General features: G+C 39.1%; 7 protein-coding genes, 5 long non-coding RNA genes and 1 pseudogene across 14 annotated transcripts in view; 10 read left to right on the forward strand and 3 right to left on the reverse strand.

Annotated features, from left to right (window-relative positions):
• Positions 1-351: 351 nt before the first annotated feature.
• LOC146460695 (uncharacterized) lies at positions 352-42,037 on the reverse strand. Its single transcript, XR_014857537.1, has 2 exons — positions 41,989-42,037; positions 352-1,852 (listed from the first exon to the last, which is right to left on the reverse strand). It is a non-coding gene; the product is annotated as an uncharacterized LOC146460695 (long non-coding RNA).
• Positions 607-5,014, forward strand: LOC146460696 (uncharacterized). Of its 2 annotated transcripts, none has more exons than XR_014857535.1 (3): positions 607-736; positions 3,374-3,521; positions 4,778-5,014. It is a non-coding gene; the product is annotated as an uncharacterized LOC146460696 (long non-coding RNA). The 2 variants fall into 2 exon arrangements; XR_014857536.1 differs by having other exon boundaries at positions 616-718.
• Positions 7,794-11,009, reverse strand: LOC146460697 (uncharacterized). Its single transcript, XM_085087844.1, has 3 exons — positions 10,988-11,009; positions 10,323-10,641; positions 7,794-10,245 (listed from the first exon to the last, which is right to left on the reverse strand). Exons 1-3 carry the CDS (start codon positions 11,007-11,009, stop codon positions 10,056-10,058), a joined length of 531 nt encoding a protein of 176 aa, XP_084943970.1. The 3' UTR covers positions 7,794-10,055.
• Positions 11,681-21,774, forward strand: LOC146460698 (DBH-like monooxygenase protein 1). The gene is made up of 9 exons (XM_085087608.1): positions 11,681-12,168; positions 14,685-14,831; positions 16,483-16,656; positions 16,988-17,071; positions 18,351-18,524; positions 18,790-18,892; positions 19,107-19,276; positions 21,228-21,300; positions 21,527-21,774. Exons 1-9 carry the CDS (start codon positions 11,890-11,892, stop codon positions 21,670-21,672), a joined length of 1,350 nt encoding a protein of 449 aa, XP_084943734.1. The 5' UTR covers positions 11,681-11,889; the 3' UTR covers positions 21,673-21,774.
• Positions 23,012-31,957, forward strand: LOC146460699 (uncharacterized). Its single transcript, XM_085087731.1, has 4 exons — positions 23,012-23,255; positions 28,060-28,446; positions 28,763-29,035; positions 29,853-31,957. The coding sequence occupies exons 1-4, from the start codon at positions 23,186-23,188 to the stop codon at positions 30,029-30,031; spliced, it is 909 nt and encodes a 302-aa protein (XP_084943857.1). The 5' UTR covers positions 23,012-23,185; the 3' UTR covers positions 30,032-31,957.
• On the forward strand, positions 36,478-37,749 carry LOC146460700 (uncharacterized; annotated as a pseudogene).
• On the forward strand, positions 38,375-43,718 carry LOC146460701 (uncharacterized). The gene is made up of 3 exons (XM_085087609.1): positions 38,375-38,768; positions 40,539-40,622; positions 43,594-43,718. Exons 1-3 carry the CDS (start codon positions 38,534-38,536, stop codon positions 43,701-43,703), a joined length of 429 nt encoding a protein of 142 aa, XP_084943735.1. The 5' UTR covers positions 38,375-38,533; the 3' UTR covers positions 43,704-43,718.
• A 6,288-nt stretch (positions 43,719-50,006) lies between these two features.
• Positions 50,007-69,714, forward strand: LOC146460702 (DBH-like monooxygenase protein 1). Of its 2 annotated transcripts, none has more exons than XM_085087846.1 (14): positions 50,007-50,153; positions 56,150-56,296; positions 57,934-58,107; positions 58,443-58,526; positions 59,794-59,979; positions 60,243-60,345; positions 60,561-60,727; positions 62,312-62,384; positions 62,611-62,696; positions 62,963-63,001; positions 65,580-65,639; positions 67,146-67,270; positions 68,192-68,318; positions 68,830-69,092. In XM_085087846.1, exons 2-14 carry the CDS (start codon positions 56,174-56,176, stop codon positions 68,986-68,988), a joined length of 1,506 nt encoding a protein of 501 aa, XP_084943972.1. In that variant the 5' UTR covers positions 50,007-50,153; positions 56,150-56,173; the 3' UTR covers positions 68,989-69,092. The 2 variants fall into 2 exon arrangements, with proteins under 2 accessions (XP_084943972.1, XP_084943971.1); XM_085087845.1 differs by lacking the exon at positions 50,007-50,153 and adding an exon at positions 53,270-53,596 and having other exon boundaries at positions 68,830-69,714.
• A 6,264-nt stretch (positions 69,715-75,978) lies between these two features.
• On the forward strand, positions 75,979-93,838 carry LOC146460703 (DBH-like monooxygenase protein 1). Its single transcript, XM_085087627.1, has 14 exons — positions 75,979-76,318; positions 79,083-79,229; positions 80,971-81,144; positions 81,477-81,560; positions 82,722-82,907; positions 83,710-83,812; positions 86,757-86,926; positions 88,517-88,589; positions 90,048-90,133; positions 90,431-90,469; positions 91,135-91,194; positions 91,871-91,995; positions 93,161-93,287; positions 93,653-93,838. Exons 1-14 carry the CDS (start codon positions 76,040-76,042, stop codon positions 93,836-93,838), a joined length of 1,839 nt encoding a protein of 612 aa, XP_084943753.1. The 5' UTR covers positions 75,979-76,039.
• A 2,750-nt stretch (positions 93,839-96,588) lies between these two features.
• Positions 96,589-98,122, forward strand: LOC146460704 (uncharacterized). The gene is made up of 2 exons (XR_014857557.1): positions 96,589-96,900; positions 97,742-98,122. It is a non-coding gene; the product is annotated as an uncharacterized LOC146460704 (long non-coding RNA).
• Positions 98,123-102,621: 4,499 nt separating this feature from the next.
• Positions 102,622-107,406, forward strand: LOC146460705 (uncharacterized). Its single transcript, XM_085087510.1, has 2 exons — positions 102,622-102,744; positions 106,973-107,406. Exons 1-2 carry the CDS (start codon positions 102,663-102,665, stop codon positions 107,389-107,391), a joined length of 501 nt encoding a protein of 166 aa, XP_084943636.1. The 5' UTR covers positions 102,622-102,662; the 3' UTR covers positions 107,392-107,406.
• An 819-nt stretch (positions 107,407-108,225) lies between these two features.
• Positions 108,226-114,700, forward strand: LOC146460706 (uncharacterized). The gene is made up of 2 exons (XR_014857542.1): positions 108,226-108,903; positions 112,058-114,700. It is a non-coding gene; the product is annotated as an uncharacterized LOC146460706 (long non-coding RNA).
• LOC146460707 (uncharacterized) overlaps positions 112,019-130,000 on the reverse strand; it is a 56,306-nt gene continuing 38,324 nt past the window's right edge. Inside the window, exon 2 of the long non-coding RNA XR_014857543.1 lies at positions 112,019-113,478. This is a non-coding gene — a long non-coding RNA (uncharacterized LOC146460707). The remainder of the gene's footprint in view (positions 113,479-130,000) is intronic.

Raw genomic sequence — 130,000 nt, forward strand, 5'->3', positions numbered from 1 at the left:
GATTTGTTTTGGGTGCACATTTAGCATGATTTCTCATCTGTTCAGTAAATACATGTATGAAATTATACTTTTGTTACATTACTCCCATGATGTTATCAAATACTGTAAAAAGTTTAAATTTTTAAACTAGCCACATATGTTGAATACTAAATGCTTTCAATAACCAAAACTATGTTACTAAATTAACTTACATGTATTGTAGTCCACTTCATGGCAACAAGAACCAAGTAAGGTAGGCTATGGGGGAAATGGGGAATGTTTTAAAATTTTGTAGTTCCTGGTAAACCAAGTTTTCAAGCACTAGCTATAGCTGTTTTAGTGAAATATAGCCTGTAGATAAATCCTCAAAGCTTTCACGCATGATTGTGGTTATTGTTTTATTTCCCATGATTAAAGATAGCAAAATATTGTCCAATAGTTAATATTAACATTACAACAGGGAGGGGGACTAAAGCAAACCTTTTGGGCTTTTACAATTGCAAAGAAGTCCCCCCATTAAAAAAATATAAATAAATATATTTTTATACACTTCAACATAGGTCGTTGAAAATTCATGTATTCATCGAAAGAACTGCTTTTGAGTCTCTGAGTTTGCAAAAAAATTAATGAGGAATACTTTACCAAACGAAGACTGGATCCAGTTGGGCTCGGATCCTCCTCACCCTATGTTATGTAGAGTCCTCTACAACAGTACAAAGAAGTAACATCGAGTGAAGCGGTAGGCAAAGATAAAATGGTAAAGGCATGTAAACATTCATCCACTCCTCGAAAAAATCTGCTTTGTCAGTCCTTCAGTGTGTAAACTGAGGAATAGTTGTCCCAACAGAGCTGGCCGCCGGCAAATTTATCACACAATGCAAAGGAATAATTAATAAAGCACTTCAGCGCCATATTTGTTTATTTCGTGAAAGCAGTCGGACGATGACGTCACAAGGACGATCGGAAAATTCCGATCATTCGGGACCGCTTCACCCTATGTTACCTAATGCCGACCTTCTTACAACATAGCCAGTCTTACATTAACGTCTTATTAATGCTGACAGTTTCGATGACTGTCAGCCATCTTTATCAAAACTTGAAAAGCATGAAAAGTGTCAGAAGCCTTAAATAGGCTTTTGAAGGTGTTGATTATTACGATAAATGCGCAAAGTCACTCTGTAGACGCCCGCTCCCCCCCTCCCCCCCCGGTTTGGGGGTGGAGATCACTTGTGTCCGTATGGGAGAAAGCTGATAGGCCCCCTCGTCCCTGTTCATAGTAGGAACAAGAGGAAGAACACATAAGAACAGCCCTCCATACATGTGGTTACCCGGATTGGGCAATAAAGAAGGTCAAAGAGCAAATAAACAGCAAGAAAGCTATTAGATCCAAGAATGATAAAGCACAACAAAAATCAAGAGCAGTGGTGACTGTCCCATATGTCCATTCATTCACGGAGAAAATACGACGCATATTCACCAAACACAGGGTAGCCACAGTGATTAAATCTCAAACCACCCTCAGACAGGTTTTAGTTCACCCGAAGGACAAGAATGAGAAGCACAAAAAGGCTGGAGTGGTGTCCAAAATTCCATGCAGCCAATGCGAAAAAGGTATATATCGGTGAAACAGGGAGACAGCTGGGAACCAGGATCACAGAACACAGAAAGGAAGCAGAAAAGATCTCTAACAGAAATTTCCCAAGAACCACCCGCAGAGCTTCTACCAATGAACACCATAAATCAGCCATAAGAGACCACGTCTGTCAGAACAATCATATTATGAATTGGGAAGCAAGTGAAATAGTTGAGCAGGACGGCGACAAGTTTAAGCGATGGATTGAAGAAAGCATATGTATTAGATCGAACAATCCTACTATGAACAGGGACGAGGGAGCCTATCAGCTTTCTCCCATATGGACACAAGTGATCTCTACCCCCAAACCAGGGGGGGAGCGGGCGTCTACAGAGTGACTTTATGCATTTATCGCAATAATCAACACCTTCAAAAGCCTATTTAAGGCTTCTGACACTTTTCGTGCTTTTTGCACTTTATGTTGTCTTGTCCAAGCGAAATAAACTTGTTATCCTTTGTTTTTGTTATTCTCTAAGACTGTCCTCGCTTTTTGAAAGGTTAGGAAAATAATGAGCGCCAACCCTCATGGGCCCAAAATTAAATGATCGCCCACAAGACGGTTAATCGAATAAATATGGTAATTGCGCGTCGAAAGTAATCAGCTAATTTGCTTTTAGCCTGCGTGGCAGGCGCTAGAAAAGGTAAGGGAGAAGGGAAATCGGAAATCCCCTCGCGTCGCGCGCGCCCGATTTCTCTTCTCCCTTCCCCTTTCAAGCGCGTGCCACGCAGGCTAATTTGCTTTGGGTTCGCTAAGTTTACGTTGACTACGTTGTGCGGCGACTTGAAAGAGTCTGCACCAATTAGAAATAAAGTCAAGCCATTCGTGATGTAGGAAGTCAAACAACAGCAGCTACAAAATTTAAACAATTACAAGCTTATGAAAGCTGGTAATTCACATCATATCCTTTATATTTCCAAACGTCCTTCACGGCCGAGTGATTTCCTTTGTTTTCTCGTTAGGAGATATCACGACACTGACATATTTGCGTTATTTTCAGATTGGTTCACTGTTTGTTTTGTGTTTGTTGAGATTACATGTAGCTAGCTAGAGTAATTCAGATATTCAGCTGAGAACCGTTTTCAACAGTGCATCCACGCATAGCGCGGGTTGCTGTTTACATTACCCACTCCTCAGAGAAACTATGAGGTGCTTGGTAAGGGTAAGGGCTTGTTGGCTCTCTTAGGAGCACAAGGAACTTTTAAAAATTGCAGGAGCAGTCTAATAAGTCACTCGTATCAGTCTGTCCTTAATTCCCCCACTGGGAAATTGTGGTATTTTATTTCATAGTATAGAAAATAAAAAAAACTTTTATCCTTTGAAATGAGCCGACCGAATGGTGACGGTACTGTTTAAGTCCAGCATTGGAAATTTCAAACTAATAATATTGACTATTACGTTTTTTTTTTATAACAGCAGCACTCTAAAGTTTCTAATGATGCTTCATAATGGTTATGAAACCTGACAAAAGTCTTCGTTATATGTTTTTGTTTGCATTTTTGGTCTTGACCGTATACAAACCACAATAGATTTCAAAAGTGTTGGAGCAACTGACCAATAGAAACTTTCCTGTTACGATATTGAATGGTAGTGTGAATATTAGAACGAAGCATTGTGCACCGTCACAGCTCTTCCAACAAAAATAATTGCAGCGCCATTGTTTGCATAGCAAGGTTTCATAACTACTCCCTTAATTATCTATGCGAAAACGAATTTTAACATCTTTCTTTTTGCATTTTCATTTTTTCCCATTATTTGCCTAGGGCCATCAACCCGACCTAATCCTGACAAGGTAGCCCCAGCGGTTTCCTCTGGCGCTGTCTCTGCTATGCTCAGTTTGTGCTTATGTTGCAATTGTCTGCTATTGCTACTTTGACGCTCGTCGTCAAGGCTGCACTGAAGCATGAAGATGTAAGTTGGTGTAAGTCTAACGCCAGGTAGTAAATAACAGAAAGCACCTTGAAACACCCTTGCGACATAAAATCTGTGGAGAGGGTAAAAACTGCGTTTGAAGTCAAAATGTTCGTTGTCCTTCATGTAGTGTGCATTGGTTAAACCCACAGTATTAGTAATAGAATATTTGGCACCAGGCACCGTTTACAGCTATGAAAGATTTTTGAAGTTTACATTCACATTTTCACGGTTTTTGGTTGGTAAAATCATCAGACATCACACCAAGCGTAAAAATAAATAAAATTATATACTCACTTCATATTTGGATAAGCAAGTAGGAAAAGCCTTTTGAATAATTCGTATGATTTTTGCTGTTTTATGATTATTGCTGCCGGTTTTAGTACTTTGTAGTAATGTTATAGCCATTCGCTGTACTCACCGGAGTGGTGTCATTTGAAGAATACTGTAACCCTCTCTTGATCCAAAATTTTAATCATAATTTTGGTTCAATTTTAAACCTGATTATACGCCTCTTTCATTTTTTCGTTTTTTACGAAACGTCGGAACATTATATCGCTAGTTTTGACTTGCCTGTGTCTTTCATTTACATGGTTGGAAACTATTATAATTATTACAAGTTATCGCAGATATAAAGTGCGTTCGACACTGCTAGCGGACTATCACGATTGCCTGAAAATCTCCCTGGCTTCGCCCTGATCATTTTCTGTGCAGAAGGCAAAAGTCACTTGGATAACGCAGTTCAATTCAACAGTGTATAAATAAATTTTAAAGACTTTCTACCTCAGTGGAATATTAGATCATTTTTACTTAAACGGTTGGACTTATTTGCTCTCAATTTCTGCGCGTTATAGTTGATTCGGGTTCCTTCAGTGCGGCATACTCTAAAACGGCGTTTGTTTACTTTGTCGCTCGAGTACATAAGAAACAAATATGTGATGTTTGCTATGAGATTAGGAAGCCTTAATTCCAGGGCAAAAAAACAAAATATGAACAAACCTTTTGCCAGGTGAACCGTTAGAACGCGTAGCTGGCAGTGTTATCCGCGCGCGAGGATAGGTAGTTTTGGCGGCAGAGTCGCCATGAACCCCGAAACCGCGCGCGGCTATACCGCCTGCCGCCCAAATTTTGCCTTTACCCGTTACCCAACATTCTGGCAGCTACGCGGGCTACGGAAAGTATTTAATGCGTGTGATTTTTTATTCCTGATTACAGATACTCAAGCCAATGTTTTTTTTTCTTTTCTGTATTTTCAGTCTCCTGAATCTCCCCAAATTCCAAGCATACTAGTGCTTAAAAGATGGCTATGACCGTAATGGCTGAAAGACGTAACGGATGGAAACTGGAGAAAGAACGGAGAAAATAGGAGGATCTTCGAGATGGCTGACCGCTGACCTGTTCAATTAGTTTAAATTAATATTGCCACAGCCATCTTCATAGCATTATAGCTTGAATTTAAGACGATAAAAAGAATAAACAAATTTTTATATTTACTTTTTGTCAACTGATTATCTGAATTTCATTCTTCATCTTTGCCACCGTTCCATCGATTAAAATTATATTTGTGTCTGGCAAAGTATTGAGAGAAGAAAAGAAGATAAAGCAGCTGGGGCAAAACAACAGCAGGCTGTCCCAGGCGCTCAGATTGCAATGCGTGCGAATGATTATAACAGGCGACGAAAAAATATTGCGACCAAGAAGAGGCTGAGCGCTTGCATCGCTTGCATCTTCCCACCGGTATAGACACTTGGAAGAGGTTAATGTTATGAGGTAAATAATTGATCAGCGTGAAACGCAAACCCTAGACCAAAACTATGAAAGCGAAGGATTAGGTCGGGGCTAATTGGTCTCCTTTAGGGGTCACAAAAAGCTTGAGCCACGCCCAGATGGTCTTCTGTAGGGGTTAAATTCAAAATTTCCGACGAGCATCCCCGTCTGTTCCATATGGGAGTCCCTCCCCCCCCCCCCCCCCCCGGGCTACATTGTAGCTTGAAATAGTCAGTAGAGGCCTCGGTCCCGTTTCTCGAAAGTCCCGGGGCCCGTTTCTAGAAAGACCCGGTAACTTTTCGGGCCCGAAATCAAATATTCAAATCAAAATCAAAGAATAAAAGCACGGGTCGTAGCTAGCAAACAATTCCATTTTATTTTGTTAACTAATAGTTTTATCATATTGTCTGCAAAACTGTTGAAACATCGATCTTGAATGTAAACAGCAACAGCTTCCCAGGCACGTTAATTATCGGGACTTTCGAAAAATTCACAGGAGTGAATTTTTGTTAGCTTTGAAAACTAATTTTAAAATCTTATTATCCTACAAAAACATTTGCCAAGAACCATGTCTGTAATCACTGTAATCGGCGAAAAAACATTTAAAAATATACTTATCGGGCCCGGTAAGTTACCGCGACTTTCGAGAAACGGGCCCTTGGTTATTCCTTATTTACTTTTTCGTCTGCAGTGGATGATGTTTAATCTGACCGATAAATAGAACAGACTTTGGTTGATCCACTTCTGTGCTTGTTTTGGTAATCGAATCAACGTCATAGAAGGTCTTAGTTTTCGAGGTTTTAGGTCTTAAGTCTTGGTCTTAGCTAGGTCTTAGCGTCTTAGTTATGTAAATTGCCGTCTTTCTATCGTATTTTACCAGGGTGTTAGGTCTTACACTTGTACAGGCCTGCAAAGGATCCCCAGACCGGAAATGATCCCCCGACGGGAAATTATCCCCAGATTGGACCGCAAACGATCCCCGATCGCCTCACCACAAATATAGAATGGAATGGACTCAAATTTGGACAGTGGATTCTAACTTTAAACACTTTTTTTTCTTAATAACACTTGTCGTTATATTTAAACTATCTGCATGCAAATTTCACAACTTTAAAAAGTATAATATAGCAGCACAGTACAACAGAACAATTTATACCTATAAACTGTAACATGTATATTACAATGCCCAAAATGTGCATGAATTGTACGAAATTCGTTATTTTTCAAATAGGACGAACAATACGAAACAAACACCCGTTGTGTTTCTCTCATTTTAAGAGCTTTAAATTAACCTGTTGTACATCATTTCTTTCTAATACGGGTATTTTTTTAATTAAAAACACGGCAAAACAGCTACAGTATCTATAGTTAGAAAATAGCGATTTGTCTTCATTCTTATATACAGGTGTGTCAAGTGAAGTCTTTAAGTTATATTTAATCTTAAATTAGCATAATTGCCATTAGCAAAGCTAATCCGGCAATGGAGCGGCCAGCGGACGCACAATAGATTAATACATGCAGAACATATAAAGAACTAGGTTACATTTTTGATTCATGAAGTAATTCAAAAGCTTCGATGTGTTTGCTTGGAAGTTATCAGGAACTATTCTTGTTGTAAACAATTAGTTTATTGAAGGTTGAAGTAAGTGGTTGTTGATTAGGGGCGCCATTTGACGGATTACTCTTGGGCTAAGCACAGGTACCGCAAGCTCTATGAGAGAAAAGCGGTGACCTTTGCGTGAGTATTGTACTTTAAGCGTCACGGCGACCATTGCGTAACAGCAAAATTATAAGGATTTGTAGGGGAAAAACGGTCCCTACTTCAGTTTAAAAAAGCTAACGAGTTTTAAATAATAAAAAGATCCCTAGCTGAACTCCCTCTTCTGTTCTTTCTCCTATATAGTTTTTGGAGCGATTTAGCCCGATTCCAGTGAGTTTAAGTTCCACTGCTTTTCTCTCTATATACTGTACATGCATATCATATAGGAGAGAGAGGCAATGGCACTAAAACTCCCTGGAATCGCGCTAAATCGCAAACAGTGAACATATTTGAAATACGAACACAACATGTCAAACTTAGACTTACCCAGATTGTTTTAGCTTTTATTATAAGTTGTACCTTGTGCGTAGCGGCGCCGCATGAAACATGTCGATCTCATGCCTCGTGCTTCTCATGCCTCCAGTTTCAGTGCGACTGTAAGTCTACCTACTGTAAGTCTTCGGTGTATGACATTTGCAGATCGCAGACTTCAGACTGCAGACTGTAAATTGTTTTCACCAGTTATAATTTGCGTACAGGGCACCTAGACTCACAACAGCCTTCTAAGCTAAATTACGTAGATGATTAGTATGAGGACCGGAGTTTATCGATAAAACATCAAAACTTGCTAAAAAATGCCGTTTTTTTTACATGTCTTTCTAAGGTGTGTATATTAAATGGAAGTTTACATGAATTCGATTTTTCAACGTTTTATGAATCTTACGATTAATTCCCATAGAAATCCTAATACTAATCCTTATTTCGAGGAGGCTTTTGTGACTGTGGGGACCCTGTGGCACCCTTATTCCCAGGCTTCTAAAAAAGTAAAAGAAAACATGGCGATGGTATGGCTCGTTTCTCTTTTTCTCATCGGGAACCCGAGCTATTGTTTTCTGAAGGAAGCATACTAAGTGAGGAAAAGACATTCCTAGTTTTGAGAAAAAAAGAAGAAGAAGCAGTACTGCAGGAAATGAGTAAAAATCTTCACATCGACGTATCGGCCTGGTACATTTTGGACTGTAGAAAGCAGCTCAATTGAACGGTTTAAAGCCTATTGTTAAGACGTTTTATCTTAATGTTTTGCAACATGATAGGGTAATGGGTTTGTTTACGGACTGGTAAGACAGGTGTAGATTACTTTACGTCATGGCTTGGCGAGCTGCTGCTAGCACTTTTCTTTAGTTGTACAGGTCAAATTGTCCTGAATTGTGTCTCCATACATCGGCGTATCCAAGTCACAGGAATTTTAAGCTGATTTGATGTTCTAAGGAATGTAAACTTGAAATGTATCAGTTAACATAAACTTTTTGTTCATTAAATGACAAGGAATTGAAAGGTTAGAACTTCAATAAAGGGAACGTAACCATTATATATTATTCCAAACTTTGCGGGAATGCTGAGGAGGGGTAATCCCATAAATTTCGAATAGGTGTGTGCCGCCTAGGGTCTTAACCCAAACACTATTAAATATGAGACGAGCATAGATTGATAATCTATTAAGGCTCAAACCCGAAAAATTAAAACCTAAATAGTAACAATGGGTAAAAATGTAACCCGATTTGAGCATAAACCATTCCCTACCAGGCGGCACACAACCTATGCAAGCTTATTGGAATCCTTTGACTGCACAAATTCTTTGTTTACATTCACTTTGTCCAGAGGTGGGAAAAGCTCATAAAGGGAAATCCATCGTCCTCTTTCCTTGTGTTTAAAAAATTAAAACTGCACATGTCATTGAAGTATGTTTGTTAAGTGGTAACACAGTGTTAATGTCCTTTCGGTCTTAGATAATGGTGATGTTCAAAGACTGCTTTAAAAAATTCTTGTGGACATCGAGCATCCTTTGGCGATCTTCAGAATTGATGCTTACATGAAGCGATGCTTGGAAATCGACAATTTTTGCCCGGAGACAAACGGGATTTACGTGGTAGTGGGTGGCCTCCGGTTTCTTTGTAATTTTTGTTGTTCCTGTTGACTTGTCATACCAAGAACGGTACTCTTTAGTTGACAATACCACGTCAAATGGAGGAGGGGGCACACTCGAATCAGAAGGTCGAAGTTTTCCTCCGCAACCATAGCATACTTAAGCCGTCGTCTTCTCTAGCCATTTAAGTTGGTATTGCTGCTCATTTTCGACATTTGCAGTCTCCACGTAGGGACGCCTATCTGCGTAGCTGTCATCATTTCTTGATGATGTGATGGCCCCGGTTCGCCGAATGCGAAACTTTTGGCCAGGCTTTTTCCCCGAATTCTTGGGTGCGGACGAAGACGCTGCTGCAGTGATGTTTGGACTACCGCGAGAATGAAACCAGGAAAGGTACTCGTGCAGTTTGGCAACGTGATCCGCAACTGTAAGTGAATGAGAACAAAGAGAGGCAGTTTTAAAACCTTTAAACTGACAAATGCAGACGCCGTTTTTCTTTACCGCCACAAAATAAGGAGTTGCCCCGGTATCACTTGCAACAAGAAAACCTTTATGATCTCCCGGAGCTTCCACGATGTTAGTGCTGCTAAGAAGCAAGCACGCAGCTTTGTTGTATGATGGTAAGAAAACTGAGGATAACCCATATTCACAAAAAGGAAAGGAGAGTGAATGTGCTGCATTTCCCTCGTTTCTTCAGGGGGACCTTCCCCACCTTCAGGGTTTTGTTGACCTCCTTCCCCACTATCTTCAAGTCCCAGTTCATTTTGCTGGCTGTAAATGCCTCTTCTTGGTACCATGGTTACGACTGGAAGGGCTTCATGAAAGTCCCTAAATGCTTTTGCCTTTTCTCTTCTGACCAATCATATGTACAAGAGTGTTCATCAACCTTAAAATGTTCAAACCCTGGAGCTATTTCAAGGGGTCCGTTGTCAATTATGGCATCTTCGACATAACAGAGATTGGCGTCCTTTTCCTTTCGAATGTTTTCAAAAACTGTTGGCATTTCGGTGGCCTTGTAGTTTTGCCTTGCCTCAATATTGCGATGCACTGATTCGGGGTCATTATTGTAGTAGAAATCGTATCCTTAACCCATATCTCGCCTAACTGGATAGAGAAGCATCTCTTTCATGTCTTTGGCTTGGTAACGTGCAAACCATGAATGGAATTCTCGTGTAGTGGTTTGTCTGGCGGCCTTTTCACGCTCGTTCCATACTTGCTCCAATTCTGCCAGATATTTTTCAAAGTCAGCCTCGGTGGCTCGGTCAATCAAACCCCTCTCTGGTCCTCTCTCGCGTCACTTCAGAGCCAAAGATATCAGCAACAATTTCCTTCCTCTCATTACTATTCACACCAAGATCTGTAAGCTTCCGCTGAAATATCATCCTCAAAGTGCGTTTTACAAGCCAGAGAAAGGGCACAAGGAAAATGGGCTGTCAGACCGTTCTTGATCGCTTTGTCTCTGTCACAACCGACACCTAAAATTCGCGCTAGTGATGGCTTAAGTCTTGTCATGGAATTTGCGAGATAACTGAAGGCTACCTGATTTCGATGCTTGTGAATAAGTGTAGGCCCAAGTAATACTGGGTGCTTGCCTGTTCTCTTCGACAAGAGCAGCTGATGCCGGTATGTGGTTGGTGTTACGTAGAACTCCCCACAGTATAGCTCTGGCCCTGAGGAAGACTAATTCTATTAGTCGAAATATTGGCCACTAATAAATCTGCCCTTTGCCGTAGTGCCAGCCAGCCTTGCATTCAGTTTTGTATTTTCACGTTCAAGTGACGCCTGACACAAGGTCTTTCACAAGAGAGATCCGGCAAAATTACCAGCAAGTTTAATTCCTGCGTTGTGTGGACCTCTGCATTCAAAAGTTCCCCACAGTTGTAAGTAGTGTCGACGCTCAATATTCCGGGCTTCGATGGATTCGTATCGTACAAAATCGCTGAAGAGGGGCTATACAATGAAGTATGTATGTAAGTACTATATCATGTCGTGTATCCAAAAATAACTTCAAAAAACCTGTAAAACCGGTGACTGCCATGACTGCCATAAGATTAAAATAGAGCATGACATCATTGATCAACCTGTCAAACCAGTTCATAACCTGTTGGTAAGGCTAAAGTAAAATATGACGTCATCCTATAATGAGTGATCAAGACAATAGGCGGTGACGTCATCGGCAATAATGTATGCCACCGCATATTAATGAGAAACCACCGCAAAAAAGAGGACTAACCGGTGCCCCCCTCACTACTCAAAGACAACTTGGGAACGAGGCTGTTGTAAGTTTACGCGGGAAAAATCAACCTCGTACCCAGGGCCCCAGGTCAAGGCTGATTTCCAATTTTTTTTTTGACGTTGCTTTATTGATGATGACGTCACCTTTATTCTTATGCTTCAATGTGTATTATTTTACAATTAACAGTCTGCAGTCTGCAGTCTGCAGTCTGCACTCCGCAAATGTCATTTACCGGTAAGTCTTACGTTCGTGAGATGTTTACTCGATCGTGACCAGAGTCAAATGATCCATTTCCATATCTTTACCCAGCACCCTTTGTGGGTGGTGACGCACACCGCCTGGAGGCTAGGGTTCAAATTTCTCACCCCCCGGGAAAGCAAAGGAGGTTCCCTGAGAGGATGTTGAAGCTTCGATTTGACCGGTTCATTACACTGGATCGGATTTTAAAAAATTTGCACCCTATCCTACTTGAAGCAATTCAACTTTCAGGGTTCAAAATGGAGTACTTGCTGTTTGTGGGACTGTTGTTTATTGTGCATAGTTATGCGTAACGTATATTTTTATAACAGTGACAGCAAGATTTCAATTGCTAATGAGTAACTTAATAATCAAGACAAAGCAAGGGTGTGATTTTTCGGTTTATCGGCTTTCATAGCGCGCAAGCTGCCAAAAAGATTACATAATGTTTTCGTCCGCTGTCTGCTTTTTGATCCTTCATGTTCTTGTCCTACAAGCATACGCCGTCGATCTTGCATTGCAACATTCTTTCTTTGCTCCTCTGGATGAAGATCAGAATGTAAAGCTGTACTGGAATGTGAGCGTTGCAGAAAAGCAAATTCTCTTCACAGTCGAGGCCAAAACAACCGGATGGATCGGGTTTGGTATCTCCAGCGGACAGGGAAAGATGAAAGGTGCAGATATTGTGATTGGCTGGGTGAAGGACGGTAAAGCTTACTTCAAGGTATCAATTCCGCGATAAGTAAATTGTAGAGGAACGTTGTGTTGCTGTTGCAACGGAACGGATGAGTCGATGACTACGGAACTGATTAATTTGGTGACCTTAACGTTGTATTAGCATCCCAGAACTTTTGAAGTAGACGTTCGCCTTTTCTCGTGACAAATTGTGTTTGAGTACTGATTCGCAGTTCTAATATTTCAGGGAGCTATACGAGGAAAACAAAGCTGAATGAATTATCAGCGTGGGAATAAAATATTGAAAGCCCAGCGAAGCAATGAATTATACATGAATATAGTTTGTCTAAACAGACAGATCTGTTTTTGTTAATTCTAATCGGTAATGGTTCCGTGATTATCTGAAACAAAAGTGCCTTTGTAGCAAGAGTTAAGCTCATGTAGCACCTCTGACTATAGTTAAGTGTCGTGGGTAAAAATAGACCGTTTCTTCGCTCTTGCTCCGCCCTCGTTCCTCGCAGCCTCGTATTTTACCATGACGCAAAAGAACCTCGCGCGTTATCGAATTTTACCGTGACGCAAAAGAAAAATAAGAGACTGCTCGCAGTATAAGGTAAAAATAAGAATAAAAAAATTGTTAAAAATTCTTTACCCACGATATTTGTGCACACCCACGGCCCACGACCTCTATAAAATCTTGTTTACTCAAGGTTTATTCTCCGATCGGTTTTATCTGATGTCACAAGATATATGTCAAATATAACGCGAATAAGATTAAGTTAGATAAAACAGATTGTACAATTGTAAACCGGCAAAGTCCGAAGCTAATCAGGTACTACATGAAAATTATGTGACCTAAATTAGGAAAAGAACGTGTATACTTGTGTAAAAAGAATTAAATTGAGGAGCACTACAATAGTGTAGGCTTGAGATTTTACTGGGCTCGTGCAAAGAACTTGTTGCGCAAATATAATAGAACTAAGTAAATCTAAGCACAATTGGAATGTAAGGTCAGATCGGGTCAGAACGAATTGAGAACGGAATTGTGAATCGCGAATAGAGGATAGTGAACTGTAAATTGAATATTGGAGATTGTCGGATTGTTGGAATGTTGGAATAAAATTTCAGAGATACAGAAGATACGTTCCTCTTCAGTTTGTGAACCGGCGAGTGCGGAGTGCGCCAAAGATTCCGCGACAAACTGAGATATTTTTTTAGTCTGACTCTATCCGTGCAAAACTATTCATGCACATAGAAAAAAAAATTATCTTTATCTTTGTACTTTACTTAATTTTATGCTCATAATACTTCACTGCATTTTTTCAGAAACTAGATCTTTATTTATGTTAATAAATACTTCACCACATTTCACACTGACATTTTTGAACTGTCAGGAGGACGGCGAAACGTTGTTCGCTACTAATTTCACCAGTTTTTATTTTAAGATGAGAGTTACAACCTAAAAGGTGGAATTACATAGGCACGGTGTTCCCTTTTTCCAAAAACCAAGTTCTATAAGTTCACCAACCAATGAATGTCACGTGACACCTATAGTAAGAAACAAGTGAGGCAGTTTTAGAATTTCCTTTGATCGTGTAAGTTATTTTAAGAAACTCCAAGCTATTTCTGAAACAGTCATGAAGTCTGAGGTCAGCAAAGTCCAACAAGCGGTTGACGAACTCGCGACGCAAGCTTCTGCTGATAAGTTCCAACTAAATGAAACCAAGTGTAAGGAACTGCGTAATGGTATAATATTCAGGCACTCTAGAAAGAACTTTGATCATCCAATTAAGGTTAATGGTCAGGATTTAGAGTCTGTAGAGCAAACAATGATCTTAGCCGTGAGGTTTGCAGATATCTTACGATCTTACGTGGAATAATCACGTATCCGAGGTTGTAAAGAAAGTAAACAAGCGCCTGTATTTTTTGCGTCAGAGATGTCAAAGGCGAGCTTTGCGTATTATGTATCCAGATTGTTCGTACAATGAGGCGCTTCTTTTGACTGGTCTAGTTCCCTTACACGAGCGCCGCGATTTCTTATGTGATAAGCTCTTTAATTCTATTCTGTCTAATCCCTCGCACAAGCTGTGTAGCTTACTGCCTCCCAAGAATGAGTGCGAGGTCAATTTAAGGAGTCAGCACTCTTTTACCACACGGTGCCTCCACACCATCCGTAGTCGCAATAGTTTTATCTATCACTATGTCCATAAAGCAATGATGTAATATTATTCCTCTTTTTTATATATTTTGTCCTTTTATATTAGCTTTTCTTAGCTTGGTATTGTCATTCGTTCATTTTTATATATTTTATTGTAAATCAGACGTAATTCAGCCTGTGGCTGCAAGGTTTTGATTAACGCACATTTGTGCGGATTAAGTTTTAGGTGTACTGATATGATTTCAAATGGGCATAAACAAACAACAAGCTGACTGATTTACAATGCAAAAAGTGAGATTCCAGTGTAAGACTGATAAGGGATTTTTAACAGATAGCGTCACACAACCATATGCCAGTCCATATCATAAATATACACTTTTCACCGCTTTGTACTCGTTTCCTGATAGGATCGACATGCCGATGGTCGCGTGATGCCAACGATAGATACCCAACAGGATTATGAGCTGATTTCACTGACGGAAGACAATGATAAAACCACCATGAAGTTCAAAAGAAAGTTTGACACCTGCGATCCACAAGACAACAAAATCGAGGTGTGTAATTAGCGCATGAATCTAATAAGGCTGTTGTTAAAATGAAAGTAACATGCAGGCTTCTCTTTACATGTCAGTATTGAACATCGCAAACGAGATTTTAGAATTCCCGTAGAAATTTCCCTAGTTTATTGACGGTATATAAAGCTATGAATTTTTCTTTACATTGCAGCACTTTAATATTTCAAGAATAACATTTGTTTCTCAAGTATTTTGAATCTTCACTCATTGTTTAAAACTCAGTAGCAAGTACAAAAATTCCTTGCCAGATTTGTAACGGGCAATTATTGGTGGAAGCATGTGAGTTTATCAAAACTGGTTGAGTCACTTGGCTAGGACACACTGTAAAGTAGGCGTCGGACATTTTTTGGTATATATATATTTATTAAAAACTGAATCATTGTATAATGCAATTCGAGGGATTTCATTGGCTTAGCGGCCATGGTATATGAGCAATTATACCATGGCCGAGAAATAGCGACCATTAAATTGTCTGCTGGTTATTCTTGCACAGCGAAATCAGTAAGATCTAGCAATATTTCTTGATTGTTTTTAATAAAACAATTATTCCACTTGCGGTTGTTGGATATGAGATGATTATAGCCAACTCGGCGCTACGCGCCTCGTTGGCTATCTATCATCTCATATCCAACGCGCGCTCGTGGAATAATTGTTAAATAACAACTTGTAGTGCGTGTTTACACCAGTGTCCTTTCCAACAAGTCCAGACTAACATTTTAACTTATACATTCTCTTTGTTCCGAGAAGATCGAATGTCTGGAATTTGCTTTTGAGGGAGGCGGTGGAAGCCAGGTCTCTCACCTGACCTTCAAATAAGCAGATAGATCCATGAATGTTCCACATAAAACTGGGTCATTGGATAATACAATTCCGTAGATTTGATTGGCTTAGAGGACATGGGAAAAAGCCACTTTACTAAGCGCGAAAAATAGCGGCCATTGAATCGTCTTACTCTTAAAACTCTTAAGGAGAGAAATAAACTAAGAACTAAGAGCATGCCTGGTGGTTTTCACAAGTAACTCGATAAGCGCGAGAACAGCAGCACTTACAGCGCATGCCGATGTAATTTAGTTCAACGTATGGAGCATACGCAAGGCCAAAGATTTTCCTTTTCCTTGTGCTCCTTTGTGCTTCAGTAACGCAGTGATTCATAGTGTAAATAGCCTGTGAACAGGCTCCCGTAGCCGGATAGGGCGAAGGAAACGGCGAAGGAAAAGGCCGCGACCGAAGCGAGCCGAGTGAAGCTGGCCGAGGGAGGCACCCCCCAGTTCCTCCTCGGCCAGCTCCCCTCTCGGCACATTTTCCCCCCGGCTCGCTTCGCTCGCGGTGTTTTCTTTCGTCCTATCCCCAACCGTAGCCTGTTCACAGGCTATAGTGTAAACAAAGGGTCAATTCAATAACACTTTTACAACTTATTTTAGTTGGCCCTTTTTTCGATTTGTTGGATTTCAAAGGAAGTCTACTCTTTGTTGGCAAAATTCTGACAGTACGCGAGCCGTAATATGAATGTGCACACAGGTTTACCGCGCCTGTTCAAATATTAAGCCAGCACTCTTCGATGTTAGCCAGTTACGTAGGTTAAACTCACTGTTGCTAAATTATTAAGCAATAATTGACTTGTTTCTTGCAGCAAGGAACAACCAAAGTAATCTACGCGTATCACCCTGACGATCCTTCGTCAGAAGATGCCATTCCACAGCACAGCCCTACCAACCGAGGACCAAGAAGCGTGTTACTATTGAGCAGCGCTAAGAAACCAGCTTTGCCACCTGATACCAAACAGTTCAACATCAGACATAACAAGGTAATTTTTTAACACAATAAACAACAAACCAGTAACAAACACACACAAGCTAGATCATATATATCTTTTACCAGGAAGGTTACAGAGCATGAAATCAAGAGGAAATTAAGGAAAAAGGAGTACCCCACCGACCCCACCCCCATCATTTGGCCCTTCCCTGTGTCTTAAGATAACAGTTTTTTTACCTAACCAAATCACACTATTCTCTTTTTGTATTATACTTACAATCCTTTTCTCAAGCAATTATCGAAGGCAATTGAACTAAACGCGAAAACAAAATTGTGATATCCGGCTTACTGTTTGAATATTTTCTTATTCTTATTAATTTTAGACTGCCATCCCAAAAGACTCAACCAGCTACATGTGTGCAGTATTTGAAATACCTAAAGTCAATGAAACGCACCATATTGTGATGGTAAGATTACCTCCTTAATACCACCGACAGCCCCCACCCCCCCCCCCCCACCCCCATGCTAACCCCCTGGGGTGCCCTTGACCCTAGTCTCCAAACCTTTTGGGCCCTTTGGGGCCTGGAGGTTTTATGGTGATATGATTTTATGTGTTCTTTGGACACTTTATGCGCTTAGAGCGCGCACAAGGTCACCATGTACCTCTCAATCTCCAGTTAAATGATTGTCGGCCTCAAATTCACAATCTACCAGCGGCAACTGACTTCGAGCGCCAAACATGCTTGACATGAGCGCCGACAGAATAAGCTTTTCGTTTTCAAGAGAAAAGACTGACACCGGCTCAAATATTCACATCAGATTGAAAATACTAAACATGATATCATTTCGCGACTCAATACTAGAAATAGTCCTCAAAAGATGGTTTTTAACGCGGGATGAGTGAGATACGTTTTAAACACTGTATACTTTACACTACTCAAACATCTTACTATTGTCTTCATCCAAACCTTACCTTCAATTTTATTCTCTGCATTCACCTCAGTTAGTGTATGACGTCATCTTTTCCTTAAAACTACTAAGATCTGCTGTTTCAATCTTTGTGACCATTAACTTGTCCATTCATCCTGCAATCCAGTGGATAAAATGCAGCTCTTTGTTTCACCATCTGGATAGGTTAATGAGTTACCCCCTCTTTGTTTCATGTTCATTGCTGGTCATTATTGACCCCAGATCCTTCTGACTTGATTGTGCAAGGAACTAGCCCTGGGGTTGAGTATAATTCATGGTCTATCAGGGAGTAATAACACGCGAAGAGTATCTTAATAGCTTCTGTAAGCTAATCTAAAGATCTGTTTCTTTAAATCGTTTCCCGTTTTTCTTCATAGCATAAAAAAAATTCCGCATCACTCGTAACTGATCCTTGATTTTCTGCATACTCTGCGTCAAACAAAATTGAGGTAAAAACTACGTCCTTTTTCGAAGGAGTTAGTAATGGCCATAGTAACTCTCTAACTCTGGGCCGGCAAATTAAAACCTGCCATAAAAGAAGTACATATCATCCCATGACATTAGCGTTGTCGAAGGGTTTTACATTTATTTGATTCCCGTAGTATAGGCCGGTCTCGCTGTATTTATCATTTATGTTGCTATAGTTCCTTGTGCAGATTGTATTCGCTAGCTATTAAACCAACGTGCCACCATTCAAACGTAAAATCATTACCATTACTATTATTATGCCAACAAGTTGGAATTTTAAATCTTCCATCTCCTTTTCTTTACATTTAGTTTGAGCCAGTTATGCAAGCAGGCCACGAGAGAGTGGTCCATCACATGTTAGTGTACGAATGCAGTGAGGATTTCCCAAAGCACCATTTGAACTACACCGGCCGCTGTTATGGATCGAATATGCCTCCTCCGGTCGAGGATTGTACTGGTGCTGCGTGGGCGATAGGTGGAAATGTAAGTACAGGGAGCAGGGATGGCGTGCTCAGAGCACTCGCCTCCCGCCATTGTGGCCAGAGAGTAAAATTGAAGGAAAACCCAATTGTTAGGGAGGGGGGGGGGGGGCAATAATACATGATTCCTCTGACTTCAGTCAACGGGGATTTATAGACATCACGTGTTTGTTGAGATATCACCTTTAAATCTCTCTCAGAATTAGCTGACAATCTAGATAACTATTGCTGATGGTATTTGTTCTTAATTTGCTATATCGATATTTTAGGCCTTCTATTTTCCTGAGCACGCTGGTTTTCCGATTGGTAAAGCCGACAGTCCAAAGGTCGTCATTCTGGAAATACATTACGATAATCCCAGGAACGTGGAAGGTATGAGTCATTTTATTGTCATTCATTTTCAGCTGTTCCCATTCTCCCGGGCAAACCACAGGCATTCGGCTGGATACTTTAATGCTGTTTTTATTGTCCAACTCCTATCGATGAAAATTGAATTTCAGCTATGACCAGACTCAAGTTTTCCGTTCAAAATTTCCGCCGAACCCCTCCCCTCCCTGTCAATATTTTTAACGCGTTTCCGTTTTAGGAATGATTGACAGTTCTGGACTCCGGTTTCACTACACCAAGCAACTGAGAAAGTACGATGCCGGGGTTTTGCACGTCGGAGCAACTGTGTCTCAAACAGCCATGGTGATTCCGCCAAGACAGACAGACTGGGAAATCAATGGCTTCTGTAGCGCTGAATGCACCAGAGTGGTATGTACTGCATCAGTTTTTGTAACAAAATAAGCGGTCGCAAATTCTGGCAACACATAATAACCTTCTTAGAAAAAGTAAGAGAAGAATAATTTGTCTTGTCTGATTAAATAGATGACAAACGCTTGGCGCTTTTAACTTTACCGAGAGACGGCCAAATATATTTTTAACGCGTCTTGAAATTTTATTCGAACAGTATAACCATGTGTGTATCTCTGAGACTTTATTGCGAGCGAATGATACAGGAAATCTAACAACTGGCAGTTTTCTACAAGAAAAAAATGCTAGTTTATGTTGTCATGACTAACTATCAATTTAAAACTTTTCCATACTTTCGCTTTAAGCTTGCAAAATTTGGCCACGCAAGCTCTGAAAGGTATTTTAAAATGAGAGTGAATGAATTTGTTTGGTCTTACGTCTCGAAGATTGTCGTCAGAAAGATGGAGAGAAGTTCAAATGAACCGGCATTCCATTAATCCAACTGACAGGATGTGCCTACCTAGTACACCTGAACTAAAAAACGCGTTTTGAAATTTTATTCGAACAGTATAACCATGTGTGTATCTCTGAGACTTTATTGCGAGCGAATGATACAGGAAATCTAACAACTGGCAGTTTTCTACAAGAAAAAAATGCTAGTTTACGTTGTCATGACTAACTATCAATTTAAAACTTTTTCATACTTTCGCTTTAAGCTTGCAAAATTTGAGCACGTAAGCTCTGAAAGGTATTTTAAAATGAGAGTGAATGAATTTTGTTTGGTCCTACGTCTCGAAGATTGTCGTCAGAAAGATGGAGAGAAGTTCAAATGAACCGGCATTCCATTAATCCAACTGACAGGATGTACCTACCTAGTACACCTGAGCTAAAAAACGCATAACCTATACACAATAAGATCGCTTTCCATTTGTCAAAACTGACCGGCCGGTTTTACACCAATTTGAACGAAAGTTTATATGCCACTTTTGTTTCTTGCTTTGAAATGGCGCACACTACTCTCAGAATTTGCCGAAGAATTCCAAGAATCAGTTCTTCAAATTGGTTCACTCCATTTACGGACCGATCGGTCTGCCCGGACAGTTCTGACAAATATAATGGAAAGCACCCTAAGTATTGTTTCTCCGAGTCACCTCAAGTTTAACTCCTGTTCCGTGCTGTCCACAGACCCATCCACTTCCCATCGTTGGATTAGGTTTGGTTGGAAATGCTTCGCTTTCGCGCATTGTACATTTTGTGGGCTATTTGAGGACGTTGCTTCCTAGTACAAATCTATTTAAAGCATGCACAGTTTATGACTGTTCGAGACAAATATATCTTAGAAAAGACTATTGGAATCCAAAAAGAAAATAAGGGGTAGCCACCCATTTTTCAGAGATTTTTCTTTTTTTTTTTTTTAATTATGGGGTTACCACTAATTTTCTTTGTAGATTCCAATAACCCTTGCTAAAATCTGCTTTCCCCAAACAGTCGTAAACCACGCAAAAATACTTTTTGTGTTACTAGGCGCCGTTCTCAAGGAGGTACGCAATAGTTTTTCTGGTCTTGGAGTGGATCTTCTCAAATCAATATTTCACATGGAAGGCTTGCTTCGATCTCCCTCATACTGCACCACCTTTCCAACCTATGACTGTTACCAAAACAAAACAAAACAACTGTTACCAAAATAAAGCACTTTATTTTAAATAGCGTTGATTATCTCGAAATGTAGTCAGACACTTTACAACGAAACTTTCAGAATTTGAACTACCCTACCTAGACAATTCGCAGGCGAAATTGGGAAAATCTGTAAGAACGTTTTCAAATAAATACAGAATTATTTGAGTTCGACTCCAACAGATAGCATACTAGATATTAGTATCCGTGAGCATTATGTGCGGTAAGCGTTCCAGCTCGCGTTCTTAATTTCTACCAATCTCTATTACTGACACCGTTTCTTCTTCTTGGAAAAAAGGGCCTGAAAGGATCCACGCTGCCTGACGGAGGAATCAATATATTTTCGCCGCTGTTACACACTCATCTAGCTGGTAAACATTAATTTGAACGAACGTAAACTGGTTAACGAGCCATTAGGTATAACTAAAGGGATTTCAAATATTAAAAACAAAAACCAAGAACATGTTTTTTAAATGATGTGCTATTTTATTTGTACGATAAAGCACTATCGGAGGGCTTTCTTTTGAAGCAGTCACGAGTTTGGTTACAGGTGTTTTAAAAACGTTTAACAAACAATCTTCTTCCTTCTGTTTTAAGGCAGGAAAACCTATATCCGTCACATCAGAGATGGCGTGGAGCTCCCTGAGATTGCAAGAGATGACCATTATGACTTCAACTTTCAGGTGAATTTGAACCTTTCGAAGAGGCTGCAATACCTTTTAACAATTATGGCATTCCATTAGTTGTTAAAATTTTGCTCGCAACCAGGGCTGTGTTTAATTCCCCCTCCTCTGAAAATAAAATCAAGAGCATGAATCGAGCATTTTAAGTTTTCCCACCCCAAACACTATGGTCATAGTTTAAACACGTCGTTACTTTAATTTTCCACTTGGGATTAGAGATGTTTTGTTGTGATGTTTGTTTGCAGTAAAACACTTGACTGTAGAGAAGTTTGCCTGACATCAAGTTCTCGGAAAGGCTTTCTTTTTGTAATGCTATTGAATTACTTGTTTGTGAACATGATCTTATGCCCTCTTTAAAAAATCAATTCTTACTTACAGCTTCCATGCGTCTACTGAGAAACTGATTGTCTGATAACTGAGTTGTTTTCTTAGAACTGTAATAAAGGTTAACTTTTCAGTTTTCAGGGACCGGAACTCTTTTAAACTCAGTACTAAGGAACACATTTCGATGGATTGCTATCTTCCATTAAATTGACAGTAATATCGTTTGGTGGTAAGTTATATAAGTATAAATGTAAAAATTACAAATATAAATGGTTATTTATTTTCATCCCAGGTTTGATTTTACTTTTTCTTTATGTTATATTTTTTACCCCCGAATTATCATGCAGAGAAACGAAAGTAACTAAAAGTTATTAGTCTACTAAGACTTAATTCATCGACACTGACACATAAAATTACTAATTATTATTTATTTACCTATATCCTGTCTAGTCTTTTGTCCAGCTACACGTCGGCTTAGCACTGATTTGCCGTCTTTCCGCGAATAGGTGTCCACACTCCAAAAATCACCCTCTCCCGAATATAGTCGCCCACTGCTTTTGTCCGCTTCATTGTCTTAAATAATACGAATATCTAAAGGAAAGCTTGTTTCTATTGTCACGTTTGTAATCTTTTTACCTTTAAGTACACTGGCATCAACATAGGAGAACGGTTTCTTCTCCGTTGAGTCATTCAAGCTATTTCTGACTCCACGTGCTTGCGTTTGCATGGACAATCAGTATTGTAAATTAATTTTTCTCCATATAAAGACTGCCAAATTAATTAAAGCAGTTCATTTAAAGAAAAACTTAATATTAAGTACCCCCTCGATTTATTTAGCTCTCTCTCTTCCCTCCCCTCCCCCCTCCCGAATCTTTTTGACCGACATAATTTCTAGCTGACCGAAAGCGTCAGTGCAAGTGATACCAGATGGTTAGAAATGGTAAACACGTTACTCGCATAATTTATAACGTCACCAAACACATGATGTTTTCAAAGAGTGTGAACCATAAACAATGAACAGTGAAATCAATATTCTTGGAATTTATATTCTAAGAAATAAGAAAATTATACATGTTTCTCGGAACTGAAGACGGGGTCTTTTAAGTGTTTTATTCAAAGCGCGTACACAACTTTCGAACCAAATCGGGGTGTATTCCTTCCGATTCGGTCGGTCCTGTTCATAATCAACAGTATTAATACTTGCTGATAAAATTTAGCTGAGGCAGCCGTGCCAACCGTCCATCGATCAATGAAAACATTTGTCTTCAACTCACTGACGATGTTTTCAATTTTTGCTGTTTTGGCTCTGTGTATCTCAGGTAAGTGTAATATGTTGCTTGATATTTGTTTAACATCGCCCACAATGCCGCGACATATCCGGGACTTTTGTTACGCTCGCTGGTGCTAAATTTGAAATCTCATCACACAAAGCACACAAAACAATAAAGAAAGTTGGCAGAAAATACGAAGTAGCGCTTCTAAATTCTTCTTTTATGAGCGTTCTGTTCCGTTTACCAGTTACTATTTATATTGCTTTTGTAGAAGAGATGTTAATAAAGCAAATGTGACCTTCGATATATTTGTAGCTGCCTTAGAAGTATTATTATTTCGTGCTTCAAAAGTAGTTATTTCGGCACTCCGTTTGTGTGGGACTAACACTTTTGGACGAAATTTTTGAAGAAATAAGGGGTAAGCACGAAACTATTCATATGGTTATTTTTGTTTGACATGTGAAGATTCCACAGCTGAGTTTTCTCAGGAATCCGACGGTTAGAAGTATTATTTTTTCCTGTTTTTCCGAGACCTACCCCCACAATTCTGAAATTGCTTGCGAGTTCAACCTTTTCGGTACTCCCACGGGAGTCGAGCTATCGTTTTAAACTTACCGCGAAAGTTCTAATAAATTCATAGCTCCGCCTCCACAAACAATAGTGGGCAAGTCATTGTAATTAAGCATTGAAATGGCGTGTGCCTCGCATGAAAGGTCACTGAAATAGAACTTTAATTACGTAATAACCGGTCACCTGCGCTGCATGCTACTAAATTTCATGACATTTCCTTGATTACTGCAATCGCTATGATCCTTCAGTAGTCATATTGACCACGTGCTGACTAGCTTGTGAGTACAACTCTCTTTAATAAATATGATCGCCTTTAGAATGCAAAAAAAAAAAAAAAAAAACTTTCAAAGGCTTTGTTCAAACAAAAGCATTGTTTAAATAAGAATACACTGACGCGGGGTACTTTAAATGTTTACCGCTTCAATAGAGTCACTTTCGACTACATTACTCGCTTAAAGTATTTACTGCTTCTGAGTTCTCGAAATGGCTTCTTTACAAGAATTGCAGCGCATTGATCGGGAGCTCTTTTCAGAGCTCACAGAATCCCCGATCAATCCTGCATTCCTACACATGTCAACTCCGTATGCTCTTACAGCAGAGCATTCTTCTTTCACGAAATTATTACTTTCTCAGCTCAAAAAAATACAAGTTTTCATTGGGGGCTAATCGTCTACATATTCATTATTGGGGGCTAGTTGTCTATATATCAGGGGGCGAGTAGTCTGGGGCTAGTTGTCTGGGGGGCGAGTTGTCTGACATTCGATTGGAAAATACGATCCCATGTTTTATGTACAAATAAAAGGAGAGGCACTCTGGCAGATGCGTAAACTCAGTGGAAACCCAGACAAAGTCTTTGAAGCTCTTCAATACAATTTGCCTCAAATTGGGTACAAGCTTTCGTCATCTTCGTTGGCCCGCGTTGGAATCGCCGTAAATAGTAGAGTTGGTTACATCGTGAAGAAGATCCGTAACATATCCGGTGGCAACGAGCGTCGCGCCGTGCGATCTCGTTTTTGGTGCAGTGTTGCTATTCATCCAGAAGAAATTTCCCAAGGGCCAGAAGAAGTCATTAAAGAGCTGCAAGAACGAGAGGAGCAATTGATTAGTGAAAATCATAAACTGAACCAGGAGATAGAAGGTACGATACTCTTGCATTGCATTTTACTGACCATTATATGACCTTTTTGATAACGTTCGCTGACACGCGATTTGATACTTCAGTAACTAGAAAACCCGCTTACGAGACAATTCATTTAATTTTTGTGTGTATTCCTGTTACTTAATAGGGTCAACCAAATGCAATAGGCGTCTGTATATTTTTTTTCTTTGAGTTACAATTTCTCTTTAGTCTACATAGGATTTTAGGCTTACCGGTCGTTTCGCTACACTGCAGTTGAGTCGATTCGCTACGTTTTAAAATTGACACGTCCTCTAGTATTTAAACTCAATTTACTTCTCATGCAATCACTGTGAAACGTAGAAACAGCTAGGATAATTATTCAACCGTACTCACTTTAAAAACGAGAAATAATCACATCTTCATACTTAAACGGTAGCGAAACGACCGGATACCGATTTTAGCTGTTATCACCAAGTGCCGGAAGAAAATAGGAATTCAGTTCCCGGGATTCAGTTAATAGGCAAATTTCAGATGTAAAATAGTTATTCCAAAAACCCCAACATCCATTTAAATAGATAGATCTAAACAATCACCTGTCAAATACACAGACAAAAACATAGCCCCTTATGGTTCCTGTTTATGAGCTCAGTTGCTAAACTCCTTTTGGATTAATCAACTGGGGATGTTGATAATAATCAAAGGAAAGTGTTTAAGATAATTTTGGACTCTTAGTAACCATCTCTGCCATTTATAGGAAAGGCAACAGAGCTTTATAACGCCATGATGGAACTTAGAAGTATCCAAAGACAGGATGGACATCAAGGCAAAACTACTGAGGAAGTTGGGCTGCGACAACAACAGCGCCACCTCAGGGAAATAAGGTATGAGAACAATCAGATACAATTTCAGGATGAAAAAGTTCTGACCTTTCTAGTCACCAACTACAATCAGCTACAATTACATTGGTGAAAAAATAACAAAATGAATCTAGTGGACCAGCATAATTTCCAAGACTCAAAGGATTAAAATGAGCAAACAAAACATCAGTTAAGCCTCTAGAAGTGCAAAGCTCTAAATGCTATACTTTTTTCACTGTTGTAGGAACAAAGCACAAAAAGCACTCTGGTTTGCAGAGACCTATGGACTCACATTGAAATCACTACATATGGAAGACAACACTGGGCGACCAATTAATGTAGACTTAAATTCAGGTAACTGACATACCATTTGTAACATGACAAATAACTTAATCAACTTTAAGGTTATAAGGCCTGATCTCAAACCAAGTTTTCCAGAATTAAAATATGGATTCTCTTTGTGATTGCCTTATGGGTGCTTATGTTTCCCTTCCCCTTCCACACCCCCAATTCCAAAATTTCAGTCGATTTATTGTGGTCTTTTCTCATTATACAGCAAATGACACTCCTTCACGACGCGAGCCCGAAACAACGAAGCCAGTTACCTGTTACTCCCGTGGGAACAACTCACCGTCTTTATGCCTCATTTTGCAAATTTTGGCACCATAAGTACGTGTCGCGAAAGACAATAGAATTGTTGGCGATGTTTGGGGTGATTTCTGGGACCATTTTTACTGACACTGTGAGTAAATTTAAGACTAGATTTAGTACCACAGTAATCTGAAAACAGAAAACTCGAGCGACCAACTGAAAACCCGGAAGAACTACTTAGTTGTCCTATAACACTCAGCCTTAAATAGGAAAGAGCCACAAACCAAAGACCTAACTGTGTATAAACGCATGCGAAAATGCGATCACTACAGTTCTAGAGAAAATAAGCTAGTCTTCTATTTACAAGAATCGCCTCATGCAATTCGTTATACAGTTACAGCAAAGTCGCCAAGTGAAAGTGAAAGACATCCTGTTTTGTTAATATCGTCGGCGAACAGACGAGGTAGAGGAACAAATGAGAAGTATATTCAAGTGAGTTCAGGAACGTAAGAAAGAAAGAAAATGGCAGCAACACATGAAGAGAGAGAAAAAATAAAAAAGCACAGACATGATTATTTCCCTAAGGAGGAAGGATCATACAGTAGCCTCCCACGCAGTCGTTTTTGGGGACTCGTATTACCTCCTCCCCACAAGTGGGGAAGTCCCCTTAAAACGAGGTTAGATCATACAGCGATGGAATCGTTTCTTGTCCGTGTTGTGAGATGTGAATTATGTCCTCCTTTCAAGGTAGGAGATTTCAACAAAGGACAAAAAACAAAACACGCGGTACGGTAAAACAGACAATTTAAATTATAACAGTCGAGGTGGCTGTTTTGTTCGAGTTACGCTAATTTGAAAAATATAAACAGGCTGGATTTCTCAGAAATTGGCATCTCATTACCATTTCATTCAAGCGTAACGTGTCTGCTTTGGATTAGTGTGACAAGTGTTTAGACTAGGCTTCCTCCCGGGGGCTTCCTATATTTCTCAGAAAACTATAATCTTAGATTCTGTTATTACACCGGATTCGTTGAATAAAATAAACAATGATGGAAATCTGCCAAACACTTTCAGTACGTTGTCAAATTTATGCTTTTTTAGACCATGACAGGAAAAACAGCATAAATTTGACAACGTACGTACTTAAAGAGTTTGGCAGATTTCCTTCATTGTTTATTTTATTCAACGAATCCGACGTAATAATAGGAATAAGGAGGAACTGGGTATGGACTCTTATCTTGTGTCTGCATCGACATCCCAGCCTTAAAGTTCGTCATAACTTAACTTAGCTATGCAAAAATAAGAGGCGGCGAGAAGCTCATCTCAAAGACAATGTTAAGTAGGCAGCCATGAAATCCTGAAATCTGGAACCTAGAACTGAGGAATATCCGGGAATCTTGAATTCTTCTACCACCCCCTAGCAATTGCCGAGACAGTGACCGAATAAAGTGCTACAAAGATTAACTGAAAATACCGCTCCGCATCACATCGATAAAGCGTTTAAGTACAAATCACTTTCTTTTATCCTATCCCGGAGATGGTACGATTAAGGCTGGTTTCACACAGAACATAACCATAGCTGAGGCAATTACTCGCGTATAATACAGTTTACACGCAAGTTTCTTGTTTTGTTTTGTTTTCCCTGAGATTTAACCAGACTTTTAAGACAAAAATTTATGACATCCTCCCATCCATTCTTTTTCCAACTCATTAGTGTCATACCAGCAACAGCGTCCAAAAATTGTTTCAAGGCCAAGCCGTCCCTTGATTGGCAGAAGCGGAGGTGACATAACATTTAACTATACATTTACACTATGGCCGGGAACGACTTGGAATGACAGCGTAGTGGAGGTGGTTTTTGGGATCTGGAAAGCAACAGGATACATTATGCCTAAACTTATGGTTATCACCAAACAAGGACAAGTGTTGATTCAACCAAATTTCGAGGAAAAATTAAGCTGCAAGTTTAACATGTCTCGTCTACAAGTGGCGTTCATGCTTCACAATTTAAGTGCGTTGGAGGAGAAACAATACGCACTTCAAGTTGAGCTCGGGCTGGCCCGCAATCCCTTGACGGACGTTGTCATGCTTCTTCTGCACGGTAATAAGTTTTGTATAATATTAAAGCTTATAGAAAAGACATAAAACTGGTCATGACGCATTTTGCACAGGTAAAGAGCAAGATCGATTTGGCATTTCCCTTCAAAATCACAGCTACTCCATCACGTAGGTGGATTTGTGTATATCCTTTGTCCGCCCATTCCGATCATATTCCCCCGTATTTCTTAAAATAAGTTTATAAAACACCGGGTGAACGTTCTCACGATTCATAATTATGTATGAAAAATATGTTAAGTTTTGAGAAATGCAAAAAGCTCTTCTTTAAAACTCTTTCACATCATTATACTCACAAACAGATCCACCCGAAATTACCAGCCCCTTAAAACGAAACGTTCGCCTAAAGACTGGAGCCGATTTGGATTTGAAATGCGAGGCGAAGGGACTACCTGACCCACAAGTCACATGGAGCCGGAATGGAAGACTAATAAAAAATAAAACTCTGGTCTTGAGACAAGTAACGAAAGATAACAGTGGAGTGTATCTCTGCAAGGCGAATAACGCGGCTGGGGAAGACCGCAAAGAGGTTAATGTTATTGTTGACGATGAACAAGAATCAGTACAAAACACAGGTAAAAAAAATGAAATAACTATTTTTTGTGTCGGTTCCCTTTAAATAGCCAGAAAATGTATTTAATCGATGGAATCGTCAAAACAATGGTTCAGTTTTGTTAATAATAATCCTACTAATGTACAGAAACTACTATTAAATAGTTATATCTGGCTGGACTGGAACTGGAACAAATTGGCCAATTTTTCCAAGTTCTTCTTGTGTATTATACTATAGAAAAGACGCGAAAAACATGATCATGGTTTGTCCTTCCTCCTTGAAATCCGTTCATATTTTCTTCCGGCGCCCCAACAGCAATTTTATGTTCGGAAGCAAGGTCCTTTGTCAAATATTTGAACACGGTTTTGATCAAAATACAGCAAATTAAATCACCCTGACAGTGTCCCTTTAGTTTGGGAAATGTGGCCTATTGTATTAATGTCAGAAGTATGACCGGCTTTGCCGAACGGCCACAAAATTTGTTTGTTTCCATAGAAATGTTGAAATAACGGTCAGTTCAGTGTTGGTAACTGCTCCACTCGTGCACGGAATCGCAACTTGTAAAAATACGTCAGGTTTTTTATACTCCTATTTGTGTATGTTCATCTGAAAAAATCATTTCAAACTTGTGGTTTCCTCTTCCCTCGTAAAATCCCTTGGATTTTTTAGAAAGGTACTTTGTCATATTATTATACTTTCTGTAGTTCCTTCAGTTTCCTTCAGAGAAATTGAAAGCGGTGTCCATGTTTAAACGTGAACTAAGATTAAGATCTTAAGCTTAAGAAGACATCTAGCTTGCCATAAATGAAATCCAGCTGAAATTTTTTTTTTCTTTCCAGTGTCCAGCAGAACAACTTCAGAAAGTACCAGTGGCCATTTGTCGAGGGAATGGTTATTGACATTGACGATCGTCTCAGGATTTGTTGTTTTAATAATTTTCATGACAGTAATCTTAGTATATCGCTATCGTGGACGACTTAAAAGGAGCATCCCTTATGGGCCACATATTGAGACATAAATCCAGCCCACAGTTCGCCATATGAGAGCCACGCTAAACGGAGCTCCAGAGAGGTCATTCATTTAAGAAAAAAATCAACTACAGTCAACTCTCGCCTTGCGGACACCTCACTATCAGGGACGCCCCGATAATACGGACAGCAGCTCAATCCCCGGCAAAAATAGATTACAGACGTTTGACCGAAATAAATTTCCTCTATTACGGACTCTCGCTATTAAAGACACTAACTCGCGGTCCCGAGGGTGTCCGCAATAAGGGGAGTTGACTGTGCTAGGAACCTGGAACAATGTGCCTTTAATACACTCGACTTACAACGCGCCACCTTATGTGATATGTCTAAGGCTATTTATAATCCGATAAAAGTATTCACAGCTCAGATTAGTATATACACCGTAGTACGGCTATTACTTGAAAGTTCGTCTGCTTAACAGAGGTGCGTCGTTCCAGATTAATAGCATCTGATCACTGTTTTTGACGAATCAGTTCTTTCTTTTGAGCTTAAGGTAGACGGTTGTGAGTTCCTTCAGCCCAACGGTGAGTGAAACAAGTTAATGTAGCTCATCCAGCTCTGCAGCTGAGGCTTCATGGACTTAGTTAGCTGACTAATACTTCCCGTGATGTAAGATACAGTTTACATTTTACAAGCGCTTAGAACGCATGCGGATAAGCGCTATTTAAGTGTTATTATTATTATTATTATTATTATTATTATTATTATTATTATTATTATTATTATTTACACTAAAACAGTAACTCTCAAAAGTCTTAATTAAATAGACTGAATGACTTGAAAGGTCGGTTTTTAGAGATCTATTATCGCATCTGAATTATATTTCTTCACTGTTGTGTCAGTACCACAAGTAAAACAGTCGGTACTTATTTTTCCATTTATTCACATGATCATGATTTGCCAACTTTGTAATGCAAATAGCCACACGTTTCGAATAAGAAAGTTCTTTCTGTCATACATTTTAAAAGTATCCATGCCAGCCGGCTCAATTTATTGGTCCACTTCAGGTTTACCTCGAGCAATGATTTTTGTTTTTTAGAACTAGTTTTCTCGTAAACTTGTCAGCTTGTAAGCTGTCAGATGCATTATTCAAAACGCACACACGACGATTAAGCAAATTGGGTTGTATGTCCTTCAGGTTCGGTCTTGTTGATACTGAACAGTATAAACACTAGCTCATCAGAATTCACCTGAAGCAGCGTGCCAACTGTCGACCGAAACAAAAACCACTCCTCTTTTCAACTCGCAGCTGGCAAATCAACGTTGTATTTAATGGGCCAATATCAATTGCGAGTTGCTGTGAACGTCGTTATAAATTAAACGCGAGGCTAAGTGCAAAGCTTTTCATCTAAAAATTAGTTTTGTTTGCATATAATGAATGGAAAATAATTATCTCAATCAAAACTTTGCACTTAGCCTCCTATAATGAGGTTCACAGCAACTCGGAAATGGCCTGTTTTCGTCATTTTGACTTTGTGTATCACAGGTGAGTTTAACGGCTTTATACTAGTTTTAATTTGGGGAGAATTCCGGTTTTTTACTGAGGCAGTGAACTGTGAGCAGGGAGAATGTGCTCAGTGAAGCCACAATAAGCGCCCAATTGAAATAATAATAATAATAATAATAATAATAATAATAATAATAGTGTGATTCGATTATATGATCTTAATATCTCTGCATAATGGAATTCTTTATTTTATAGAATTTTGAACTTTTATTATTAATTATATCTATTTCCTCTTCTTTTATGTAAGGTTAAGGTTTAGAATTTGTGAATGAATAGTGTTTCGATGAATTGATTGGATTTTTTGTAACAGCAAGTTGATTGTAAATAGGATTTTAATTGAGGTTTTGTAATAAAGGTTTTATTATTATTTAATAATAATAATAATAATAATAATAATAATCAAATTTAATGTCAACAACACGGGGAGTGATTGTGCAATCTCCCGAGCCAGAGGCTCATGATAAAGTACTTGACAATAATCCAGATCGAATTGGAATTTGGAAGTGTTGGTTTGTGAGGAGAGGGGTAAACTGGAGTAGCCGGAGAAAAACCTCTTGGAGCAAGGACGAAAACCAACAACAAAGTCAACCGCCACATATGGCGCCGACTCCGGAAATCAAACCCAGGGCCACATTGGTGGGAGGTGAGTGGTCTCACCACTGAGCCATCTCTGCTCCCCCAACAATGTGAAAACAGTGCAATGATGCCGGAAGTCTGACCTACCAGTGCTTTTAGTGCTATCTAAAATAGAAAAAAGTTTCAAGCCGTATGTTCAAACCGTGCGTGTAAATCTGTGATCACTATATTACTAGAGGAATAGGCCACTATCTTATTTGCAAGTAACGCCTTGTGGTTAGAAACATCCTGTAAAATATCGCATGAGACAGAGTAAGGATAAATATGTAGAGGCATAAGATTAAGATTCAAGTGAGTTACGTTATATCGAGGAAAGCAAGAAAGAAAGAAATCAAAGGAATTGGCAGTAGTAAACCTTCAAAACAGCACTTGAAGAGAGAAAAATAACGGCCGGGCACAGACAACAAAGACTGAAGGAAGTGTAAAATGTAAATTTATTAATATGTCGCTTTTCGATGTACTCAGACGTCCACAAACGGAAGAAAATAGAATTCACGATAGGCTAAAAAAAAAGGCCATTCTATATAAAACATAACAGCAGAGATTGTTATTAACCTACAGCACCTTCTTTTGTAATGTAATTTTGCCTACCGTTAGCAACAGTAATTTTTTTTCTAATCGATGTTCAGCCCAATGGATGCTTTTTATGAGCAACATCATAGATGGCCGTCAGGTGCTAACATTGCTCATATTTTTGGCCAAAGAAATTGTAAAGTATGCTTCCCTGCCGGCACGATCATGTTACTTGATTTTCATTGCTCAGTATGAAGGTCAGCATTCCTTTTTTCTTGTCTGTACCAGGTACTACAGTATGTAAATTTTCCTGTGTACGTTGTAATCTATTCACTGTCAATAATATTTGTATTAAGGGAAAAAAGATTTTTAAGTGTTGTAGGTAAATATTTTAGGTAATTCAATTCTTATTATCATTGTTGTAACTGTAAATTACTATACGTTAGATAATAGCTGCCTTAAGATTGTAAATTGTACTCGATAATTCAGCTCTTTAACTGCAATGGAGTTTTTAATAAACTATAAACTAGGTACAGTTTTGTTAGTATGTACTTCAACGTGCCAACGGAAAAATTTTTAGGGAACGTGACGAGTTCGAATAAGTACGCAAGACATGCATACATTGAAGTCCTCAGAGTATGTAAATTATCTATTGATTGCTCTTATGTCATTCTTAGTTGGATTCTTTGACAGGTGAAGAAAATTCCGCATTCTTTGTTTGTATCAAATAGAACTTTTATTTTCCAGACTTTTCTTGAGTTGATTTCCCTGGTGAAGTTCAGAGACACAAATACTGAGCTAGATCAAACGAATCCCTCAAATTCGATATGGTGTTATCATTAGAACGTATAATGCATCGGTAGCCAATGTTACAAAAAATATAAAAACAAAGAAAACAAAAGAATTGCAAAGTCATCGTATTGTTGCGAAATCAGCTAGAGCCGGAAATTTTGGGACGTGCTTGCACAGCAACATAATATTTATTATTTACCTACTGAAGGGATGGATTGGAAGTTCTATCGGAAAGCAATAAACATTTTGATCTGCTGCTTGGGACTTTTCTCACAAGGTAAGTCATTGATTTTTATTTGTTACTTTGTGCACGAGCCTGAGAACTTTTCACAGCTGGCCGAGTTCGGCGCTTACTAAGCGAACCGAGACGCTCTTAAAACTTTGAAACCTACGTTTATAAATATGAAAAGCAATGTACTTGCAACTCTGGGGTCAAGTTACTGAATGAAAGAAATGATTAACACAAATCAAATGTCTTCAAGTCTACTCTACACTCGACGAGATTGACGAGGCTAAGAATTAAAGCGAAGCAACAGGGCGTGGATTGTCTGTCCATGCCGAATTATTGCATCGGAATGTGCAAATTATGTCGCGCGATCCGCGCAATGTGTTTTATGATTGTTTTTTTCTTATTGTAGACTTGTTTACAAGTCGAGCTTAGAGAGTGCGAAGCGCGATCGTTAGAGTCGAGCTCAGTAGAGAGCGCGAAGCGCAATGAGAAGCGAGCGAGCGACTTTGAGAAAGTGTATTTTTTTTTTTATTGCTGTGAATTTCACTGTTACCGCTAAACACGACTTCATATTATCTTAGCCTGTAAATGTCGTAAAAAGTAAGACATTTTTATTGACTTAATCAGATCATTTCATTGTTCTCTTATACGCGAGAGTTGTACATATTGAACTTTGATCGACGTTCGTGCAAACGTGCTGCTAGATCCTAACGATTTAAAACCGCAAATCTAAACATCAATGACTGAACTGTTTTTTCTTTAATATCAGAGCATTTGAGCCACTACCGGTCATCTTTTTTCCTCGCGGAGTTTGGATTATTTTAGATTTTCAAAACTAAAGCCTGGTTCACACTAGCACATAACGACATAACAGCATAATGACATAACAACATAATCGCTTATGCCGGTAATGTGAACACTGACATAAAGACATAAGGTTAGGTGAACAGAATACTTTAAATATGGCGGAAGAAACGCTTGTTGCCTTTGCGATGATTTTGTTTCTTTTTCTTCGACGACGCCAAGCGAAAAAATTACTAGAAGAAAAGAGTGGGAGCGTCCACTATTTCAGGACTGCAACCTTCTTCAACGCGTTTTCTTTCTTCTATTGGTCTTTAAATTCCTTTATGCTTTTATTATAATCATACAACATTGGATAAGTTCGAACCGCTTCAGCAAGTTCTTCTTCATCTACACGAGCCGCACCAATGCCAATAAATTCTCTACGTCATGTCTGTCAACTCCACAGTAGCCGCCATATTAAAAATTGTGCTAATGCGAACTGGGTTCGACAAATCTTGTGGCGCTCTGATTGGTTCTTTGTTATGTCGTTATGTCACTTATTATCACACTTATTTCAGCTAAAATATAACATCATAACGACATAGACATAACGACATAAGGAACATGCAAGGAAAAGATAATTTTTTTTTCCATATGTGGTTATGTCCATGTCATTATGTTGCTATTATGTCATTATGTCTACATGTTCACACTACAAAACTAACGACATAATGACCTTTTTATGTCGTTTTGCTTATGTCGTTATATCGATAGTGTGAACCAGGCTTAACTGTATATCCTTCAGTTACTTACCTAGGCCTTCAAACTGACAAAGTATAAGCGAAATCGATTTTTGACCGTGGCCACGATTTCTTTTTATTTTCACTGACAATCACTGTAAGTTCCTGTTATGAAACTTAACCCTGAATATCTGTCAAAAAATCTAAGATAAACCTTAAAGGCGCTATTTAAGATGGCTGGTACCAGTTTCCTCGCGCGGTGAGCAGGTCTGAGTATCGCACGTCACGCGCGAAAAACACGCGATAAAAGAGAGACCAACAAGTCAAAACAAATATGGCGGCGTGCGGCTTTTTTCCTGCTAGGTTACTTTTGTCCTGTTTTAAACGAATTTCACGTGTATCCGAGACTGTATCTACTAGTGCGACCTTAGTTAATTCCTTATGTTGAAGACAAATTGTTTCTGGTGTTCAATATTAAGTTTGAAAGGCAAAACTGCGATCGATCGTGACGGAGCTTCAAGGACTCGCAAAATGTTTATAAAATGGAGAACCGACATACTACCACAAATTGTCTCGCTTGATCGTCTTGGCCACATTCTATAGTTTGTATTTTTTGAACTCAACGGCCATTCTTACGATGACCTTCAAAAACTTTACACAACATTTGTAACTGTCGACATTCCCGAACCAACTGAGATCAGGGTACGAGATTACATCCTGCCTAATCCAATCACAACTTCATCAGCGAGGACACCGCGAGTCACGCGGACGAAGAGGATGTTGGCCGCCTTCGTTGTACACCTCGACGAAAACAACCGCAAAGAATAAGGACAAATGCCCGAGAAAATGTCAAAAATAAGATTGGCCGAGTTGTGCACGGACCACACTTCGGCCAATCTAATTTTTGATTTTTCCAACCAAAACGGGAAAAGGAAATATTACTTATCCTTATCATCATATTTACATATTTTAAAGTACAGATTTTACAATAACTGTCTAAATTCGCGCGCGTTCATTGGCTAATTTTCATCATCAATAAGAGTACAGACAGATGAAATTTTAATTTATGCGAAAATCTGTGCAACTTTTGAAGTAACAAGATGGAGGGCGATACGCCGGACTTTAATGTTTTCCACTGTAGTTTTCTAGATGACACTCTCCCTAACTGGGAAAAAGAGATAGAATTGTCAGATACGGAACTTCTCTCCTGTGCAGAAGCTCTAGTAAACGAGGCAATTGAAACAACAACTAGGTTTCCAAAATTAAGCGGAGACAACCTACAAGATATTGTTGCAAACGCGGAGTCCAAAGGCTCTAAACGAAATACAAAGTGGTTTGTAAAGATGTTTGAAGGTAAAGATACGCAATAACAATTATGACAGTCTAGTTTCTTTCAAATATTTGCGGCTAGAATTCTTGTTGTTCCCTGGAAAACGTAAGTTTCTCACCTTCCGTTTAATTTCCAGATTGGTGCTTTGAGCGAGAAATAAACAAAACCTTGCTCGAAATGAGTGAAGAAGAGCTAGACGAAAGCCTTCGACGGTTTTATGCTGAGGCCCGCACCAAAGCAGGTGAAGAGTACAGTAGGTCGTCGCTTCTTGGCTTCCGTAACTCTGTTGAACGGCACCTCAAAGCCAACAACTGGTCGGTAAAAATTACGCGTAATCCAGCTTTCAGCCGTAGCAACAAAATGCTGGAGAGCAAATTAAACGCACTGCGACGAGACGCACTCCTGACGGCCTGCTTCGCAAAGTTTGGTTTTATGTAACCCTTTACTGGTGTCGTCGTGGTAGCGAAGGTCAGCGTTCACTTCGCCGCGACAGCTTCAAGTTTGCCAAGGATGCTGATGGAAACAATTTCATAACGATGTCCCATGACGAGCTGACAAAGAACCACCAGGGTGGATTCAATGAGAAGACCTGCGAGGAAAGGCAAACTCGCCTATACAGCATTGGCCAAGATGGCGACGCATTTTCATGTTTTCAACTGTACGCAAGCAAGCTAAATCCGAAGCAAGAAGCTTTTTTCCAGAAGCCCAGGTCAGATGCGAAATTCCGGTTTTCTGATGCAGTGTGGTATGTAAACAAGCCACTAGGTGTCAACCGCCGACTCTCAAAGATCATGAGAGAAATCTCCCTTGGAGCTAACCTCTCGAAGACGTACACAAACCACTGTGTACGAGCAACCGCCATTACGTTGTGGTCGGATTCCTGCATTCCAGCTCGTCACATAATGAGTATTTCAGGCCATGTTAGCGAGCAAAGCTTGGCTAGCTACAAACGACGACCGTCTACAAGCCAGCTCAAAGACTGCTCCGACATTCTGTCAACAGCCCTGCAGAACGGTCAAGCTCCAGTTCCGAATGTCATCACCGCTCAACTATCTGCCCGGCCCAACTTTGCTTCGACGAGTACAGTCTCTGTGATGGCTCCAAATGCCTCACTCGGTGGAATTTTCAATTCATGCCACATCGGTGAAGCTCAAGCGTTCGTGTTTTCGAATCAATGAACATGTTTTCGCAGTGTGAATTTGATTCGGATTGATTTTTTTGCAGCAAGTGAGAATTCTAATTTATGCAAGCTGCAAACTTCATTACTTCAACCTTCAACTGTCAAACTGTCAACTTTTTAACCAATGAAATTTTATTGACTGCTGTAAGTAGCCAATCAGAAAGCGAGAAAAGCTATTGACAATGTTCGCGTCAATTTGAGTAAAATCCACGTTTACGGCTGTTTACTGTGTCTTTTCCCCTCATTTTAACCCGACAATTAACCATTTTCGGATTCATGTTATTGTAAAAAACAAATTGACTTCAGTTTTTTATGCGTCTGTCCTCTTATTGATGATAAATTGCGTCATAACATTGTCAAAGTTTGCTGTGGAAATCACTCGCCTGCGGCTCGTGATTTCCACAGCAACTTTGACAATGTTATGACGCAATTTATCATCAATAAGAGGACAGACGCATAAAAAACTGAAGTCAATTTGTTAAATATAATAGAAAAAAAGAAAATGGTCAGGAAAATTGATCATTTTTCCATTTTTCTAATTTTGTAATTAATTATTCAGCCATGCCTCTTAATCAGTATTGTGGTAATGGTTTGAACTTTGAGTCCAATTGATTGAATTATACATGTAACAGTTGTGTAAATTTCTTTTCACAGCTTCTGGTGCTGATACACTGTCACGAATCACCTGTTATGAGGGGGAAACAGTAACGCTCTTGTTTGAACGAATATCGCGTGAGTCCTTGAATGAGTTTAGTGGACATCGGGTTTACAAAAATGACTCGATGTTTGGTTTCCTTGGAAAGAATCCTGGTTCGGTATATAAGTGCTCCGATGATTCCGCAGACTTGGAGCAGTTCTGTTTACTTAAGACAGAATTTGAGAAATTCAACGCATCACATATGATGCTGAAGATAAAAAACATTACAGCAGGAGATGGCGGGAACTACTCCGTGCATTTTGTCTTCAATAGCTTTGAAAGCCATGACATTAAAGAAACTCAGTTGGAGGTGATTAAAGGTAAGTAAGCATTGCATACGTCCAAAAAAAAAAAAACAGGTCACAATTTCGAGTCTGCTCGTTTGCTTAGTCTCCTGACCCTCTAGGCATTTGAACTGCACTTCAACAAGGTAGTACAGTGCGTATACTGTACTGTGGAGTTTTCTGCTCTAAAAACTCGATTTCCATATTTTCAGGATGCGCATGAAATGGTGCAATTTCCGCGCGGTCAAACAAACGAAAAACGGTAACGCTTGTTGCGCAAGCTATTCTCGGTTTTCACTGTCACGCCATTGAAAAAAAAAATCGAAACCATTCCATGAATGAAGTCAAGAAATTGACATTGTATAGAGGATAAATAAATAAGGCATCTGTCCAAGTGTCAGGTCTGTGCGATATTCCGTACTCGATTTGACAAAATGTTCCACATAAATTTATAGAGCATAGTACGGAGACGCCACGTTTGTGCCCCTCAGAGGGACACAAACATGGCGGCCGGAAATAGGAAAAAACATCTGGAGTTCACTTTTGCCAGAAAAGATGTTTGTTTGCCCTTGTGAATTTTCGAATGTTTAGATTAATATTTCTCCTCAAACTTAAATTGTTTAGAATGCTGAAAATCACCCGAAGAGTCATTTTTAAGATACGGAAAAGCTCTGCCACGGCCATCCTCCTGATGTCACGCACGATGGAAACTCGGAAATTGAAACTGCTCTATTTTCAAAAGGAAGCACGACATCGAGCTAAGAAATTGTGAACAGACATATTTTAAGTAAATCTTTTCTTGGATGAAGGTAAAAATTTTGTAGGCCTCCCGGTTTTGAATTCTAGAATTTGGTGACGTCACGTGAAAACCAAGAATACTGAGGTGTGCTATGCTACGGCTGTACTTGCAGTCGTTGGACCGTGTTGAACTGCACGGCACGGCACTGTGCTGTGTTGTATTAGACTGCACTGCACTGCACTTTACTATACGGCACGGCACTGAATTGCACTGCCGTCATGTGCACCACACTCCACTGTACTGTACTGTAGTCGGTGCTTTGGTTTCATAGTCTGTACCTTTAACCTTACTAGGCTTCATTACTGTATCGTAATACAAAGGGTTAGTGTGTGGTGTTTGGCACATGGTGTAGTGTGATTTAGTTTACAATAGCTTATTTATTTATTTATTTATTTTTAAATATGCAAAAATTACAGAGAGATTTCGGAGTCATCTTGACTCCATTATCAAGAAAAAAATCAGTTTGTGAACGCGGATATTTAAATAGGCTAGAGCTGAAAATCAACATATTAATAGATGGTTAAACAAATGCTTTAGCGCGAATTAAATCAGTATTTGTTTAACCATCTATTTATATGTTGATTTTCAGCTCTAGCCTATTTAAATATCCGCGTTCACAAACTGATTTTTTCTCTTGATAATGGAGTCAAGATGACTCCGAAATGTCGAGCCTTAAACCTCTCTGTAATTTTTGCATGTCTTTGCTTCAGCAAATCCATTTTTAAATATTGTAATTTTATTGGGTAATTTTACTGGTTTTTAATTTAGTTATTAATAATATTTTAATGCGCTTTTGAGTATTTGTATTGAAAAACGCGCAATATAAGTATTAAATATTATTATTATTATTATTATTATTATTATTATTATTGCTATTATTACTATTATTATTATTATTATTATTATTATTATTATTATTATTATTATTGCTATTATTATTATTATTATTATTATTATTGTTGTTGTTGTTATTATTATATTAAGTTAACTTGGTCTTTCCTTTAAAGGAAAACAGTACACCACGACCATGAAACCACAAGACCATGAATCAGTCAAAACTGGTACTCCGACCAAGGATGTCTCCAGTACCGGTAGGAATAATATTGATAGTTTTAAGTGTGTCGATCTAATATAATATATGAGTGTAGAATAAAAATACGATAAATGAAAGTACGAAGCAAGGTGCAGGTTATAATTATAGAAAGGTTAAAATGCTTATACCAGAGCGGATATCTATTACCGTTTTTATTCGATTAACCTCCCACCTTGAATAAGGGCCTACCCTGAAAGGCCAAAAACTTAATAACCCCCTTCCCAACCGTAAAACATAACATTTCTGTGCTAGCCCAACGTGAAGTAGGCTCGATTTCCGCCGCTCTCTAGGGTTCAGGCCTTTTCTCCCCGAGAGGAAAGCCCGGACCCTAGTGAGCGGCGGAAATCGAGCCTAAACGTGAAGTAAGGGGAGCGTCAGTTGTCTTCCAGAATTGTTTTTTGATATGTTAGTCAATGAACTTTTATATTGTTTATGGCTTGTTCATGTTAGCTTTTGCACTTTATTCTTGAAGAAATTCATCAGGCTAGATAACTGAATATTCGATTTAAATGTTCTTACAACATAGCCAGTCTTACATTAACGTCTTATTAATGCTGACAGTTTCGATGACTGTCAGCCATCTTTCTCAAAACTTGCCAGCATGAAAAGTGTCAGAAGCCTTAAATAGGCTTTTGAAGGTGTTGATTATTGCGATAAATGCGCAAAGTCACTCTGTAGACGCCCGCTCCCCCCTGGTTTGGGGGTGGAGATCACTTGTGTCCATATGGGAGAAAGCTGATAGGCTCCCTCGTCCCTGTTCATAGTAGGAACAAGAGGAAGAACACATAAGAACAGCCCTCCATACATGTGGTTACCCAGATTGGGCAATAAAGAAGGTCAAAGAGCAAATGAACAGCAAGAAAGCTATTAGAAAAGATAAATCCAAGAATGATAAAGCACAACAAAAATCAAGAGCAGTGGTGACTGTCCCATATGTCCATTCATTCACGGAGAAAATACGACGCATATTTACCAAACACAGGGTAGCCACAGTGATTAAACCTCAAACCACCCTCAGACAGGTTTTAGTTCACCCGAAGGACAAAAATGAGAAGCACAAAAAGGCTGGAGTGGTGTACAAAATTCCAGGCAGTCAATGCGAAAAGGTATATATCGGTGAAACAGGGAGACAGCTGGGAACCAGGATCAAAGAACACAGAAAGGAAGCAGAAAAGATCTCTAACAGAAATTTCACAAGAACCACTAGCAGAGCTTCTACCAATGAACACCATAAATCAGCCATAACAGACCACGTCTGTCAGAACAATCATATTATGAATTGGGAGCAGGGCGGCGACAAGTTTAAGCGATGGATTGAAGAAAGCATATGTATTAGATCGAACACTCCTACTATGAACAGGGACGAGGGAGCCTATCAGCTTTCTCCCATATGGACACAAGTGATCTCCACCCCCAAACCAGGGGGGAGCGGGCGTCTACAGAGTGACTTTGTGCATTTATCGCAATAATCAACACCTTCAAAAGCCTATTTAAGGCTTCTGACACTTTTCGTGCTTTCAAGTTTTGAGAAAGATGGCTGACAGTCATCGAAACTGTCAGCATTAATAAGACGTTAATATAAGACTGGCTATGTTGTAAGGACATTTAAATCGATTTTGCACTTTATGTTGTCTTGTTCAAGCGAAATAAACTTGTTATCCTTTGTTTTTGTTATTCTCTAAGACTGTCCTCGCTTTTGAAGGTTAGGAAAATAATAAGCGCCAACCCTCATGGGCCCAAAATTAAATGATCGCCCACAAGACGGTTAATCGAATAAATATGGTAATTGCGCGTCGAAAGTAATCAGCTAATTTGCTTTTAGCCTACGTGGCAGGCGCTAGAAAAGGTAAGGGAGGAGGGAAATCGGAAATCCCCTCGCGTCGCGCGCGCCCGATTTCTCTTCTCCCTTCCCCTTTCAAGCGCGTGCCACGCAGGCTAATTTGCTTTGGGTTCGCTAAGTTTACGTCGACTACGTTTTGCGGCGACTTGAAAGAGTCTGCACCAATAAGAAATAAAGTCAAGCCATTCGTGATGTAGGAAGTCAAACAACAGCTGCTACAAAATTTAAACAATTACAAACCTATGAAAGCTAGTAATTCACATCATATCCTTTATATTTCCAAACGTCCTTCACGGCCGAGTGATTTCCTTTGTTTTCTCGTTAGGAGATATCACGACACTGACATATTTGCGTTATTTTCTGGGTTCACTGTGTTTTTTGTGTTTACTGAGATTACATGTAGCTAGCTAGAGTAATTCAGATGTTCAGCTGAGAACCGTTTTCAACAGTGCATCCACGCATAGCGCGGGTTGCTGTTTACATTACCCACTCCTCAGAGAAACTATGAGGAGCTTGGTAATGGTAAGGGCTTGTTGGCTCTCTTGGGAGCACAAGGAACTTTTAAAAATTGCAGGAGCAGTCTAACTGAGTAAGTCACTCGTATCAGTCTGTCCTTAATTCCCCCACTGGGAAATTTTGGTATTTTATTTCATAGTATAGAAAATAAAAAAACTTTTATCCTTTGAAATGAGCCGACCGAATGGTGACGGTACTGTTTAAGTCTAGCCTGATTGGAAATTTCAAACTAATATTATTGACTATTACGTTTTTTTATAACAGCAACACTCTAAAGTTTCTAATGATTCTTCATAATGGTTATGAAACCTGACAAAAGTTTTCGTTTTATGTTTTTGTTTGCATTTTTGGTCTTGACCGTATACAAACCACAATACATTTCAAAAGTGTTGGAGCAACTGACCAATAGAAACTTTCCTGTTACGATATTGAATGGTAGTGTGAACATTAGAACAAAGCATTGTGCACGGTCGCAGCTCTTCCAACATAAATAACCGATTGCAGCGCCATTGTTTGCATAGCAAGGTTTCATAACTACTCCCTTATTATTTATGAGAAAACGAATTTTAACATCTTTCTTTTTGCATTTTCATTTTTCCCATTATTTGCTTAGGGCCATCAACCCGATCTGATCCTGACAAGGTAGCCCCAGTGGTTTCCCCTGGCGCTGTCCGCTCTGCTATGCTCAGCTTGTGCTTATGTTGTCTGCTATTGCTACTTTGACGCTGATCGTCAAGGCTGCACTGAAGCATGAAGATGTAAGTTGGTGTAAGTCTAATGACAGGTAGTAAATAACAGAAAGCACCTTGAAACACCCTTGCAACATAAAATCTGTGGAGAGGGTAAAAACTGCGTTTGAAGTCAAAATGTTCGTTGTCCTTCACAAATGCATTGGTTGAACCCACAGTATTAGTAATAGAATATTTGGCACCAGGCACCGTTTACAGCTATGAAAGATTTTTGAAGTTTACATTCACATTTACACGGTTTTTGGTCGGTAATATATATATTTAGCCAAGCCTAAAAGCGGAGCTCCACAATATAAGTCTGCGTATTGTATGAACGTAATAACCTTATGAGTTCCTCATCAATTCTGCAGCTATATAGCACATTTTTAATGCATATGCAGCTAACTGCTCATCAACAATAACAATGTAAAACAGAGGGCAAAATTACTGAATGCTGATTTGTTGTAACAGAGGGCAGTTTTTCGTAATTTTCCTTTCACCGAGGGCAAATTACTTACTCCTGATTGGTCGAGCGGCGAAAATACTCGCTCCTGATTGGCTGAGCACGACAGTTTTACATTTTGTTGGGTTCTGCATTTTGTGTCCAAAAAAGCAAGTTCTTTGAGGTTCTTTCGAAGTTCGACTCTTTAAGCCGGGTTCTTTGTACCAAAAATAGATGGAAATCAAGTGCTGCAGCTAGGAGGGAAATTCCTAAAGGTTAATTTTGGCGTCTCTCATAAGAAACAGCAAAAGATTATTTGTGTCAAAAGCTAAAGACTTGGATCGGATTGATTTTACTTTGTTTGGTTGAGAAACTGAAATCAGTCATGGCGTCCAAGTGCTTTCAACGAACGATAACCGAGCATGAGTGTCCTCAGTTGATGGGAGGAAGGAGCAGGAAGAAATTAATCCGCAAGTTCCTTCTTTGGATCCATCGTTTGCTATTTTAGTATCGATCTATGTTCGTGTGATTTCCAAGCGGTAGGAAGCTTCACAGCGCAGGTGAACAATTAATTGATGCCTAACATTTGATTTATCGTTGTTAGTTTGCTCCTGAATTAAACTTGTATTCTCTCTTAATGACATGTGTTTAATGGGAACTGTTCTTGTCGGTTTTGTTTGTTTTGTACGCTACGAAAAAATTAAATAATTTGTTCATTGGTTTGCTTGCGCCTTCGATGAGTGTTTTACTGACTGTTTTACGAAGTTCCTTGATAGTTTTAGCAACATTTTGCCCTCTGTGTTATAACAGCGGAATTTAAATGGCTCAAAATGATATTTTCTGTTTTTACTATTGTTTTTAGTTTTTAAGATGATCGAGGCAAAACGGTTTGTGAACAGCCGTCGCGCGCTACCGGCACTGTCACTGTCTAGTAAATTTTGCTTATCAAGAAGGCCGTACGCTATAAACCTAAGAGAAAATGGATACACTAACCAAAAAACACACTTCAAATATATCTTTGTGTAATAAATGAAAAAAGCACTGTGATGATTCATAGCAATAACTGAGTACAGAAATAAACTAAACAACGATCTTTGAAAAGTTCACAAAAAACAAGCGGCGAATGAATGTTTTGCGTAAACTTTGTTTTGATGAAAATGGAATCACACTTTAATTTTACATTCGCTATTAACGTTCTTTGAAAAGACTTTCAGTGAAAATTACTCACACATCTTAATCTTTGCGGTTATATCCTACTGTTTTAAGTATTTTTGTTTGTTCTCTGTCAAGATTGTCAGAAATATATGCGAGAAAAACTTGTCAGTAGTTTATGCCAGCGATACAATGTTGGGAGACGTTTGTTTGACTGACTATTTTAGCTCAGAATCAATTTTTTTTAAATGAAGCAAAATGGAATGAGATTAGAAAATAAAACTCCAAGGGAAATAACGAACATGGACCGAAAAATGAGCTCAAAAGGCTGCGCTGAGGTTAAACAAGTTGCAGTGTCAACACTACAAGAAAAAAATATCTTGCAAAAACAGCAAAGTTTTGTCAACAAAATCACATGAATATACTCGCCTCTTTGGAGAATAATCAGTCCTTTTATTCGATTGCTGATTTTTTTGTTCGTTTACAACGTTGAGTTTCACTTCAAAACGAAAAATCCATCGAATCTTAATTTCATTTCATCGCGCCGGATTAGACACTGATTAGAGTAAAATAATTTATCTTCAAGATTCGGCGGCTGTTTATGAAGTGCCGCCTCTAAAAGCTGCTAAAAGAATCGATTTCTAGTGTTTCTCCCGCCGCGATCCGCCTTGCTCTTTCTCCCGCTGTTTGACGGCAAAATTGGACGAGATCAGAAAATAAAACTCCAAGGAAAATAATCAACATGGACCGAAAAAATGAGCTCAAAATACTGTTCTAAAGTTAGCAGTATTAGCTTAAGCAATAAGTTAAACGGCGTGTCAAAACTGCAAGAAAACAATTTCTTGCAAACCAGCAAACTAGCAAAGTTTTGTCAACAAAATTGCATGAATGTACTCGCCTCTTCTGAGAATAACCAGTCCCTTTATTCCATTGCTGATTTTTCCGTTCGTTTTACAGTGTTAAGTGAGCGAAATGTTTCACTTCAAGATGAAAAATCCAACGTTTCGTGGCGCTGGATCGGAGTAAAATGACTTCACTTCCAGATTCTGATGATGTGCCAGTCGATTTGTTCCTCCCGCCGCTAGTTGCCTTGCTCTTTCTCCTGCTGTTGGTCACATACATAAAATTGACTTTGTATCTTGTCGTCTTCAAAATTATTTTTTCGTTTTGTTTTTTTCTCAAACGCAGTTGGCGATGCAACTTCCCGCCAAACAAACGCGGCCGGCAGCGCAGTTGGCCATGCATTTTCCCGCCAAAAAAACAACCCGGGTTACAGCACATACGCTTACTTATGTAAGCCAATGTGAAATGAGACACTCAAACCCTGTGCCGCAACACGGGGTTTTTTCGGCACCCTTTCCTGTTCTTTCTCTCTTTGTTCGTCACTCATGTTTAGCCTGTTTGCTACCGCTCTCAATCGCTTTCTTTGACGTGGAACTTCGCTTCTTCGTCGCCTGTTTTCTCGATCTCTTTCTATCTCCCTTTCTTTGCTTTACATGGTTTTAGACTTATTCATAAATTGAGTTTGTGTTTTGTCGTACACGTCGTCTTCAAAATTATTTTTTTTTCTCAAACGCAGCTGGCGATGCAATTTCCTGCCAAATAAACGCGGCCGGCAGCGCAGTTGGCCATGCATTTTCCCGCCGAAAAAAACCTGATTTGCAGCACAAGGTTTGAGTGTCTCATTTCACATTGCTTACATGGAGGAGCGTACGTACGTACGTTGTACGGTCGGTCGGACGGAAGTGACGTCATAACCAAACCAAAATTTCTCGCAGTGATGGGTTTACCAAATTCTCTTAGCTATGGGGCTCCGCTCGCGCGCGCCTTGCGGCGCGCGCGGGAGCTCCGCTAAAATCATCAGACATCACACCAAGCGTAAAAATAAATAAAATTATCTACTCACTTCATATTTGGATAAGCAAGAAGGAAAAGCCTTTTGAATAATTCTTACGATTTTTGCTGTTTTATGATTGTTGCTGCCGGTTTTAGTACTTTGTAGTAATGTTATAGCCATTTGCTGTACTCACCGGAGTGGTGTCATTTGAAGAATACTATAACCCTCTCTTGATCCAAAATTTTAATCATAATTTTGGTTTAATTTTAAACCTGATTATACACCTCTTTCATTTTTTCGTTTTTTACGAAACGTCGGAACATTATATCGCTAGTTTTTACTTGCCTGTGTCTTTCATTTACATGGTTGGAAACTATTATAATTATTACAAGTTATCGCAGATATAAAGTGCGTTCGACACTGCTAACGGACTATCACGATTGCCTGAAAATCTCCCTGGCTTCGCCCTGATCATTTTCTGTGCAGAAGGCAAAAGTCACTCAGATCACGCAGTTCAATTCAACAGTGTATAAATAAATTTTAAAGACTTTTTACCTCAGTGGAATATTAATTATCATTTTTACTTAAACGGTTGGACTCATTTGCTCTCAATTTCTGCGCGTTATAGTTGATTCGGGTTCCTTCAGTGCGGCATACTCTAAAACGTATTCGTTTGTTTACTTTGTCGCTCGAGTACATAAGAAACAAATATGTGATGTTTGCTGTGAGATTAGGAAGCCTTAATTCCAGGGCAAAAATATAAAATATGAACAAACCTTTTGCCAGCTGAACCGTGAGAACGCGTAGCTGGCAGTGTTATCCGCGCACGAAGATAGGTAGTTTTGGCGGCAGAGTCGCCGTGAACCGCGCAAACCGCGCGCGGCTTTACCGCCTGCCGCCCAAATTTTGCCTTTACCCGTTACCCAACATGCGGGCTACGGAAAGTATTTAATGCGTGTGATTTTTTACTCCTGATTACAGATCCTGAATCTCCCCAAAATCCAAGCATATTAGTGTTTAAAAGATGGTTTTTACCGTAATGGCTGAAAGACGTAACGGATGGAAACTGCAGAAGAACGGAGGAAATAGGAGGATCTCCGAGATGGCTGACCGCTGACCTTTTCAATTGGTTTAAATTGATATTGCCACAGCCATCTTCATAGCATTAAAGCTTGAATTTATGACGATATTTAAAGAATAAACAAAGTTTTATATTTACTTTTTGTCAACTGATTATCTGAATTTCATTCTTCATCTTTGCCACCGTTCCATCGATTAAAATTATATTTGTGTCTGGCAGAGTATTGAGAAAGGGAAAGGAAGATAAAGCAGCTGAGGCAAAATAACAGCAGGCTGTTCCAGGCGCTCAGATTGCAATGCGTGCGAATGATTATAACAGGCGATGAAAAAATATTGCGAGCAAGAAGAGACTGAGCGTTTGCATCGCTTGCATCTCCCCACCGGTATAGACAATTGGAAGAGATTAATGAGGTAAATAATTGATCAGCGTGAAACGCAAACCGAAGACCAAAACTATGAAAGCGAAGGATTAGGCCGGGGCTACATTGTAGCTTGAAATAGTCAGAAGAGGCCTGGGTCCCGTTTCTCGAAAGTCCCGGGGCCCGTTTCTCGAAAGACCCGGTATCTTTTCGGGCCAGAAATCAAATATTCAAATCATAATCAAAGAATAAAAGCGCGGGTCGTAGCTAACAAACCAGTCCATTTTGTTTTGTTAACTGATAGTTTTATCATATTATCTGCAAAACTATTGAAACATCGATCTTGAATGTAAACAGCAACAGCTTTCCGGGCCCGTTAATTATCGGGACTTTCGAGAAACGGGCCCCCGGTAACTTACCGGACCCGGTAAGTGCCTTTGGCGATAAATGTTTCTTAACAGTAGTGAATTTTTGCGTAACAGCGAAATTATAAGGATTTGTATGGGAAAAACGATCCCTACTTCAGTTTAGAAAAGCTAACGAGTTTTTAATAATAAAAAAAATCCCTAGCTGAACTCCCTCTTCTGTTCTTTCTCCAAAATAGTTTTTGGAGCGATTTAGCCCGATTCCAGTACATGCATATCATATAGGAGAGAAAAGCAATGGCACAAAAACTCACTGGAATCGCCCTAAATCGCAAACAGTGAACATAATTGAAATACGAACACAACATGTCAAACTTAGACTTACCCAGATTGTTCTAGCTTTTATTATAAGTTGTACCTTGTGCGTAGCGGCGCCGCATGAAACATGTCGATCTCATGCCTCGTGCCTCTCATGCCTCAAGTTTCAGTGCGACTGTAAGTCTACCTATTGTAAGTCTTCGGTGTATGACATTTGCAGACTGCAGATTGCAGACCGCAGACTGCAGACCGTAGATCGCAGACTGCAGATCGCAGACTGCAGACTGCAGACCGCAGACTGCAGACCGCAGATACTGCAGACTGCAGGCTGCAGATCGCAGACTGCAGATCGCAGACTGCAGACCGCAGATCGCAGACTACAGACTGCAGATCGCAGACTGCAGACTGTAAATTGTTTTCACCAGTTATAATTTGCGTACAGGGCACCTAGACTCACAACAGCCTCCTAAGCTAAATTACGTATATGATTAGTATGAGGACCGGAGTTTATCGATAAAACATCAAAACTTGCTAAAAATGACGTTTTTTTACATGTCTTTCTCAGTAAGGTATGTATATTAAATGGAAGGTTTACGTGAATTTTCAACGTGTTATGAATCTTACGATTAATTCCCATAGAAATCCTAGTCCTTATTTCGAGGAGGCTCTTGTGACTGTGGGGACCCTGTGGCACCCTTATTCCCAGGCTTCTAAGAAAGTAAAAGAAAACATGGCGATGGTATGGCTCGTTTCTCTTTTTCTCATCGGGAACCCGAGCTATTTTCTGAAGAAAGCATACTAAGTAAGGAAAAGACATTCCTAGTTTTGGGAAAAAAAGAAGAAGCAGTACTGCAGGAAATGAGTAAAAATCTTCACATCGACGTATCGATCGGTAAGAGCGCCTGGTACATTTTGGGCTGTAGAGAGCGGCTCAATTGAACGATTTAAAGCCTATTGTTAAGACGTTTTATCTTAAAGTGTTTTGCAACATGAAAGGGTAATGGGTTTGTTTACGGACTGGTAAGACAGGTGTAGATTACTTCACGTCATGGCTTGGCGAGCTGCTGCTAGCACTTTTCTTTAGTTGTACAGGTCAAATTGTCCTGAATTGTGTCTACATACATCGGCGTATGCAAGTCACAGGAATTTTAAGCTGATTTGATGTTCCAAGGAATGTAAACTTGAAATGTATCAGTTAACATAAACTTTTTAATTCATTAACTGACAAGGAATTGAAAGGTTAGAACTTCAATAACAGGAACGTAACCATTATATATTATTCCAAACTTTGGAATGCTGGGGAGCCCCCCCCCCCCCCCTTGGGGAGGAGTAATCCAATAAATTTCGAATAGGTGTGTGCCGCCCAGGATCTTGACCCAGACACTATTAAATATGAGACGAGCATAGATTGATAATCTATTAAGGCTCAAACCCGAAAAATTAAAACCTAAATAGTAACAATGGGTAAAAATGTAACCCGATTTGAGCATAAACCATTCCCTACTAAGCGGCACACAACCTATGCAAGCTTATTGGAATCCTTTGAACACAAATTCTTTGTCAGTACATTCACTTTGTCCAGAGGTGGGAAAAGCTTGTCTAGCCATTTAAGTTGGTATCGCTGCTCATTTTCGACATTTGCAGTCTCCACGTAGGGACGCCTATCTGCGTAGCTGTCATCATTTCTTGGTGATGCGATGGCCCCGGTTCGCCGAATGCGAGACTTTTGGCCAGGCTTTTTCCCCGAATTCTTGGGTGCGGACGAAGACGCTGCTACAGCGATGTTTGGACTACCGCGAGAATGAAACCAGGAAAGGTACTCGTTCAGTTTGGCAACGTGATCCGCAACTGTAAGTGAATGAGAACAAAGAGAGGCAGTTTTAAAACCTTTGCACTGACAAATGCAGACTCCGTTTTTCTTTACCGCCACAAAATAAGGAGTTGCCCCGGTATCACTTGCAACAAGAAAACCTTTATGATCTCATGGAGCTTCCACGATGTTAGTGCTGCTAAGAAGCAAGCACGCAGCTTTGTTGTATGATGGTAAGAAAACTGAGGATAACCCACATTCACAAAAAGGAAAGGAGAGTGAATGTGCTGCATTTCCCTCGTTTCTCAGGGGGACCTTCCCCACCTTCAGGGTCTTGTTGACCTCCTTCCCCACCATCTTCAAGTCCCAGTTCATTTTGCTGGCTGTAAATGCCTCTTCTTGGTACCATGGTTACGACTGGAAGGGCTTCATGAAAGTCCCTTAAATGCTTTTGCCTTTTCTCTTCTGACCAATCATATGTCCAAGAGTGTTCATCAACCTTAAAATGTTCAAACCCTGGAGCTATTTCAAAGGGTCCGTTGTCAATTATGGCATCTTCGACATAACAGAGATTGGCGTCCTTTTCCTTTCGAATGTTTTCAAAAACTGTTGGCATTTCGGTGGCCTTGTAGTTTTGCCTTGCCTTAATATTGCGATGCACTGATTCGGGGTCATTATTGTAGTAGAAATCGTATCCTTAACCCATATCTCGCCTAACTGAATAGAGAAGCATCTCTTTCATGTCTTTGGCTTGGTAACGTGCAAACCATGAATGGAATTCTGGTCTAGTGGTTTGTCTGGCGGCCTTTTCACGCTCGTTCCATACTTGCTCCAATTCTGCCAGATATTTTTCAAAGTCAGCCTCGGTGGCTAGGTCAATCAAACCCCTCTCTGGTCCTCTCTCGCGTCACTTCAGAGCCAAAGATATATTAGCAACAATTTCCTTCCTCTCATTACCATTCACACCAAGATCTGTAAGCTTCCGCTGAAATATCATCCTCAAAGTGCGTTTAACAAGCCAGAAAAAGGGCACAAGGAAAATGTACTATATCATGTCATGTATCCTTTGTGGGTGGTGACGCACACCGCCTGGAGGCTAGGGTTCAAATTCGCCACCCCCCGGGAAAGCAAAGGAGTTAATGTATCAGTCAATTCCAAGCGCGATCATTCCCCCCCCGGGCAACCCCCGGGCATTTGACCCCTGTTCGGCTCCACATAGTGGGGCATTTGACGCGAATAGAAACCCGACCCATCGGGCATTTGACCCGTCGAAAAAATGCTGGTCAGCGGTCGCATAAATTGTCGGAATGCTTTCTTCACAGCCAGAATTTACGCGTCTATTTTGCGTCAAACAGTTTTTAATGTAGTAAGCCATTTAATACTACCACAGAGAAGCGTTCCAACAAATGTATCTGAGATTGTTTTTGGCATGGCGGGGTTACATATTGCCCTTCGCTTCTCATTTTCAGTGGTATGTCTAAGTTCCCTCAAGCTTCGTTCTCCCTTTGCTCGGCGTTCGAAGCTCGACTTGTTGGCATGTCTAGGTTTCATAACATAGTGTTTTTTATCATTGTTCTTGTTATCACACGTATTAGCAAACTTCATGTACATTTAATATAAAAGAAAAGCGAGTATCGGTACATATATCGTTAAACTCACTGTTAGTTGAGTTTCATATGTGATGTTATGCATTATCTTTAATAATAAATTGTTTTAAATTTATTAATGTATGAATTTCGTTGATTTTTATATAAACAGAGCTAGCGAATACAAAAAAAAAACCGCAACACGATGACTTTTCAGCCCCAACCAGTGGGGCATTTGACCTAGAAATCGGCCCATATAGAGGGGAATTTGATCAGGCATTTTTAAAAAAGTCAAATGCCCGGGGGTTTGCCCGGGGGGGGGGATGATCGCTTTTGGAATTGACCCAGACATAAATGCCAGAGGTTCCCTGAGAGGATGTTGAAGCTTCGATTTGATCGGTTCATTACACTGGATCGGATTTTAAAAATTTGTACCCTATCCTACTTGAAGGCAATTCAACTTTCAGGGTTCAAAATGGAGTACTTGCTGTTTTGGGGACTGTTGTTTATTGTGCATAGTTATGCGTAACGTATATTTTTATAACAATGACAGCAAGATTTCAATTGCTAATGAGTAACTTAATAATCAAGACAAAGCAAGGGTGTGATTTTTCGGTTTATCGGCTTTCAAAGCGCGCAAGCTGCCGAAAAGATTACATAATGTTTTCGTCCGCTGTCTGCTTTTTGATCCTTCATGTTCTTGTCCTACAAGCATACGCCGTCGATCTTGCATTGCAACATTCTTTCTTTGCTCCTCTGGATGAAGATCAGAATGTAAAGCTGTACTGGAATGTGAGCGTTGCAGAAAAGCAAATTCTCTTCACAGTCGAGGCCAAAACAACCGGATGGATCGGGTTTGGTATCTCCAGCGGACAGGGAAAGATGAAAGGAGCAGATATTGTGATTGGCTGGGTGAAGGACGGTAAAGCTTACTTCAAGGTATCAATTCCGCGATAAGTAAATTGTAAAGGAACGTTGCGTTGCTGTTGCAACGGAACGGATGAGTCGATGGCTACGGAACTGATTAATTTGGTGACCTTAACGTTGTATTAGCATCCCAGAACTTTTGAAGTAGACGTTCGCCTTTTCTCGTGACAAATTGTGTTTGAGTACTGATTCGCAGCTCGAATATTTCAGGGAGCTATACGAGGAAAACAAAGCTGAATGAATTATCAGCGTGGGAATAAAATATTGAAAGCCCAGCGAAGCAATGAATTTTACATGAATATAGTTTGTCTAAACAGACAGATCTGTTTTTGTTAATTCTAATCAGTAACGGTTCCGTGATTATCTGAAGCAAAAGTGCCTTTGTAGCAAGAGTTAAGCTCATGTAGCACCTCTGACAAAAGCTAAGTGTCGTGGGTAAAAATAGACCGTTTCTTCGCTCTTGCTCCGCCCTCGTTCCTCGCCTCGTATTTTACCATGACGCAAAAGAACCTCGCGCGTTATCGCATTTTACTGTGACGCAAAAGAACCTCGCACGTTATCGAATTTTACCGTGACGCAAAAGAAAAATAAGAGACTGCTCGCAGTATAAGGTAAAAATGAGAATAAAAAAATTGTTCAAAATTCTTTACCCACGATATTTGTGCACACCCACAGCCCACGACCTCTATAAAATCTTGTTTACTCAAGGTTTATTCTCCGATCGGTTTTATCTGATGTCACAAGATATTTGTCAAATATAACGCGAATAAGATTAAGTTAGATAAAACAGATTGCACAATTGTAAACCGGCAAAGTCCGAAGCTAATCAGGTACTACATGAAAATTATGTGACCTAAATTAGGAAAAGAACGTGTATACTTGTGTAAAAAGAATTAAATTTAGGAGCATTACAATAGTGTAGGCTAGCGATTTTACTGTGCTCGTGCAAAGAACTTGTTGCGCAAATATAATAGAACTAAGTAAATCTAAGCACAATTGGAATGTAAGGTCAGATCGGGTCAGAACGAATTGAGAACGGTTCAATTGTGAATCGCGAATAGAGGATAGTGAACTGTAAATTGAATATTGGAGATTGTCGGATTGTTGGAGTGTTGGAATAAAATTTCAGAGATACAGAAGATACGTTCCTCTTCAGTTTGTGAACCGGCGAGTGCGGAGTGCGCCAAAGATTCCGCGACAAACTGAGATATTTTTTTAGTCTGACTCTATCCGTGCAAAACTATTCATGCACATAGAAAAAAAAATTATCTTTATCTTTGTACTTTACTTAATTTTATGCTCATAATACTTCACTACATTTTTTCAGAAACTAGATCTTTATTTATGTTAATAAATACTTCACCACATTTCACACTGACATTTTTGAACTGTCAGGAGGACGGCGAAACGTTGTTCGCTACTAATTTCACCAGTTTTTATTTTAAGATGAGAGTTACAACCTAAAGGGTGGAATTACATAGGCACGGTGTTCCCCTTTTTCCAAAAACCAAGTTCTATAAGTTCACCAACCAATGAATGTCACGTGACACCTATAGTAAGAAACAAGTGAGGCAGTTTTAGAATTTCCTTTGATCGTGTAAGTTATTTTAAGAAACTCCACTATTTCTGAAACAGTCATGAAGTCTGAGGTCAGCAAAGTCCAACAAGCGGTTGACGAACTCGCGACGCAAGCTTCTGCTGATAAGTTCCAACTAAATGAAACCACGTGTAAGGAACTGCGTAATGGTATAACATTCAGGCACTCTAGAAAGAACTTTGATCATCCAATTAAGGTTAATGGTCAGGATTTAGAGTCTGTAGAGCAAGCAATGATCTTAGCCGTGAGGTTTGCAGATATCTTACGATCTTACGTGGAATAATCACGTATCCGAGGTTGTAAAGAAAGTAAACAAGCGCCTGTATTTTTTGCGTCAGAGATGTCAAAGGCGAGCTTTGCGTATTATGTATCCAGATTGTTCGTACAATGAGGCGCTTCTTTTGACTGGTCTAGTTCCCTTACACGAGCGCCGCGATTTCTTATGTGATAAGCTCTTTAATTCTATTCTGTCTAATCCCTCGCACAAGCTGTGTAGCTTACTGCCTCCCAAGAATGAGTGCGAGGTCAATTTAAGGAGTCAGCACTCTTTTACCACACGGTGCCTCCACACCATCCGTAGTCGCAATAGTTTTATCTATCACTATGTCCATAAAGCAATGATGTAATATTATTCCTCTTTTTTATATATTTTGTCCTTTTATATTAGCTTTTCTTAGCTTGGTATTGTCATTCGTTCATTTTTATATATTTTATTGTAAATCAGACGTAATTCAGCCTGTGGCTGCAAGGTTTTGATTAACGCACATTTGTGCGGATTAAGTTTTAGGTGTACTGATATGATTTCAAATGGGAATAAACAAACAACAAGCTGACTGATTTACAATGCAAAAAGTGAGATTCCAGTGTAAGACTGATAAGGGATTTTTAACAGATAGCGTCACACAACCATATGCCAGTCCATATCATAAATATACACTTTTCACCGCTTTGTACTCGTTTCCTGATAGGATCGACATGCCGATGGTCGCGTGATGCCAACGATAGATACCCAACAGGATTATGAGCTGATTTCACTGAAGGAAGACAATGGTAAAACCACCATGAAGTTCAAAAGAAAGTTTGACACCTGCGATCCACAAGACAACAAAATCGAGGTGTGTAATTAGCGCATGAATCTAATAAGGCTGTTGTTAAAATGAAAGTAACATGCAGGCTTCTCTTTACATGTCAGTAATGAACATCGCAAACGAGATTTCAGAATTCCCGTAGAAATTTCCCTAGTTTATTGACGGTATATAAAGCTATGAATTTTTCTTTACATTGCAGCACTTTAATATTTCAAGAATAACATTTGTTTCCCAAGTATTTTGAATCTTCACTCATTGTTTAAAACTCAGTAGCAAGTACAAAAATTCCTAGCCAGATTTGTAACAGGCAATTATTGGTGGAAGCATGTGAGTTTATCAAAACTGGTTGAGTCACTTGGCCAGGACACACTGTAAAGTAGGCGTCGGACATTTTTTTGTATATATATATAACAACTTGTAGTGCGCGTTTACACTAGTGTCCTTTCCAACAAGTCCAGACTAACATTTTAACTTATACATTCTCTTTGTTCCGAGAGGATCGAATGTCTGGAATTTGCTTTTACAGTCAACCCAGGTCACGCGTGAACGATATTTTTGAAATTTGAATGGAGTTTTGAAATTTACATGTCAGTTTTGAAAATCGCCAACGAGATTTCAGAGTTCCCGTATAAATTTCCCTAGCTTTTTGACGGTATAAAGCTATGAATTTTTCTTTACATTGCAAAATTGAATATTTCAAGAATAACAATTGTTTCCCAAGTATTTTGAATCTTTTTTTCAGTTAATGCGTCTTTTTCGGAACGATTTCCAGAGAAATGTCCAACATTCCGTTCACACGTCGGACATTACAGAGAGAAATTCGAATGTTCATTTCATTCTTGGAAATACTGTTCACGCGTGACCTGGGTTGACTGTAAGGGAGGCGGTGGAAGCCAGGTCTCTCACCTGACCTTCAAATAAGCAGATAGATCCATGAATGTTCCACATAAAACTGGGTCATTGGATAATACAATTCCGTAGATTTGATTGGCTTAGAGGACATAGGAAAAAGCCACTATACCAAGCGCGAAAAATAGCGGCCATTGAATCGTCTTCCAGAGCAATATTTCTTGGGGTTTTTTTTAACAAAACAGTAAATCGTGCTTCTTAGAAATGCAATGATAATAGCCAACTCGGGGCTTTCCAAAGCATCCTCGTGGAATAAATGTTAAATTGAATGGCTGTTGTAGCGTACTTCCTGTGATTCGGGAAAACTCTTAAGGAGAGAAATAAACTAAGAACTAAGAGCATGCCTGGTGGTTTTCACAAGTAACTCGATAAGCGCGAGAACAGCAGCACTTACAGGGCATGCCGATGTGATTTTAGTTCAACGTATGGAGCATACGCAAGGCCAAAGATTTTCCTTTTCCTTGTGCTCCTTTGTGCTTCAGTACCGCAGTGATTCATAGTGTAAACAAAGGGTCAATTCAATAACACTTTTACAACTTATTTAAGTTGGCCCTTTTTTCGATTTGTTGGATTTCAAAGGAAGTCTACTCCTTGTTGGCAAAATTCTGACAGTACGCGAGCCGTAATATGAATGTGCACACAGGTTTACCGCGCCTGTTCAAATATTAAGCCAGCACTCTTCGATGTTAGCCAGTTACGTGGGTTAAACTCACTGTTGTTAAATTATTAAGCAATAATTGACTTGTTTCTTGCAGCAAGGAACAACCAAAGTAATCTACGCGTATCACCCTGACGATCCTTCGTCAGAAGATGCCATTCCACAGCACAGTCCTACCAACCGAGGACCAAGAAGCGTGTTACTATTGAGCAGCGCTAAGAAACCAGCTTTGCCACCTGATACTAAACAGTTCAACATCAGACATAACAAGGTAATTTTTTAACACAATAAACAACAAACCAGTAACAAACACACACAAGCTAGATCATATATATCTTTTACCAGGAAGGTTACAGAGCATGAAATCAAGAGGAAATTAAGGAAAAAGGAGTACCCCACCGACCCCACCCCCATCATTTGGCCCTTCCCTGTGTCTTAAGATAACAGTTTTTTTTACCTAACCAAATCACACTATTCTCTTTTTGTATTATACTTACAATCCTTTTCTCAAGCAATTATCGAAGGCAATAAAAGATTGAACTAACCGCGAAAACAAAATTGTGATATCTTACTGTTTGAATATTTTCTTATTCTTATTAATTTTAGACTACCATCCCAAAAGACTCAACCAGCTACCTGTGTGCAGTATTTGAAATACCTAAAGTCAATGAAACGCACCATATTGTGATGGTAAGATTACCTTCTTAATACCACCGACACCCCCCCCCCCCCCACCCCCATGCCGCTAACCCCTGGGGCGCCCTTTACCCTTGTCTCCAAACCTTTTGGGCCTTTTGGGGCTTGGAGGTTTTATGCTGGTATGATTTTATGTGTTCTTTGAACATTTTATGCGCTTAGAGCGCGCACAAGGTCACCACGTACCTCTCAATCTCCAGTAAACTGATTGTCGGCCTCAAATTCACAATCTACCAGCGGCAACTGACTTCGAGCGCCAAACATGCTTGACATGAGTGCCGACAGAATAAGCTTTTCAATTTCAAATGAAAAGACTGACACCGGCTCAAATATTCACGTCAGATTGAAAATACTAAACATGATATCATTTTGCGACTCAATACTGGAAATAGTCCTCAAAAGTTGGTTTTTAACGCGGGATGAGTGAGATACATTTTAAACACTGTATACTGTACACTACTCAAACATTTTACTATTATCTTCATCCAAACCTTACCTTCAATTTTATTCTCTACATTCACCTCAGTTAGTGTATGACGTCATCTTTTCCCTAAAACTACTAAGATCTGCTGTTTCAATCTTTGTGACCATTAACTCGTCCATTCATCCTGCAATCCAGTGGATAAAATGTAGTTCTTTGTTTCACCATCTGGATAGGTTAATGCGTTACCCCCTCTTTGTTTTATTTTCATTGCTGGTCATTATTGAGCCCAGATCCTTCTGACTTGATTGTGCAAGGAACGAGCCCTGGGGTTGAGTATAATTCATGTTCTATCAGGGAGTAACAATACGCGAAGAGTATCTTAATAGCTTATGTAATCTAATCTAAAGATCTATTTCTTTAAATCGTTTCCCGTTTTTCTTCATAGCATAACAAAATTCCGCCTCAGTCGTAACTGATCCTTGATTTTCTGCATACTCTGTGTCAAACAAAACTGAGGTAAAAACTACGACCTTTTTCGAAGGAGTTAGTAATGGCCATGGTAACTCTCTAACTCTGGGCCGGCAAATTAAAACCTGCCATAAAAGAGGTACATATCATCCCATGTCATTAGCATTGTCGAAGGGTTTTACATTTATTTGATTCCCGTAGTAGGCCGGTCTCGCTGCATTTATCATTTATGTTACTATAGTTCCTTGTGCAGATTGTATTCGCTAGCTATTAAACCAACTTGCCACCATTAAAACGTAAAATCATTACCATTACTATTATTATGCCAACAAGTTGGAATTTCCTTCATCTCCTTTTCTTTACATTTAGTTTGAGCCAGTTATCCAAGCAGGCCACGAGGGAGTGGTCCATCACATGTTAGTGTACGAATGCAGTGAGGATTTCCCAAAGCACCATTTAAATTACACCGGCCGCTGTTATGGATCGAATATGCCTCCTCCGGTCAAGGATTGTACTGGAGTGTCAACCATTGCTGCGTGGGCGATAGGTGGAAATGTAAGTACAGGGAGCAGGGATGGCGTGCTCAGAGCACTCGCCTCCCGCTGATGTGGCCCGAGAGTAAAATTGAAGGAAAACCCAATTGTTGGGGAGGGGGGGCAATAATACATGATTCCTCTGACTTCAGTTAACGGGGATTTATACACATCAGCGTGTTTGTTGAGATACCACCTTTAAATCTCTCTCAGAATTAGCTGACAATCTGGATATTAACTATTGCTGATGGCATTTGTTCTTAATTTGCTATATCGATATTTTAGGCGTTCTATTTCCCTGAGCACGCTGGTTTTCCGATTGGTAAAGCTGACAGTCCAAAGGTCGTCATTCTGGAGATACATTACGATAATCCCAGGAACGTGGAAGGTATGAGTAACACGTGATCATGTTATTAGCATTTATTATCATTCATTATCAGCGGTTCCCATTCTCTCCGGGCAAACCACAAGCATTCGGCTGGACACTTTAATGCTGTTTTTAATGTCCAACTCCTATCGATGAAAATTAATTTTAGCTATGACCAGAGTCAAGTTTTCCGTTCAAAATTCCTGTTCAATATTTTCAACGCGTTTCCATTTTAGGAATGATTGACAGTTCTGGACTCCGGTTTCACTACACCAAGCAACTGAGAAAGTACGATGCTGGGGTGCTGCACGTCGGGGCATCTGTGTCTGGTTCCATGGTGATTCCTCCAAGACAGACAGACTGGGAAATCAATGGCTTCTGTAGCGCTGAATGCACCAGAGAGGTATGTACTGCATCAGTTTTTGTAACAAAACAAGCGGTCGCAAATTGTGGAAATACATAATAATCTTCTTAGAAAAAGCCAGGGGAAAATAATTTGTCCTGTCTGATTAAATAGATGACAAACGCTTGGCGCTTTTAACTTTACCGAGAGACGGCCAAATATATTTTTAACGCGTTTTGAAATTTTATTCGAACAGTGTAACCATGTGTGTATCTCTGAGATTTTGAATGATACAGGAAATCTAACAACTCGCAGTGTGTACAAGAAAAATGCTAGTTTATGTTGTCATGACTAACCATCAATTTAAAACTTTTCCATACTTTCGCTTTTAAGCTTGCAAAATTTGGGCACGCAAGCTCTGAAAGGTATTTTAAAATGAGAGTAAATTAATTTTGTATGGTCCTACGTCTCGACGATCGTCCTCAGAAAGATGGAGAGAAGTTCAAATGAACGGCATTTTATTAATCCAACGGACAGGATGTACCTACCTAGTACACCTGAACTAAAAAACGCATAACCTATACACAATAAGATCACTTTCCATTTGTTAAAACTGACCGGTCGGTTTTACACCAATCTGAACGAAAGTTTATATGCCACTTTTGTTAATTGCTTTGTAATGGCGCACACTACTCTCAGAATTTGCCGAAGAATTCCAAGAATCAGTTCTTCAAATTGGTTCACTCCATTTACGGATCGATCGGTCTGACCGGACAGTTCTGACAAATATAATGGAAAGCACCCTAAGTATTGTTTCTCCGAGTCACCTCAAGTTTAACTCCTATTCCGTGCTGTCCACAGACCCATCCACTTCCCATCGTTGGATTAGGTTTGGTTGGAAATGCTTCGCTTTCGCGCATTGTACATTTTGTGGGCTATTTGAGGATGTTGCTTCCTAGTACAAATCTATTTAAAGCATGCACAGTTTATGACTGTTCGAGACAATTATATGTTAGAAAAGACTATTGGAATCCAAAAAGAAAATAAGGGGTAGCCACCCATTTTTCAGAGATTTTTCTTTTTTTTTTAATTAAGGGGTTACCACTAATTTTCTTTGTAGATTCCAGTAACCCTTGCTAAGATCTGCTTTCCCCGTACAGTCGTAAACCACGCAAAAATACTTTTTGTGTTACTAGGCGCTGTTTTCAAGAAGGCACGCAACAGTTTTCCTGATCTGGGAGTGGATCTTTTCAAATCAATATTTCACATGGAAGGCTTGCTTCGATCTCCCTCATACTGCACCACCTTTCCAACCCATGACTGTTACCAAAACAAAACAAAACGACTGTTACCCAAACAAAGCACTTTATTTTAAGTAGCGTTGATTATCTCGAAATGTAGTCAGACACTTTACAACGAAACTTTCAGAATTTGAACTACCCTACCTAGACAATTCGCAGGCGAAATTGGGAAAATCTGTAAGAACGTTTTCAAATAAATACAGAATTATTTGAGTTCGACTCCAACAGATAGCATACTAGATATAAGTATCCGTGAGCATTATGTGCGGTAAGCGTTCCAGCTAGCGTTCTTAATTTCTACCAATCTCTATTACTGACACCGTTTCTTCTTCTTGGAAAAAAGGGCCTGAAAGGATCCACGCTGCCTGACGGAGGAATCAATATATTTTCACCGCTGTTACACACTCATCTAGCTGGTAAACATTAATTTGAACGAACATAAACTGGTTAACGAGCCATTAGGAATAACTAAAGGGATTTAAAATATTAAAAACAAAAACCAAGAACATGTTTTTTAAACGATGTGCTATTTTATTTGTACGATAAAGCACTATCGGAGGGCTTTCTTTTGAAGCAGTCACGAGTTTGGTTAGAGGTGTTTTAAAAACGTTTAACAAACAATCTTCTTCCTTCTGTTTTAAGGCAGGAAAACCTATATCCGTCACATCAGAGATGGCGTGGAGCTCCCTGAGATTGCAAGAGATGACCATTATGACTTCAACTTTCAGGTGAATTTGAACCTTTCGAAGAGGCTGCAATACCTTTTAACAATTATGGCATTCCATTAGTTGTTAAAATTTTGCTCGCAACCAGGGCTGTGTTTAATTCCCCCTCCTCTTAAAATAAAATCAAGAGCATGAATCGAGCATTTTAAGTTTTCCCACCCCAAACACTATGGTCATAGTTTAAACACGTCGTTACTTTAATTTTCCACTTCCCCAAAAAATAATTTTAAAATCCTACTGGTATACATGTATTTTCATTTTATTAACAGGAATATCATATATTGAACAAAGAAGTCCACATTGCCTCGGTAAGACATTTTAGTTACATCAAAACAAAGTATTGGCAAAATTCATGAAACCCCTCCTACATTTCCCCTGCACCCACCCCACCCCTTTGAAAATTGATAACCCTCGAAAATGTTCCGAGAATTTATCTGCTAGGTAGTTTCTTTTAGGGTTTTCAGTCATTTTAACGATTTAATAATTATATCTTTGTGCATCTGTCTGGCTCCTGAATTCTTATTCCTCGCAAGGAACGCAATGTGTGATAAGCGTCCACGCGATATTTTTACGATTTAATACGGTTCAATCCCTTGCCAGTTTTTACCGATATGGTATCTCTTTCACATCTGAATCAAACGATGTCCCTTTCTTATGCCCTGAAGACATAAGGCCAATGGTAGAAGAATGCTCCCTCATAATTGGTGTCAAGGGCAACCTTTGTGTTGTAATTTCTACCAGAAATGTCTGTCTATTTTGTGTCCTTTTTGTCCGATATTTCACCTAACTGGCTCGAGAATACACTGGTACTGCCATCAAGAACTCTACGACAAAACTGCCACTACCTACAGATGACTTAATGGACTTACTGAACCTCTGCCTTACTTCTACTTACTTTCAGTACAATTAACGGCAAGCACTATAAGCACTTACACGGAGCAGCTATGGGCTCACCAGTTTCCGTTAATGTAGCAGAAATTGTTATGCAAAACATCGCGGAAAAAGCCCTAGAAACGTAAAACAGACACTACCGCTATGAGTCCGGTTGTTCGAAAGCCGATTATCGCTAACCCCGTTTAAACGTTAACCGAGGTTTTCATCTCGCTCATTTAGCTCATGCTAAAGACAAGCCTAACTCAAAACTGAAGTTCAAAAATCTTCGGCAGAACCTTTAATAATAAGTCATTAAACTAGAATCAAAGTTCACGTAAATCTAGGATTAGTTTAACCGAGCTTTGAACAACTGGACCCTGGTAATGGTTCTTAGACGATACCTTTACACCAGCACACAAAGACAAACTCCACGCTTTTCACAGAGCGCTGACATACGGATTACTTAGGAGATCGACGAAAATTATAAAATACCTTTTTTCCGGTTAGCTTGCTTAGTTACCCATGATAACGACAACAAACTGCGTACTGTATGGTTTACAGAAAACCAACACATACTGACAGACTACTAGACCAATCATCCTACAACCCTACTTCTCACAAAGTAACGACTATACTAGGGAGCAGGTATGGCGCAGTGGTGAGAGCGCTCGCCTCCCACCAATGTGGCCCGGGTTCGATTCCCTGACTCGGCGTCATATGTGAGTTGAGTTTGTTGTTGGTTCTCGTCCCTGCTCCGAAGGTTTTTCTCCGGGTACTCCGGTTTTCCTCCGCCCACAAAAACCAACATTTGCAAATTCCAATTCGACTTGGAACGCACAGTCGCCTTTAAACGAGTTCCTGGAGAGCTCTTTGGTGCTCGTAGACGTAACACTTACAAGGACACTGAACCTAACGCTACAAACAACGACGCATGCCTGTCACTACTGCGACTATACCTTACATCAAAAGCACTTCTGAAACTATCGCACGGATCCTACAGCCCTACAACATCCTCCATGCAGCTCACAAACCTATCACTACTTTGCGACAACTACTGACGAACCCGTAAAGGACAGAGACGAACCCAGCCACAGACGGGAAGCAGTTTACAAGATCAAATGCTGCTATTGCCAGGCCACTTATATTGGTGAGACCGGCAGAAATGGGAATAGAAACTAGAAATAGTGATTTCAACAATCACATTGCTGAACACCAACTACAAACGACCCACACAATCGACTGGAACCGGCTGCCAAGTGCGTTACCTACGGTACAAATTACTAGCAACGGCTCACCCTGGAAAGCTGGTTTACTAACCTAGAAAAAACACCACTCAACCATTGCCTACAACTACCTGCACCATACAAACGACTAATTGATAGCATCAACAGAAAAGACGAACAATAGACAATTTTATTACCAATAGACCAACAGACTTTTGACTAACAAAAGAAGGATCAAAACGCACCAATCACACTTTACAGTCCTCACAGCCAAAAACATCACGGCTTAACTGACAAACGACCAATAACATCTCGACTTCGTTGACCAATCAGGTTAACAACCAGAGACATTTATACCATCTACTGATGTTCCGCAATTTACTTGACTCTGAAGATGACTTCCTCTCAGGTTGTCGAAACGTCAGATTAGGGAGCTTAAGCACAGACGTTCGTGAGCCACGGACGGCAACCGAAAGTAGAATGTTTCCATTTTTGGCGTGGTTTTGTTTCTTACCACGGAAAGCTCTTGTTTATGACTGTGGCTAGACGTTAGAAACGCGATGGCGTGAAAACGCTCCAAAAAGGGAAAAAAAACTTCAAACGGTCCTTCTCAGGATTACATTCACCTGGATGATCATAATTTACGTACTTATGACATGACATCCTGGGTTCAAAACATTTACAGTCTGTTTTCGCGCGCTCGCTACCCCCGGGGTTATAAAGAATATCCTACATTAGCACATTTTATCTCAGAATGTGTCAAATATGGTTTTCCTTCGTTTGTTTACAGGGTGACTCCTTAATTAATGTCTGCGTCTACGACACCAAAGATAGAAACATGCCCACAACTGTAAGTTACTGAAAAGCTTACAAACGACGACATAAATTACCTTGTTAGAGTACTAGCTTCCAATGTCCTTAAACAAAACTGTAGTCACGTTTTATCCTGTGTGTTCCGTGCGCTTGAATGCTCTTCTCTTAAGTTTGAATTACAATAATTTTATTCGTCGCGAGATGTACCATTAGACATGATACATGTAATGAAGTCACTAACACTGAGTGTAGCTTATGTAACTTTGTAACTGACTAGGTGAAATAAAGATAGAACGGCAATCTGCAGAATTAATACAAAACTGTCACAATCGTAGAAAAGCTGTTTCTCATGCTTTGCCTTCCTTCATTTAACTTTTTTCTTGTTGGGCCAACATCTCATCTGTGTTACTTCAATGCAAAAAAATAATTATTTTCTCACAAGAGTGGGAAGGGTAATGACTTCACAAAGTAAGAATTATGAAGACGGAATTTCAAACTGTGACTTTCTCAGCAACCTTTTGTCCAGGGTAGTGGTTAGTGGACATGGTCTGGAAATAAACTCTGTAAACTCATCATTTTCGCTCAAATACAATGATTACAAGTAGGGTGCACGATGAGAAGGGACTTATCACGATATACTAAGCCTCCCATTTATTTGATTCTTGGATTCTGTGTTGATTTTTTATCAGATTTTCGAAATTGATAAGTTAGATTCTTTAACTACAGTCACTTTTAAGTTAGATCCTAACATGGAACGGCACCAGGGGCCCGTTTCTTGAAAGTCCCGGCAACTTACCGGGCCCGATAAGTATATTTTTAAATGTTTTTTCGCCGATACAGGCACGGCACTTGGCCAATGCCTTCATAGAATTATTAGATTTTAAAATTTAGTACTCAACGCTAACAAAAATTGAGTTCTGTTAAGAAACACTTATCACGAAAGACACTTATCGGACCCGGTACGTTACCCGCACTTTCGAGAAACGGGCCCCAGGGGCCACGGGTTGTATAGCATCAAGGTAAGTGGGAGTTTTCTCCAGTCGGATTTTCTCTCGCGCGCTCTTCTTGTGTTCCCGATCCTCAATAAACCTCCTTCAGTCAAGAAATCCAATACAGAAAATCCTTCCGAACGCAGGGAACGACTGCAGAAAAGTCCCATATATCTCAGTAAGATGCTTTATGCAACCGGGCTCCAGAACCCGGCATTATCCGGAGCGTACAACTGCCATATTTTCGTGTCACCAAGTCCTACAATAGCCTTGCTAACTAACCACTAGTTTTGCATAATTCTCGTGCGGACTGGAATTTTAATTTTCGGACCAATTTATCAATCTAGTAATCTACAACTTTGCTATCTAAGAATAGACCGATCTGTGATATATAGGGCTAGTATGCAAGTTGTACACTCAGTCAGCCTTTTCAAGTTAATTTTACCAAATCTTTGCCTAAATTCTGACGTACTACTGAACACACAGGTCTCAACCCACATTACCCAGGCAAAAAATAACTTTAAAGTTATTTCTACTCCTCTTTCTGGTTTTAGGGAGGTCTTGGCACCTACGATGAGATGTGTTTGTCTTTTCTCATGTATTATCCCAAAGTCAACTTTACAAAGTGCATTTCAACTGAATGGCCAGCAATCCAAGACTGGGCGAAACATTATGTCAAGTATTTATCTTCACAATTTTTACCTTAGTTTAATAACACCGGCAGTATGTACATGCTCATTTCTGAATTCGTGATCGTGTTGTGTCCGTGATAACGAGGTTGAATTTGAATGAAATTATACCAGTCTTGGCGGGAAAAGTGTGCACTGTCATCATATCCAACCCCGGGTAGTCAATGAGCATAGGCTACATCCTTGGGAACAAGGAAACGGCCTTTCAACATTTCTAAATTCATATTCGATCTGGATTATTGTCAAGCACTTTATTATGAACCTCTGGCTCGGGAGATTGCGCAAGCAGTCCGCGTATAACTAATTACTGAGGCAGTGCGCTAAGAGACGTGATTGCTCTAACACCAAGGCTACTCGTGACCGGCAGTTTACTGTGTCTCATAAATCCCCTCCTGAAAACGAAGCAATTAAACTGAATCCAACTGTCCTATTTGGAAACTGGTTGTAAACATAATGCATCAGGGGCCCTTTTCTCAATACCCCTGAACAGTTTTCGGGCCAAAGAGGTATTCTTCAAATCCGTTTCCCATCGATTGCTGGTAGCCTTTTGTTCAAACTATCTCAATGTGTTTCCTAATCTTATAAAGTTGCCAACTTTGTTTAGCTTTCAAAATTATAAAAAATCAAATTTCTAGCTCAGAGCATTGTGTACAAAAAAATATTTTTTGGTTCCGAAAAGTTTTTGGAAGTTCGAGAGACGCACGCTAGCTTCCATTTCAAACTGGCAGTGACGATGGGTTCAAAAACTAGAACAACGGGGTTAAAAAAATGTTCACCCTTCGATAACGTCTTTGGCTACAGTTAATCGGATTATCTTGGCAACCCCGCTGTAATCATTTTAAGACTTTAAGACCAGTTGATTTGCATTTTCTTGTTTATTAATTGTTTGTTTGTTATTGTGCTGGTTATAGAAATAATGAGGAGACAAAGAAACCCAGCTTCTGGACTGATTCAGTGAACAAAGGACTGAAGGATGCCTATAAAAAGGCTGATCAGGTCTATGTACACTGTATTGCCCGTGCCAGTAAACCAATGCCGGTAATGTCATATTTTACATGTTGATCCATATTCATCATCAAAAGCAAGTCAGCTACTTGTTGTGCAGTAACCATGAGTCATTCTTTAACAATTAGTCATTATATAAACGAGAGGGAATTAAAAGTATTTCTTCTACTTAGAAAAGAAGTCTTTCGCTGAAATGTGAAATTTAAAGACAACCCAAACAACTTTGGAGTTCCTCAAGAATTTATGAAACACGGTTTATCATAACTACGCTTTCTTACATCAAATTCTTTAAAGCTCAAAGTAAACGGGTTGCGATTAAATCGCCATTATACCAGGAGCCATCCCTAATAAGGTTCCTGATTATACGTAATGAGCAGCTCGTCCTTCTCAGAGATGGTCAAGCAAGAAGCGCTTGACGAAATCGCTTTCTGCGCAAGGATGGAATGGTACTACTGTATCACTCATGAGCGTTGTCACGACATCTAGAGATAAATAACGAGGGAAATGTCGCAGAGTGTAAACATTCACCTTCCATATCTTGCAGGGTCTCGGGAATAAACTTGAACCAAAGCCGGTAATCAAGACACCTTACAAACCGGAATCCGGCTGCCAGGTGATTGGTTCCATGGGTAACACAGCTGTTCCTGAGTATTTGGCGTTACTTATCACACTTGTTATAAACTTCGTTGCTTTCATCGCCTGAGCAAACAACAGTAGAATACATATAGGTTATTGAACTAGCTTGTTCGGTCCGTATTGGGAGAATATTGGTCGAGTTATTTTTTTTTTAATTTGTTTGTTTGTTTGTTTTTTTGCAAGCTTATGGTCCATAAACTTACAAAAATAAGAAAAGAACGAGACCAATATTTTCCCAATACGGACCGAACAAGCTAGCTCGATAAGGTTTTTTTATATAGGCTTCACTTCTTGTTGCTGTCTAGTCCGCCTGAAACTTGTTTATGTTCAAACAGTGCGAGAAAAAAGGCAAGAAAGTAAAGACTTCACGCCACTGTTTGAACAGTTCCTTTTTCATAAACTAAATTTACGGCACTGTAAAGCATTTTTGCTTTGTTTTTGTTTTGTTTTTTTGTTTGTTTTTTGTTTGTTTGTTTGTTTGTTTGTTTTTTTGTCAAAATTGAAACACTTTCCTCCTATCAAACGTACGTTTTAACGCCAGTTGTCCATCTTATCGGTCCGTATGGGAAAATTCGTACCGCTCAGAATGAGAATGCTCCTTTTCAGCGCGGACTAGTTCAGCTATATATTAGTAAAACAGTAGAATACAGTAGAATACAATGCGATACATTGTTACTTGTGTTAGTTTAAATGGAAAATAGTTCATTAGCTGACTTGCATCTTAATCAAGCTATTGTGGTGCGTAGTGTAATGTATTGTTTAATGGCTGTGAAAATAAAACGAATTGATTTCATCCACTGCCTCGCAAGTTAGTCTGGGGTGCTAACCATTTACGCAAACCACCCGGATGAAAATTTTCGGCATAAATACGAAATGATTTAGCTTGTCTTAACAGAAGATGGATAACGTGCAAAATGTATGAACATCAGCTGTAAATCCCAAAAGGAGTAATAAAAATGCATCATTTTGACCAGAAGCTCATAATATCAGAAGTGCTCCAAATGGAATGATGCGTACCATTTGATTTTCCATCTGGAATTTCCGGGTTTTCCATGTAAATGGTAAGCACCTCTGGTCTCCATTCCCCCCCCCCCCCCCCCCACCCCTTTAGGATATTTACACGTGCCTTGTCTGGCGGTTCGTGATGTGATATTCGATCGATAACGCACGAAGACTCCTTGGATCCACCTGCTCTGATGATGCATTACACCTAAGAGGGGATTCTACCTAAATTTGAGTGAAGTTTGAAGAGGTTTTAAGAAGGGATAGAAGAAAGAAAAATAATTTTTGGAACACCAACAGACAGTTGATGGCCACGCAAGAGCACCCCAGGTTTCTAGTGGACTAACTTGGTGTCCGTCTATTAATTATTAACTATCTATTCTAATTTTAAAATTTCACTAAGTCTTCAATATTGCTAATTTCTCTTAATTTTACCAATCCTTCTAGAAAAACTATCTCCTCCCAAATACACCCAAAAATTCACAAAACACCCCACAACACAGATTCACTGGATAAGTGTAGAGTTTTTGGATTTCTTGAAACATGAACGAGATAATTCCATTAAAGCCATGTCAAGTGGCGGAAAAATGGCGTTTAGGTAACCCCCCCCCCCCCCCTTTATGTGTAACCCTGGCTATTTCCAATATAATTTACACAGCGCATCGGTGCTCAAAATTTACGAAAGCTGAGGAGGGACTTCCGACTTCCGACTTCCGACTTCCGACTTCCGACTTCCGACTTCCGACTTCCGACTTCCGACTTCCGACTTCTGACTTCCGACTTCCGACTTCCGACTTCCGACTTCCGACTTCCGACTTCCGACTTCCGACTTCCGACTTCTGACTTTCGACTTCCGACTTCCGACTTCTGACTTCCGACTTCCGACTTCCGACTTCCGACTTCCGACTTCCGACTTCCGACTTCCGACTTCGGACTTCTGACTTTCGGCTTCCGACTTCCGACTTTTTTTTTTATTTTTTATTTTTTTTATTTTTTTTTATTTTTTTTTTTTTTATCTTTTTTTTAAATAAACTCTAGTGAGCAGCACACAGCAATAGATCTTGTCAACTTCTTTATTATCTACTACCGGTTTCGTCTGATAACACAGACTTCATCAGGGAGTTAGAACAAGAAAGTGAGGGAACATATTTTATACCTAATCATTGTAGTACAAATCACGTTCCAACATGGGTGTGAACAGCGAAAAGACACCCAAAAAGCATTACGTGCAGGATATGACGGAAATACTGCGTGACGCTGAAAATGCGCAATGTTTAATTTTAGGGCTCACGGATTTACAGCGGTTACCAATAACACGCGACCTACCGTCTTCAAAAGAGTCGGATAAAGTTGCGTTTTGGTGGACGTCAATCAAAGGAAAGCCGTTGAAATTATTTTGAATTCTGACAAGATTCCAGGGTAACCCGCCAAGAAATTAAGAATTTTTCCTTGCTAAGAGAAGGTAAACTTTATTTAAATTGTTTTCCGAGCTAGATCAAGGGAAAATAAAAGGTATTTTTGAATTAAAAATTTTAATTTTCACTGCACGTGATAATTTGCTCACTTGCATAACTTGCACGCGTCGCTGATTCTGCAAAATTATTACGGATAGCGATTTAAAATGTTACAAAAAATGCTTCATCTAAACAATGCCCATTCTTTAAGATAACCTGGATTGGAAATAAACTTAAAACGTTTACCATCTGTCAGCGGATAAAACAGCCAATTTCTTGGTTCTTTTTCCTTGAAATGTTGTCAGAATTCAAATTAATTTCAACGGCTTTTCTATGATTGACGTCCACCAAAACGCAACTTTATCGGGAGTCTTTTGAAGGCGATAGGTCGCGTGTTATTGGTAGCCACTGTAACGTTACAGTCAATCCAGGTCACGCGTGAACAGTATTTCTAAGAATGAAATGAACATTCGAATTTCTCTTTGTAATGCCCGACGTGTGAATGGAATGTTGGACATTTCTCTGGAAATCATTCTGAAAAAGACGCATTGACTAAAAAAAAGATTCAAAATACTTGGGAAACAATTGTTATTCTTGAAATATTCAATTTTGCAAAGTAAACAAAAATATTGATAGCTTTATACCGTCAATAAGCTGGGGAAATTTATACGGGAACTCTGAAATCTCGTTGGCGATTTTCAAAACTGACATGTAAATTTCAAAACTCCGTTCAAATTTCACAAATATCGTTCACGCGTGACCTGGGTTGACCGTAAATCTTAACGTTAAATCTTTAATAGAAAAAACTACCTCCAAAGATACGGGACCGCAATGGGTACAAAGATGGCAGTATCCTTTGCCAATATTTTCATGGCAGAGATCGAAACAGAAATAATTGGCCGTAGTGCTACAAAACCGCTTGCATGGAAGAGATACATCGATTATGTCTCCTCTCTATGGAACGTAAGCAAAAATGAAATCCAAACTTTTATAGAGCTAGCCAACAACTATCATGCGACCATAAAATTCACGGCTGAAATTTCAGATATTGAAATCACTTTCCTTGACACATGTGTATACAAGGGCGAAAGAGTAAAAAAAGAATCAAAACTTGACGTGCGCACGAACTTCAAACCGACATAAACGTTCCAGTTCACGCATTTTTCTTCCTGCCACCCTCCAGGCGTTAGGAGAGGCTTTACCAAAGGCGAAGCCTTAAGACCTCTCAGAAAAAACTCTTCAAAAACAAAATTTGAAGAAAACATCACTCTATTCAAACAGAGACTACGCAACAGAGGTTACCCCGATAACCTTATAGATAAAACTCTCTCAGAAGTCAATTTCAGCGAAAGAATGTCGGCACTACAAAACAAACTAAAAACGCGAAAAAACATTTTGCCGTTTGTTACTTCACTAGAGTTTATTTCAAAAAAAAAAAAAATGAAAAAAATTTAAAAATTAAAAAAAAAAAGTTGGAAGTCGGAAGTCGGAAGTCGGAAGTCGGAAGTCTGAAGTCTGAAGTCGGAAATCGGAAGTCGGAAGTCGGAAGTCGGAAGTCGGAAGTCGGAAGTCGGAAGTCGGAAGTCGGAAGTCGGAAGTCAGAAGTTCGAAGTCGGAAGTCGGAAGTCAGAAGTCAGAAGTCAGAAGTCCGAAGTCGGAAGTCCGAAGAGTCGGAAGTCAGAAGTCAGAAGTCCGAAGTCCGAAGTCGGAAGTCCGAAGTCGGAAGTCGGAAGTCCCTCCTCGGCTTTCGTACAAAATTACAGTTTACTTATCTCCGTTTCAAAGGCATTTAAGCTACAGCTAATAATCGCTCAAGTGAGAGTTTATTTCGATTTGAGTATACATCCTCGATATGATACTTTGTTTTCATAGCCTGCTCCATCGAAGTAAAAACATTCAAAAGATTTTTGTTGCCAACGAGTCACCCTCGCGAGGACGCGAGGGTGACGAGGCGGCAGCATCATAAAGCCGACGCGCGAGTTAGTTTTGTTACAGGCAGAAAAAATCTCGAATGAAAATGTAAGCATAATGTAATGTAAGAGTGACATCATCGGTGATTGTTTTCGAGCTTGCCATTGGCATCACGGTATTTTTTATCTAAACCAATCACATCAGGAGTATCACGATCGGTGAGCGCTAGTACCCAGATTCTTCTTACACACGCGCGAACTTAAATTTTGTAAACAATATTGCGGCCGAAGTGGCGAATTTAGTTGTCTTCGCTCTGTTTGAGAGATTTGGGTAAGAAGAGCAGTGTTTATACGTCTTACTGTATTAGGATGGTGTATAAAAATAGCAAAGATCTTTTTAAACACTTTTGGAAACTTTGCAGAAGTTTTCACGTTTAGGAGCAATCGAATTTTTCCTACGCGCCATCTTATTTTTCGTTCCTGCGCGACAGTGTGGAAATGTTAAGCTCTAATAGCAGATTTGTTGCTCCGTTGGTGAACGGCGGAAGTTCCGACGGCTGTTTCAATCGGGGACGTAAGAGAATTCAAATCTTAACTGTTTGTAGTGTGTTTTGTTTTCTTTAATCATGATAATATTCAAATTACAAGCTAATACGGACAATAGAGGGCCAGTGTCGTTATGTGAATTCATGCGGTCGGTAACATAATATGCACAATAAAGATATCATTCCAAACTGATACAGTGCGGACCAAAACGAATCCTTAATTATTCGGATCTACCAAATATTTTAGATTTCATCGTTTTCTAGTCAAATTGAGTGTTTTTTGTTGTTGTTGTTGTTGTTGTTGGTTTTTAGGTTCTGTTTGAGGGAGATGCACATTGGAGCTGCTTGAATACAGGAGAAATATATGCCATTCTTCTATTTTCTTTTAAATACCGTACTTGTGGCTCATTAATTCAATAAATTGGATTTGAAAAGCTCATTTTTATTGTAAAATTCTGTTATTCCCAGGTTGATAGCTATTCTTGTACACAATAAAGTTGTTTATTTTGGTTTTTGTATAAACTCAAACAGGTAATGCAAGGGCCGCAGATGTTTCACTTCTAATCTACCTCACAAGTTTAAATTTTATAGACATTCTAAACAACAAAGAATAGCATGAGAGTTTTGCAATGCTTTATTAAACAATGATTCAGTTTGAAAAATGTTTTGTAGTCTGGTTACTTCTTAATTTTCATTCGGCACGCAACTGTGACAGTTTTTACTCGTTGGCACTCTACCGGCAGGTATTACTAGTAATATAAACATTTTGTGGTATGCGCACCGTATATCCCTGAAGAAAAGAATACACTAATGAGTAAAGTCTGCATAATTAATGTCACCAGTTTTACTGTACAAATGAATAAAGGTGGAAATTGACAGCAAATAAAGTATTCCGGCGCGGCTAGCAGCTAAGGGAAAAGTCAATGTGCTCGGGGCTGTCCGTAATCTACGAATCTAATCATGATTAATTCCAATATTTGCATAGAGTTTCGTGATAGAAGCGCACCACCATCCGTAACCGTATTGTCTATTTATAGCAAAGATTGCTACATGATTCAGCAGATATTGTTCGAGTAAACTTAAGCCTAATATCGGTATGTTGACCGAGCTACCACATAGTGAGTGTGATGTTCAGACGCCCCCCCCCCCCCTTCCCCCCTGAAAAGTTACCTTTTTTACTTGCGTGGTTTGCGAAAAGTTTGTACAATTAAAAACTTTACTCTTTTGAAAAGGTCGCAAAAATAGGCTGTGAAACCGAAGGGGAAGCAATTATTAGCAAGAGGACCAAAAACTAAGCAAAAATTCCTGTCGGCCGGAATTTGGTCGAAATTACGTGCTTGACCTTGGGATTAAAATCAAGTTGTGGTCTATATTAGTTGGAAAGCTGGAACGAAATAGAACGCACATGATGCTACAGTAAAGGATTTACTCAGCTGTAAAATAACGAACAAATATGATAAATAAAATCCTGATTTTGTGACAGAGGGAACTGAAGTTTAGTTGAAATTCCAATATTTCGAAAGCTCACAGAGCCCTTATGTCGGCTAGGATATCACAAGTAATGTAATCTGTGAGGCTACAGTGCCTTTCGAAATTGATTTAAATTTCAACTAAATTATCCCTACCGTGAAATCAGCCTTGCTTTTAGTACCTTATTGTGAAGGCTGCAACAAGGAAAAAGTGGGGCGGTAATGGTTCTATTCCAATTCCTGTTGTTGAGCAGCTTATGTGAGCACTGTTGACACAATTATTCGTTTTACGTTTAAGGAGTCGTCCTTACATATACCGTCTTTAACTATTAGGGATTGAACCAACGGGCGGAACCTCCCGGTATAAAACTTGATTAACAAATTCCCCCCCCCCCCCCCCCCACACACACACACACACATACACACACACACCCCCTCCTCTGGCCCTCTCCCTTACGTCATATTTCAGTGTTCAATTCTCGTCTGTGAGTCCATATAGTTACATTGGATCTAATTCAAATATCAATCTAATAGGCTTGTAGGCAATTCAACTGTCAAAGTTCAAAATGGAGCACTTGTTGTTTGTAGGACTGTTGTTTACTGTGCGTAGTTGTGTGTAACTTATCTTTTGAATTTCTAATGATTTACGTAATAATCAAATAAAGCAGGAGTGTACTATAATTGTGATGTTTCGGTTCCCGGCGCTCATAGCACGCAAGCAGCCGAAAAGATTACATCATGTTTTCGTCCGCTGTCTGCTTTTTGATCCTTCATATTCTTGTCCTACAAGCATACGCCGTCGATCTTGCATTGCAACATTCTTTCTTTGCTCCTCTGGATGAAGATCAGAATGTAAAGCTGTACTGGAATGTTAGCTTTGCAAAAAAGCAAATTTTCTTCACAGTCGAGGCCAAAACAACCGGATGGATCGGGTTTGGTATCTCCAGCGGACAGGGAAAGATGAAAGGAGCAGATATTGTGATTGGCTGGGTGAAGGACGGTAAAGCTTACTTCAAGGTATCATTTCTATAAGTAAATTACAAAGTTTTGCTGTTGTAACGGAACGGATGACTACGGAGCTAATTTAATAACGTTTACGTTGTATCAGCATCCCAACACTTTTGAAATAGTTGCACGCGCGGAAGTATAGTACAAGAAAACTGATAGTTTTTTCTCGTGACAAGATTGTGTTTGCGCAATTCTCAGCTAGAATATTTCAGGGATCTTTACGAAGAAAACAAAGCTGTGTGAAGTGTCAGTTATGTAATAAAGCTCAAAGAAAAATCTAAACTTGTTTCAGCGTGGGAATTAATTATTGAAAGCCTTGGCAAAGCAACGAATCGTAGGTGAAAAATGTCTAAACAGTCAGATTTGGTTTTGTTCATTCTAATCAGTAATAGTCGCCCTTGATGATCTGAAACAAAAGTGCCTTTATAGCAAGAACAAAGTTCATATGACACCTGCTGGAATAGGGCTCTAACTTCAAATCAACTAATATGCATAAGGGACTGTTAAAACCAATAGCTTGGCTCGGATGAATAACATTTTAAATTTTTTAACGAGGTACTAGTAAGCAGCACACAGCAATGAAATCTTGTTTCAAATCAAAGTTTATTTTCCGACCGGTTTCGTCTGATAACTACAGACTTTATCGTGAATTTGGAACAATAATACATGGAAAACGTATTTATACATAACTTCTACAATACAAATCACGTTCCTGTAAGTGCGTTAACATCAAAATACCCACAAGAAATACGTTCAGGATATGACTAGAATCCTGCGTAGCGTGAACGTGATGCTTAATTTTTGAGCTCATGGATTTAACGTTCAAAACATGAACATGAACATCTGAAAACAATGTTTTTGAAACTCAGATGTCCGTCGAATTTTGTCAACTCAGCCAAAACAATGCTCTGACGTGTAGGTTACGCATAAGTGCAGAAGAAATATGACAACTATCTGGACCGCCTCATATATATTTATCAGAGAACTTCAATTGAATCTTAACACTCGGTCTGATTCAATCCATGCAAAACTTTTCACATAGCACAATTCTCTCCTAATCTTTATACTTTACCTAATTTTATTTTCACGGCATTTTTTTACACTTGATCTATAACGATATTCATAAATACTTGACCGCATTTGACACTGACATTTTTGAACTTGACCATGACGTCAACGCCAAAAAAACTTCACTTGAAAATATATGTCTCCCTTACTTACTCTATTTCGCGATTTTTCCAATTCGTGACTTGTACAATGAAGCCGAACTATCCTTGAACGAAATTGATGGAAACGGTGTTCAAGTTGAGACAAAGAATGAAAAATTTGCCGTCATGTGCACACGCTCTCCATAAAATATTTCACATTAGTTGGTTCACACTAGAGCTTGTAAGTATAATCTAAGTGCACTTGAAACCTACTTTGAGTGTGAAGGGGTAAAACCTACCAACTTGAACTTTACTTAGTGACCATGGAAACGTTCGTAGTTCAAAGAAGCCGACGTACGCCGCCAAGTATGGCCAACACCACACTTAAGAACGTACTTGACCAATAGGAAAAAGGAAACCAACTGAAAGCTACGTGCTGCGGTGCCACAAACAGATAAACATTTTGCCGTGAACTAAAATCAATCCAAAAAAAAAAAAAAAATGGATGGCTGGAGATACGCCTCGCACTTTGAGGACTCCGCGTACGAAATCACACAAAGCGTTGAACGTTGTGGACGAGGCCATGCCCAAACCCTGTGGCGATTTCTTTGCCGAAAACCACGTTGCTGAACCATTCTCTACAAATACAGAAAATGTCGCCTGTTCTTTTATGTTGTCGCCAAGTACTCGTAAATAATGAAGTACCTATGCATTTCCTGTAATGTTAAAACTCTCTGAGTTAAAATAAAGACAAAATTTTACATAAAACGTTTTTCAGTTGCGAAGGCTCCATAATTTCCCTGCGAGCAATCGCATTGCTGATTTTACCGCGAAAGATGATTGACAGCTTGTGCTTCAAGTGTATACTTTGTCACCAGGTATGAAGCCAAGTTTTCTAACGTGAGATTTGAGATTTTCAAGTGTACTTTAATCAAGTGCTTACTTGAAACTAACTTAGATTGTAGTGTGAAGCCAACAATTGTTGTCTTGCCCGAGAACGCCAAAGAAGTGTACCAAAATTTATAACGCACGTGCAGTGCCTTTGTTTTGCTCATTAAATCCTTTGGTTTTATGACATTCTCGTTGTCGTCGTAGTCGTATCTGCTCAACGTTGCTCGCTATTTGTTTCGCTAGTTTTTATTTTAACACCTACAAGGTGGAATTACATAGGCACGGTGTTCCCTTTTCCAAAAACCAAGTGCTGTAGCGTCATCGACCAATGAATGTCCCATGGCACCTATAGTAAGAACAAGTGAGACAGTTTGTTAAATGAATTTCCTTCGATCGTGTAAGTTATTTTAATAAACTAAGCTACTTTAGTTTGCTGCGATTTGTGTCAATTTTTCTGGAGTTTGATTCACAATCGATGCGACAAAAATGCTACTATATTTACACAGATATAATTCATTGATGCATGCGCACATTTGTTAAGAAAAGGTTTAAGGTGTACTGATATGATTTCAAATGGGCGTAAACAAACAACAAGCTGACTGATTTACAATGCAAAAAGTGAGATTCCAGGACTGATCTTCCAAGACTGATCGGGGATTTTTAACAGATCGCGTCACACGACCAGTCCATACCATAAATGTACCTTTTACATCTTTGTACTCGTTTCCTGATAGGATCGACATGCCGATGGTCGCGTGATGCCAAAGATAGATAACCAACAGGATTATGAGCTGATTTCACTGACGGAAGACAATGGTAAAACCACCATGAAGTTCAAAAGAACGTTTGACACCTGCGATCCACAAGACAACAAAATCGAGGTATGTAATTAGCGCATGGATTTGATAAGGCTGTAGTTAAACTGAGAGCTTGGAAACGGCAAAAAATCCAGCTGAGAACCCTGCAGTAACATGCACTTGCATTGGAGGGGGGGGGGGGAGGTATTGCACGAATATTGCGCGTAATGCTAATACGGTGGAACCTCGATTTAACGAAGTGCCAGGGGACTAGGGAAATTGGTTCGTTATATCGAGGTTTCGTTCCATACATTTTAAAAGACCGGGCTGGAAAATATCATTCGTTACACCGAGAACTTCGTTATAAACAGATTTGTTAAATTGAGGTTCTACTGTAACACGCCAGGAATTGTGCGTAGAGATCTCAAGTCATGCGATAGCACAGCCAAGCTTTAGTGACACACCAACTGGAGCATGCCCCTGGAGCACGGAATCCTAACTCAGATTTTGAAACTCAGTAGCAAGTACAAAAATTCCCAGCAAGATTTGTAAAAGGCAATTATCGGCGAAAGAACAAGTTTATCAGAACTGGTTGAGTCACTTGGCTAGGACATACTGGAACATAGGCGTTAGACATTTATTTTCTATAAGAGACTGTAGTGCGCGTTTACAAACGATTCCAGACTAACATTTTGGCTTCTTCTCTTTGTTTCGAGAGGGTCGAGTGCCTGGAATTTGCTTTCAAGGGGGGCGGTGGAAGTCGGGTCTCTCACTGGCTGACGTTCAAATAAGCAATCTTACAGGCAGATGAATACACGAAATATTCCACATAAAACTGAGTCATTGGATTGGCTTAAAGAACATGGGATAAAAGCCATTATACCAAGCGCGAAAAATAGCGGCCATTAAATCGTCTTCTCGTCTTTCTTGGAAACTAAAATAAACAAGATCTAGAGCAATATTTCTTGGTTATTTTTAACAAAACAGTTACTCACGCTTCTTGGAAATGGGAGGATAATAGCCAACTGGGGGCTTTCCAAAGCATCTTCGTTGAATAAATGTTAAATTGAATGGCTGTTGTAACGTATTTCCTGTGATTAGGAGAAACTCTTAAGGAGAGAAATGAACTAAGAACTAAGAGCATGTTAGCCTGCGAACACAGACCGATTTCCGGCTTTTTACGCAGGCTAAGAGCATGCCTGATGGTTTTCACAAGGGGCTTAATAAGCTCGAGAACAGCAGCACTTACAGCGCATGCCGATGTGATTTGAGTTCGACGCATTGAGCATGCGCAAGGCCAGAGATTTTCCTTTACCTCGTGCTTGTTTGTGCTTATATCGCAGTGATTCATAGTGTAAACAAAGGGTCAATTTAATAATACTTTTACAGTTACATTTTTTTTAACTGGCCCTTTCAGTTTTTTTTACCAACGAACACGTTCGAAAGTTATGTTGGATTTCAAAGGAAATCTACTCCTTGTTGGCAAAATCCTGACAAGACGCGAGCCGTACTATGGATGTGCACACAAGAACAGGTTTACCGCTCTGTTCAAATATAAATGGCGACAAATTTCCCTGTAAACCGGTTGCGGAGGCTAAACTCACTGTCATTAAATTGTTAAGCAGCAGTTTTTTGGTCTCATGTACATGTTACTTTTACAGCTAGTATTGTAATTTAGTTACAATTTTATTTATTTGTAAATTCTCTTTTCTTGTTCCCCCACCTCGATTAGCTAGCTACATGCGGGTGGAAGAATTTTTTTATAAAATTAACTGCTTGTGTTGTAATAATGTTTTGTTGTTGCTGTTGTTGTTGTTTCTTGCAGCAAGGAACAACCAAAGTAATCTACGCGTATTACCCTGACGATCCTTCGTCAGAAGATGCCATTCTACAGCACAGTCCTACCAACCGAGGACCAAGAAGCGTGTTACTATTGAGCAGCGCTAAGAAACCAGCTTTACCAGCTGATACCAAACAGTTCGACATCACACATAACAAGGTAATGTTTTAACACAATAAACAGCAAACAAGTAACAAACACACACAAGCTAGAACATATATATTTTTTATCTGGAAGGTAACAGAGCATGAAATCAAGAGGAATTGGAGAAAAAAAAGGAGTACCCACCCATCCCACCCCCATCATTTGACCTCCCCAGTGTTTTAAGATGACAGTTTCTTTACCTAACCAAATCACATTATACTCTTTCTGTAGTATGTTTGCAATCCTCTCGTTTTTCCAAACAATTACCTAAGGCAATAATAGATTATTTCGGGCTAACAAAATGTAATATTTAATTTTTTGAATATTTTTATTCATTATTATTTTAGACTACCATCCCAAAAGACTCAACCAGCTACCTGTGTGCAGTATTTGAAATACCTAAAGTCAATGAAACGCACCATATTGTGATGGTAAGATTACCTTCTTAATTACACCACCACCACCCCCCCCCCCCCTCCCCATGCTAATCCCGTGGGGTTCCCCTAACTCTCGTCTCCGGATCTTCATTACGGAGATTTGTGATCTTTTTGAATATTTAAAGCGCTCATTACGCGCACAAGGTCACCATGCTATCTTCCAGCCTCCTGTAAACTGAGTTTCGGCTTCGAACTCACAATTCATCATAGACTAATTCGAGCGCAAGACAAAAATAAATGACAGAGGAAGGATTTTTTTCCCTTCATTGAATGAAATGAGTACCGGTTACTGAGGGAGGGGTGGGTGAGGAGGAAGAGAAGGCACTGACACCAGCTCAAAGATTCACGTCAGATCGAACATAGTAAACCATTTTCACTGTCATTACGACCCCTCATTGCTTTTGCTGAATTAAGATATGGGGGGCGAGATTTTGCAAAGATAGAGGGTCGTAAGACAGAGAAAGGAAAGGTAGAACGCGTCGCTGAAGGGGATATGAGTGGGTGAAAAACATTCTGAAATCCTAGAACGGCGTAACGTGGCGAGAAGGAACAAAGATCAGAAATTGATTAGGCAGGTGAAGTCCTACGAGACACGGGTGGCATTGACTCTAAAACACCGAGGCATTACAAACATGCCAGCGTTGCGCGCAGCCTAGTTCCGTGGTTAGTTATAAGCTGAATTCTACACGCATTTTGATTGGTTCTTACTTATGATCTATTAGAGGAAAGACGCTTGGATGACGTCATCATTAACAATTTTTGCTTCTTTATTATATAAAACAAATAGATTCCATGTTGCCGTGCGTCTGTTCAGTAATAGTTCACAGAAGACGTCAAAATGTGGTAAGAACACTTTTTTGTTCTTACCACATCGTGACGTCATCTGTGATCTATTACTGAACGTCAACATGGAATCTATTTGTTAATTAGACAGTGAGAATACTAAAAAACATGATATCATTTCGCGATTTATTAATGGAAATAAATGTCAAAAGTTGATTTCTAACGCAAGATAAGAGAGTCACATTTTAGACCCTGTATACTTTTTACGTTTTACTTTTGTCTCCATCCAAACTTTAAAATCGTTACCATTATCATTATTATGCCAAAAAAGTTGGAATTGCGAAACTTTCTTCTCCGTCTGCTTACATTTAGTATGAGCCAGTTATCCAACCAGGCCACGAGGGAGTGGTCCATCACATCTTAGTGTACGAATGCAGTGATGATTTCCCAAAGCACCATTTGAACTACACCGGCCACTGTTATGGATCGAATATGCCTCCTCCGATCAAGGAGTGTGCTGGAACAACAAGCATTGCAGGGTGGGCAGTAGGCGGAGCAGTAAGTACAGTGAGCAGGGATGGCGTACCGGCTCGGGTTCGATTCCCGGACTCGGCGCCATATCTGGGTTGACTGTTGTTGATTCTAGTCATTTCGCCGAGTGCTCTTGTTTTCTCCTCTCCTAGAAAAAAATTTCCAAATTCCAATTCGATCTGGAGAGTGTCTCCCAATTAGTGGTCTACGCTTAATTCATTGACACACAAATAAAGCGATTTATTTATTCATTGATTTCTTTATTTGTTTATTCATTCATTCATTCATTCATTCATTCATTCATTCATTCATTCATCCATTTCTTCATTTATTTATTTATTTATTCATTTATTTATTTATTTATTTATTTATTTATTTATTTATTTATTTATTTATTTATTTTCTCCAACCTTGTAACTGAGCATCAGGAGAAAGGCTCGAGATAACGCGGAACCCGGTGTCAAAGTACAAACTTTTTGAAGCACATCCTGTAGTGTGTAGTGTAATGCTTGTACGTAACATGTACAAACTACATCATAGTGGTTTACCTGGACAATGGGGCTGAGAGTGCACATATGAGATTTAAAAACCCTGCTATTTTACAGGAAAATGTAGGATAGTTGCTTGGACCTCTGAGCTTTAGTTTAAAATATCAAGAGTAAAAACTGTTGGAAAAACCTCCAGGGGGGGGGGGGGGGAGATAATGCATGATGGCGCGGACTTAACGGGGTTTTCTAGACAGCAGAGGAGTAAATCTCTTATAGAGTAAGCTGACAATTCAGCTAACTATTCCTAATGGCATTCTTTACTTACTATATCGATTTTTTAGGCGTTCTATTTCCCTGAGCACGCTGGTTTTCCGATTGGTAAAGCTGACAGTCCAAAGGTCGTCATTCTGGAGATACATTACGATAATCCCATGAACAAGGAAGGTATGAGTAACACGTGATCATGTTATTATCATTCATTGTCATTCATTTTCAGAAGTTCCCATTCCTCCCCGGCAAACCCCCGCGGCGGGAATCGAAGCAAGCTTTTCAAATAGCCCGTGGTGAAGTAAACTGAAAAGAAGGTCATTTCTTCGTTTCTTGGTTTGCCTACATACTAATGAAAGTTAATTCAGGTCAAACCAATGGCCAGCTAACTGTTATCTCTCGGTGTTGTTGCTGACGTTATACAAAGATGTACCGACATTTGAAATTGTTGTTAAGGCCAGGCCGCTGAATTTATGACGAGTTAAAAAGTCCCATTTGTGTCCTTTTTGGTGTTCCCTTATATTTCTTATGCTACTAGTTGAGAAAATTTGTTTAAACATCATCTTTTCTCTTTTTGGGCAACTTTTTGGTTTAGTCAAGCAATGTTAAAATAGCATCTTGGCGGGTTTTTTTTTTTTTTCGTTGTTGTTGTTGTACTAATATTTCAGTGAGACGTTCTCTATGTTCACCAAAATGTTATAAGTAACAATAATATTAGGCCATTAGTACATCAGTTCTGGTGCCTGATTTTATTGCGACTGGCACACAACTCCACAAGAAAACAGATCGAAGGCGACTGTCTTGGTAGTCAATCCTCGGAGACCCAAGGGCAGCTAGTCGGGAGGAGCGAAAGTTCGTAATTCCCGTTCTTGTTGTGAACTTTCGCCCATGAAGATCCCTTCCTCCCGACTAGCTGCCCCTGGTCTCCGAGGATGTTGGCAGTCATAGGCCAGCGCAAGCGCTTAGCCCGGGTACTTGTCGTTCTTTTACCCAGCGCCTCGCGGCTCGCGCTCAAGTATGAAAGCCGAAAGCAAAATGGCGGACAACAACGATGGCTGTAGACTCTGTAGACTCTTCCTCTGAGTGTGGGGATTCCGAGGAAATAGGACCTGTCATGAGAGACTAGTTTTTGATCATGTTTGTTTATTCATGTATTGCGCATGTGCGTGAGTGGTTTCCCGGACCTCGTGGTTAGTTGAACGAAGTCGGAATGAAACGCGAAGATTGATGTATACTTAGGACTCGTCTAATTAAATGATGTCGTTCCTGTTTATCTGAGCGTTCATGTGTAGCATCAACTTGACAGGACCAATCGAGAAAACAACTTGCATTTATGTGGGAAACGTTTGAGGAAATTTTCAGCACCCTCTGGCTAAGCCTAACACCAAAATGAACTAAAAAAATCGTGCCCTTTGAAAGACACACAGGACTTATGAAGCTGTTGATAGGGAAGTATCCCAAGGAGTAAAATCCGTTAGTATGCGCACACGATCAACTATTATATATTGTCTTGAAAGAAATGTGACGTTAAGTTTTAAGCCTGGTGAATAAATGATAGAGGGATTTTTCAGTCGGTGACACAAGCATTCTTGGAAAAAGGAAACCCGAGTGCTCCTATCAGGAGTTGAACCTAAAACCTTCCGATTATTAGTTCGGATGCTCCACCACTGAGCTACAGGAGACTCGTGGGAGCTAAGGCCATTAAACTAGGTTCATGTGACAAACATCTTGCATACAGCTAGGATTTGAATGTCGATGACGGTCAGTATAAAATGCAGACTGCAGACTGGGTAAAATAAATGTATCCTGTATTTGACGAAGAAGCGGTTTTAGTCTCAGTCTGCATTTTATACCCGGTCTGCAGTCTGCAATCTGCAGTCCGCAGTCTGCATTTTATACTGACCGATGTCGATGAGTGGTTCATGTATATGCGAAAGAAATGCGATTTTTTGTTTTTTAAGTCTGGTGAATAAAAGCGTCTATCATTGCATATCAGCTGATTTTCTCAGTTTTCGATTTCGGGGAATTTAGTGACTTGAAGGAGGGGGGTGAAAAGGGGTATGTAAATCCGCCGATCCGCTAAAATTAATGGCTGAATCCGTTGATCCGCTCAAAAAAACAACTAAATCCGAAATCGCAAATTGTTTGCCGCGTTAGATGATACGCGAGATACAAAGCGACTTCAGTTGTTGGAGTTGCCTTGAGTGATATTGTGTTTTAGCGTTGAGGATGACTATCAACGAAATATGTATGTAACCAACGTCTGTATCGAAACAAAATCTTGCAGATACGAGAAAAAAGAGCAAACTTGAACTTCCTAACAGCCAAAATCCAAAATCCGGGCCCCAAAACTGGATAAAACCGCGATCCGCTGTGATCATAGGATCCGCAGATCCGTTAAAATTTCGCTCTGAATCCAGAATCCGGGCTAAAATATTTACCAAATCCGCCGATCCGTAGACCTATTCACTCCCCTCTTGAAGGGACCACAGGCCGTGGCCTTTGCGTGAGTGTTGTAATTTTTAGCGTCACGGAGAGCATTGCGTAACGGCGAAATCCAGGGGTATAGAGAGAACAATCAATGGAACTAAAACTCACCAAAATCGCGCCCAATCGCTCCAAAAACCACAAAGGAGAAAGGACAACAGACAAGGGAGTTTGAGGTACGGATATTTTTATTGAAAATTCGTTGGTTTTTTTTTAAATTGAAGCAGGAATCGTTTTTCCCATACAAATCCTTATAATTTCGCCGTTACGCAATACTCGCCGTGACGCTTAAATTACAACACTCACGCAAAGGTCACAACCTATATCTCTCATAGAGCTTGGGGCACCTGTGAAGACACTTGCAAAATAACCACCTTTTTCTCTTGACCACTCAATCACATGATTAATCACATGACGCTTTTGACGTTGCTAATCCCAGTGGGATAAGATTATAGGGCGTGTCACACATATCGGTGGCTTGGTGGTCAGACCATTTGACTCAGTGACAATCTGAAGGTCGTGGCTCCTTTTGATGTAAATGAATTTCAGCCATGCCCAGAGTCAATTTTTCCCGTTCACAATTTTTCTCCAAACACCCTTCCCTGGCAATATTTTTAAAGTGTTTCTATTTTAGGAATGATTGACAGTTCTGGACTCCGGTTTCATTACACAAAACAACTGAGAAAGTACGATGCTGGGATACTGACCGTCGGAGCAACTGTGTCTCGAACAGCCATGGTGATTCCGCCAAGACAGACAGACTGGGAAATCAATGGCTTCTGTAGCGCTGAATGCACCAGAGTGGTATGTACTGCATCAGCTTGTAACAAAATAAGCGCTTGCACACTGTGGTAACACCTAATAACTTGCTTGCAATTGTCTGATTATTGTGTGGTTTTTTTTTTTATTGTCTTGTCTGAATAACTGGCATGGGTGTGCAACGCTTAGCGCTTTCAACTGTACCGAGAGCCGACCAAAGCTTGAAGAGTCGGCCGAATGGATTTTGAACGCGTTTTGAAATTTTATTCCATCAGTGTGAACATGTGTGCATCTCTGAGAATTCGTTGCAAGCGAATAATGCAGGAAATCTTACAACTGCAATATCTGCAAGTAAAAAACCAAAAAGCTAGCTTGCCTAGTTTATTTAAAAACTGTTCTGTACTTCTCAGTTGTCCCATACTGTTTTGCACTTCACAGAAGTAACTGTCCCGTGCTTTTCAGAGATAATAATGACACTCTTTAAAAAAAACGTATAGCTTTTCAATTATGGGGTTACCACTAATTTTCTTTGTAGATTTCCAGTAACCCTTGCTAAGATCTGCTTTCCTCGTACAGTCGCAAACCACGCAAAAATAGCCTGTTCACTGGTTCCCAAGTGGGGTATAGGGCACAGAAAAATCGGCGAGCCGGACAAGAAGAGCTTTCTACGTGCCCATTGGCTGTGTTAGGTTCACAGGGTATTGTGAACTCATTCTCCTAGAACTCGTTAACTCCAACAGAGACGGCATTCGGAAAGCCAGAGAAGCATTTCTAATTTCCAAGGGCAAGACTCTTGAACCCTATGGAATGAACAGACGCGATGAAACTTAATCTGTCTACTGTGCACGTTTTAGCCTTCTTTATTTATCAACCAATCACATCTCAACTTTTCATTTGTATCGTCTTTAAATATTGTAACCGTTTATTTCCAATTTTTACTTAGCTTTTTGCCGCCCCTGAAGGTTAGTATTGTCTGACCGAAATATTGGGCAATAAAATTATTTTAGCTGTCCGATCATCCTTGCATTTAATTCTACGTTTTATTCAACATTGCTGATCCTGATCTACACAAAGATCCGGCTACACTTTGCTGCTGTTTATACAAGTGGTCCCTGCACTATTTAAGAGTTACCCTATTGTGGTTACACCCGCCATCTTATTACTGTGCGGTGGATTTCTTTTACATCTTTTACAGATCCTGCGTATACCTGCAGCATTTTCGTTGTGCGTTTCAGGCTTGCTTATTGTTTGATTTCTAAAGCCCCGTCTACACGAGCAATTTTTATGTGGCAACTGTATGTGACAATTTTTATTTGCCCGTGTAGATGACTCAACAAATATTTGTTGTTAATTTGCGTCAGTAATAATTTCGCACAGCGGAGATGACCAGGGATGCGCAAATGTGAGGGACTGTAGGGACTGGGTTCTATAGATGACGTTGAAAAAATTGTCACATCTCGTCTACACGGACAATTTTTTTATGTGGCAATTTTTATTTGCCACATAAAAACTAACACGCCAGCTTTTCAGCAAACGCAGTTGTCACATAAAAATTGATCATTGCCATATAAAAATTGCTCGTGTAGACGGGGCTTAACAGTATCTATTACTGACCTCTTTTTTTCTTGACAAAAGGGCCTCAAAGGATCCACGCTGCCCAAGGGAGGAATTAACGTATTTTCGCCGCTGTTACACACTCATCTAGCTGGTAAACATTAAATTTGAATGAACGTAAACTCGTTAACAAGCACTTCGGAATAAGGAATTTCTATGATGCTATAATTTGTTATGTGGCACAAAATCATCAAATTTACATGTAAGCCCTGCAACGCGGGACAGTAGACTTTTTGATACCTGAGAATTTCCTCCACATGACTCACATTTTTGTGACTTTCAGTTTAAAACTTATAGATACAATTCACAACTGCTGTGGTAAATAGATTACCAAATTCATCATCAATTATCAACTAAGAATCCTAAATATTGTGAATTACAGAAACCTGAATGGGTGGATTCACACTTATGACTCAAGTGCACTTGAAGCGCACTTGGGTTTCTGTCAAAAACAAGGGGTTCACACTAGGTACTTCAAGTGCACTTGCGACTTATCGGCAGCATCCGAGCGGAGAGGTTGATTTGAAGGTAAAGGTAAAAAGGTTGGTTTTCTGTCGGTGAACGAGTATTTCTTTGAGCAATCCACAACTTACCACTACAGTCAAAACGAAACGATTGCGTTGCATTCTCAACTGTTACTGGATTTGTTCGCAATAAAAGAAAAAATAAAAGAAAAATCTTGTTACTGATGTCTTCATAGCAAAGCGCATGCTACGTTTTCGAGTTATGAAAATTTAAGAAATACTAACATCAATTTGTAGTGTACCGAGTCGTCTCATCCTGCCGGGAATTTATTGTTCTAAAGAACGCTATGTTCACTGAATTTGGGTGCAGGTGTTTTAAAAACGCTTAACAAACAATTTGAATGAACATAAACTGGTTAACGAGCCATTAAATAACTAAAGGGAATTCAAAAATTAGAAACAAAAACCAAGAACATGGGTTTTTTTTAAATGACGTGCCATTTTATTTGTACGATAAAGCATTATTGGAGGGCTTTCTTTCTCCAACTGATAAGTTGCAGAGGCGCGCAGCACGTATCATTATGCGCCTGGGGAGCAACGAAAAAGCGCTAAATTTCTTAGGTTACGTAACTCTGAAGAAAAGGCGTGAAAGCCATGCACGCAATATATTTAAGAAATGTTTAAGCAATCGCTGTCCACAGTTCTTTATGCATTATTTTAATTATAACAGGGATGTATTGCCCAGAAGGACAAGGAGCAGTGATAAACTTAGACTCCCGTCTGTAAAATTAGAATGGACAAAAACGGCCTTTTTTATCATGGCTGTGTAATTTTTAATCAGAATTTTTAATCAGTGTTAGATTTTCAGTTTTTACTTTATATGACATTTTACACCTATTTTTATTTTACTTAATTATTATTATTTCCACTCAATTTAGTTTATTATATAGGGCCTCTATGGATATCAGTTTTTATCTTGTGCAAAAACTGAAGGAGTTTCTTATCTTATTTCTTTTGAAGCAGTCGCGAGTTTGGTTGCAGGTGTTTTAAAAACGTTTAACAAACAATCTTCTCCCTTCTGTTTTAAGGCAGAAAAACCTATATCCGTCACATCAGAGATGGAGTGGAGCTCCCTGAGATTGCAAGAGATGACCATTATGACTTCAACTTTCAGGTAAATTTGAACCTTTCGAAAAGGCTGCAATAACTTCTAACAATTATGACATTCCATAAGTCGTTTTCAAAGATATTGCTCGTAACCGGGACTACTCCAATCTGTGTTTAATCCCGCCTTCCTTAGAAACAAAAAACGTAACATAAATGGAGCATTTTAAGTTCCCCAACCCAAATAATAGGACCTTTACAGTCATGAATTAAACACGTCCTTTCTTTAATTTTCCATGTACTGTCCCTAAATAACAACGCAAAAATATACATATTTGGTATACATATATTTTCATTTTTTTAACAGGAATATCATATATTGAACGAAGAAGTCCACATTGCTCCGGTAAGACATATTAGTTACATTAAAACAAAGTATCGGCAAACTGCTCCCATGGGACCCCTCCTACACTTACCCTGCCCCCCCCCCCCCACCCCCTTTGAAATTTCCGATTTAATACGGTTCAATCCCCTACCGATTTTTACCGATATGGTACTTCTTTCAAATAAATATAACTGCTGTCCCTTTCTTATTCCCTGAAGACATAAGGCCGATGGCAGCAGAATACTCCCTCATAATTGGCTGCAAAGGGGATGTTTTCTTTATAACTTCTTCCAGAAATTTCTGTTCGTTGTAATCACCATTATTTCGACTCACTGTGCATACTGCAAGGGTAAAATTGGCTTCCCTTGGAGCAGCGCCTTCTCGATGGATCACTAAATAAATAGGAATTCCAGTGGTACATGAACAGTGTTTTTTTAGAAAAAGGAAAATCGAAAAAAAAATCCCAGAAACTCATCCCACATATGGCATCAACCCCATCTAACACTGGCAACATAGATGAGAGGCGAGGGCTTTCACCATTGCACCATCCCTCAGTACTCCCTCAAAACTCTGCTCCGTGCATCCCGTTCGCCTCACCCCTACCCCCGGGATAATAGGGAATGGCGTACCTTAGCACGTTGTATCCCAGAATGTGTCAAATATGGTTTTCCTTCATTTGTTTACAGGGTGACTCCTTGATTAATGTCTGCGTCTACGACACCAAAGATAGAAACTTACCCACAACTGTAAGTTACTCAAAAGCTTACAAACGACGACACAAACTGCTTATCAGACTGCTAGCTTTCAATGTCCTTAAACAAAACTGAAGTCACGATATACTAAGCCTTCTATTTGATTCTAACGTACAATCTTTAAATTGGATAGGTGTGCACAGTGGGACTGAGTTTTCTGCAGTCGTTTCCTGCGTTCCTCAATGAATTGCCTTCAGCTAAGTAATCTAATACAGTGCTTGAGAAAATCCTTCCGGCCACAGGAAACGACTGGGGAAAAATCCCAATTTTTTAAGATGCTTAATGCAACTGGGCGCCAAAGCCCATGCCTGTATCCGGGGCATACGATTCCGATATATTTGTGTTGCCAATCAGAGTCCTATAATAGCCTTACTAACTAACCATTACTGAGCTCTGCATAGTCTTTATAAGGACTGAAATTTAAAGTGAGATCGGTTGTTAACTTTCAGAGCAATTTATCAACCTATTAATCTGTGCCGGGGAGTATGCTTTGACATAGGCCTAGTATGGAAGGTGTACACTCTGAGAAATGGGGTTTAAAAAACACTCAGCCTATTCAAGTTTTCATTTACCAAATCTTTCCTTAATTTCGGACGTACTGCTGAGGAAACAGGCCTCAACCCACATTACCGTGAAAAAGTATACTTCTAATCTGCCTTCTCATTTTTAGGGAGGTCTTAGAACCTACGATGAGATGTGTTTGTCTTTTCTCACATATTACCCCAAAGTCAACTTTACATACTGCAGTTCAAGTGAATGGCCAGCAGTCCAAGACTGGGCGAAACATTATGTCAAGTATTTATCTTTATAATTTTTATCTTTATAGTTTAATAAACCCAGTGGTATGTACATGCTCTTTTCTGAATTCGAAAGTGGATAAGATTGAGTGTTGTGTCCGTAATAACGAGGTTAAAAGCCTGGTTTTCACTAGCGACGCAAGCATAAGAACGCTTATTTCACCGTGAAAACGGTGTCGACGCAAGCATAAGCACAAGGATCAAAATTTTCCTTTCCTATGCTTGTGCTTGCGTCGCGTTCGTTTTCACGTGACATAAAACTCTTATGCTTGTGCTTGTGTTTGCGTCTCTGTTGGAAACCAGGCTTTACTTTGTATGAAATTATACCTCGTCGTAGTCAACCCCGAGTAGTCAATGAGCGGCAGCAAAGGGTATAGGCCACATCAATGCGAACAAGGAAACGGTCCTTCAACATTTCTAAATTCCAATTCGATCTGGATTATTGTCAAGCACTTTATCGTGAACCTCTCAGGGCACGGGAGATTGCACAAGCACTCCCTGTGTTATTGATTCCTGACGCACTGAGCTGAGAGATGAGATTGCTCTAACACCAACTTAAGGCCTCCCTTGGCCAGCATTTTATTGCGTTTCATACCACAGGTAGCCCCAGCTCTAAATATGAGCGCTAGTTACGCAACGGTTGAAAAATATAAGGATTTGTATGGGAGAAAAACGGTTTATTTTAGAGGCTAGAAATATGAACAAATTTTTAAATAAAAATCACCCACCTTACTTCTCTTGTGTATTTCTTGCCTCCTATACGGTTTTTAGGGCGATTTAGCGCGATTCCAGTGAGTTTTAGTTCCATCGCTCTCTCTCTATATATAGGATTTGTATATAAACATACAAATCCTTATATTTTTCAACCGTTGCGTAATGAGCGCTCATATTTCGAGCTTGGGCTACCTGTGTTCATACACTCCGTGAGAAGTGAGGCAATTAAACTATTTGGAAACTGGCGGTAAATATAAAGCTTCAGGGGCCCATTTCCAACATCCTGACGATGGGTTGCAAACAACTATAACAAATGATGACCCTTTTGCTGCCGTCAAGTCGAATTATCTCGACTACCTTGAGGACCAATCGCCGTGATCACTTATAAGACCAGTTGATTTACATTTGCTTGTTCGTTAATTGTTTGTTTGTTATTGTGCTGGTTATAGAAATATTGACGAGACAAACAAACCCAGCTTCTGGACTGATTCAGTGAACAAAGGACTGAAGGATGCCTACCGCGAGACTGCTCAGGTCTATGTGCACTGTAGTGCCCGTGAGGGTAAACCATTACCGGTAATGTCATATTTTACATATTGATCCATATTCATTATCAACAGAAAACCAATCTCGTGTTGAGTGGTTACTGTACGGCCAAATCATAACCTTTAAGCCCCATGGATTTGCCTATAATAATTAGTCATTATATAAACTAAAGGGAATTAAAAGAAGGTCTTCTATATGTATAAACCATGAGCGACTCGACCTTCTCAGAGATGGTCAAACGAGAAGAGCACGCGAGGAGCGCGCGAGGAAATCGCTTTCTGTGTGGCGGGCAAGGATGGACTGGTCCTACTGTATCACTCATGCGCGACTTTCTAGAGATAAACAAAAATAGAAATGTACACACAAGGCAAAAATCCTCCTTCCATATCTTGCAGGGTCTTGCGTATAGACTTGAACCAAAGCCAATAATCAAGACACCTTACAAACCGGAATCCAGCTGCCAAGTGTTTGGTTCCATCAGGAGCTTATCACCTCCTGGTTCCATGGGTAACAGAGCTGTTCCTGAGTATTTGGCGTTACTTATCACACTCGTTATAAACTTCGTTGTTTTCATCGCCTGAGCACTTAATAAGTCCTCTGCCGCAGACCTTCCTCTACCCCAGCCTACGAAGTCAGGATTGCGGGCAGGATTTTAGAGGACAGTCGTCACTGATTCGTGTGCGCATGCTCAGAACGCACCAATGAGAAACCACAAGTGCGTTTTCGCTTCCTTGATTTAGACAGCTGGAATGTCTATAATCAGTATTACAAAAAAAAAAAATCTTAAGGACTGTTGTCAAATACTAGCAGGATTTATTCTCTTGTAGGGTGAGGTAGGGCGACTTTTGGGACAAGACTAAACGTTTTTAAATTTCGCTCATTTACGTTTAATAATTTAGTCTCAGCTAAATGTGAAGTTTCTGCAGTAAACGATGCATTAGTTTACACCAATTGACGATGTAAAATGAGCTGTTCAAAGCACATAATTCGGTTTATATCGTACAGTTGTCGAATAAAATACGAGGCATTGCGATTGACCTAAGTAAAAAATTAAAACAGTTTATCATCTCACATGCACGTTACTCTGTTTTATTAACCGTTCAAAGCACGTATTTCAGCGTACAGCTCAGCTTGTATCATCCTATTGTGCAGCAAAGTGTAATGTATTGTAAACTAGCCATGTTAAAAGTAAAGCAAGCCGATTACAACCATTAGCTTGCAAGTTGGTTTGTCTGGTCCTTTATCCATCTCCTCCCCCACAGGATATTCAGACGTGACTTGCCTGGCGCTGTAGTATGGTTTATACAGCTTTTTCGACAAAGGTTGTCCAAAAAAGCGTAAAAGCGTACGCGACAATGCCGAAAGGTAATCTGGGAAATACTCGATACATTTGAATAAAAGCTCAGAATCCATAATGCCTCGACCGTACAGCGAAGACGTGAGATGGCGGGAAATATGGATTCTGAGCTTTAATTAAAATTTATTGGGTATTTCCAAGACTACCTTTCGGCATTGTCGCGTACGCTTTTACGCTTTTTATGGACAACGTTTGTCGAAACAGCTGTATACGCTGTTCCAGAGCTGTTCGCTGTTCGCTGAACCACACAGATCTACAAACCCTCTTCACATCAATTCAGTAAGCTTCCCGTAAGCTTTCCGTGTCGGACAAATTTTTTATATATAGCTGGTGCTTGTGTCCGAATATTGAACGTCTGGTTCACAGATTTTTTTTCTCGAACTTGTCAACTGGGATCCTGAAATAAACGGAAACTGTTTGCATCACAGAAATTTCAAGCCATGTTTGACTCAACACGCATTTAACGCTCAAGCCTTGCTAGATGTCGCATTTTGAGCTGAGGTGGTTTAATGATCAGGCATGTTTATCATGCTGGATGAAAATGTTCATTTATTAAGCTGAGGCTGTTATGACATTAACTTAATTCAAAACTTTAGTTAAGAGGCCGGCGGTCAATAGGAATGAATAGAAATGACAAGGAAGGTTTTACCGAATTGGCTGAAAAGTTATGTAAACTCCCTGTATTCCATTTAGCTAAGCACCTTTTACGTGCATTCCTTTTCTCTCAACCAACCCAGCAGAACCTTTGAAGCGCTCGGCTGATAAATCAGAACCAAATTGAATAGCAGGTTAACTGCAAATTAAGCCTTTTATTGGCCATTCGGAGGTTGAGCAGGGGACTGGATCGAGTTGCAAATTTCATCCAATTTATAAACTGACACCACCACATGAAAGATCATGCGCGTTAAAAATATTTATTTGACCAAGGGGCTGTTTACATGGAGGGAGAAAGATCCTAGCACAAGGAAGATCCTAGAAAGCGGATCAACTTTTCGTTTGGTTTACATGCAGAAATTTCGGTCGGAGTGGTTACCAAGTGGAGAAGGAAAAGAAGAAAAATTGTCGGCCTTTAGCAGCTGAACGCTCGGCTGCCGCCATTTTGTTCTTTTTTGTCCCTAGTACTAGGATCTTCCGAGCGAAGGTAGTTTACATGAAGATAGAATCTTCCTAGTGCCAGGATCTTCCTATCCCTCAGCTAGGAAGTTCCTATCTCTATGAAGATCCTAGCGTTAGGGCCAAGTACAACTTTTTGCATATAAACTGAATAGAGAAAACATGTCGCGCTAGGTTGATCCGCCTTCTAGGATCTTCCTCCCTCCATGTAAACAGTCCCACAAGTCTGGTGCTGTTTAGTTGAACAACATCCTAGTTATGGATCTTGAAACATGGTTCAAATTAAATGCAAAAGTTTAATTTTTAAATGGCGTCCCCTAAACATACAAATTCTTAAAAATTTACTCATTTTTTACCCTTTGTATAATTTTATCATACACATAACTACTCTTTCGAAGAAACTGGGTTAAAACCACTTTGTTTGCTAATATTTAAGTATATCACAGACACAAGAAAATTGTTGAGAGATAATATAGTTTTGGGGACGCTTTCTCAAGATCGCAGACGTTTATATGGCCAAAAGCATTTTTTGTGTCCTGGGGCCCGTTTCTCGAAAGTCCCGGTAATTTCCGGGCCCGTTAACTTATCGGGCAACTTACCGGGAAACTTTACCGGGCCCGATAATGTGTTTCTCGAAGCACCCGTAAACTTTCCCGGTAATTTCCGGGCCCGGTAAAATAGAAGATCGTTACCAGGCTCTTGCGCGCGCTCCACGCTCGTTCGCAAGAGAAGGAGAACGGCTTGGGACTATGCGTAGTTCATTCGATTCATTCGATGGAAAAGCACGACAGGACTGTATTCATGATTATTGAAGGACAGTACAATAATCGCCAATTTTAACTTTGAGAGTTTCTTGTTGTGTCAAAGGAGAGCAACCAAAAGGGATCATTATTTTACATTATCATGTAATTTGCAAGAGATGATCGGTTGCCTTTGGTAGCTCGATTCGACGGTTTCGCTTTTCGCCATCCTACATGTATCTATCGTCTGTGAAGTATTTTTTGTATGATGATACTTCACATGGATATGCGAATTGGAGATGCCATGTTTACATTATTTTAGAACGCGCCAGTGTGGGAGGAAGGAAGGTGTATTGATCTGCTGGATTCCGATCTGCTTTTCTCTTTGATGGTCAGTTCGTGGTTGTGCAACAAACATTTGGTGGTGTTAAAGGTAAGCTTATGTACGCGCAGATAACCACAGCTATCCCTTTTATTGTTTATAAATCAAATATTGTATTTTCGGTTCTTGGTTGGTCAGTTTATTGAAATCCTACACATACATCAAACCGGAAATGACTAATTCTAATCACACTCTTAGAAATAAACCATGTCTGAATAATAATGGCTGAGCCAATTCCAATTTCTAGATTACAGATACTAGGTATGAAGCAATACTTAGTGATTTTACTCTACGTAGCGGAATTTTATTGGATTGCTATAGTCTTTATATGACTAAATTATACATGCTCAGTTGCTCAATCGCTAAAAAAAGTAGTCTCTGTCCCTGTGCCTGAACCCTACTGTGAAACTAATGAGTGGTTGTCATGTCTGGATTTAGATTAATGGTATTAATATTCAACTTTGATCATGATCATAATAATGTTACAAGTATGATTGTTATCTTATACAGGAAGTCAGTCTTGCAGCTGGTAACACTGCACTGCCACTGTTACTATTTACTGGTAATATATTTGCACTTGAATAACACTTGGCTGCCAAATTGCTCACATGAAAATACAAATTGTGATTTTTTTGTTCAAAAATCAAAATGATTCCAAAACCAGTCATGCATTACCTGGGAGAGGGGGAAAGGAGGATGCTAGTGATAGCAAATATCAGTGGGAGCATAATTGTGGTCAGTTTATGACTATTTTGCCATACTTCTGGCCAGCCAAGGTTAACCTGCTGTATTGGATTACAGTCATGACCTTTGGTGATGATCACTGAAATGATGTCTAGGACAACAACACTTCTAATAGTACTAATAATTTATTGATGATTTAACCTTTTAGGATAAAAAAAAAATGGACAGGCACAACACCAACTGGGGCAAACAAGGAAAAGGCCACCAATTTAGACACTTGCTCAAGCTCAGCTGGAAGTAATATATTCTAACCATACTCCTGAATAACTGATATTTTCAAAATAATCTGATCACCAGTACATTCTGTGTCAATATTCATTTTTAATTATTAGTGTCTATTAATAAAAAATGAACAAAAGCTAATGCTGTATTCAAGTGACTAATTAGATAATAGGTGCAGTTCTCAATTTTATGTTCCAGATTTAAGTATACAATGTAGCCTATCCACTGAGTGTCTCCAATATATTTTATGTAATTAGTTTATGCCCTTTAGGGGTAGATGCTAAATAAAAATAGTAATAACAATAAATTTTAGCTGCAAGTTTTTCAGGAATCAATATAAGCCGAAAAAACATTTACTAGTGAGTTAATGACATTGAGTTGGCAGAACTAGGGAACCCTATAGCATTTTGGAACCCTTCCCATAATGCTACTTATACATAGCTATTACGATATTGGTCAGGATATATCATCATCATCATCATTATCATTGATGAGGTTCTTAGCAGCCGTCCACATGCAGCATCTTTTTAATAGCTCCGAGGAGGTGCTGAACATGTGGAGATTAGAAAGTATAATTTATTGAATTCTAGGCAAAACAATTATTTTTCCTTTTGTACTTTGAAACAGTGACTGGGAAGGGGGGGGGGGGAGGGAGGGGGCTTGAGAGTGTATTACATTGTTCATGGCCCTTTTAGAGTGCATTATTTGCGGGAAATAGGAAAAATGCTGACAGTGTGTCAACCTTTTTGCAATAAAAATTATTATTGCTTGTAGCTTTGAACATTATAGACGTCTATATCTGTATATTTAGAACAGATAATTAAACCGCATGTTCATTGGACCTGTGACTTTGATCAGTGTTGGATATTGGGGCCATATAACTCCAAAATATAACTTTACAACAATACTAATGTATACTATCCCACTGGAATCTGATAGCCAGGTTAACAGGTAATATTCTTGCTGGATATCTTTTACATCAAACTTTTCACGAGTCATCTCTTATTATTCATGCAGGCTATCAGATTTTTTTGTTATTTCTTTTTTTCTGCTTATCATTCGAACTTGTAAATAAAAAAGATACATCCATGTGAATGTACGAAACATATTTTTGAACTGCGGATGAAAGATTAAATAGAAGAAAGTTGCATAAATAACTGTGAAGGTCTTTCTTCTATTTAAAATTGATACAATAATTGCTTCATATTTATCAACACCAAAAAATTCCCCACCAAAATGTTTTCTAACCAAATAAATCTGCCAAAAAAATTAAACCTAAGCCACCCAAACATCCAACTGAAAATCCCTAACTTCAAACCCACAAAAGCTTTCATACCTCAGCAACAAATATAACTGAGTACCCTCCCTGGGGGTGGGAAGAATATGGGACTTAAATTATGTTTTGGTTAATGGCTTAAGTCAGAAGCTGATTGTGTGGCAGATTTGAGCCCTCAAATTACAAAGTGAGCATGGAACCATATAATTTTCTGACACAAGAACCAGACTGTACGTATGCCAAAAATGTTGCTACTTGGTCATTTCAAGGTGGCCACTTAACGTTTCACATTCTCATGTTGTTTCACTAGCAAAAATAGTCAGTTTTACTTTCATGAAGTCCTATATTACAAGGAAAAGAAAGTATTGAAATACTTTAAAAGAATTAGCAGTTCCAATATATACAAGTATGTCTAACCTTATGCAACATTTAGTAAAATTGAGTTTAATTATCACATGTAAAGGATTTGTTTTTAATGATTAATGAGTGACGGCACTGCCAGTGCAGTTTTCAAGCTCATTTAATTCTCCCAATTACTCATGTATATACATTTTTCTTAATTACATTTTTCATTAAAATTCAATTAAGTTGTTCACACTCAGTCTTCTTCCATCAGTTGTTCCCCTGCTCCTGATGTTCTCAGTTAGCCCTCTTCTGTCAGTTGAACCCCTGTGGATGAAAAAGAATTTTCAATAAAAATTATCTTGAAAAATAATTATTCAATAACAATTTAAAAAAATTATTCAAGTTATTGTTCACAAAATTGTTCAAGTTTTTATTCAATAATTCAAATTAAAAAAAAAAATATTCAAGGTTCTATTCCAAAAAAATTGAAATTATTCCTCCAAATAAATCCAATTGATGCCAATTACATGTAATTGCTAATGGTTTCCAAAAAACTACTCCACCAAATTTCAAATGAAAATGTAATTTTATATAAAGAAATTACTTCAATCTAGCAATCCCACACCATAAGAATTCTCGATCAACATATACTCTGGAGGCTATCCTTTTACGCCGCTGTTCCCATTCATGCCATACCTCCAGCTGTCTTGGTACTTATTCATGGTGGTTTAACTCTCTATTGTCTATGTGTTGTTCAGTCACAACTGTGGCTGTTCAGTCATTCTTTAAATTACTGAGGGACTGTCGTTTCTGTTTGTTTGCTTTTCCATCTGATGGATGGTGTTAGTGCATGTTCAACTGTCCGTTTGGTACGTCTAAGAGTGGGCCTCATGCCCGAAAATATCTTGTGCAGCTGTTCTTGTCTGTACCATGCTGCCACTCAGTTTGGCTTGCTTATGTCTGCCTGTTCAGTTGCTGTTGTGGCTGCTCATTCATTCATTCATTCATTCAATACATTATTTGGGCAGTTCAGTTATATGTCTGCTTTCCATGGCCCAAAGAATATTTTCATATGTTTTTTATTTACTCCCACCCCCCCTACCCTACCCTACCCTTGCCCTCAGTTATGTTATTTACTTTGGTTTGTTTGTTTGTCCTGTGAACTCCTATGTTACACTAGGTCATTAACACAAATTCCTGTATTTTTGTAGTTGAAAATGACACCTCCATCACTTTCGTTTTTTTTTTCCCGAATTTATGAAGTGTTTATTTACAGTACTGAGTGGGTTTAGTTTCAGTTCGGCCGGTATTTTGGTAGTAAATGCAGCATGCAGCTAATTCGGTAATTCACATACTGTACTTTTCGGACGATCGGAAGCAGTTTCTACGTAAAAAAGCCATCTTAGATCTCAAACAAAAACAATCTAAGGGCCACGTACGTACGGGCAGGCATATGAAATGCTTTACGGCGCAAAATTGCAAGTCCTCCCGGGATAACCGAAATTCGAAACCCACTGAGCAAACTACAGTAGCTCTGGTTTTTACCGACTGAAACCAACTGGATTAGGAGTTTGTTCTAGTTCTAAAATTGCAAAATATTTACCTGTGTCTTCGCGGACAGCCGACTGCTTCTCGTACTGTATGGTGTCTCTCGAAAGGTTTCCTCCAGTAACTCGTCAACAAGCGAATTTATTACTTCCCTGGATAACCAGTATCTTTCTATTATTTCTCTTTCTTCTATTTTGTCTAAAATCAATCGTTCTTGGTAAGTACGCGACCGACAAACCGGGACAAAAATGACCGCCTCCGGCGGCCATCTTGTTTTCTTGCAACAAAATTATTGCTTCCCGTAAACTTTACGGGCACTTTACGGGAGGTCATGACCTCCCGTAAATTACCGGGCAACTTACCGGGCAACTTACCGGGATCGTAAATAACGGGAGTTTCGAGAAACACCCGTAAACTTATCGGGGGCTTACCGGGCAACTTACCGGGCCCGATAAGTTACCGGGACTTTCGAGAAACGGGCCCCTGGAGGTTTTTAACTAGTGTCGGTCAATATTTTAATTAAGATCGTTGTAACTTGTCCGCGAAGGCGAAGCAGGAATGTAAATATTCAAGAAAACTGGAACTCTTTAACTTGTTTAGTTGTCGGATATCTTACATACTCAGAGCGGACGATCAGGGTAATTCCGGTAATTCAAAGTTGAGCAATTTACAAGCCTGCTTTTGTATGTTCGAATATTGTCAGTTTTATAGTGACTGCCCGTTAGTTTTTCAAAGTAACAAAGAAAAGGTGGCAGGGATTCCGCAACAGCGTGAGCCAGTTACTGTGGGCCCAGAAAATTAAAAATATAAGAGTACATGTAGTTAAAATACATAACCGCAAAAATAAAAGTAACACGAGACAGGCTGAGCAAGACTACGACACTTATTACATTTAAGACAGACAGACTTAAAAGCGCGGGGATTTTCACAGCCGTAATTACTTAAGGCGGTTTTGTAATACTTACCCTTGCCTTTCTAAAATCATTCAGGGCGTTCATGCGCGGGTTCAGTTCATCATCCCCAGAACTCCTCCTTCCAGCTGGGCCCGTTTCTCGAAAGTCCCGGTAACTTACCGGGCCCGATAAGTATATTTTTAAATGTTTTTTCGCCGATTACACAATGATTACAGACATGGTACTTCGCCAATGTTTTCATAGAATTATAAGATTATAAAATTTAGTATTCAAAGCTAACAAAAATTAACTTCTGTTAAGAAACATTTGTTACCAAATTACTTAACGGGCACGGTAAGTTACCGGGTCTTTCGAGAAACAGGCCCCGGGACTTTCGAGACACGGGCCGCGGCGCCCCGGGCCTGATAAGTATATTTTTTAAAATGTTTTTTCGCCTATTACACAGTAATCACAGACATGGCATTTGGCCAATGTTTTCATAGAATTATAAGATTTTAAAATTTAGTATTCAAAGCTAACAAAAATTAACTTCTGTTTTGAAACATTTATCACCAAAGATACATATTGGGCCCGGCAAGCTACCGAACGGGCCCCAGAGATAAGCCCCAGAGCCGCCTGGTCCTCTTAGCCGCTGGAAGCTGGGCACAAGAATGATCGGGTAAGGAGTTCATGTATGACCCCACGGAATGTCCTGGGCGCCCAATACCTAATCATTCGCCGGCCCGGACGCTGTATAGTACACATGGTGAGGAGTAGAATACAACATGGCAGCAGTACAAAGGGTAAAGGTCCTTTTAAATTTGAGATGGCTACCGGTGATGGCCTGGATTTCTCTTTTTTCCACAGGTAAGTTAAAACTCAAGACATGCTACTGCTAGCGAATATCTTTGGATGATCAGGACCGCGGCCGCCGCTGGGTGTGACGAGACGGTTGGCGGTCATTCCCTTTTATAATGCGAAAAAATCTTTTATATCCATGACAAGAAAGTCCACAATTTACAAGACTTAAGCTTATTGAAAAAACGTACTTGACAGGCCGACCAGTGTTAAGCTTATTTGCAGAATATTTGCCTTTATACGAAAGCGAGGGCGTGAAAATTAAGTCTTTACAGACGAACGCGTACGAAATCCAAATGCTTGTCAGCCAGCTATTTTGTAAGCTTTAATACATGTACTGTATCGCGCGAATTGAAAGCCAAGTAGAAAAAAACCTCCAAGGGAATTTTAAAAGTTTTTAACACGCTGAAAATATCTTCAAACACATAATTTACTCACACATGGATATTGCTGGGTCAGCACAAAATTTAATTTGCATTCCTTCACGTACAAATGGCAAAAGCACATCATACAGTATTTGCAAAAGCGATCCCTTTCTATAAGACTTAAGTGTGAAAGTAAGAAGCAAAGTGGAGAAACGCTCAAATTAAAGTTAAAAATGCAAAAATATCTTAGAGTCTATTGGTGTTAAGCATCAGTTAATTTCAGCTGTGCCCCCCCCCCCCCCACCCCACCCCATAGTGGAGCAAAAAAAAAATAATAAATAAATAAATAAATAAATAAATAAAAAAGCTCGTCCCGGGGATCGGTCATTAGCCTACCCAGGTTCATTTGGTGTTTTACTGATTTTCACCTTATAGCAGCAAAGGTTACACAAAATTAAATTTGCTGGCTTTCACTTACAAATACGGTTGTAGCATAGGCTTTCGATGTATGTAAAAGGGGTTCATTTATGAGACTGTGACAGTAAGAAACGTGGGGGAGAATTGCTTTGATATCATTATGCAAGAGTCAGTGTAAACCCCCAATCCTGGGATAAGGGTTGGGGGACAAAGTGGGGATTTGGTAGAAACTTCATTTCAAACGTTCACAAATTTCCCTTATTCTGGGAAAGCTGTCTGCCTAGCAAAGTTCCCAAATGCTTCCACCATGTGAGGTTTCCCAGGCCTGACATCTTGCAAAGTCCAAAAAGCAAGAGCATTAAAGCCTTTTATGTTTGACAGAATATCACTACTACACAATAGCCTGCTGCAGTTGTCAGAATGACCACTCAATAAATTGTCTCAATATTAATACTAATCTAGCAATAATTAGTATTTATAAATCATTTGATAAGTTAGGATACAAACAAGGCCGTAAATGACCCTTCCATAGACCTTTTTCATAAATGGCGGCCGATAAATTATTCTTTTGTTTTGATGAAAATTAGCCCTACTAGCCTCGTCAGCATGTACAAAATTCAAAAGAATTTTTACTCTGAAATGAGGTTAGTAGGGCTAATTAACATATATTGAAAACAATAATAAATTGGCCGCCATTTATAAAAAAGGTCTATTATGGCGTTTTTAAACCACCTTTAATTTATACTTTTGTCTAGTTAAACTAATTTTTTTTTCAATAACCGCTTACCGCATAGCCTGCAAACGTAGACTACTGACCACAAGAATCATCAATTTTGTTGGTAGACAATACAAACCATTGCATGATAAGTTCCTGTGCATACAATTCATTTGTTTGCTTGTCAAAAAGTACAAAAAATAACGAGCAAGTGGAGAGGAAAACTGAAAGCATACATCCTGAGTTGTAGATGCATATTCATTTTGTGCATTGACTCATTTTTTAGACAGTAGATGGTCTACATTTCAATTGCAAATTTTGTAGATTTAAATAAAAAACACTCACCTTTTGATGATCCTCTCAGGAAAAGCACGTGAGTGGATCTTTGGAAAGAAAAACCACTGACTTCGCAACAGCAGTTTCACAACAAATCCTCACCTAAAACCCGTAAACTGGGGACAGATAAAGACAAAAATTTTCCAATCCCCCATCGGCACTGGTATACAATTTGTCTCAAATCCAGTTCATTTCCCCACTAATCCCCACCTTGTCCCGGGGTGGAGTTTTACATTGACTCCTGCATTAAGTTAAAAATGCAAAAATATCTTTGTGTCTGTTGGAGTCCTGGTATCTTTATCTAGGCTAGGGGTGGATTCTTCCCATGGGGACTTGGAACCAGAATGTATTTTATAATATTTGCACAAATGCCATAAACCGTGATGTATTTTTCAAAAATTTCTCTGGGAACAATTTGGTGTGGTTGGTTAGTACTAATTGTCATGGCAACCAATTTTTGATATGCCCATCTGCAAACATTGTAGTGGATAAACAAAAAGTAATGGTCCAAGTATAAATATTTGAGGGACCCCAGATTTTAAACAATTTTAAACGTTCATAAACAAGATGGCACCGAGTACGAACCGTGTACATTGAGCGGCTTCCAGCGAAGTTTTCAATGCCACTTGCATGAAGAAGGAAGTCTAATCAACATTCTTAAGGATAACGAGTTCTTCAAGTCCAGAGAGGTTCTTGCTGCCAAACGAAAGAACCTGGTTCGCCAAGCAAAAGGAAACCGTCCAAAAATTGCCACAAGAGAGCTAACTGAAGCTGAAGAAGATGCACTTTTTGAAAATGGCCAGTTCGGTGTTCAGGATCCTAAATCATTACAAAGGGCTTTGTGGTGGTTTCTTTCCCTCCATTTCGGCTGGAGGGCTCGAGATGAGAGCCGTAAGCTGTGTTGGGGTGATGTAGGCTTGGCCAATTATCCAGAAACCAATTCTGAATACCTTGTGTGGAAGTCAGAAAGAGGCAACTGAACACGCACCGGACAAGATGGTGGCCATCAAAGAGCCTTTGAACCAAAAGCGTATGCAAGCAAAAACAAGTCAAGATGCCCAGTTGAATTTTACAAAGCGTTTCGAAGCCATCGTTCCGAAGCCAAGTTAGATCCAGATGCTCCTTTTTATCTCGCCATAAATCACCGACAAAAACCAAGTGACAAAGTATGTTATCTGGATAGGCCTCTCGGAAAGAATGAAATTGGCAAGTTCCTCAAAGACGTCTTTGCTTCAGCCAAACTCAATAAAACAAACAAGAAGAAGGTTTCTAATCACTCCGTTAGGAAGACCAGTGTTGGACGACTCCTCGAAGCAGACGTCCAGCCAAATTTCGTTGCACAGCTAAGTGGTCATAAAAATTTGAAAAGCCTCGACAGCTACCATTCAGCCTCTCTCAAGCGACAGCGAGAAATGTGTACCGTCCTGAATCGTGGACCAGATACATCCGCTCAGTTCGAAGAAAACCAAGTCAGTGCCTCCACTACAACTCAGCAAAATGTCTTCACAGTCCAACAAATCCAACCTCAGGCAATTTTTGCCAGAGCACATGTTGACAAGTTTTAAGGCTGCACATTCAATATTAACGTTTTCTGTGGCGATCAGTCAAAGATCGCAAAGCTGAATGAGAACTGATCGCTGAGTGATCATGGCACAGACAGGCATTACAATTTGTTGCACTTTTGGTCGCATTTTAGAAAATTTTCATTGAGCCTGTAGGAAAACAACGGTTATTTTGTCTTTATTCATTGACGAAGGTTGTACAAAGCTGTACTTTGAACAGTTATTTTTGTCCCGTTTGGACTGGAGACTAGTGACAGAAGTAAGCCAGCTAAATGCTTGAGCCCGCGCAGGGGAACAAATATACTTTTTTCCTTTTGATTTCCTGTTTGGCCATATAATAAACATCTTATTAATCGAGCAAGGTCGGTTTGTATGGGAGAATCTTGACCTCCGTCGCTGGTACAGACCTCACACTGGCGACCTCGGTCAAGATTCTCCCATACAGACCTCCCGCTCGCTTAGTAAGAACTAAATTCATATAGTTCATTAGTATATAATACATAATTTTTTAAGAACTTTGGAAAAACAGGAGTGTACAGAGATTTGTCTGCAAATATTTAAAAATTTATTTTTATCAGATCATTCAGTACACTGATGTTAGTAAGGCTACATATACTTTCAATTCATCTTGGTCATTTAACCAGTTTTTTTGAACATTTAAATCTAAAAATGTTAGATTTAAAGTGTGTTACAGTGTTAGAGATATGTAAGGGGCTTCGTATATATTTAACAACTTTGCCATTTTTGTCATCAATGCCACAGCCTGATTAAAATAAAAAATTAAATTAAAAAAAGTACAGATTGGCATTTTTTCAATAACTTTTTTTTTTCTTTACCTGCAGTTCTTTCTACACATGAGAATATCATGGAATCAGGCTACTGTGAACTTACCCAACATGGCAGCGTCACAATTAACATTAATGAAACAATTTTCAACCTGACCAGTGTAGGAGGATTCTGTGTACATAATCAAACAGGACAAGACTTGGACAAGATTCTATGCTTTGCAAAGCCGCAGCTACAGTCCACCTGCGGCCATCTACACAAGAATGCTTCTTGGTGTGTTGAAGAAATCCTTTCACATTCAAAGGTCTTTGCCATCACAGGGAAATATGTGATGGTAGAAATTGCGAATTTAACAGATCTCCATATCTCACATTTTACCGTAATGTTGGAGGTAAATGGGGCACACAATGTTATACCCTTGGTGTGCTCATTGTACTTGAACCGCACGTTAGTGGAAGGTATGTTTACTGGATAAATTAAATATTTAGTAGGAGTGGTTTTATAAATAAACCTGTGAAAGAAAATCAAACACTCAATAAAATTTGCCAAATAATAAAAAATCAACAAATGAAAACAATGGAATTACATAATCGTCAGTATTTCAAAGCTTATATTAAATTATTATTAGTTTGAGATCAAAGCAATCATATTGCATTATAAGCCACCTATATATCATCATCTAACTTCTGTTTCACATGGCTGGCACATTTTGCAAGAATAAAACCACTAGCTCTTACTTAAGTCCTGCATTGGAATAATTCTTTTGATCAGTATTTAATTTTATAAGCCCTGATTATGACCAACTGGTATGCACGACCATGTTATCAGCTATGTAAGTGGTATGGAAGTTTAAAATGATGTCGTAATTAAAATATTAAATGTACAAGAAAAATGTCACAAACAAAAGTTCTTGGGTCTCAGTGGTAATTACACAGAGATCCTAAGGTATAATTTTAATAATGTCACCTAGTCTATCACTCATGATACTTACAATGCATTTCTTTTATGAAGAAAATTCAACAAACTTCTGTATAATGTATGTTAAATCTCCTCCTTAACTGGAACAGGAAATCTCTTTGTATTTGAAATTTATTTTACTTTTACACACCAGAGTCAAACCTCCCCATAAATTAAAATAGTAACTGCCTCTCTTGCCATTACCCATTATTCTGGAAAGCACTTTTTTTTAGCTTGGCATCAAACAAAATAACTAATTAAGATATAAAGTATTATTAGACCTTGTAAGCAACTTTGATGATCTGTGACCTTTTAGCATATACATTGCAACCACTGTGACTAATCAAGACCATTTCTAAAGTAAAAGCAAAAAGTCCTTTTTTGTAAAGCCTAAATGACTCTCTTGCCTTCCAGATTCTTATAAGAGTGTGGGGAAGAAGAACAGTACTGGCATAGTTACAACTTCTAGCTCAGCTTCACCAACTGAGCCTAAATCTTCCACAGCACCCAAAACTTCAGGTGAGATTAAATCTCCTCAAATGCTCATAAGCACACTATCTGGGTCCGTTTGTTGGGTTATTAAACTCAACAAGTCAAGTTACAGCTGTAGGCGCATGTTATTAACCCTTTGATCACCAATCATCAGGTTACCACAGGTTTTCCAGACATTCACCAAATTAGCAAAGTGGTAATAACCAACCCCATGTGTAGTAAAAATACACAACTTACAGGGTGAAAACACCAACACCCCTTTGGTACAAAAATTTGTCCAAATATTAGTCTGTTTATGGTTAAGAAGCAAATGCATACAATTTTTAATTCAAGGCAAGAAATGCACAAGCAATTTGAAGGATTATCCATTTTGAAGCAAATCTATTGACCCGTGTGGAGTAGGTTTTTCAAAGATTTTGCAAACACTGTTAGGAATTTGTGAAGAGTCAGTCAATTAGAATACTAATTCACAATCAAACCTGAATTTTTTTTTAATTGTGAGGTGGATTCCCAGAAACACTTGAACATTACTAAGAAAGTCTGTGGCTTAACCCATTGCAGCCCACATGTTTTCCACGAATAAAATTACTTCACAAATTAGCATATTGTTCATTATTAACCTAATGTGCAGTAAAAATAGACAACTTACTGGGTCAAAGAAACAGCCCTCCTTTGGTCTAGAATAGCTGGAATTTCTAATTGTCGAATAAAATACCCTAGCTGCGAATTAAAGATTACTCGTAAAACAAACCTGAAGATAAAAATTTCGAAAATTTCGATGAAATTTGATCCTTGCGCCACATGGCAGTAATTTGATCTGCTCTCGAAAAGACATGTTTGTTTACGCAAGATTAGGCAGTCATCAGGTTTCATCAATGAAAATAGAAAAAAAAACAAGCAACAAAGCTTTCCTAAATGAAAAATTTAGTCAAATAAGTCTTTGTATTGTTCTTAGAAGAAAACGCGTATAATTTTTGCCGCGAGGGGACCGACTCGCAAGCGATTTGAAGCAGTTGCGAGTCAATTTCGAAGCTAATTTATCGAGCCGTGCAGAGCACGTTTTTCAAAACTTTTGCAAAAACTGTTCGGAATACGAAGAATCGATCAATTGGAATAGTATTTCAGTACAAATTCACAATCAAACCTGTAATTCTTTGTGAGTTGTATTACGAGAAACACTCGAACATCACCAAGAAAGTCCATTGGGAAAACAATGATTTGAGATGTTCGCCAGCTCGTCGCCTCGGTAAAACTACAAATTTTCCTTGAAGCATAATTTCTCCGCAGTTAATGCTTGGATTCCCGCTTTTGAAACTGTCGAGTATTCCTTAAAAGTTCCTCTTTCGATTTAGCGTTTCAAAAAGTTGTGTTTTCCTTCCGAAAACGCGAAATTGGTGTCTTGAATATTTAAGCCTGATATTTTTCGGACGACAAAAACCTTTATTGTGTCTAGACTCCCCTAAGACCTAAAAAGATATGCGCAGTTGATGGATTCTGATTGGTCAGTCTTCTCCAAAGACAATTAGAACAATAGAGGACAAAATTGTCCCTTCTATGGGAGGTAGAAACCCTTGCGCGTGCGTGCGAGAAATCAGGGCCGGTTTTGGCCGGTTGGCTGTTAATAGGTTAAATGATTGTTTGAGATGTCTGCTTGCCCATTGGCTTGATAAAACAACAGTTTCGCAACCTTTAATCTGAGAATTAATGGCCAAGTTTTTTTTCTTCTCTGTTAATTCTCAGATTTCAGCTGTTGAAATTGTCGAGTATTAATTCCTTAGTAGTTCTTTCGATTTAAATAAATGGGTATCCAAGCAGTAAACCATTAAAATTTGTAAAAATTAATTTCGAGAATATGGTCTAAAAGAGACTGGAAACTTGTGCCTTCATTTAGGGCCAGCTAGGGTATGGGGGGGGTGAGCAGGATGCTAAGCATTTTTCCCAGAAATATTAATGTTTGCACGTATAATATTTGTGTGCTCAGTGATTGCTCTTGCTTACCAGACCTACATGTATATTGTTATGTGCTGTAATCCCATTCCCATTGCTGTTGTTAGTACTTACAGTACCATGCAAATGTAAGTTGACAGTCCATCGAAACTCGAACTTCGCGACTCAAAAGCTTCGAGGAAGCTTCAGAGGAAGACATGGTTACAATCCGAAATCAGTTGATAAAAAATGAAGAAAACGTGATATTGCCTTTTGAGATGATCTCGGTAATACTGTATTTCTGCAAATTTGTAACACTACGCCAAAGATGTGAGCATTTGCGGCGGCTTTCATGTAATATATCAAACGCGACACACAGTGTTTCATCACATATCAAACCCCGAGAAGAGAGTTGAAAAAACGACGCGTACTCCCCGTAGCGGAGTACAATTTTTTGACGAACTTCGAGGTTTTTGATATTGTGATGAAACACTGTGACAAGTGTTTGATATAACTTCTCAGACAAACTGATTTTGAAGGGGAAATTAAGGATGCAAAAACGAGGAGTTTTTCATCAGATATCCAAACACGTCATAGTGCATGATTTCCCTTGTCTTTGGCTTTTGAATTATTAATGAGTTTGAGAAAGTCTGCTCAAAGGCAAGCGAAATAAGGAAATGCTTTCTTCCAAGTTTTCATTCTAAAAATTCAAATACAATCAAGTGTAATCTTGCGCAGCCAAGATATTTCAGAAGCGATCACATTACATTCCTCAAAAACGCCACAATCTTGTAGTTTGTAGTTTCATTGAGTTTGTTGAAGTTTGATGAAAAACAATTTTTGTAGCATATGAAAACTTTAAGCATGTTTTAATACCACAACAATGATGAACGGATGTGTTTTTAAAAATTATATGCTGAAGTAGGAAATGCGCCGAAACAGATTTATCGAACACTCACTGCCGCTGATTTGATTTACTTCAACTTTTGACGAAACTACGTTTCAGAAAAGACTATGCGAAAATCACTTTTTTTCTCTCGTTATTCAAGGTGCGAGAAATTAATTGTTTCCTCTAAATCTGCCATCGAGATCCTGGAAAAACTCTTCAAACGTCTCAATTCTCAATACCTTTGAGCAGAGGAATGAGTTTCGAGTCGAGACTGTCAACTTACATATTTTGCATGTTACTGTATTTATTTAGTAACTTGAGCTATCAAAATTATCATTTCAAAATCACGCCCATTGAAACATGTTGCTCGCAAAACATGAGCTTAACTTAGTCATCTTGACTCTGAAGATGACTTCCGCTCAGGTTGTCGAAATGTCAGTCAAAGTCACCACAAACAGTCCTTCTCAGCTCTGCACGCACCCGGATGATCATAATTTACGTACTTATGACATGACTCCTGGGTTCAAACCATTTACAATTAACTTAACTGAGTTCATTAACTTTTGGGTAAATTGTTTCGCGTAACTAGCTAGTTCAGTGCATTGATAGTGCTCTTCAAGGGTATAAAGTCCCTTGAGTTATGGTATGTTCTGCTGTATGATTAATGGTTATACTGTACATTTGCTTGTGTTGTGGCCAATTGCTTAATATCCAGTATTGAAGCAGCTAATTATTTTTATTACATAAGTCAATATTTGTTTCATTTTAGAATCTGTATATCTTACATTAACATAATGAGGGCAAATTTCTGCTCAGAAAGATTTTTCTTAATGGCACCTTTGATTTGTCTTTTTTTTTTTTTTTTTTTTTCACATAGAAAACAAGACCCTGAAGGGAGTTTTAATATTTGGCTGTTTCACAGCAGTACTGGCAGTATATTGAGATTTGCTGTGTCACTGTCAAATGGAGGATCCATGGAACTGACTGAGGTTGAATGAATGCATACTGTTTAAATAAGGTGTGTTGACACGACATGCAGGAAAGGAGGAACGGCTCAGATAGAAACAAGAACTGGTCCAATAATTTTTGGCCGTTTATACGAGAGATATCAAGGGGAGGGTTTCCGATAAGAGGAGGCACTGGTCCCCAAATGTTGGTGGAACAGTAAGGGCTGTTTACACGACAACATTTTAGAGACCGGTCATGATTGAGCCCGCATGAATCAGTAGATCAGTGTGTTTCGTTTAAAGCGTACATGCTCATGAAGTAAATAAGGGGAATTCTAATAATATTGTTACACGCAAACTTGAAACTTAGAGGGGTAAGACATCAATATTTTTACCTGTTTGGGGTTATGTAGTGCTTTAAAGTTTAAATTAATCTGCATGCTTTTTAGGACCATTTTTATAACCTGTTAGTGGGCTTTATTTAATGGGGCAAATGGTCACAGCGTCATGCTATGAAAATGTTTGTACGCACAATTTTTACTTCAGTCTTCGGTTTCAAGGGTACGTAATCAAAACCATTCAGACTGTGCTTTTTCTCAGATGGAAAATTTTCAAACATTAATTATTTTGTGTCCAAAAATTTATTAATTGGAAATGTTATTGCTCAAAGTAATATTTAAAAGCCTTGGCAATGGCTTTAGCTTGTAATAGGAAAACTTAGTTGCATGTTCATAAATAAATAAATTTGTATTTGGTAATAACTTTCTAAAATACATGTAAGGTTTGGATAGAATTATGGGATTAGTCTAACTCCAGAGCTGTTATTATAGTTGATTGTTACTAGACACTTTTTATTTTTGATAATCAAAAGAGCAAATTTAGCACTACCTAGAAGTTTTATCTAATGAAGGTTATTCTTTATTTGAGTCAGATACAAATGATGTTAATAATCTTTAATTATGGTACATGTAGGTTGATTGTCATGATGCTGTACTGTAAGTTAATTTTTAATCATGTACTCAAGTTCCAGTATTGTTTTTGTTGTTGTTGTTGTTATTGTTGTTTTTATTTGTACGCTTAAGCTGGTGTGGCATGGTGAGCATTGTTTTTACTTGCACAGATAATGCAAAGTTTTGAAAATGTCATGTTTCCTTTGGCGCTGTCTGTAGGGAAAGTCCCTCCGTATAACTTCTGTACAGATAACGCATCTTCAACCGTTGACTTGATAAAACCAGGTCATTAATTTTTTTAAATTTATTTCAGCTGTTGCATTCATAGTGCCAACATGGAAGTTCAAAATATCACATTGTTTTGTGCAAGCAAACAATGCTCATGTTGCCATGTTTCTAAGCTTTGCAATGATGTTTAAAAATGAAATATTTATTTTCATTACCTTTTATTGTTTATATATATTAGTTTTGTGCTTTTGTGACCCCTTTGCTGGTCAAAATGGGACAAACATTACATCTAAACTGATTTGGCTTTGCAACAGTACAAATTAGCGTAAGAAAATGATGAATTATCAAATTTCACCGGAAATTTTCCGGTGCAAGAAAAAATAAATACGTTTTAATGGATTTTTGGAAAATCTTCATTTTCCGGCATTGAAATTCGAATTAATATTGAGATTTGTAACCCATTTTTGGGAACAAATGCATATATTTTATAAGTGCAAGAAAAATTATTAGGAATATAAAATGCTGGCGCTTACACCCTCTTAGCATGACGCGAACAGGATGACTGAGGAACAAGTGCTTTTTTAAAAGCACTTAAAAAGTCCTCATAAACTCAATGAAGAGAAAATAAGGGCACAGAGAGGGAAACTAGTGGCGTTGGCTGGAACAAGTGAATTTCACTTAATTTAATTTTTTGATTTTATGGAAGTCAGTTTCCCGAGACGTCCGCAAATGGCCAGTGTGACGCCACGGAAGTGCCAATGTCGCACCGTATAATGGCTACTGTTTAATATTTAGTGTGTCTTTCCATAGTGGCATTTACTGGCGTCTAAATACGTTTGCGCATGTCTCGGGAAACAGACTTTCATGTTCGCGACGTCTAAAAATAGCTTAAGTGCAATTCACATATCCCAAGGGCTATACTGGGGGTCTTCCTCTCTGTCCCCTTATTTTCTCTTGACTCAGTGGGTGTTTGCTTCAGGTGGGAGGCAATATTTTTCTAGAATATTTTTTAATAATGATGTGTATTTCGTGTTTTACAGTTTTTAAACTGTAAAATGATGAATTATGAAAAAATTCATCAAAGTAGAGTAAATATTACATATTTTTTTACTACATTTAATTAAATGCTATGGTTAAGAATGTTCTCATGAACAGGAGGTTAATGTTTTTTGTCAGGTTACTCAAAAGAGTGCTATATTTTGCTATTAATAAGTATTGTGCTTTATAGTGTAGAGTCGTTGACTGAGTTAATGCTATAATAAACACTTATTTTGTAATTCGCGGGAGATCAGGTTACATTGTCACTTCTAAGAACATTAATACATGTAAAATGTGTTAAAATGATAGAAGAGCAGGTTATATTCTAGAAATGTGCAATAAAACTACTTGACGTTGTGTTTTGATATTGTACTTTGATTCAGTTTACTTGCAGGAATTTTTTTTGGATGGTGAACTGCTTGCAGGAATTTTTTTCTGGCAACTTTCCTTTGCAGGAATTTTTTTTTTGGGAATTGTCACCCCCCCCCCCCCCCCCTTCCGTGATTTTTAATGGTCCGCCCTTAAGTAAGAGAGTAAGTAAGTCCATTTTCCGTAAAGGTTCGGCATGCCGAAGGTTATTGGCGATCTTTCATCGATAAATACGATGTCTTTTAGTGACGGCCTGGAAACGAGGTTAACGAAGTTGGATTCACTATAGTTCGTTGTATCTCGTAGTTTTCGACAATCTTCGCTGGATTTCAAACGGTTGTCGGTTTTATATCGATTTTAAAAACGTCTTAGCTGTCCTTGCCAGCCATGCATGTGTACCACGACAGGTTGACGAGCTCTCAGTCGGCTTAATTCGTACGGAAGATCCTTATATTCAATTCAAAATGGCTGCCGCATCTCTCATGCGTGGATTTTCAAGGTGGCAGTTTGAGGTTCTTGAAGGGAAAACATAGGCTTTCAATACCGTAAATCAAAAGAACAACTTCTAAGGAACACTCGGCTGCTTAAAAAGAGGAAGTCAGTGAGTTCATAGTGAAGAAATTCCTGTTCGAGATTGTGTCAAGGCGATATATGTGCCAACGCAAACAAGATCTGCAAATCATCACATGAGCTGTAGAAGTTCTAGGAAATTTTTGTGTGCTCCTGGGAATCCACTTTACAAGATACTACAGGTTTGAATGTGAATTTTACCGTGCTTTATGTGAAATTGATTGATTTATCATATTTCAAATAGCTTTGGCGAAATTTTCGAAAAACATACTCAGTTTGCTTTTTATTTATAGTGACTCGGAGTGCGCTTGGGTCGGTCTCCTTCACGTACACACAGGAAGCCCACACAAACTGTGTGACCGTTTGTATTTTGAATTTATAGAGGAATGGATGGGAATGTCGAAAATCCTCCTATTATCGTACTAGATTGTGATAAATATTCTCATTTAACATCAAAATAAACGTATTTTAACCTTAAATGTTGTGTGTTGTCGTTGTTGAGGTTGAAGACGGCGATTTGAAGGGTTCGGCGTTGGACGTTCACTCGAGTGTAATAGTAGGGAGACAAGGTAGGTAAGCTCCCAGTCGGACCGGTCCAGCGCCGAGCCGAAATTCACGAACAAATCATCATCGCACGGGTTCCAAACCACGCACCAGGTAAGTTGAAAGTCCCACCTTTCATCTCGTACCATTTGATATGAAATCCGTCCAAAACTTTAACAGGTAGACCTAAAATGAAAACGAAAAATTCAGCAATCTCAGCTCGATGGATGCGTAGCTGGATTTTCGTGTGCCAACTGAAAACTGTCACGCCGTTTGCTCCTCGCTGATCGGATGATTTCAAAGGGCATTGATTTCAAACAGCGTGACAGTTTGCTGTTTGCTCCTCGCTGATTGGATGATTTCGAAGGGCATTCAAACAGCGTGACAGTTTTCAGTTGGCACACAAAGGTCCAGCTACTCATCCATCGAGCTGGGATTTCTGAATTTTTCGTTTTCATTTTAGGTCTACCTGTAAAAGTGTTGGACAGATTTCATATCAAATGGTACGAGATGAAAGGTGGGACTTTCAACTTACCTGGTGCGTGGTTTGGAACCCGTGCGATGATGATTTGTTCGTGAATTTCGGCTCGGTGCTGGACCGGTCCGACTGGGAGCTTTCCTCCCTTGTCTCTGTACTATTACACTCGAGTGAACATCCAACGCCGAACCCCCTCAAATCGCTAAAATCGCCGTCTTCAACCTCAAGAACGACAACACACAACATTTAAGGTTAAAATACGTTTATTTTGATGTTAAATGAGAATATTTATCGCAATCTAGTACGATAATACGAGGATTTTCGACATTCCCATACATTTCCTCTATAAATTCAAAATACAAACGGTCACACAGTTTGTGTGGGCTTCCTGTGACGTACATTCATTCGATGTAGCTTTTAAAGGCGAAACTTGAACATATTTGCTTTTCAAGGGTGAAGACTGGTCTGTCTGAATAAATTTTTTCAATTGTGTGGTTCCAGAAAATATCCATACCCCCACCACGGAGGGAATTGGAAATTTCAGAGGGGTGGGGGGGTCAATGGCTCAGGAAATTCCAGAGGGGTGGAGGGGTGAATGGTTGGATAAGCTTCCAGAGGGTCAACTTCACGTTCATGTCAGACATAGTTGTTCAAAATAGTAACTTACCAACTTAGCCAACTCGTACATGTTTCTTAAAGACGTTACTTTGTTTAACTGTTTTAAAGAAACCCTTGTTACATTGAAAACACGTTTCACGGTTCTCCGAAAAGCCTTTCTAAGCGAAGTAGTCCAAGTGAGACAAGAAATCCATGTCTGCGTTGCGTGACTCAGTTATTATAAAACTCTTGTTTGTGAAACTTTCTTGCGTAGAAAAATATTGTTCACTGGCAACAATTGAAATATCTGTATCATCGTTAAAAGGGAAACTTTTGTATGGCTATAAAGTGAAAGCCCTAATTTTACATAAAGCATTGAAATATTTGTTGTTATTTTTGTATGTTGTGTAAAGTTACGGGCAAAGGTCAATTCCCGCAGTCAATTATAACTGGTTTGTCAAAACTGACCCGTGTTAAATTTTATTTTGTCCAAAGTATTCCAACTCAAAGTCCAAAACTACTAACTTAATTTCTATGCCAAAATTCAACAAAATAGAGCCAATTCGACATTATTTTGATGCGTTATTGATCTCATACAAAATTTGCATGAGAACGTGAACATGCTAATTTCGTTTTGTGGCCCCATTTCGTCTGCGGTTTCAAGTTACGATCTGAAAGATCTATTTGTCTCCCTGCCCTGCTAATGCTTATTTTGTCCAATACTAAAATAACTAGACTGAATGATTACCATGAGAAATATCGATTGAGTAGAACTAAAGCGATAATCAAATACTTTTGATCTCCTACAAATTTGCATAGGAATGTAAACATGACATATGCAAATTAAATGAAAATACATTTTTGCATTGCCGGACTTATTCTAACAATTTAGATTTAAAATCTTCAGCGAAGCTAAACGGTAAAGTTTGATGTCAATGACCACAGGTAAATATAAAACACAACAATTATTTCAGTATCAAGAGCTTTTTGGCAAACTCTACCGGTGAAATTGAACAGCGCGCGCGCTCTTCAATAACGCATATTTTTTCCTCGTGTAGGCAGTTCTTGATATTTCTGAAATGTTCACATCAAACTGATTGTTGCGGCGTTCTTTTGAAATAAAACTTTTCCAGAGGGGGGTGGGGGTGTATTCTGTATTTGAGGAATTTCCGAAGGGGTGGGGGGGTCAAAAAAATACCTTGAAAATGGAAAATCCTGGGGGGTGGCGGGGTCCTATGTGAAATTCCCTCCGTGGTGGGGGTATGGATATTTTCTGGAACTACACATTAAGAAAAAATTAAAATTCGGCAGTTTTGATCCCAGGGGGGGATACTAGGGTATAAACGTGATGGGGGGGTCCGATGTATTTTTTTGGGAGTAAAATTTTCAACTCCTGTATTTTTTTGGGTTGAAGATTTAACCATGTATTTTTTTTGGGTCTAAAAAAAATGCACGTATTTTTTTGGGTTCGAATTTCCGCCAGGCTAATAGTTCTTACGCAATTCAAGCCAAAGTTCCCGCAAGATCCGAAAGCATGATTCGAATAATCTGCTTGTAAAATTTCTAAACTTTCCAGTCTTGTATTTTTTTGGGTGCACAATATAACGTCCATGTATTTTTGTGGGTGCAAAATATTAGGCTCCGTCGGGCCCCCCCGTCACGTTTATACCCAAGTACCCCCCTTGGGGTTTTGACCCGGCGTTTTTTCGAGGCCGGAGTTTATTAATGAAATGCAATTTTCAGCCATTTTTCTAGGTTGATTTATTATTACTGATCCTCGGAAACCTAGGGGCAGTTTGTCAGTGCTGGACGATTTTTCTCTGGATTACCCGAAGTTATTATGGTACCGTACATACGGCACATGTACCATGTTGCATTCAAGATTTGTATCACTAACAAACAGCACATGAACAATATATGAATGATGTAGGAGCAAGTAAATGATATGAGTACAAAGTTTTAAGTTTAGAAACTGTAATGTCCCGAACGAGGTTACTATTTACTCTTAACCGGTCCTTAAGACCTCGACCCCTAATAAACGCCGGGACCCCGATCAAATGTTGGGGCCCCGATTAAACGTACCTGGCGTTTATTTAAAAATCGGCAGTTTTGACCCAGCGTTTATACGAAGCCGGCGTTTAATCCGGGTCCGCCGTTTAATCGAGAAAATACGGTATCTGTGTCTTGATTCACGCTTATGTAAACCATGGGAGGGCCAAACCATATCTATTACTGGTCCCTGTGTATTTTTAAAAGTGTAAACAAACCGAGATCCTCCAGCACATACCAAAATGCGCCTATATGACAACACGATCAAATTACGCTGCACAATTTTGGCACTGACTAAAGCTAATCATTTACCCCTCTGAATTTTATACAACATTGCTTTTTTACTGCAATATTCTACAATCGTTACACGGGCTCGAAGCATTGATTGACTGATTTAAAATGGACTGCAAGTTTAGAATTCCTTTGGTCGCTAATTTTGCTACCGATCATAGTTTGAAACCTACCTCGAGGACTTGAGCTTCCTTTACGCTTGGTCAATAACGCAAATAGAGATACCTAGAGTATAATGACTACAAATTTACAACCCCACTAACATAGAACATACACCTAGCAAAGTAACAGCCCCAGCTTTGCAACTTTTTCACAAAACAGGAATGCACAAAACGGGAGTCAATAAAGCAAACAAAAAACTTACTGTAAATGTAACAGTCACACATAATTTATTGATCTTTGAAGAGATTCCCTTTCATTTTCTTATGATGACTTTTTTCAGGGTCACTCGAACTTTTCATTGTCGTAGCTGAAACCACATGCACTCCTTCGAGTGCCTATTTTTGGCTTTGTCCTTGATTTTGTAAGTAGTAATTATTAATTAAGCTTATTTCCTTGGCATGCTTCGTTTATTAAACAATAAAACCCAGCATTTTATTATCAATTGCCACACAGTAATTTGGACATTGACCATCGTCCATCAGGTTTTGTTGTCAAAATGTTGTCAAGTTTGGATGCAGTTCACATATCAGCTGTGTTGGAAGACTGTGTTGATCAGTTAGCCATCCTTGAAGGTCTGATGCGGCACAGATTGTGGATGATGAGCTGGGACAAATTTTACAGGAACAAAGATTCCTTGAATCTAGATATGAAGTGGTAAGGATGAGAAATGGAGAAACAGAAGTTCATTAGAGAGCTAGGGCTTCAATTGAGTGTCGAAAGTAATTCCATATTAACTTTTGTTAGCAAAACTCTTGCCAGTTTCTCAGCTGTTGACAACCCAGGGTGCATTCCTTGTATGTCCCATGCCAAAGATACACCAAGTGTTTTGTAGTTCCACGCCTGAAGTGCCAATTTTTACTTTCAAGTTTGTTTTTTGGAAAATTTTTAATTGCAAGGCAGCTAGTGTATTTTATTCCATAATTAGTAATTTTAACTATTTTCGACCAAAGTGGTGTTGGTTTTTTTGCCCTGAAAGTTGTGTATTTTTGCTGCACATGGGGTTGGAAATTATAACCACTTTGCAAATTTGGCCGAATGTTATGACTTAGTTAACTTGAGGTCAATAATTTTTTTTTTCTTGCTAATGAGTAACAGGGATGATCCCGGTTCTAATAACAAGAATCATTATTTTAAGAGTAATGGATGATACACAACTGCAATCTGCTGATATAAAGCCCTTGAGGGAAAGTACAAATGGTAAGTGCTGAATCTTGAACTAGGGCATCAGCTTCTAAAAAAACTGCACGGTGCTGTGTTGGTGGGGAGCAGAAACAAATGATTGGTTTTATCAACAGGGTTGATAACTTACGGTAAATAAATTGGCCTCTGTAAAGAGATTTGAGTGCTGATGTTTTGAGATTAGCCCTGACAAAGGGCTATTATGCCCAAAATGTCAGCACCCAAATCTATTTCAGTGGCCAATTAACTATATAAGTCATCTACTCTGTTGATAAACCATGCAAATGTTTGAATCTAGAACTGACTGGATGTTTGTTTTCATTTTAAGACCTCAGACTGCTCAAAACAAATCCAGAGCTGTTTACCGATGGACTGGATCAGTGAACTGACGTAAATGTTTTTTTTTTTTATTTTTTGTGACAGCCCTCAACAGAAGTTTCAGACAAATCCCTTTGACAAGTGTCAGTCTCTCAAAAATTCAAGCAGACAGGTAATGTTATTTTGATTATATATATTATATTGTTTCAGTGTCCAGACAAACTAAGATAAATTCTGAGTCTAACAGAAATTTAAGCCATGACCTATGGCTATCACACCCTGGCTGGATACCCTTAAATCCCTGAGCAACAGGATAGGAAGACTTGTGGTGAGCTTAATTAAGTTATTTTATTAGTCATGGGTTCACAAAAAATGACATATTTCCTGCTAGGCTGAGTTAATGAGGCACTCACTTCCAGCAACAGCTACTCCCCCTCCTCCAACAGTTCCTGGCTGAATCAAGGAAAACTTCAGTCAGGGCATTTATTTGCTAAATATGTACTAGCAAATGTCCTGCTTAGTTACGTGACTCACTGTGGTTTCATAAATGATATGACATACTTCCTGGGAGCTGAGTTTATGAATTAGTCTCAACCATGTAGGTGAATTGGTTTTTCAGATGTCACACATTTACACTGTAAACAGTAGATACATGTACAGACACAGAGTGCCAATCAGTCTCCATATGCTTCCCTTTAAACAAAAAAAATTGCAACCTTGATATTTCAATAACTTCTCTACAGTAGTTTATAAGAAAAGTGTGGGGACAAGATAGGAGAATTTGTTCTTTGATATTAGGGGTTAAAGGGTTAATATGGTAAGAAAGAGAAATCAGGAAAATATGGAACTCTGTGATGTAGTGATTAGTATTTAAGATACTTCAATATTCCATATCCAATTTATTTCTCCAGAAAGTTTCCTCAGGACAAAATGGAAGATACAGTGAGTGAAGTGGTTTCCCAAAAGTCATTTGACTCCCTCAAAGCTGTAAATACCGAGAAAGAAAAGAAAGCAGGGCTTCAACAAACAATACTCAAGTAAGTTGTTACCTAGTTGCTATCTTGAAATGTATAACAGCCTTACTGCAAAAATGTCGGAGGATGAGCCTAGGCAATATAATGCATTACCCTTGCTGGATAATTATGCTCTTACAGCCTACAATGGACTAAGTTAACATGCCATCCAGCATAGAAAAGTAATACTCCCATTTCCTTCAATCTTTATTGAGACAGTGGAGTGAAGCATCCAAGGACAGTGGGGGAAGGGTGCGACTTCATATTTATGAAGATGATAGGTGGGCTTGTGGTACCTTGTCGTTTGTTACAGCTTGGGCCACTGTTGAAGTTATCTTTACTTGGTATAAAAAGGGCTATAGAATGGTAAAATTCCAAGACTCAACAAGATGCTGAGACTCTCATTTAAAATCCGAGACTGAGACTTGAATGTTGTTTTCAAATCCAAGCCTGAGACAATAAGAATCATAGACATAATATGGCAATTTAAGAGTACAATTTATCCAAGCCTACATGTTTCACAGTCTGCTTGATATTTGCGATGTTGAGCCGCTTTTCAATACATTTCTTTGTTTTGTTGTTGTTTTATGATAGTCATTCAGACTTAACAGAAACATCAGGAGTGAACAAGGGTACTGGGACCTGTGTACCTGCACAGAGGGTAGAGAGCACCCCTCCCCACCCCAACGGGTCTGCGAAATCTGCGAGCCAGCGAGCCATGCAAGCCAGCGTGCGAGCCATGCGAGTCACGCGAGTCATGCGAGTCATGCGAGTCATGCGCACCACAATCTCGTACCCAGAGTCCTCAGGCTTTTTGGTCAGCGGGGCGGCGCCAGGAGAGACTCTGGGATAATGGAATTTCTTATCCCAGAAAACGTGGGATTCCGGTCTTTGTGCGCATGCTTAAGATTAAAACGGAAGTCAAATGCCCCAAAATGGCAGTCGTGTTGATGTTTTCGGGCCTGAAGGTTTTATCGGGCCTTGAAAGTGTTCGAGAAAGCCAAAGTTGGTTCTTACACGCGATCAAAGGAACTGGATTTTTTTTCCCGTAAGAGCGGATCAAAGCAACTGGATTTTTTATCCTGTAAGAGCGAGCGAACGGTGGACTTAACTTGATTCGACATTGCTACAACACATACAGACAAGTAAATAACAATTATTTCTTTATTATTTTTTATACTTACAAATAAAAAGGAACCATCACTTCTCCTCTCACAGAACTGTGCAGCTGACTGTGTGTTGAATTTATGTTTAAATTACCTTCGCCTTTCCCTTTACAGTTTATTTCCAAATGGGATTTGTTTAAGTTATATCTTATTATTAGTTATTGCTTCAATGAACACATAGTGTAAGTTATCATTTGACAATTTAAATCACCTCTTGATATTTACTGTTTTTGCCCCTTTTTAATTGCAATAGAATGAATTGTGTGCACGCTTTTCTTAAAGTGAATATAATTAGAATGTTATATCTGTTCAATTGCAAGCTAGTACGATTTAAACATCAGCACATTTTTATACATCTGTCCTGAATGACATGTCATGAGCAGCTTTAAAGTTTTTCTTTCTGAATAGACATTCCTTTTGCCAAGCTTCTGATAGTCTGAAATGTCAGCCGTCTCCTCTCCCTAACCCACTGGGGACGCGCCCCCTGTGGGTTAGGAAGAGGAGACGGCTGACATTTCAGACTAAACTTCTGACGAATCTGGTAGAGAGTGCTCACATCTTGCATGGTTTTAGTGCTGTAGAGTTGCTCCCAGGTATACTATATATCTAGAAATAAAATGAAGTAGTAATAATTTTTTAACAGTGTTTTAAATGCATTCCAGTGCATGTTGGGTTTATTCAATTCAAATCCCAATACTACATAGTACCAAAGCTTTTCCTGGCACAGGCTATGAAATTAAGGACAGTGAGTTGTGTTGAGGTTTGTTAACTTTTCTGCCTAACCACAGAGTATTTACATGAGAACTGTATAGAGAGTGGTCATCACCTCTCATCAGTAAATTATAATGTGATTGTTGAGAGACTGTTGATATCCTGACTATGATATTTTACTTAGTCAATTTCTATACCGTGTATATAGTCTCCTCAGTCTGTCCTTGTATATTTAATCAAGGTAAAATTAAAACTATCTTATGTGAGTTCTCATATTTTTGGGTGTGTACTATAGGAAGCACAGGGAAGGGGTTAATAGATTGGGGAATTTGTGTTTATATCATTAATTTACGTAAATTAGTGGGGCCCAACTTCATTTGGTTGTGGAGTGTACTCTTTTACTAAGAGCTGAGTCAGATAGCTCAGGTACTGACACACATTACCTAATTTATTTTGATTAAAGGGTACCACTGGTAAATTGATAATTTCTGAAGGATTTGCCATTTCTTTCCAGTACTGGATGGTGATCTGATTTGGTATCACACTTTTAATTATTGACTTCAGGCAAGGGAAGTACTCAACCAACACTCTACTGAATAGTATAATATAATCTCTTCTCTGATCTTGCTGCTCTCGTGTTGACAACAGATAATTATTATTGTCAAACTCCCCAATATCCTGAATGATTGGCACAGTGTTGTTGAGACCTTTGCTGGACACCCTGTCAAAAGTAATGAACAATAATGTTAGCTAAGACCTAAAAATAAAACAACTATTGATTCTTAGTTCAAGCCCTTCCTGGACTCTAATGGTCTATCATGCCACAATCTAGGTCATCCAGCATATTGCATAATGTTTGGTGGGACTGGGCCAAGTCTAGTGAGCTGCATTGACCAAAGATCTGCAGCAGCTCTGTTTAGGGCATTAGAGGCGTCAACAAGAAGAACAGCGTCTGTTTCATTGGCGTCAAAAATATTGTGCATTGCATGAATAACAGCCTCACTCCCACTTTTATGGCCTGGGCACACCTGCAGTGAGCCGCTTGCTTTGACGGCATTGGGTTTTGTTACTCTCATCACCCACTTCCCAATTATCCTCCGTATTACTTCACCAACCCCAATCAGCCGGACCGCGCTCTCTCCTTAATAATAATAATAATAATAATAATAATAATAATAATAATAATAATAATAATAATAATAATGATTGTTATTATTATCATCATTGTGGAAAATATTTAATATTTTTGCTGTTTAAATGAGTAATATTAAAAGAGAAACGTTTTTAAGGTGGGTAATTGATTTTAGTGTCCTTTGTGTTAAACTTGTTTTAATAATTACATGAAGAAATGATAGGAAGGGTTGCCAAAATAATTACGTTAGTTAATCTCCCCATTACAAGTGGAGTGTTTGATACCAAGGATATATGATGAAAGTGGTCACTTTCTGTACAAGGCTGTGCAAACATCATCTGGTCGCATGTCACACAAATGGGGGGTACTTGGCTCCCATGTCCATGTACAACAGGTACACTTGCAGTAGAATGAAATCGAGCAGAGACCTTCTCCTGTATCTCCTCAATAATAATTGTGTCCTAATTGAACCCTTCAAGGGAAGACTTGGTGTTCTTCCTTATGACATATAACACAGAAGGTCACAGCACTGCTCATCTATTTTTTTCCAACAACTGGTACTTTAGGCATGATTTCACACTTTGCAATAGCATAATTGCTTTGGAAATCTCAACAGGAATATTTGTCTGCAAGGGAACCCACAGTTTCCTTGTCTTATCCTTCTTCAATGGAGTTTTTGCATGTTCGTGATCAGAAGTAACATTTTAAAAAAGTTAAATCATTTTTACTTACATATTAATATAGAGCCTTTAACAGAGTACAATTAAACCATCGTTACCTTTAAATTTTTGCCATCTTAATTTTAAACTCAGTGTGCATTTATATGTTTGGTTATATAAAAACTCCAAGCAATATTATAACTTTTGTATTTTAAGATTGAGGAGACTTAATATTCATAAACCCCATGGTTTCTTAGCCTCCTCTCCACTTATACTTTTCTTTTATTTGTTTGTCTCTGTACGTTGGGAAATAAATAAATGTAAATATTTTTAAAGTATATCTGCATTTGGAAGACCAGCTTTCTTCAGTATTATCTACACCTGTTCTTTGACAGGTCAAGTTGGGTGGCTACTTCACTGTCACAATGTGTTGACTTTCTTGCAGAGAAGATGGTTGTAAGTAACAGACTCACAACAAGTCTTTATTCTCAACTGCCCCTCTACTGTAAATCTGTATGTACTGGCTATTACATTTGAGATTTAACTTTCATCTTAAGGTAACCTATAAAACAACGGCCTTTTACACTTTTAAACGTTTACACTCAAAACAAAATCTCTCAACATTTGAGAAAATGTTCCACACGCCATTATAATGCTCAACTGCACTACCCGCCTAGATTAGCCTATGCTATTTGCGGGCTAGTGCATTCTTGCCTTACCTTCGTGAAAAATGTGCTTTAATAAATTGAATTGAATTGAATTGAATGCTGAAAATAAAAAAAAATTACCTCCGCCTCTAAAAGGGATTTTTTTTCTGAGTGGTTAGCTAGCTTTGGCAAGATGGGCCGTGACTGAAAAAAGTGAAACGTTTGCTCTCGTGTGCGGCGTTTGATCATCGTGGAGATGTGTTCAGCGTTTCCCTTGTGGCAAAACCGAAGGGGAAACGGCAACCTGAGATGGACTTCGCCCCACAACAGATCTCTTCATCTCCAAATTTTCATCCACAACAAGGTAAGTAGCTGCTTGCATTTTGCCGTGTTTTACCATCGTATGGCAGTAGTGCAACTTCCCACGCTAAAACGACTGATGTTTCGTCGGCTAGAAATTATTGCACTGACAATGACATAATTCAAAACCCGTCTTTGAATTGGAGTGTTTCTAATTTTTGGTGTAAATGGAGGCGATAGGAAAAAAAAAAACGTGACACACACATAAAAATTACAAAGCTCCGAGTTTGACATTTCAAATCTCCCTCCAAAACAGGGAAGTTGGTTCGGAGGGTTTCCGGTTTGGTTAACTTCCGCAAATGACCAACGGACTTCCTGTCGGTCTTCCATTGTTATGCAGACGACCAATCAAAAAAATTATATTTTTCCATTATCCCAGAGTCTCTCCTGGCGCCGCCCCGCTGACCAAAAAGCCTGAGGACTCTGGGTACGAGATTGTGCGCACCACAGTGCAAATGTTAAGAATTTTTATTTGTTTTATTTACATTCGCGTGAGAAAATTTTGGAAGAATTTTTTTCTTTGTTTTTTTTTTGTTGTTGTTTTTGTTTTTGTTATAATTTTGGAGAGAATTTTGCCTATTCAATATCGCCCAAGATGTGCAAAAAAATAAAAACAATACGCAAAAATTTATTAAGGTAAAAGACTTCAGAAAAAAAAAATCCGAGAAAAACATACGGCTGCACCGCTACTCGAATAGGTATCTATTGACACATGTCATTCGATGATATCCACGTCGAACTTCATTCAAGAAAAAAAAAAAGAAGAAGAAAAGAAAAGAACAGTACTTCAATCTCCGTGTGTTGGTGTCAAGAATGGTGAGTAAATCACGCCATTTTAACAGGTTTGGTCTTTCGTCGAGAATCAGAGTTATCAGAACTCTGTCGGTTGGCTGACTGCTGCATGTCATTGTCCTTTCCCTTAGACAAGTCTTTCTTCAAAACTCGCCACTAGAGTGGCAGAGGCTGGTTTCGAGATAGCATTCGACCCACCAGCTGATGGCAAATGCTTCTGTTACGCTGCTTCTTGTCAAATTGAATTTAGTGCGACAATATTGACTTCGCTCATCTTTTACTCATTTATCATACCTTACAAGATTGGAATGACACTGACACTCAGTCTTGACGTGTCAATTAACAAAAAACTGAAATATGATGGTTTGCGTTGTCCCACTGGAAGAATTAAATATTGCGATGTTATTCATCTTGTTCTGATGCTCTTGTTCTTGTTCTTGTATGAATGTAAATACAACAAATAAAAGTTCTTAACATTTATACTGTAGCTCGCACGACTCGCGTGACTCGCATGGCTCGCATGGCTCGCACGGCTCGCATGGCTCGCATGGCTCACACCTTGGCTCGCATGGCTCGCTGACTCGCAGATTTTTATCACTCCACCCCAATTCACTCTCCAGTAAACTACCAGCCATGTATGAGTGTGACATGGTGAAAACTTTGTGTTATTAATTCATTGATAAATGAAATTTAACAGGGAGGAAGAAAGTCGTAAACTTGTGAAGAGTCTTCAAAGACAGCAGATAGAGGTGAAAAAAGACAAGGAAAATGAAATCCAGGTTGGTCCTAGGGACAGTTATTTCTCCAAAGTTTGGAGGAAGTGCTCTGACCTGCTATAACTCTGAAAGTGAACATTTTTAATTAATTCTGTTACAGCAAAGAAAGAAATGATTGCTCATCTGAAAGATCAGCTCCAAGAAGTGAAAGCTAAAACGAGCATGGAAGGAAAGTACATCAAGAAAGATGCAGAGGTAAATAAGATTGTAAGTTTACATGAAGCATCAAGAAGCTATCTAACATATTAATTCTTATAACCTTGTCATTGTCATATTTTAAACGAGATACTGACAGTCCCTAAGGTGTACTTAAAATCATTTAAACGGGTTGGTTCAAGCCGAAAAAGATGCGAATATATGATCTGCACTTGCAAAGATTTTCAAGGCTTCAATGACCAATCCTTGCAAAAGCCATAAACCCGTGTAGATGGAACTTACTTTCTTTTAAAGAAATCACCATTTTATGTGTTCAAAATGTTTGTTTCTTTTATGACTTTCAGTCACAATTCTTTGCAAAAACCTTGAGCTCATTTTTTCTGCAATTATTAGTGGCTAATTCTATTAGTGGGTTAATTTATTTTTCTATTTCCTGTGTAGGTTCGTGTCAGCTTCACACAAGAAAGATGCTAGCAAGGAGAGAATGCTTTGAAAGAAGATCTCGAGGTAGGAGGGTACATTCCATTGTTGTTTACATTAATTATGCACTAGTTGTCGTATGGACTGATCGCAATCCTTAGATGCAGATAGTTTTACACCCAGGATTGTGTCAGGGATGCTGAGTTTAAATTTCACTTTTTCCTTAGACATTTTTTGGGGAGCAATATAACTGTGGTGCTGGCAAAAAAAAAACTGTTTTCTCGCTGACGTTACATTGCAAAGCAGGCAACGATTTGTCAAATTTAGAGTAGTTTTTCTCAAGTGTCATAAAAACAAAGCTACAAGCCACAGCTGAAACTAACGGCACAGTTTGCAACAAACTGATGAGTTCTCGAAGCAAATACAGGCAGCAGTAGCGCCTGCCATGCAGTCATTTTCAGAAGAGTCATACACCTGTACGAGAGACCTTTAATACTCTACTGAAGTAGTACGATTGCGAGTTTTTCCAATAGACAAAACGCGCGCAAGGGAAACAGTGTCATTTTGGCGGGAAAACGAGATAGCCGTCGCCATTTTACTACGAGTTTTTGTTAGATTGGCACAGTGGCAATAACAAGTACTCAAAACCTACGAAAATCTCTTTTTTTTTTTTTGTTTTTGAAATCACAAAAGGGCTTACCTATCATTATTCCAAACAAATGCGTCAAGTTCGTCCGTGAAAAAGAATAAAATCAAGATTCGTGAGTTATATCCCTTCTTAGTACTTCGCATAAAACTTTTATTCCATCCTCTTATTTGCAGTTGTACTCTTACTAGATTCTTAAGGTCTCTGTTATCTTCTTCGGAGGTTAGTAGTACTTCCCTAAAAGGCACTCATTGGTTGAGAAAGTCGTTTAATTAAACGGGCAATTAAACGCAAAAGTTCTCAGTACCAATTTTAGTTTTACTAGTTGTACTGTACCATGCATGCAGTTTTTACAACTCTGATTCAATTCCTCTGCCTGATCAAACCGTCTAATTTTTGAGCTTTCTAACTGTAGGTCAAAAACTTGTAGCTTTGCTGTAACTTTCTGGTGGAATGATAGGGCCTTGATCATTTTGTCCACCAGTTTTCTCTATTTTAAAGTTTTGGTCTTGCTTCTTTTTGTTCTTGTTGCAAACATTGCGCTATAAAATAGAAGAAGAAGTTCGGGTTAATGCTAAAAATTGAGACTTACTTGAAGCAACACCATAAAGTAAATACAACTT

Source organism: Pavona decussata, unplaced genomic scaffold (genome assembly GCF_977016875.1).
Source record: "Pavona decussata unplaced genomic scaffold, jaPavDecu1.1 SCAFFOLD_207, whole genome shotgun sequence".
In the NCBI taxonomy this organism is placed as follows: Eukaryota; Metazoa; Cnidaria; class Anthozoa; order Scleractinia; family Agariciidae; genus Pavona; species Pavona decussata.

Coding starts and splice junctions, on each gene's coding strand:
- LOC146460705 (XM_085087510.1), top strand. CDS start 102,663: ATGGCAGCAGTACAAAGGGTAAAGGTCCTTTTAAATTTGAGATGGCTA. Junction 102,745..106,972: donor GATTTCTCTTTTTTCCACAG/GTAAGTTAAAAC, acceptor CTTTACCTGCAG/TTCTTTCTACACATGAGAAT.
- LOC146460701 (XM_085087609.1), top strand. CDS start 38,534: ATGTTTGGTTTCCTTGGAAAGAATCCTGGTTCGGTATATAAGTGCTCC. Junction 38,769..40,538: donor TCAGTTGGAGGTGATTAAAG/GTAAGTAAGCAT, acceptor TTTCCTTTAAAG/GAAAACAGTACACCACGACC. Junction 40,623..43,593: donor CAAGGATGTCTCCAGTACCG/GTAGGAATAATA, acceptor TTATTTGCTTAG/GGCCATCAACCCGATCTGAT.
- LOC146460698 (XM_085087608.1), top strand. CDS start 11,890: ATGTTTTCGTCCGCTGTCTGCTTTTTGATCCTTCATGTTCTTGTCCTA. Junction 14,832..16,482: donor CACAAGACAACAAAATCGAG/GTGTGTAATTAG, acceptor TGTTTCTTGCAG/CAAGGAACAACCAAAGTAAT. Junction 19,277..21,227: donor GCGCTGAATGCACCAGAGTG/GTATGTACTGCA, acceptor CTTGGAAAAAAG/GGCCTGAAAGGATCCACGCT.
- LOC146460697 (XM_085087844.1), bottom strand. CDS start 11,009: ATGGCAGTCACCGGTTTTACAG. Junction 10,642..10,987: donor GGCAGTCACCGGTTTTACAG/GTTTTTTGAAGT, acceptor AGTCTTCCTCAG/GGCCAGAGCTATACTGTGGG. Junction 10,246..10,322: donor GCGGAAGCTTACAGATCTTG/GTGTGAATAGTA, acceptor AGGACCAGAGAG/GGGTTTGATTGACCGAGCCA.
- LOC146460699 (XM_085087731.1), top strand. CDS start 23,186: ATGAAAACATTTGTCTTCAACTCACTGACGATGTTTTCAATTTTTGCT. Junction 23,256..28,059: donor TTTGGCTCTGTGTATCTCAG/GTAAGTGTAATA, acceptor CCAACTCATTAG/TGTCATACCAGCAACAGCGT. Junction 29,036..29,852: donor AGAATCAGTACAAAACACAG/GTAAAAAAAATG, acceptor TTTTCTTTCCAG/TGTCCAGCAGAACAACTTCA.
- LOC146460703 (XM_085087627.1), top strand. CDS start 76,040: ATGTTTTCGTCCGCTGTCTGCTTTTTGATCCTTCATATTCTTGTCCTA. Junction 81,145..81,476: donor TCGACATCACACATAACAAG/GTAATGTTTTAA, acceptor TTATTATTTTAG/ACTACCATCCCAAAAGACTC. Junction 82,908..83,709: donor GGTGGGCAGTAGGCGGAGCA/GTAAGTACAGTG, acceptor TCGATTTTTTAG/GCGTTCTATTTCCCTGAGCA.
- LOC146460702 (XM_085087845.1), top strand. CDS start 53,318: ATGTTTTCGTCCGCTGTCTGCTTTTTGATCCTTCATGTTCTTGTCCTA. Junction 56,297..57,933: donor CACAAGACAACAAAATCGAG/GTGTGTAATTAG, acceptor TGTTTCTTGCAG/CAAGGAACAACCAAAGTAAT. Junction 59,980..60,242: donor CGTGGGCGATAGGTGGAAAT/GTAAGTACAGGG, acceptor TCGATATTTTAG/GCGTTCTATTTCCCTGAGCA.